The sequence below is a fragment of the Panthera tigris genome, chromosome E1, assembly GCF_018350195.1.
Source record: "Panthera tigris isolate Pti1 chromosome E1, P.tigris_Pti1_mat1.1, whole genome shotgun sequence".
In the NCBI taxonomy this organism is placed as follows: Eukaryota; Metazoa; Chordata; class Mammalia; order Carnivora; family Felidae; genus Panthera; species Panthera tigris.
Genome location: NC_056673.1, coordinates 845,699 through 953,021, shown reverse-complemented (window position 1 = coordinate 953,021; position 107,323 = coordinate 845,699). Strand labels below are relative to the sequence as shown.

General features: G+C 65.0%; 3 protein-coding genes across 4 annotated transcripts; 1 reads left to right on the top strand and 2 right to left on the bottom strand.

Annotated features, from left to right (window-relative positions):
* Positions 1 to 7,670: 7,670 nt before the first annotated feature.
* On the bottom strand, positions 7,671 to 15,698 carry AIPL1 (aryl hydrocarbon receptor interacting protein like 1). Its single transcript, XM_042966813.1, has 7 exons — positions 15,665 to 15,698; positions 14,973 to 15,070; positions 14,255 to 14,434; positions 10,348 to 10,536; positions 9,107 to 9,283; positions 8,290 to 8,431; positions 7,671 to 7,874 (listed from the first exon to the last, which is right to left on the bottom strand). The coding sequence occupies exons 2-7, from the start codon at positions 15,066 to 15,068 to the stop codon at positions 7,672 to 7,674; spliced, it is 987 nt and encodes a 328-aa protein (XP_042822747.1). The 5' UTR covers positions 15,069 to 15,070; positions 15,665 to 15,698; the 3' UTR covers position 7,671.
* Positions 15,699 to 18,910: 3,212 nt separating this feature from the next.
* On the top strand, positions 18,911 to 24,242 carry PIMREG (PICALM interacting mitotic regulator). Of its 2 annotated transcripts, none has more exons than XM_042966677.1 (5): positions 18,911 to 19,107; positions 20,236 to 20,570; positions 22,045 to 22,340; positions 22,706 to 22,801; positions 23,343 to 24,242. In XM_042966677.1, exons 2-5 carry the CDS (start codon positions 20,271 to 20,273, stop codon positions 23,380 to 23,382), a joined length of 732 nt encoding a protein of 243 aa, XP_042822611.1. In that variant the 5' UTR covers positions 18,911 to 19,107; positions 20,236 to 20,270; the 3' UTR covers positions 23,383 to 24,242. The 2 variants fall into 2 exon arrangements, with proteins under 2 accessions (XP_042822611.1, XP_042822612.1); XM_042966678.1 differs by lacking the exon at positions 18,911 to 19,107 and adding an exon at positions 19,737 to 19,793.
* A 3,179-nt stretch (positions 24,243 to 27,421) lies between these two features.
* PITPNM3 (PITPNM family member 3) lies at positions 27,422 to 81,628 on the bottom strand. Its single transcript, XM_042967179.1, has 21 exons — positions 81,534 to 81,628; positions 81,252 to 81,358; positions 80,815 to 80,910; positions 74,499 to 74,606; positions 59,944 to 59,991; positions 50,035 to 50,111; positions 49,474 to 49,709; positions 47,857 to 48,046; positions 46,610 to 46,732; positions 46,113 to 46,303; positions 43,798 to 43,970; positions 42,443 to 42,613; positions 41,055 to 41,249; positions 40,502 to 40,650; positions 38,462 to 38,578; positions 36,141 to 36,257; positions 35,812 to 35,960; positions 35,430 to 35,579; positions 32,084 to 32,267; positions 29,765 to 29,893; positions 27,422 to 28,524 (listed from the first exon to the last, which is right to left on the bottom strand). The coding sequence occupies exons 1-21, from the start codon at positions 81,626 to 81,628 to the stop codon at positions 28,222 to 28,224; spliced, it is 3,108 nt and encodes a 1,035-aa protein (XP_042823113.1). The 3' UTR covers positions 27,422 to 28,221.
* Positions 81,629 to 107,323: the final 25,695 nt, after the last annotated feature.

Below are 107,323 nucleotides of genomic sequence, written 5' to 3'. Positions count from 1 at the left end.
GCCAACAGCTCACGTTCATCACAGCCTACGTTCGTGCGCGTGCGGCTCCCGGCACCCCACCCTCGACCGACCGCAGAGGACCAGGTCCGGCGGCCGGGGAGCTGAACGGTTGCACGTGTCACACACTGTGCAAATCGCCCCACACCCATGACCTCATCTGGTTCCCGCCACGGCCTGCCTCCAGCATAATTATCTTTCCTACTTCGAGGATGAAGACGGTGGCCTGGAGAGGTGAGGGCCACGGCCGCGGAATCACGGCTGAGGCTCAGACCCGCCGACCCCGGGGCCCACGCCTGGCAACCACACAACAGGGCTGGGGATGCCGGTTGCACAGCTGGGCCTGGTCTCCCGAGCCCCACGCCCCCCACCCCCGCAGAGAGGTACGCCGTCACCAGGGAGGATCAGACTCCGGAAAAACATCACCGACACAAAACAGTGAGTCCACAGAGAAAACGACAATTAAATACCTGCCCGGGGCACCTGGGCCCCAGGTACAGATACACAAGGTCTTTCCCAAACTCAGCCGTCAGGTCAGCGTGTGCCTACTGTGTGCCGGGCACCGGGGGAGGCCCTGGGGATCCAGAAGGGATGAGGCCTGGACCACACGGAGGGTGGTGGGCAGGGAGGGGCGGGCAGGGCCGCAAGCCGCCACAGGGCAAAGAAACAGCAGTAGGTGTTACAAGAGTGGTGAGGACTGTGGCCGCTGAGGCTGGGAGAGGGGAGCCCTGGAGGGCTTCTTGGAGGAGAGGGCCTTTTCAGTCATTCCTTTGCTCGCTCACCAAAGCCATGTCTGCTGGGTCCCCACAGGCGCTCTGCAGAGTGTGGGATGTGAGGGGAGCCTACCCCTCCCCGCGGGATGGGATCAAGAGTCGACCGGAGGAGCAGACAGAAACTCGTCCAAGTGCCGGGCGGGGGAGAAGGGCTCTGGGGACAAGGGAACCAGACGCCGGGCTCGTCTGTGGTGTCCAGGGGAGGCTTCCTAAAGCGAGAGGCGTTTGGGCCGGGAAGAGAACGCTGAGGGCCCAGAGGAGGGGTCGGGGGCTCGGCTGGGACCGGGAGTGGCCCTGGATGAGACCTGACCGCGGGGACGACGCAGGAGGGCTTCCTTGCGCCCCGGCGGCACCAAAGCACGCCGACCTCAGTCCTTCCCGGCCAAGGCCTCCCTCTGGCCCAACCCTCCGGGTCAGGAAGCACAGGTGCCCCTGGTGTGGCCCATCCCGAGAGGCACAGAGCAGACCAGACGAGAGCACAGACGCAGCTGCCGGGGCAAAGGGCCGTCAGCCGGGAGCGAGGGGGCAACGCGAGGGGCCTCGGCCAGGCCCCGCGGAGACGCCGGACGGAGAGGAGCAGGGAGAGGACAGCGGAGTCCGCGGTTACCACGATACCGGCTCCAGGCGGGTGGGTTTGCCCGGCGGTGTCCCCAGGAGGTCACAGGCAAACCGACCCCGTGTGAGGGGAGCCCCCGACCCAGGGCCACCAGGCGGGCAGAGGGTCAGGCGTGGACGGGCTTCCGGGAAACACAGGTCTCCGGGAAAGACCCGGGTGTTCCTCCCTGGATAACCCGCCGAAGCCGGGAGCCCCGGGGACCCCCAGGGGTCTGCTCGCCCGACCTGCGACCTGCGGTGAAGCCCCCGCCCCCAACAGCACGGCCCAGCCGTGGAGGTTGCAATCAAGCCTTCACTGTCTCACCTTAAAAACGCACGGGCCAGCGAGGATGTGTAGACCCGGGGGCAAGAAGGACCCAGCGGGGGAACACTGGGGAACTAGGGCTATCACGGGAGCCAAAGCGAAAATTCAAAAACCTCCTCCATATCCTCAGGGAGATTTGGTTCCCCATAAAACAAGAACAGGGGCACCTGGGTGGCACAGTTGGTTGAGCGTCCGACTTCGGCTCAGGTCACGATCTCACGGTTCGTGGGTTCGAGCCCCGCGTCGGGCTCTGTGCGGACAGCTCGGAGCCCGGAGCCTGCTTGGGATTCTGTGTCTCCCTCTCTCTCTCCGCCCCTTCCCTGCTCTCACTCTCTCTCTTTCTCTCTCAAAGATAAATAAACATTAAAAAAAATTTTTTTAAAGGAAGCATTTGGACACAGACACGCATGGGGAGACGCCGCGGGACGGTCAGGGCGCAGGAAAACTCCCAGGAGCAAGAAGGGCATGGAATTCATTTGCCCCCAGCCTCAGAAGGGAGCAGGCATGACGTCGGAGTTCCAACCCCCAGAACCAGGGGGAATCGTGATGCGTGAGCTGCCATGACAGCAGCCGGAGCAGACTAACGTTAACGGCGGCCGGGGGACGGTGGGAGAGGGACGGGCACCCCCGAGAGAGGTCTCCAGCCAGCCAAGGACCAGCCCAGGGTGAAGGTGGAGTAAATACACCGTCAGCGACGCACCATCGCAGGAACGCCCACCCCCCACGCGCCTGTCCTGAGAAAGCCACTGCAGGACAATGCCCGGCACGAACCACAGCAGCAGGCGAGAAGGGAGGAAGACGGGCTCCGGGAGGCGGGGAGGCGTCCCAGAGGGCCCGGCGGTCCTGGAGGGGGCTGGAGCAGGGCCGCTCGGGAGGAATGTCGCCGGGAGGGGAAAATCAAACGCTGGCACAGCAGGAGGCTGTCAAGGGACCGAGGAGTGTTTGCAAACAACTTCCGGCAGACCCGCTCTCGCACACGTGTGAGCGCCACCCGTGCGACAGACGACGCTCGGCACCTGGACCGCGGCAGCGAGACAATGGCACGACGAAAGCCAGGGCCCAAACGGGGCCGTGAGAGGAAGCGTCGCCACCCCTCCGGCTTGGCCAGCGTTCACACGGTCAGAAGGAAGCAAACGCGAGGTCTCGGCCGTGGTGGTGACGTCCCCGTGCGGCGGCAAGTGCCGGGCCGTGGGGTTCGGCGCGCCGAGGCCGGGTTCGAACAGGATCCTTGCGTCCAGTGTGCGAAATCCCGACCCGGGAGCACAGGATCACAATCTGCGTCCCCTCGCCCCCTCCCCCGCACGCAGGCCGGAGAACCTGGGACACAGCAGCTTTCAGCCGTGCCTGACGTGCACAGAGAGGCCCCGAGCCGTTAATCGATTCACCCCCCTCCCTGGTGGTTCCGGTAAATTCCGGCTCCGGTCCCCGCGGGCGAGTGAGAGGCCGATGGGGGGCCCCCCACCCCAGCGAGGACGGCCAGCTGACCACCGGCGGGCAGCTCTGTGACAACCCATCGGGAACTCTTGGCCCCGTTGGCCCTGAGTCCTTTCAGGGAATGACTCGCACAGGTGATCATGAAAAAAGGGACCAGGGACACCAGGACGGGCCCCGGCTCCAACCTGGGCCTGCTGTGGGGCCCTGGCCACGGGCCCTCGGGTCCCCTCCCCGAGGAGCCCCCAGGGAGCGGCCCGCCCACCCGCCTGCTTCCATGGGGGCTCGAGAATGAGGAGAGTGAGGGCCTGGCTCGCAGGGGACGACCCGGGCCTCCTCCGCCAGGTCACGGCCACCACCAGGTGACGGGAAAGCAGGTTCAGACAGAAGGATCCAGGGGAGCGTCCAAGGCCCCAGGCAGGGCGGGCCCGCAGTTGGGAACCGACCCACCAAGAAGGAAGACGCTCGGGGCCTCGGGGAAAGAGACGCAAACATTTTCGAACTGGTCCCAGCAAGCACAGACGTGGATTCTTAGAAGCTCTGGATTCGAATTCTTTCCCTCCACCTGCGAGGTTTTACCCGAGTTACCCAGAAGCACGCACGTCTGACCACAGAGGGGGCTCCCGTTCCCCAGCATCATCACGGCCGAATCTCGGGTCGGGGGGCTCCCTCCTCGAGCACAACCTGATCCTACCGGTGGCGGTCCTGGCTTTCGGGTGCCCTTGTGTTCCCGGTCCCTGGCATCAGGCCCGGCCCTCTGTTCCCCCCACCCCCCGACACCTTCCAACAAGACCACATTACAGTCCCGCCGTCACACACGGGGCCCCGGGGACGCTGGCATCATCGGTCGGCAGGTGGGAAGGCGGTCAGGCAGGGGGTTCTAGGACGCAGGCCCAGAAGCGGCCACGCCGGCTGCATCCCGCTCTACGGGCCAGCCAACCACCAGCAGGCCGCGTGCCCGGTGGCTGGGGACCGTCTGTCTGTCCAGTCTGTCACAAGGTCCCTTCCAGCCCATCCGCCGGAAACCTCGGGCCAGAGGGGCAGGGTTGGGGGTGGGGACCCACTTCAAAGGTCGTTTGTGGAAAGATTGGATCAACCTGGAGGGAACACGCGCTGAGGCTCAGCAGGGACCCCCGAGCACCGCCAATACGAGGAAGGTTTACGGGCGGTGCGGGCAGGACGCGCAAAGCCGTGGGAGACAGTAACAGCCAGGCCCCCACGAGCCCCGAGGTGGAGTGCGGGCGGCAGGGGAGCGGCCCCTCTCCGGTGCCCACGGCCTCACCCCCCAGCCTGTGCACGCGTGGCCTTCCACCCCAACGGGGGCTCTGCAAGAGTGATCCTGGGGGCACGGGGGCCCGGCTGGTCATGGGGTCCTGGTAAGGGGGACGCAGGGGACTCGGAGGAGGAAATCCCAGGAGAGAGCACAGAAGAGACTCCCCTGTCGCATCACGTAAACACGCAGCTCAACGAGTCACCCTAAATCGTGAACGGTGTGCAGGGTCGGAGTGGGACGGGGACACGGTCCGCCGCCACCCACACTCCGACACGCGCCCCTCGGGACGCGCTGGGAGCACCACCTGCCCCAGAGACGGTGTGAGGCACAGAACGCAAAGCACCTCGTTTGGGACGAGCCGGTAACGCTGCTGACGCACGGGGTCAAGGTTAACGCACCTATTTTTTGCCTTTTTAACGTAACTTCCCGGAAACCGGACGTCACAGCTGCCGCCTGGACCGCGATGCCCTCCCCGCCTGGGCCCCTGTGGGACGCGGTGCCTGGCTGTGGGCTCAGGGCCGCTCGACATCAGACCTCAGGGGCCGCGGGACACTGTCCCCCCACCTCCTCCCTGGGGGAGGGCTTGGTGGGGACGTGGGGTCAACTCGCTATGAGGACACACGGTGTCCCGGCCGAGAGACAGATCTCAAACATGCTCTTCCCCCTTTATCTTCCTTCCCCCTCCTTCCCCCCCTTCCTCCCTCCTCCCCTTCTCCCTCCCTTCCCTCCTCCCCCCTTCCTCCCCTCCCTCCCTCCTTCCTCCCTCACCCCCTCTCTCCCTTCCCTCCCCCTTCCTTCCTCCTTCCCTTGGCCCCCTCCTTTCCTCCCTTCCCTCCCTTCCTCCCTCCCTCCCTTCCTCCCTCCCTTCTTCCTCCCTCCCTCCTTCCTCCCTCGCCCCCTCCCTCCCTTCCCTCCCCCCTTCCTTCCTCCCTCCCTTGCCCCCTCCTTTCCTCCTTTCCCTCCCTTCCTCCCTCCCTCCTTCCTCCCTCCCTCATTCCTCCCTCGCCCCCTCCCTCCCTTCCCTCCCTTCCCTCCCCCCTTCCTTCCTCCCTCCCTTGCCCCCTCCCTTCCTCCCTTCCCTCCATTCCTCCCTTTCCTCTCTCCACCCCCCATTCCCTCCCTCCCTCCCATACATCACACTCATGTGTAGACTGTCCCGGGAGGAGTGTTGTACAAAAAGTCCCAGCCCGAAAACCTGGACACCTGGAACACTAATCCTGAGGCTGTCCCAGAACTGCAGTGGGGTCTGGAATGTTACTGCCCTTCTCCAAGCCTCAGTTTCCCCATCTGTACAGGGGGGTGCCTGGTGGCATTCGGACGCTGCAGCTCTAAACCCTCCCTTCCCTGCGCCCTGCCCGCGGGACCTGCTGGCGACCCGTGAGAGTCAGAGAGTCAGGGCAGGTCCGGGCTCCTGGGGAAGCAAAGCTTTCTCAGGGCTCCCAGCCAGTCCCAGCTCCGGCCCTGGGGACCCCAACCTGCTTGATCTCTGCTGCCCCCTGCTGGCCACTCGGAACCAGCTTCCAGCTCCGTCCCTTGGAAAGGTTGGAAGGGGCGACATCCCAGGACCCTCCTGCGCCCACCTGCCCAGACCTGGCCCAGAGCACCTCCCGGAGGCTGCGTCAGGGCCACAGGAAGCCAGCGCCGGGGCCAGAGGCCTGGACAGGGTGGCGGCGCACCTCGGGGCCCTGGTCAGCTCTCCACCCCTGCAGCAGCCAGATAGGGTGAGAGGCACCTGGGTCCTCAAGAACCTGTGGTCCCGTCCTTGGCCTTTGGACAGGGTGAGTCTGTTCTCTGTCTGGATCTGGCATACATGGGGGGAAGGGGGGCAGGGAGGAGGGGGAGTGTGCCCAGTGGGGCAGAAATCACCAGGAGGGGTGCGGCCAGGGGAGAGGCTCCGACCACCCGAGAAAGGCAGGTGGTAGTCAGAGGGGGGACGGCTGACCAAGAAAGGCCTGAACCAAAATGTGGCTGATCCCCACCCCCTGGGTGGCTGGCGGGAGGTGCTCCTGTGGCCTTGGTGACCAGGGAGGGAGGGTCTCCAGCCTCACGGGTTCCACACGGTCTCCAGCATTGGGGGGGGGGGGCAGCTTCCACACAAACACCCTCCCCCCACCCGGCCTCTCTTTTTACCAGGGCTTGCAAAGTCCTAGGGCATCAGGAGGGGGCATGGCGGCAGGGGACCAGGGTCGTGGGACACATTCTGGCCTCAGCACAGACGGGGTGAGACCCTCACGGACCCCAGGGAAGAGGGCGGCGGAGGGAAGGCCGCACACTGAAAACGGAAGGACCCTGGGGGCCGGGCGTCTCCGGCCATAGGTCCTGATCCTCAATTAATTCCCTCACCAGGCTCTCCACCTGCTTTGCAGCCTCCGGTGGTCCCGCCCAGGGCAGTGGGAGGCCGGTGACCGTCCCGCTCCAGCCCACGGGGTCCCCTCGCCCGACCCGCTCCCCCCTGCTTCGCACACATATACCTGGACGGCCCTCAGCCACGAGCCTGAACCACCGAACGCTAACCCCCTTTCCTCGGCGCAAGTGACCTCCTTCTGTGGCCCCTGGTGGCCGTGAATTTGGAAGCACAGAAAAAGAACCGCGATCACATCACCGCACGGGGGCCTTTGGGGAAACTTACACCGTTTATTGGTTTTCTCATGTTAAAGTCAGTCTGCGGACAAAGCACAGAAACTTGGTTTTGGCTACAGAAGGAGCACAGGTGTTAACAGTGGGGACAGAGCAGAAGCAAAGGTCCAGTGGTCACCCCGCACAGAAGGGAGTGGCGGGGACTCCAGAGAGAATTCTAGAGGAAGTGGGTGAAGCAACAAAAATAACCAGGGGAGGTCGGGTGGCATTGAAGGCTGTGGGAGGCAGGGGAGGCCAGGGAAGTGGGGGAGGCTGGGGAGTCAGTGGAGGAGGGGGGCAGGAGGAGGCCAGGGGAGGCTGGGAGTCAGTGAAGAAGGGGAAAGGAGGAGGCCGGGGGAGTCCAGAGGAGGCTACAGGAGGCCAGGGGAGCCCAGAGGGTCAGTGGAGGAGGGGGCCGGGAGGAGGCCAGGAGGAGGCCAGGGGTGTGGGGGGGGGTGGGGCAGGCAGAGGCCAGGAGGGGGGTGGGAGTCAGTGGAGGAGGGGGGCAGGAGGAGGCCAAGGGAGGCCAGAGGAGTCTGAAGAGTCAGGGGAGGACGCGGCCGGGGGAGGCGGGGGAGGCCGGGGGAGGCGGGGGAGGCCGGGGAGGCCGGGGGAGGCCGGGGGAGGCCGGGGAGGCCGGGGGAGGCCGGGGAGGCCCTGGCCTAGCCCAACATGTTCCGGCAGCGCAGCCGTTCCTCCTCCCTCTTCTCCTCCAGGCGGCTCTCCAAGAGCCTCAGCTCGCGGCGCACCGCCTTCTGCATGGACGGCTCCAGCTCCAGCACCTTCTGAAGGTCCGCCCTGGCCTCCGCCTCGTTCCACACCTCCGCGTGGGCCCGGGCCCGCACGTAGTAGGCCTTCACGATGCCTGAGGGGAGGATCATCGGGCCGCCCCGGCCGCCGGGGCCTCAGAGGCCGAGCCTCGCCCGCCCTGAGCCCGGATCACGAGCCGCGCCCTCCGTGTCCGCCCGAGCCGCCGCCTCGGTTTCCCTCCCCAGACCGCGGGCCTCGGTGGGGGGGGGGGGAGGGGGGGGCTCTCCCTGCCCCCTCCCGCCCCCCCTCCCCTGCGGCCGGCGCTCGCTCTGGGCGCCAAGTGAGGCGAGGCGAGCGCCCGGCCCGGCGCGCAGTAGGACCGCGAGGCTTCTCCCGACAAGCACCTGCTACGGGCCGGGCCCCGGAGTCGCGGGCTCGAGGTCGCCGACCGGGGACGGGACGGGACGCGGCGCGCGCGGCGCGGGACCCCTCCCGCCGCGGCCCCGCCCCCCGCGCACGCGCACGCGCACCTGGGTGGTGGCGCAGGATGTCGCTGGCGTGCTCCAGCACCTCGTAGTACTCCTCCTTCTTCAGCAGACACCGGCAGTAGTTGAGGGTCAGGGTGTTGATCAGCTTCTCCAGCTTCAGCCACTGCACCTCCCAGGGCTTCTCCTGCCCGGGGAGCGCGTGCGCCGTGAGCTCGGGCCGCCGCCCGCCCCCTCCCCCCAGCCGCCTGCCCCCTCCCCCGGCCGCCCCCCACCCTCGGCGGCCTGTCCCCTCCCCCCCTGCTCCCAGCCGCCCCCTCCTCGGCGGCCTGTCCCCTCCCCCCGGCCGCCTGCCCCCTCCCCCGGCCGCCCCCCCTCCCCCAGCCGCCTGCCCCCTCCCCCCGGCCGCCCCCCCCCTCGGTGGCCCGTCCCCTCCCCCCAGCCGCCTGTCCCCTCCCCCCAGCCGCCCGCCCCCTCCCCCCGGCCGCCCCCCTCCTCGGTGGCCTGTCCCCTCCCCCCCTGCTCCCAGCCGCCCCCCACCTCGGCGGCCTGTCCCCTCCCCCCAGCCGCCTGCCCCCTCCCCCCAGCCGCCTGCCCCCTCCCCCCGGCCTCCCCCCCCCTCGACGGCCTGTCCCCTCCCCCCCTGCTCCCGGCCGCCCCCCCCCCCCGGCCGCCCCCCCCCTCGGCGGCCTGTCCCCTCCCCCCAGCCGCCCGCCCCCTCCCCCCGGCCGCCCCCCCCCGACGGCGGCCTGCCCCCTCCCCCCGGCCGCCCACCCCCTCCTCCCGGCCACCCCCCCCTCGGCGGCCTGTCCCCTCCCCCCCCAGCTCCCAGCACCCCCCCCCTCCCCCCGCCGCCTCCCACCTTGGTCTGCAGGTTCCGCAGGCACACGATGGCCTCCTGGTACTTGGTGGAGGCCTCCTCGTACCGGCCCAGCTTGAAGAGCCGGTTCCCTTCCCCGTGGAGGACGGGCACCGCCTGCAGCTTCTCCTCGTTACTCAGGCTCCACGTCTCCCGCCGGTACTCGCTCGGGGCCTCGACCTGGCCCCAGAGCGGCAGGCGGGTGAGGCGGGCACCGGGGTGCCTGCGTCCCCGCGGCTGGGGAAGCCCCTCGGCCTATTCCGCGGGGAGGGTGGGCCGGGCGGCAGAACCGTGCTCGCCAGCCACAGCCACAGCCACAGCCACAGCCACGTACACGGGGGGCCTAAATCAGATCCTCTGTGCGATCAGGGAGAGACAGCCCTCTGTCAGTCAACACACCTGACTTCAGTCTTCAGGAGATCGTCAGGACACTCATTTGGCAGAACTACACGCTTTATTGCCATCTGCCGGGTAATCGTCATTCTAAAGGTTCCCATATACGGGGTCGGTGACGAGCACCTTGGAGGTGATGCCCTTGTGCAGCGGAGAAACCGCACAACTGTCCTAGCAGGCCCACAAAGACCCTCCGCCGACACGATTCTCTTATTTATTTGTTCATCCACGTAGCCCTCGGGCTGAACCTCATCCTGGGCCATGAGCTGAGTCCCGACCCCGGCTTGACCCTCTCCCGCCACCCCACAAACGCGAGCTATCAGTCACTCTGGGGTCTGGGTGAGAAGGTGTGGGCAGTTCTGTTCAGCCTCTCCCACTGCTGGAGAACCAGGTCTGAATCCAGGACCCCGGGGACTAATTGGAAACCACTGGAAACAAAAGCACAGCCCAGAACCAACAGAAGTAAATGCCTCCGAAGTGAACACCAGTAACTCCCGAAAGAGCTGGTCTCAGATGGGCTTTTGGTACTTTTGGGGGTCAGATTCCACTTTTGCTGGGGTTTATGAACCCTCTTGTGCTCTAAAGAGAAAGCAGGTGACGCCCAGTGACCAGTGAGGTCAGGCTCCCTGCGGGCCCACTCCCCCGGGGCACAGCTGCCCTGAGGCTGGGCCAGCCCCCTGCCCCTTCCCCGCCCCCCGCCCCTGGCATCCCTGCCCTGCTGCCCCTCCCCTGCCCCATGCACCTGCCCCCCTGCCCCTCTCCCGACCCCCGCGCACCCCCCTCCCCCCCATACCTGCCCCTCCCCCACCCCGGGGCGCACCTGCTCCCCCCTCCCCCTGCCCGGGGCACACCTGCAGCAGCTCTATCACAAAGATCAAAGGCTGTGGCTCCTTCTGCAGCTCGTCCAGGTCCTCGTAGCCCAGCGTGTGGTACGCAAACATGTTGGCCAGCCCGCACGTGTGCACGTGCCACTCGGTGGGGTCCTTGCCCTCCGCCACCTGCCGCAGGCTCCGGGACAGGATGGGGTAGACCCCTGTGTGCTGTGGGGAGAGACCACGGTGGCTTCCGGCCCCAGAGAGCCCACCTCTGGGTCCGGCCACCGCCGCCATCAGCCTGCCCGTGGCTGGTAGTACGCGTTGTCCCCAGCACGCCCCACCAATGACTGGGGTTCACTGTGTCCCAGGCAAAGTGTTCACCGGCTCCTTCTGTTAGCTGCCTCGGTCCTTAGATGACCCGGTGAGGGAGGCACGGCTATTATCCCCACTCTGTAGATGAGGAGACTGCAGCCCAGAGAGGTTAAGTAACTTGCTTAAGTCACACAGCTAGGAAGTGACAGAGCCGGGATTCAAACCCGGCCCCAGAGGACACACTCCCGCCACAGTGCCATGCTGCCTCTTGCTGGCCCTTGTGCTCAGCGCTGACGCATTTCTCTCCCAAGGAGACCTGAGCCCCTGAGTCTGTGACCCGCAGGGAGGGAGGTGTGGAGAGTAGGGGAAGGAGCAGGCTCCAGTGGCCGAGAGGGCCACGCTGATTCGCAGAGAGCCTGGGCACCACACCTGCCATAGGGGAGCTGTCGTGGGTTGCAGGGGGTGGGTACAGATCCCAGCTCATCCCAGCCCCTCCCTGCGCTGGGCACCGGGCTTGCCCTTCTGGGGGTGGAGGAGGCCTGGGGACATCAGCCCCTGGGGCCTCAGCTTCCCAGCTGTGAGCCCCTCTGCTTGGACCCGGTTCTGACACGGCCGACCTCCGGCTCTCTCAGGGCAGCTCCGGGAAAGACCCGGTGTCGGGGACTCCAGGGGCAGAAACAGCTCAGCTTGCCCTCCAAGTCACCAGCGTGGGGGTGAGTGAGGGTGACGGTCAGCGCTCCCCGCCCCCAGCAGCCAGGATTAACCCAGAATGCCCGAGGCTCCTTTGTGAGGGAGGTGACCAGATGGCAGTTAATCCCATGGGGATCAAGGCTGAACTAAAGCCAGGAGAGGCCCCAGGAGCAGCCGGCTGGGGGAGGGCCCATCCTGGCCCGGCAGGCGGCCCCCAGCTCACACGCCCTTCGTCCCACGAGTCCACGGAGCCACCGGCACCCTGGAGCCAGCAGACCCTCTGGGCAGCACGGTGGGGCTGGGGGTGCCGCCAGGAGCCAGGAGAAATCGGGAAGGATGGAGTCCCCGTCTGTGCCAGTCTTGTGAGGCCAGCTTGCCTGGCTGGGGACCGGGAGGACAGCTAGAGACACACGAGGGGCCCTCTGTGGGGCTCCAGCCCCGGGGACTGGGACCCAGGCTGCGACGGAGGCAGGGGGCCCCACGACTCCTGCCCGTCTCTAAGGCTTCAAGGCCCGGGGCGGGTTCTTTCTGAGGGGCTGTGTCTACACTGGAGGCTGCAGACCGGTGGGCCCGAGGCCATATTCAGCTGCCAGATGGGTTTTGTCTTAACCCGCGCCTTGTGGAGTTTTTACCAATTAGTTCCTGACATTCAAGTATTGAGGGAGTCTGCATGCTAATGAAGATTTCTGGCTCATCTTAAAAACTCAGAATATGCAGCCACGCGGCAACCAAGGCGGGCGGTGGCTGAGGACAGGCTGCCCCCGTCGATCGGCCAGAGCGCCCGGCCCCTGGTGGAATCGGAGTTTGCAGCCCTTGGCCTCACACCCCACACTACTGGGCACCAGCACGAAATCCCACCTCGAGACCAGCGTCCTGCCCACGGTGGGGGTGAGGCGGGAGGAGAGCTCTCAGGGCAGAGGCCCCCAGCTCCTCACTGACCCTGCCTCCCCTGAGTAGGGGGAGGTGAGGGAGGCAGGAGGCCCCCCGCTCTTCAAAGCGAGAGCTGATGAGGGCTGTCCAGGAGGAGGGCTCTGCAGGGAGTGAGGGGCAGAGCCAGGCCCTCCTAAGTCCTCTGACAAACACACATGATGATCCCACCGATCGCTGAGTTGTTCCAAAACTCAGATTCTTTTTTTTAATGCTTCTTTATTTTTGAGGGGGTGGGGGCAGAGGGAGAGGGAGACACAGAGTCCGAAGCAGGCTCCAGGCTCCGAGCCGTCCGCACAGAGCCCGATGCGGGGCTGGAAGCCACAGACCGTGAGATCGTGACCTCATCCGAAGTCGGGTGCTTAACCGACTGAGCCACCAGGTGCCCCCCAAAACTCAGAGAGATGGCCCCCAGGGAAGGGGCTAGGTAAATTAACCACGCCAAAGCTTTGCACACTTCCTGGCCCAGATGCCACCTCTCTCCCCACATGTAGACCTGGTGAACTCCTATTCGTCCTTCAATACCCAATTCAATGTCGTCTTGAAAAAGTTTCCCCCAAGATCCTAAAGCAGCTAGTTGCCGTCATCTGTGGCCCCAAAGCACTGTGCCCTCACTGACTCCCATCAGGGCACTGGCCGCCCTCCGTCGACCGAGGGACAGAGCTTTGTTTCGCCCCTAACACACGGCACAGTCCAAACCTGGTGCCCAGCGAATGTTCCCAGGTAGATAAGCAGACAGACAGACCCATGAAGGGTGGATGCTTGATGCCCGGGTGCGGCGACGGAGAAAAGGGGGAAACGTCATTAGAGAAGCCACCGTGGCACGTGCGTACGTGCGTGCGCAATCATGGCGGCCGTGGGCCGGGAGGAGGCATGGCAGGCTGTCCCCGGGGCTTCGAAGTCGCCAGCCTGCGAGACGCGCACACAGACCGCCCAGGACACGCAGAGCCGTGCCCGCGTTCGGGGGGGGGGGGGGTGGGTAGCAGCAGCTCGGGGTTCTGCGCACAGCAAACCAATCGGCCAATCGAGGGTTCGTTGGCGACGTGAGCGAGCGTGCACCCTGCGGAGCACGACCCCGCTGGCGGCCGAGGCTCGTCCCACGCGCCCCCCCCCCCCCCCCCGGGGACAGGTGCGCGTGCCGGAGAACCTCACCGTAAGCAAAGCCGACAGATGGCATTTTAAACTAACGGAAGCCACAAAGCCGATTTTCTGAAGACCTGGCTCGTTGAAGACACATCTTTACACTCTTTCTACACATTAGGATGAGGCACAACACAGACGAGGGTAGGCAGAGGAGACACGCCCACCTGGCACCTGGCGGGGGGACCGTCGGGCGGGCGCCCCTAGCGGTCGACCCCGGCATTGCAGCCCCTGGCGGTCACTGGGGGGGGCGGGGTCCGGCCCTCCATCCGGATAAGCGGTGGGGGAACCAGGGGTCCCACCTCCACCCTGTCCCTTTACTTGTCTGACCTAGCGCAAGTCGCTCTTCTCGGCCTCTTCTGCTTCGTCTAAAACAGGGGAGTTCGGGGGCGCCTGGGGGGCTCAGTCGGCTAAGCGTCCGACTTCAGCTCGGGTCATGATCTCACGGTCTGTGAGTTCAAGCCCCGCGTCGGGCTCTGTGCGGACAGCTCGGAGCCTGGAGCCCGCTTCCGATTCTCTCTCCCTCTCTCTCTGCCCCTCCCCACTCGTGCTCTGTCTCTCTCTCTCTCTCTCTCTCTCTCAAGAATAAACATTTAAAAAGATTTTTTAAGTGGAAATAATTTTACAAGGGTCACAGGAGTGGGGAGGGGGCAGAAAAGTGACCCGTGGCCAAAAGTCCCCAGGATCCAACAATGGTGTGTGGGGCATGGGTGGCCCTGGTCCCACATCCCGCCAGCCAGCCAGCCACCACGCTGTCGCCCTGGGGCTTGCTCCTTGGGGTGACTCCCCACCTGCGCGGAGGAAGGCGACCCAGGGTTTTGTCTCAGCCCCGCTCCGCGGCCCCGCAGGAGCCCTGGCGGGCGCGCCTACTTACGATGGAGTCGCACCAGAACTCGGCCACCTCGCCGATGCGCATGGACGTCAGGAGCACCTCCCAGACCTCCAGCTTGAACATGTTCCCGATGATAATGTGCATGGGGTGGCCCACGCGCTTGCTGTCGTCTATCACGGTCCGCTCGTCGTCACATTTCGTGGTGCGGAAGTGGAAGATCACCTGGCGGCCGAGACAGGGACCCCGGGTCTAGACGCACCTCCACGGCGCCTGCGGAAGCCCCCCCACCGGCACTCTCGGGGGGGGGGGTCCCCGGGGCTCAGCTCACGCAGCCCCAGCCAGAGCTCCCCCCGGGGGGCCGGGAGCCCACTCCCTCGCAAAGGACCCCGTCCCACCCTCTGGCAGCCCGCGGGTCAGGAGCCCCTCGCTTAGGTCAGCCCTGGATCTGCGGCCACAGACCCAGGGAAGCCCCCCAGAGATTTGTGGCCAAAACGACGACCGCCGAGGGCCCCTCCTTTTAACTCGACGTTTGGGGCTCCAGAAAATTCCCAAAGCCCTTCCCCTGCCCCACGCCAGAGTTTAATTTTCCAGCGTCGAAAGTGTCCCGTGAATGGGCACCAATCCAGAGGTCCCCAGGTGCTCAGGGGTCGACAATCCAGGGACGACGTGTCCGGCCGGGTTCTGACAAAGCCGGCCGTGGTTTCAGTGCGAAGGCTGCCGTGGGGGCCCCTATCTGGTGTGGGGGGCGGGGCCCACTCACCCGGGACCCCGTGATGAAGTTGGGGAGATCCCCCGTGCCTCCGTGCAGGATGGTTTTCCTGACCCCTTCCACGTTCAGGAGCAGAGCGGCGTCCATGGCTGCGGGTGAGGGAGGTGTGGGCTCAGGCACAGATTATCTCCCCGGACGAAGGCTTGGGTGGCAGAGACCTGGGGATTGGCCCGCAGGGGTGTGGGTGAGGAGTAGGTCGGTGGTGCCTCATCCCTGCTCCTCACAGCGATGTGGGGGCCCCCGAACCCCCACCGTTGGTTTCCTCCCACCCCAATGAGGGTTTTTGGGGGAGTGATGGTGGGGGGTTCAGAGCTGACGGCCAAGAAAGGAATCTCGAAGACGTCTTTGGTGCAAAAGAGGTGATTTTGTTAAAGCACGGGGACAGGACTTGTGGGCAGAAAAAGCCGTATGGGGTCGTGCCGGGTAACTCATCATATATCCTCAGGTTGGGAGGGGGTCAGGGACCGTGTAAGTCTCTAAGGAATTTTGGAAGCAAGGTTTCCAGGCCCTTGAGGGGCTGCTGTTAGCAAAACATCATTTATTACCGTCTAGTAAGACCCCAGTCACGAGACCCCTCAGATGTATATCGGGGGCCATAAGCTTGGAGGAGGATGGCCAGCATACACTTGGGGGTTAAAGATAAAGGAGGTTTGCAAAGGGATTTTCATGTTAAGTAGACTCACAGGATCCTGGGGGGTCAGGACAATGTTGAGCCAAGATTCCCTTTTGCCCCCAGCAAAGTGTCATCATCCAGGCAGCTGAGCTCCTAGAGGGAGGTCACTCTGCGGGTTACAAGGACTTGTCAGCGGCTGTAGGCAGTAAGGCAGTTTAATGTCTCATCTGCCTTAGTTTCCCGCATCCCCATGGCGGCGCTTAAACCCCTTTCCCCTGTTCTTGGGGAGCCAGGAGTGTGCAAGGATTATCACACATACTCCACTGGGGGGGGGGGGTTACTCCGCCAGGGGCAGGGGGGCTAGCTTGTACTTCGCCCCCAGCTCACCCCACTCTCCCGCTCCCTTGTCACCAAGAAGGAAGAAAGCCGGCTGGAGCTTTCCCACCAAAGGGGAAGAGGAGGGGAGACCTGAGCCTAGGGCTCCTCGGTCCCTGCCTGCCTTCCCTTTCCTATTTCCTCCTCCCCTCCCCCCATACTCTGCACCCCGGAGGATGTGACACTGGGAGGGCAGGGGAGGGGAGAGGAGCAGCCGTCTGGCCTGGGTGGCTCTAGAACGGGGTGAGAGAAGGGTGCAGGTTTGGGCAAAGAGCCTCTCTCAGCCCCACTTCAGCCTCCCCTACAAAGTCTGGCTGTGGGGAGCGGGGCTCTCCTCTCCCCTTTGGAGGGCCTCATCCCTGCGCCCGGGACCCAGGTGGAGCTCAGTCCCTGCATCTGGGATCGCCTTCTGGTCTAAAGGGACAGGGGGCCCGAAAGCTTGGCACTTGGCGCCACCTGGTGGCCAGGCAGAGCTCCTGCGCCCCGGCGCAGGGTCTGCCACCCTTCCTAACTCCATTCATTTTCCAGACTGAAATGGGGAGAGCCACCTCTCCCACCTTCCTCCCCAGGAAGTTGAGACGTCTCCCTGGAGCAGTAGGTGGGACCCCACACCCAGCACCCCGGAAGTCTCCCGTGAGGAGCCATTGGCACAGAGCGGGGCCGAGCCTGAGCCCCCAAACCCAGACGGGGGCGGCTGGATCAGACCTCTCCAGGACCCCTCCCTGGGTGCTCAGTCCTCCAAGGGCCCAGACCCGCCCTTCTCTGGGGGGTGGGGGTGGGGTGAGGGTGCAGGCGTCCTTCCCCTCTGTCCCATCCCGCTCTAGCCACACAACAGCCTGGAGGGGTCTGCGTGCACGGGGAGTAAAATGTATACTGGGTGCTACGACTGCTACGAAGAAAAAGTAACATCGATTCCCAGACAAGTCCGGAGAGGGGGAGGGGGGCCGCGCCGGGTGGGGTGGGGGCCGCGCTTCCGGGGTCCTGGCATGCTGTTCCTTCCCCCCGACGGTTACGTGGGTGTTTGCATTCTAAGTACTTGTGATACTAGACTTAACGTCCGGCACTTTCCTGCCAGTGATAAGAAACGGGTCCCCTCACGTCCCACTGACGACGGCTCCGGGTGTGGAGGGTAGAAATCACTGGTGGCTGGGGCGGAGCTGAGAGATTTGGCCCCTTGTGGGCAGGGGCGGGGGTGAGGGAGGTTGATGAGGCTGATGCCAGAAGATCAATCAAGCCGGGAGGGGCTCAGGCCGCGGCTTCCAGACGGGGCCCCCCAGCCACCCCTTGTCCCCCCAACTAACCTCCTAATGGACTTCATTTAGAGGCAACTCTAACCCCACCCCCTCTGAAAATCCAGCAGCGGCTTTCCACTGCCCTCAGGAGGCGCCCCAACCTCCTAGGCTGCATGGTGGGGCGGCCCCTGCCTCCGGCCACTGTAGGGAGGGGTGGCGGGGGGGAGGGCACCCTCTGGAGTCACCCTGGCCTCCTGTTCTCTGGCCTCCCAACACCAGCCTTTGCGGACCCCTCTGTGGGAACGCCTCATCCCCGCACTCTGTCGTCCCCTGGTTCCTCAGCGAAAGCACCACCTGCCCCCAGCTCATGTGGGGCGCCCTGTCCCCCACCGCCGCAGGTCACATTCCTGGGAGTTTGCAGTGGCCATTCCATAGGCCAAGGAAGCGGGTAGAACTTCTGCTGTCGGATGGGGAAGCCGGCAGGACAGGGGAGCCCCCAGGACGGGGGAGCCCCCAGGACGGGGCAGGCGGAGCTCCCCCTCAGCATCCACCCTCCTCCCCAACAGAGGCCAGGGTGGGGCTGGACCCCAGCAAGCCTCCGCCTGGGACAACTGACAGCGTTCTCTCCTTACAGGGAGGAGCAGGGGCCCCTGTCCCCGCCACCCCTGCACCAGGAGCCTGCTCCCCTCAGCACATCCTCCCCCTCCCACCCCCTCTCCCCACCAACCCCCTGCAAGGCAAGAGGGAGCCTCCTCGTTCAGAAGGAAACGTTTCTTCCTCCTTCCCTCGTCGCCATGGCGACTGCACTCCAGCACCCAGGCTGCGGGAGCTGTTCCGAGCCCCCGAGGGCAGGGAAGGGGAGGGTCTGGTCGGGGTCACCCAGGCTCTCCGGAGCCTCCGGGAGGTCACGTGTCCCAGGGTTAAGCATTCAGGGTTTAAAGCCGGACATCCAAGGGCTTCGGTTCCAGCGCCGACTGTCCCTCTGTCCCCAGCAGACACTTCACCCTTGTGGGTCTGTGTCGTCTGTAACGGGGACGGAAGTAGCCCCGACTTCAGACTGGAGGGCTGAGGAAGGAAGGGTGAAGACAGGAAATGTGCCCGGCGTGCGAGCTAAGTGCTGGACCAGTGTGAGCCGTCCTCTGACGCCCGGGACACGCGGGGCACTGTCACCGGCTCGGACAGGTGTGACGAGAGCGGGTCTAGCCGGAGAGACTGTTTCTAGGTGTTCCTCCTGCACTGAGTCTCTTCCACACGTGTGGCGTAGTTTTCCTCAGAATCACCACTTTTGCTCCCCCCCCCCCCCGTCTTTCACCGGAAAAGGGCGTGAATTAAACCTCCTAAATATGACCAACACGCACAACTGTCCTGAGCGGGCAATGATCCAGCTCGGGGAACCTGCGAAGGGGAGCAGAGCCCGGGAGCCCCGTCGCCAGCTGCCAGTGGTGTTCTTAAACGACAAAGTAGCAAATTAACAAATCAAAGCAGGTCACACAGAGCCCAGCATTGTTTCAGGAAACCAGTTTCGGTTACAGGTCTGTGTGTGGGAGCCGGACGACCGACCGCGGGCGCTGGTCCCCGCCCCCCCCCCCGCCCCCCACACGCTCAAACATTCTTGGCTCCCTTAGCTCATCCTTCAGGCACGAGCTCTAAATGACACGATGTTGGTGTCATAATTTTCCTGGATTATTGACGATGCGGCTCATTGACGCCCGTCTCTCCCCACGCACTGGATCCGAGGGGGTGCTGGGTGCCTGGACCCGGGTCCCGGACCGTGGAATCCCGCCACCTACTAACTGAGGGAACTGGGGCCCGACCCAACCCCTCCGGACAGCGGTTTCCCCATCTGCTAGGCTGCCATCGGGGCCCAGCGAGTTCATCATAAAAGGACTTAGCACAGCAGCACCTGGTGCGTGCAACCCCCCTAGCAGAGAGGAGTGGGTGGGGTCACCCAGCCGTGTCGCAGTGAAGGGCAGAGCCACAAGGAACCCACCGGCCGAGACCCCGCCAGAGAGGGGGGCCCGGTGAGGTCGGCAGCAAGGGACCCGAGAGGGGCGCGGGCCGGGCTGCCCTGGGGTCTCCAGAAAGTGGGAGAGGGCTTTCCAAAGGGCGCGGTTTGGATGCCCCACTGGAGACGGGAGGCGGCCTCGTCGCGGGAGGACCGGGAGGTGTACCCTGGCCTGTCCCCGCCCCCAGGATCTTCCAGGGTCCAGAGTGTGGGTGCCGAGCGTGGGGACACAGAGGGAGTGTCTGAGACCCACGGCCGCGGGGCGCGGCCGAGCTCCCGGCCCCGCGCCTCCCGACCGAACCCGCTGGGCCGCGCGGCGGGGCGCAGACCGCGGAGACAAAGGGGCGGCGCCCGGCTGCGCCCGCCCGACCGCGGCCCCAGCACGAATGGGGCGGCCAGCCAATCGGAGGGCAGCATTCCCGCCGCTAGAGCGCGGGCCAATCGGATCCCGGGCGCGGCAGCGCTGCGGGGACGCGGCCAATCAGCTGCGAGGGCCGGCCAGGGGGCGGACCCGCGCGGAGTTTCAAACCCGCCGGGTGGGCGCGGAGCGGCTGCTCGGGGCTGCGGCCTGCGCCGGGGGCTGCCGGGTGAGCGCAGTCCGGGGCCCCGGGGCCCGGGGACCCTTCTGTTCCGACGGGACCTGCGCGGAGCGTGGGGGTGGGGCGGGTGTGCCAGTCAGGATGGGCACGCAAGTGGGGGCGTCTGGGGACTGCGAGCTGCAAATCGGGGGGCTCTGGGCGACGGGAGAGGGCCCCGGATGGGGGGGCCCTGGCCAGCCCAGGCTCGGCGAGGCCCCGTCCTGACCCTTGCTTCCCTCCCGCCTGAGGCAGAGAGCTGGGAGGGCTGGGTGGGAAGATGGACACGCAGCTGTCGTGGACAGTGGCCGCCAGGGACCGCGGGAAGCAGCTCCCTTCCCACACCCGCCGCTGCCACGTGCCCCCACGCCCAGCCCGGGCGACCTGTGTCTCCGTGGAGCCTGGGAGGGGGAGAGGGGATGGCTTGCTGACCTGCTTTTGACCTCCTCCCCAGGATCTGGTGGGCTGAGCAGACTCCCGACCGGGCAGATGGCTTCTAAGTGGCCGGGCGTGGGGGTCTCCGCGCGTCGGGGGCCGCTCCAGGAGCGGGAACAGCTGGCGGAGAAGGAGGCGGAGCAGGCTGCGGGCGGCCATCCGGAGCCCTCCAGCGGGGCCCTGGGCTCCCTGTGCAGACACTTCCAAAGGAGGCTGCCCCTGAGGGCAGTCAGCCGCAACCTCAACCTCGGGGCGGGGCCCTCCTGGAAACGCCTGGAGAATCCAGAGCCGGCGCAGCAGGGCCTCCAGGCTGCGGCTCGCTCAGCGAAGAACGCCTTGGGCTCCGTGTCCCAGGTAATGCCCACGGCCCTTAACCCAGGGCTTCCTCGGTGCCCGCAGCCGGTGCCTTCAAGGGGCCCCCGAGGAGGCCGACCCCACGAAGACGGGGACTTTGGTGTGTCCTCGCTGTGTCTCCTGCCCTCAACCAGCCGTGGGACGAACGGATGGGAAGGGCGTCCTGGAGGCCAAGCGGAGCCTCGCGGTATAAGATCCTAGAGCTGTGGTGTCACAGCGTAGCGAGCATGGGCGTCAGGGGACGCAGCAAACACAGCGAGGCTTGCAGGGGAGGCCACCCCGCGGAATCGCCCAGGAAGGGGGAAGGAAGTGGGGGGAGAGCGTAAGGCAAGCGAGATGGCGTGGGTCCAGATCCAGAGCGGAGGGAGCGTGGTCTGGGTGGCCAGAGGACAGGGAGCCAGGGGGGGAAGGGCAGGCGTGCCGCGTGCCGCGGGTGTTTGGTTAGACTCTCCCAAGAGCCACCGGGGGCCAGTGGGGAAGGTTTTCAACCTGGTGGGAATCCAGTCCGAGGAGCATTTTAGAGCTCGTTCCCCGGCCGCCCGGTGGAAAGGGGGTGAGAAGCATTCGCCACCGGGGGCCTGGGGGCCTGGCCTGGCAGAGGCGTGGACCTCGAGAGGTGCTCAGAAGGTAGGTGTGCGAGGATTTGTGTCAGACGACACGTGTGGGCACAAAGACGCCACATGGGCAGGTGTGAGGTGCCTGGGGCCTTGCAGGTGAACGGGTCCTCCAACCCGAAAATGGGGGCAGGGGTCCCCCGGGAAGGACCGACGTCATGGCGAGCGAAAGCCTCCCAGGAGAGAAGGGGAGCGGGTACCTCCTTGGTGTCGGGCTGGGAATCTGAACCTGTTTACAGACCCTCTGCTCTGGGGTCTCTGAGCCAAAGGTCAGTCCCCGACTAGGAGTCCTGGGACCGCCTTTGTCCCGAAGGGATCACGGAAACACAGGTGCGCCCGCGGCCACATACCTCACCAAACGTAACTCGTCCCGGCCTCTGGCCTCTGGTTTGCCTGGGCCGACATCCTGGCCTCGAGGAGCCAGCACAGCCGCCCCAGCCGGTGGGAGGCGCCCAGGACCCCCACCCCAGGCCGTGAGGAACCCAGAGGGGCTTTGAGCCGCTCGAGTGTCGGGAGAGCTGCCCCTCGAATCCGCACCGGTGCGGAGGGCGACTTAGTGAGACCCGAGGCAGGTCCTGGGGGCCTTCCAGGGGGCGCCAGGGTCTTTCCGTGTCCCGAAACGAGCGTGGACTCCACGAGCCGCTGGTTGGGCTGCTGACCGCCGCACCGGTGCCCTGGGTGGCCCTGAGCTGGCTCCCCGCAGCGGACTCGCTTCACAGGGACCCACGCACCCCCCTCACCCCTGGGGCTCCGAGCTGTCTGTATTTGCGCGGCTGGGGCGCTGAGGGGCGGGAGGGGCCCGGAGACTCTGCAGGAGCTCGTCCTTGGCTTTGCGCTCACCTTCCGTGGTCCCGTCCCAGAGAATCCAGGAGTCCTGCCAGAGCGGCACCAAGTGGCTGGTGGGGACCCAGGTGAAGGCCAGGAAGAGGAGAAGAGGGGCACAGACGGGCAGTCGTCCCCCCCCCCACACCCCGGGCCAGAAGAGCCCCCGGCTGTGTGGAGCCGCCCCAGCCTCCTCAGCCCTGGGCCCGCGGGAGAGACCCTGTCACCGACTCTCTGGGCACGTGGGTCCCCGCGCCCACCCACAGTGGCGGTCCCGGAGGGAGCCCACCTTCCGGAGCCCCTACTCCTCAACGGAGCCCCTGTGCTCCCCCAGGTAAGAGGAGGGGTGCCTCGCCCCCAGATCACTAGCTGGGCCCCAGCGGCTTCTGACCCCTTCCTGGGGCTCCCCGGGGGCATCTGTGTCCTGGCCCAACTCCGCCCCTGACGAGGGGGAACCGCAGGGCTCACCTGTGCAGGGTCCCCGGCCCTGGACCCGATGGGCCCTGAGCCACGTGTTCTCTGCCAGGTGCTCCAAGTCGCGTGGGCTGTCACCTCCTGGAGGGCAGGGAGGGCCCAGACAAGGTGCTCCCGGCCCCCTCGGGGCGTCTCCGGGCCTGCGCGCACCCGGCCCAGCACCGGGCGGGAGGGCCTCGTGCTGCACATTTCCGCCAGTCGCTGCTGCGGCTTTCCTCCTTTCAGTGAGTCTGACAGTGACCCGGAGCCTGTGGGAGCGGGACTTCAGCACCTCCAGAAGCTGTCCCGGCAGCTGGACGAGGCCGTTGTGGCTGAAGAGAGGTGAGCCGGCGGGTCATGCTTCAAAACGGAAGAGCTGAGGGGGGATCCCGTGCTCCTTGAGTCCTGCCACGTTTTTACACCTCTCCGACTCGGGCTCGGACCTGCTGTGTGACCCCGGCCCCGTCCCCGGCCCTCTCTGAGCCTCAGGCTGCTCACGTGCAACACGGGGGGGCAGAAAACATAGATCAGGATGGTGTCTGGAACGCATCCTGGATGTGAACGGCCCCCCGGGAACCCCACCAGGCCGGGCACCTGGGTTCCGGAAGACCTGCCCTTCCCCCAGCACTCCCCATGGCTCCCCTGCGCCTGCCTGCCCATGGGATTGGGAAAAGGCCCGTGGCCTCTCTGGAGCGGCTGGCGTGACTGCCCAGGACCCTCTGGAGGCGGGGCCTCGGTCTGCAGCCCCCCTAACTTGGGGCCTGTTCCCCATTCATACAAGGGCCCGGATGGGCTCTGGGGCGGGGCCCAGCCAGCTCTGACTGCGGGGTGGTAGGGCCCCTCCTACAGGTGACACCGGTCCCTCCCGCCCTCCCGTCTCCAGCGGCGACATGACCATGACCGTTTCTCTCATCCGTGACTGAGGACAGCGCCTCCAGGTTCCTCCTCCTCCTCCTCCTCACCACGAACGTGTGGAAGAACGTAGTCTTTTCTGGAAAATCCTGAAGAGCGGATGGGCCCAGCAGCGTAGGAAGCCTGTAGGTCTAGCCCACCTGCCTAGAGCCAGCCGACCTCACTGACCGCGTCCCCAGCCGGGCATGCCGGGCCCTCGGCGAGCCCCCTTCCGTCCCCTCGTTCTGGCGAAACCGCCCCCGCTCTGAGCTCAGCCAGGGGCACGAAGGGGGCTCCGCACTGCAGGAGGCAAGCCACGGCGGACACCACGAGCTCACAGCGGGATCCACGCGGCCCCACGGGCTCCCAAGGAGGCCCCGGGTGGGGACTCCCCCAGGGCCACGCCTGGTTCTGCCAGTGGCCACCTGGCCCAGCCTGAGAGTGACCAGGGGGACGGAGGTGGGGGGGGGGGGTTCACTCTACTCCCCTTTTGGGCTCGGAGACTCACCTGCACTTAGGCCACGTGGCTGTGTCCTCTCCAACGTGAAGGCGGAGGCACCAGAAGGGACTGGGGACCCAAGGGTGGGACCCCCGAGGGATCGTGCCCGGGCTCTGGGGAGCCCAGCCGCCGCCCTTCTGCCCCCACCACAGCCCTGCAGGGAGGGATGGGGGAAGAGATTCCTGGCCCCGAGAGCCTGGGCCCACGGACAGCTATTTATGCTCAGCACGGGGGCCGGGGGTGTGCAGGGACGGGCGGCACTGTTGACTCGCGACTTCTGCGCTTGGCCAGTTATCTCAGAAATCTGCTGTGTCATTTTATTAGAAAGAAACCCGCGTGTGATTTCCCCGGAGAACACTGCTTTTTCATAATAAAGACCGCTTCTGCGTCTGACATCTGTTCTGTTACCCACGCGCATGCACAGACACGTGTGCACGCACAACCACACAGGCGCACACACCCCCTATGTGCCCGTGCGCACACACCTACATGCACGTGCGCACGCGTACATGCGTGAACACAGCCGTGCACGCACACACATACACCCCCACGTGTGTGTGTGCGTGCGCCCCCACTCGGGGCGACGGGTCTGCTTCGGGGCCGGGCTCCGCTCCCCTCGCCTCCCGCTCCTAGCGGCCGGCCCCCAGCTCAGGGAGAAGACACCCCGCACAGGGAAGGCTTCCCCGCTCCGTTCAGAACAAAGCACACTTTAAAGGCAAATCAGGTTTTTATTTCAGTGACAACGTTCAAGAGTTAAAAACCAGCTCACGTCAAAATCAAGACCAGTAGTAAAAATCTTTTAACCCCGTAGTGCTGTGTTTGTTGCTTTAGAAATCTGATATTTTACATTTCCTTTTCTAACGGATTTTGTACAAGGCAGCCGTGAGGAAGGGAATAAACCTTTTTCACCACAGAACCGGCTGCCACTGGCAATACTGAGAGTCACACATTTAGGAACAGTCGGACCACGGACAAGACGGGACGGGCTGCCACCTCGGAGTAAACAGAGGACAGGGGTTCGAGGGTGGAGGTCCCCAGGGGCGAGCCGTCTTGCCCCTCCTCGGTGACTCTGCTTCCCCGCCCTGGCCACCCTGGTGGGTTTCTCCACGGGAAGAGCAGGCCCCGGGCCGGGCCTCCCTGCGTGGACTTAACCCCAGCTGTGATTTTTAAGGTTCCCCCAAGCCCAGAGGGAGGGGAAGGAGCGAGGGGTTGTGTGTTTTGGCTGAGCCAGAGAACAGGTTTCCAGAGCACTTGGTGCCCAGACCCGGGGGGATTCGGCGGGGAAGCTGGTTATTTAAGGCGGGGTCCGGCCTCGAGGCTCCTTCCCAACCAGGGCCCCCCCTCCCTGGCGGGGCTGCGCCCATGCTTAGGGAGGGTGTCCACGGGGAACCAGAGCCGCCTGCTTGGGCCTCTGGCTTTCATTTAAAGATGCGCGCCCTGTTTTGCCTGTAGGACACTCCCAGGGTGCAGACCAGGGGCTCCAAAGTGGTAAAAACAGTTCAAAAAGCCTCCCCTCTTTCCGGGGACCCACGCCCCCGTAACCTCTTTGGAATACGGGGTTCGGACGCGATTTTCTGTGGCCCAGCACCCAGACAGGAGGGCCGTCCGTCCAAGTGCATAAAAACGGTCCACTCTTTTAAACGCATGTTTTGTGGAGCCCAAGGGCACGTCGAGATCTTCAGGAAAACCCCACGAAGCCAGAAAGGTAGGCCCCCCGAGACCCCCTCGGGGCGGGCGCGGGGGAGGGCGGCAGGCAGGCCCTCCGACAGGGACGGCCACCAGACAGGGAAGAACGAACATGCCACGCGAGAAACGAGGAGCTCTGATCAGGCGGGGAGAAGGATGCTCCAGGTCCCGGGAGAGGGCGCACCGGGGACCGGAAGGGGTCTCTGGGAAACAGCCAGGCCGGCTCACGGACCCACTCGGGGCGGGGCGGCGGCACCCCCTCCAGGGAACAACGCAGCCTGCTCGTCTCCCTCCAACTTCAGCGCACGGACAAAACCGCACAAACCACTCGTCCGGGAGCGCGCGTTAACCAACGCCAAGGCGGAGGGGCGCTCGCGCGCATGCGCACACGCCCACTAACCCGAGAGGCGGGCTCAGGACGCCGCCTTTCATCTCCCCAATCGCAGGTGTGAGTCCTCCGGTTCCACAAAGGAGAGGGGGTGGCCTCCTGCCGGGTCCCACATCCCAGCTCCGGACCCCCATAATCACAGCACCCCCAGAACCCCAGCACCCTCAGAACTCTGCACCCCCGGAACCCCAGACCTCCAGAACCACTGCACCCCCAGAACCACGGGACCCCCAGAATCCCAGACCCCCAGCACCCCCCCAGAACCATGGCACCTCCCAGAACCCTGGACCCCCAAACCACAGCACCCCCAGAACCCCAGATCTCCAGCCACAGTACCCTGCTCACTGGGACTCCAAACTCCCCAGGGTCCTGGTGTCTTCTGTCTCTCTGTGTCTCTCACTCCCAGCCTGGGGCTCACAGGGCAGAGGGAACCTAACTCGGGAAGACATAACTCCACTAATTTATCAGTGGAGACTGACGGCAGGGGCTTCTGGAAGGAAAGGGGATGGCGGAGCCTCAGAGAATCGGAGTAAGTCTGCCCGACTTCAGCGCAGGCTAGATTTCGGGAAGGACAGGAAGGCCTGGGGTGGGAGTAGCTGTGCCTACGACCTCGTACCTTCTGGGGAGCCCCGACGACCAAGTGTGGAAGGAGGGATGGGCACCTGCGAACCCAGGAGGCAGGGCTGGAGAGGACACCCCCAGGGTACCTGCCCCTGCCTACAGGGCAGCCGCAGGGCTGGGGGAGGGGGGTGCCGCACACTGGAGAGAGCGGGGTGGGGGCTGGGAGCCCGGACCCCTCCAGCCCCAGCAGGTCTGCTGGGCAGGTCACAGCAGCCGCTGCGGGGAGGACGCTGGCCACATGGGAGCCGCGAGAGGTAGACACAGAGCAGAAGCGACAGGGGCCCACGCGGGTGCCTGGACTCGGGCACAGCCCCGCCTGGAGGAGCCGGGCCAGCCTCAGGGGCTCCGAAGCAGGCCGGGCGGGTGTGGGCCTGGGCTGGGCTGCAGGAGAGCCCTGCCGACCTCACGGGGACGGCCCAGGAGGAGGGCCTGGGCCCCAAACCAAGCTGAGTGGCAGGCGGAAGGGAAAAGAGTACAACAGTTTGAGCCAAAATGACACGCGCCCCCGGAACGCTGGGATCTCAGCTCTATGCCCTCCAGGAGCCAAAACAGAGTCAGCGTGAGAAGCGCTGGGGAGGGCGAGCCCGGCCCCCGGGGTGGGGGGTGTCCCTGCTGCCGGGCATCAGTGCAAAGCACACTGCCTCACGGAGCCGGGACCCCTTCCCATCCCCCTCCCTCCCCAAGCGGTGGGGCGACAGTGAGGGCCCCCCCGGAGCCCCTCTCTCAGACAGTGTGGAAGGTGGAGCCGGGGTGGTCTGAGGGGCTCTGAGGCCCAGAAAGCCCCAGGGCACAGAAGTGCAAGACAGAAGACAGCCCAGGGGTCAGAAACCGCGCACCAGTCTCAGCCGGGGGGGGGGGGGGGGGGGGGGGGCTTCCAATTCCGTAAGGAAGCCAGGGCCCAGAGAGGGCGACGAGGGGCTCAAGGGCTCTCAGCCAGCCCAGCCGGGCCAGCGCCCAGGGCCGCAGCCTCCCCGGGGAGGGCGCCAGGCAGGACCCCGGGAAGAGGAATGGCCGTCCTCTCGGGCCGCGGGCGAACGGTAGGAATACCGAGGACAAGACGGGGACAATGGACAGCCGCAGAAGGACAGACCGTCAGCACCAGACCCCGCCACCCCCCCCACCCCCGCAAGGGCCGTGGACAGACACGCGGACACAGGAGGAGCCCCGGGGGATGTCCCCTCCCTCCCAGAAAGCGGCCACTTTGCCACAGGAAAGCCAGGCCCGTGAGGCTGACCCAGGATGTCACGGGGGGGCCGGCACGATGCCACTTGTCCGTCCCCCAGGCCGCCGGGAAGCTGCACCTGCCGGCGGCTGCTGATCCCCGGTCTGGCGGCTTCTCCCTTTAGGGCCTGCGTGGACCCCAGAAAGGTGGTCGACTCTGTCAGACCGGCCAGCTCGGGGCAGGCCTGCCCCCCCAGGACTCCACGGACGCCGCCCCTGACGGGCTCGCGGTCCCAGGTCCCGCACGGGGAGGCAGCCGCGGCTGCGGAGACCCTGGGGTCTCACCCCCTCGTGGCCCAGGGAGCCGCCTCCCCGGGGCTCGGCGGGGTCCCTCCCCGCTCCGCTCGGACACCGCTGGACACACACGGGGGCGGGGAAAAGCAGGAAACGGCCCGTCTCGGGGAGCAGCACCCCCCACCCCCGCCCGGCCCCGGCCCTCTGCGCACAGCCCGGCTCTCAGGGCACCGACTCGAACTTGGGGGGCCCGCGCGCCCAGCTGAGCGCGGGCAGGGGCCGCTCCTGGTCCTTGTCGGACTCGGGCTGGCTCTGGGCCCGCTCGGGCTTGGGGTTGGCGGGCGGGTGGGGCTGCTGCACGGACATGGTCCTGCGCAGGTGGTTGCGCTTCCGCAGGAACTCGGGCTGCGCGTGCAGGCCGAAGCTGCCCTTGCGCAGCACCATCCGCGAGCTGTTCTTCTTCGGGCGCGAGCGGTGGCCGGCCTCCAGCGTCGCCAGGTGGGCCGCGTAGCCCTCGCTCAGGAACTGCGGAGGGGGAGGGGACGGGCGTCAGCCAGCGGGGCGGTGACCCGGTCCCCCCCCCCACCCCCACCCCCCGCCAAAACCGTCGCCGGGGAGACGGGGAGCTCCCCGCCCGGCTCTGAACGGCTGAGCTCGTCCCTCTGTGCCCGCGGGGCACACCGTCCTCGTCACCTGCCGCTGAGATCCCCAAACGCAACTCTGCGCTGCTGTCCTCCCTGCCCGTCGCCCCCCCACCGGGTCCTCAGGCCCTTGCCCCCCCCCCCCCAGAAGGGGGCCGCGGACCAGCAGCCTCAGCGGGACCGGGGCCCTGACAGGCAGAATCTCAGCCACCGCCCCCCGCCCCCCGCCCCCCGCCAGGCCTACGGAACCAGAGTCTGCACCCACGCAAGCCCCGGGGGCCACGTGTGTGCGTCAGCGTCTCCCGTCTGCACCCGCCGGTGGCTCCCACGCCCCGCACTCAGCACGCCCCCAAAGGGGTCGTCACCTTCCCCCCCCACCCCTCCTTCTCCAACCTGCTCTCAGTCCCCGGAACAGCAGCCCCGAGCTGATCGCGCTGCCAGAAACCAGGCGCCACCCCTGGCCTTCGCTCCCGCTCAGCCCACACCTCTGACCCGTTCATTTCCAAGTCCAGTCCCTCCGTCCTGCCTCCAAAGTGACTCTGGGGCCCTTCACCTTCCCGCCGGCCACCGCCTCCCCCTGCTTCCCTCCCCCCTTCCTCTGACGGGCCTTCCCCCTGCAGCCTGGGGACCGCAGGAATCACGACTCACCCCCGAAGTCCCAGCCCGCCGAGGCGCGGGCCGTCAGCCAGGCACTGCGGGCCCCCCTCTCCTGCTCCCGCCCGGGGGGGGGGGGGACACCTGCTCTGTCACCTCCTGACCTTCACTTTTGTGGCGACCTCTGTCACAAATGCTCCTCCCACCTCAAGCCTCCTGGACAATTCCCTCGAACCCCCCAAAGCAGCCTTGCCCCCATCGTCTCTGTTCCTCCCCGGGGTGGGGGTGGGGGTCATGACCCCGTGCCCCCCATCATCCATTAGGCCTCTTGCCACGGGCACTGCCGCCTGGATGACGGGACATCCGACGGCACGAGGGCCCGGCCCAGGACAGGTGCCCGTGGTGTACGTGGAAACGGCGAATGAACGGATGAACAAATGAGCGAGTGGGCAAATGAACGGATGAACAAAAACGACTGAATGGACGGCAGACGCCGCCCACGCCGCCCCCACCCGGCCCGGCGCCCCCACCTGGCACTGGGCCTGGTACTTCTTGGTGGGCCGGCCCACGATGAAGATCTGGGAGGGCAGCAGACCCAGCACGCTGTACACGGAGATGTCCTTTGTGGAGCCGTAGGCCGCGCTGATTCTGATGAAACACTGAAACACAGGGCAGCCCGTGGCGGGGCGGGCGCTCACGGGGTCAGAGGACCCGACTCCGCAGGGGGGGGCGGGGCTCCAGGTCCCGGGGCCACCCGCAGCAGGACGCGGCCCTGCAGGAGCTCCCCTCCCGCCCTGCCCTGCGCCCCAGTTCAAGGGCTCCGCCTGGGGAGGGAGGTCGGGACCACGCCACCCGCTGACCCCGTCGGCATTCCTAGGTCACTGGGTGACGGGCAAAGACATGGACGAGGGAACGAGGGGCGGCTCTACGTGTCACAGGACTGGAGGGGTTCTGTCTGGGCCCGACCCCCCGTCCTGTGCCGTCCGCACCACCCAGACGGGTGCGGAGTGCCTCCGTCCGGTGGCCGCGTCCCAATGCTCACTCGCCCCCCAGCCCCTCGCCCTCCGGCTGCTCACCTTGAGCCCCACCCTCTGGTCCCAGGTCACGGTTTCCCTCCCTCCTGAGCCCCATCAGCCCCGGGCGACCTCCTGCTCGCGGGGTGGCCCACGAGCACCTCGGCCTCCCTCCTGCCATCTTCACGGCCAGCGGCCTCCAGGACCAAACCCAGAACCGCCCATCGGGACTGCACGTCCCATCCCCACGCCGACCCTGCCCCTTCCCTCCCGTGCCCGCCTGGCCACGCCCTGGCCCGAGAGACTGCTCTCTCGCCACCTTCCCGGTTCCACGGGCTGGCCACTGACAGCCGCTGGAGGGCCACGAAGCTCTGGTCCTGAACTTTCTTTCTGCTGCCCCTAGAACATTCTTCCCCAGTTCTACCTCCTGCCGGGGGGCCGCCACCCAGTCCCGAGCATGACCTGACAACCCCCCCTCCCGATGCCGTTTTCTCCATCCCCGTGGCCGCCACCTGGATTCCGGTCGGCCTCTGCCTTGCCTGGCCTCCCTGCCTCTCTTGTCTCACCGATCTGGTCTCCGCACAGCCACCAGGGCTCTTTCTGCAGCCCTAATCAGTCCCTGCCGCTCCCCGGCTCCCCACTGCCCTCAGTGGAGTTCACGGTCTTGGCCAAGGTTTTCCAAGGTCTGCCAACCCTCAGGCCCCCGATGACCTCCAGGCCTCTGCTCCCACGCGACCTGGGTCTGATCCTGTGCACACCAGCATCCTGCATGCCTGCAGCTCTAAGAACATCCGAGGCTCCCTTCTACCTCAGTGCCTTTGCACGTTCTGTTTGTGTCCGCCAGGCAAACTCCTATTCATGATTCAAGACTCAGCTCAAGAGTTACCAACCCCTGGAAGCCTTCTCTGCCCTCCCCAAGCCAAGCTCCTCTGCATGACAACAGGCCTTTACTAATCACCCACTGGTAAAGATTGACACATCTTTCTTCCTCTGGACCAGGGATCGGCTGACGTTGTTGCGAAAGACCAGATAATCGGTATCTCAGGCTTTGCGCTGTGCTGCAACCACACTCTTCCTTTGTGGCTCCGAGCAGCCACGCACACCGCGCCAGCAGGGAGCGTGGCCAGCAGGGAGCATGGCCAGCAGGGAGCGTGGCCGTGTCCCAATGCATCTGCCTTCGCAGGCAGTGAGATCGGACTTTTCGTACTGTTGTCGCATCATGAAATAGCATTCTCCTTTTGATCCCCGCCCCCAACCCCCAACCACTTAAAACTATAAACACCCTTCTCAGGCCAAGGTTACGTAGAAGAAGGGCTACCGGCTGGGCTCAGCCCCTGGGCCACAGATCACTGGTTCTCAAGATGTTACCGTCATTGAAATCCCCCCGGAGGGTTTGTCAAGATGCAGACCGCTGGGCCCTTTCCCCAGTTTCTGATGCAGCGGGTCTGGGGTGAGTGGGGGCGGGGGGGGGGGCAGGGAATCGACATTTCTGAGCAGCTCCCAGGGGACGCCGTGCTGGGGCCACAGGTCAAAGCTCCGGAAGGAGAGCAGGTGCCAGCCCGTGCCGCCGACGCCACGACCCCGAAGGAGCGTGGCGGGCACCCGTCGGCTGAACGAATAACCGGGCGCAGAGACGGAGTTCGGGCTTTGGGGTCAGGAGGTAAAGGAGGAGATGCGGACTCTGGGATCGTGGGGGAGTCACCGAGCCTCAGGGAGCCTCCCCGCCCTCCTCCGTCCCCACGGGTAACAGTGCCCACCTCGGGGTGGGGGCGGGGGCCGTGGAGGCTCCCAGCACCTGCAGGTGGAGGGCGGGTCTGGCCTCCGGCCCGCACTCACCTCCTGCACGAGGTTGCGGAGGAAGATGGCCTTCTGCCGCAGGGGGTCGTGCACCAGCCCGTCGGAGAAGAAGATCATGCCCTGTGGAAAGTTGTGCTGGCATAGCCAGGACACCACCCGCTGCTTCTGCATGTCCGGCCGCCCCGTGATGTACAGGATCAGGTAGCCCAGATCCTGCCAGTGCCTGCGGACGGACGGCATCGCAGGTCCAGCCCCCCCGCCCCGCAGCCGCCCCCGCCCCCCCCCCCCCGCAGCCGTCCTGAGCAGCGCCGGGACCCCGGGGAAGGACGGTGGAGCCACACGCGGGGGGACTGAGCCCCATGAGTCGGGACGTGTCCCTGGACGGCCCGCAGGCACCGCTCACCCACCACCAAACTGACCCCCGTCCCCGAGGCCTCCACGTCACTCGGGCTTCCCCGCCGAGGACAGGCCACCTCTGCCTCCTCGGCTGTCCCTGTCGCCCTTCCTGCTCCCGCGAGCGGCCTCCCGTTCAACCAGCGACCAGCAGGACCTGACCCCTGACCCCCTCCTGCTTCGGCGCCCTCCTCGGCCTTCGCTCACACCCCCACCCGAGTCCAGTCCAACCTGGGCCGTGCAACCCCCTCCAGGCCCCACCCGTGACGGGGGGAACAAGAACTGAAACGAGGGCCGTCCCAAGGCGGGAAAGGAGGAGTCCAGACATGACCAGCATAGTGCGTACTGGACAGAGGCCGTGGCGCTCCCCCTGGTCCTGTTTCCATGGTGACCATCGCTCCTGTGCCCAAAGCTGTCCTTGGCTCCCCAGCGTCCCGAGGTGTCCAGCCCTGCGTGCACCTGTGGCCCGTCACGCTCTACCCCCGACCATCGTATCACCCCGGCCACACGGGGCTGCTTTGCTGCACCCACGGGCCTTGAGCTCCAGCTCAAGCTGGGACCCCAGCTGCGGACCCCTCCCCTGGACGGCCTTCGGGGCTTCATCTCCTCACGTTCCCATCCCCTCTCAAGGCCCCCTCGTGCAGGAAGCCCTCCCAGCTTCCCAGGCCTCCCCTGTCTGCTCCCGCAGCACGGTGGGAGTGTGCTGTCTGTTGACCTCACACGGGACTCTGCCTACAAGATGCCAGATGAGCTCGGGCCTGTCAAGGGCTGCTGTGGCACCGGCCACCCCCGGCTCACCATAGACTGGGGGGCTCCAGACCTGGAGAGCGCCCTGAGGGTTCGGGGGGGATGTTCCATAATCCCACACAGGCTCAGACGCCACCCTGGGGACTCTGGCTAGTTCTGAGCTGGACCCGGTAGTCCGTTTATCAGCAGCAGGGTCTGTGGAACACGGCAGGGACTCAGGAGCCCACGTGAAGACCACGGTGTGGGTCCCCGGGGGAGAGGACCACAGCCCCCCCCACTCCCAGCCGTGGAAGGGGGGCGCTGACGGGCGGGGGGGGGGGAAGACGTAAGAGGAATAAGCCACCCACCCTCACAGGGCGAGCTGGACACTTGCCAGGAGCTCGAGCCTGTCCGTCCAGGGCCTGTTCCCGCAGGGCCAGGGGCATCTGGAGGGCAGCTAACCCTGGGGTCCCCAGTCCAGGCTGGTCTGCTCTCCCCAGAGGGATCACTGCTACTACGCTGAGGCCCGGCATCGGTCCTGCTCAGCTGGAGTCCGGGTTAGTTTCTCATGCCTGAGACTTGTTTTCCCCGTGGGGCTGCCTTGCTCTCGGGCCTGGCCCTGAGTCAGCCTCACAAAAGGGTGGAGGCAGGGAGGGAGGGAGACAGGAAAGGAGGCAGGGATGGAAGGAGGGGTGGAGGCAGGGAGGGAGGGAGACAGGGAAGGAGGCAGGGATGGAAGGAGGGGTGGAGGCAGGGAGGGAGGGAGGGATGGGGGAGGCAGGGAGGGGGGCAGGGAGGGAGGCAGGGGTGGAAACAGGGAGGCTGGTAGGGAGGCAGAGAGGCAGGAACGGGGGAGGCAGGGAGGGAGGTAAGGAGGGGGGTAGGCAGGGAGGGAGGGAGGGAGGCAGGGAGGGGGGTAGGCAGGGAGGGAGGTAGGGTGGGGGGTAGTCAGGGAGATAGGGAGGGTAGGAGGGAGGGTAGGAGGGAGGCAGGGATTGGGGGAGGAGACAGGGAGGGGAGGAGACAGGGAGGGGGTAGGCAGGGAGGTAGGGATGGGGTGGGGGGAGGCAGGGAGGGAGGCAGAGGTGGAAACAGGGAGGCAGGGAGGGTAGGAGGGAGGGAAGTGGGGAGGGAGGTGGGGAGGGGGGGAGGCAGGGGGGAGGCAGGGAGGGTGAGAGGGAGGGATGAGAGGGAGGCAGGGAGGGGGGAGGCAGGGAGGGGAGAAAGTGGCTCCTCCCTCACTCTCCTGCGGTGACACCCTTCTACACGGCTGCTTCCTGCCCCACCTCCGGCCCCGTCCTGGTCTGGCCTCCAAAATCCAACCACCCTGACCCCGTCTCACCGTGTGCTCTGCTCTTCCCGTCCTTGTCGCCCCGCGTCCTCCTTTCTGGCCTATCAAAATCCGTTTTCTATTTTCTTCTCGCTTCCCCACACTTGCTAACCTTTGTGCAGCGGCTTGGACTGAACCCGTCCACCCCTCGGGGACCATCTCTGACGCCACCTCTCTCAGGAAGCCTGCCCTGCTCTCCCCAATCAGCTGTACGAGCTCCAATCTTCCACTTATCACTGGGCCTGAGTCAGGCTCAGAGGGTGGCCCCTGGGAGCCACGTGTCCCGTATCCACACGTTTAGGTGGTCCCTTCCCCGAGAATCCGGGCGGACCCTGCCACTACTCACGACCAGCGGAACACAGCGGGAAGGTCACCGTGACGCCCCAGGCTGGGTCCTGAGAAGGCTTAGCGGCCTCCACCCGGGTCTCCACGAGACGGCCCAGGCTGGCCCCGCGGACAGAGAGCGGGCCCGGCCACCGCGAGTACAGAGGCCATCTCGAACCCGGGCCCGAGGGGAGCCTGCGGATGAGCCCCGCCCCCAGCCCAGATGGCCACCCGGCCGTGAGTCACGGGAACACCCCACGTGACGACTTCCCAGCAGAGCCCAGCCCACCCACGGAACCGCGAGAGATGGAATGATATTCTTTTCGGCTGCTACATTCGGAGCCATTTCTCCCAGAGGCCACCAGAACACGCCGATTGGACCCCGCCTGGAGTCAGAACTCGGGAGCCCAGGCCTGGCTGGCTGCAGAGATCAAACGGAGGCGGGAGGGAGGGGGAGCTAGCGTCCAGACGGTGGCAGGGCGTTTCTCGGGGACCCTCGGTACACGTGACCGGGACTCCCCAGTTCCTGCCCCGGAGATTTGTGGAATTCCGGAAAAATACACGGCCCGGCTCTCCCGGGGCCTCTGGGAAGGGACGGGAGGGAACACTCACCGGACGACGTCCACGGCCCCCGGCCGGACCTTGGGGTCACTTCCCATGATAGACACGCTGGCCGCGAAGGACCCGTCGATGCTGAACACCACGCACTCCATGCCCCGGGGCAGCACCGTGAGGTAGCTCATCGCAAAGGTCTGGTCGCCCCTAAAAGGCACCTGCCTGTGGTCGGCCCCGCATCGCACTCAGCTCGTGGCCTGAGGCCAGGGGTCGGCCCGGGCCCGGCTCAGGGAGCAGTGGGCCGGTATCTCCTGAAGCCACAGCTGGCCAGCCGGTCCGTCTTCCTCTCCCCCCCACCCCGGAAAGCACCCCCAGGGCTCCATCACCGGGCCGGCCCGGCTGGAAGGGCACCGAACGGCACGATCCGCCTGGGTCTTACCTGACGACCATCTTCACGGGGTAGACGCCCACCCCCAGGCGCCGGGGCCGCGGGACGCTGTAGGTGATGCGGCCGCTGCTGTTGGTGATCTCCGTGTCCAGGTGCACCCAGCGGCCCGAGGACGGCTCCGCCATCACCAGGATGTCCACCTGCACGCGGTGAGGGGCCAGGGGACGCCCTGAAGGCCGGGGGCTGCAGGCGGGGGCCGGGGGGCATTCGGCGGCTCCTCGGCCCCCACGCCCAGCCCTCGGGCGCACGGACTTCGGGCCCTCCCCACCGCTCACCCTCCCGGCCCTGCTCCGCCCCACCACCCGGCCCGGCCCTCGCACCTTCTCTCCGGTCAGAGCCACCATGTCCAGGGGCCCGTACATGAAGCGCCCCACCAGGACCTGCGGGCCGTCTTCCGCGGCGATCACGTCGTTGGCCCGGTGGTTCGCGGTGACGTTCTGAAAGCAGAGATCAGCTCGGCCTTTGCCACTGGGGCCGGACCGTGAGCTTCCTCCCGACGCTGTCCTCAGGACCGCGGGGCACACGTGTCCCTGCCGCGTCACCCCTTCGGAGCCGTGTGCTGTGGACCCCGGGTTCCCGCAGACGGACAAGCACCCTGATCCTGACCGTCCCACGCACCCTGAGGTGGCGGCCGGGCCCCTGGCTGTCCTCCTCCCCGGCTCCTGGGCCGGACCCTGCCAGGACGCCTCCCGTTCCGCCTTCCACATCACAGGTCCCATCCCACAGCCACTTACCGTGTGTCTTCTTACTGGGAAATGTAAACGCGTCAGAGCGTGGAGAGGTGCGTGGGGACCCCGCCTGCGCCCCGCACCAGCTACGGCCTCCCTGGGGTCCCCCACCCCCCACACTGCGGATCCTTCCGGACACGGAGTCACTTTGTCTGTAAGCATCCAGGGTCCCCAGGCTTCTCCACTTCTGGTTTCAATTCGCCCCGCAGCTCAAAGGCCCCCCTCGGCCCCCAGCCTCGCTCCAAGACCGAACCCCTCAAGCCGGTGACCGTTCCCACAGGCGTCTGTCCCCACCCACCGAGCTCCCCCTGGCCGGGGCTCTGCTTACAGCCCTCAGCGGGGACCCTCAGTCAACACTAGCCGTGCCAAAGCACAGAACTGCCGACGCCCAGGCGCCCGCGGTGAATTCCGGATCCTGAGCTCGGCGTCACGGCCGTGCCCGGTGACCTGTCTGTGGCCCCCAGTTGTCATGGGCCAGGCACTGCAGGGCCCCCCCCCCCGACTCTGTCTGCCCCCACCTCCCAGCCCACCCGCTACGGCCTGGCCCGGCCACGTCCGAGAAGCGCCCCGTGGACCCCCGCCCTCCATTCTCACGGCGTCTGCGTGCAATTCAGCGGACCCCCCCCACCTGCACCGGCCCCTGGACTGGGCTCGGGGGACCCGGACCCACAGACGGTCGGGAGGGGGCACGGGCCACACCGCCAAAACTCCAGGGAGGAGAGACTTAACTCGCGGAAACAGACACACGGGAAGACGCCTGTGTCACCTATCCGCGGGGAGACGCGAAGCAAAACCACACGGAGACCCCGCCTCGCACCCGCCGGGGCGGCTGGATCCCACGAGAGACGAGGACACACGAGAGCCCGGAGCGTCGTCCACGGTAGAGAAAAGGTGCGAACCGCCCGAAGGCCCCACAGGTGACGACTGGGTAAACGGAACGTGTCCGTCCGCGGGAAGATCCTCGGCCGTCAAGCGGAACGAGGTACCCACGCCGGCCGCAACGTGGGCGCGCCCCCCAGAGCACAGGGCTCCGAGAAGGAAGCCGGACGCAGAGACAACACGCCGGGTGGTTCCGCCACACGGACGGCCCAGAGCAGACAGACAGCTGAGGCCAGGGGCAGGGACCACGGTCGGGGACGGTTACGGGGAAAGGGGCCTCTTTCCGAAGTGACGAAAAGGTCCTAAACTTGGCCGTAGTGGTGTTTGTGCGCATCCGTGAACACGCTCGCGTCCACCGAACTGTCCCCCTTCAGCAGGCGAGTTGTAGAAAACGTGACCGTAGCTCAATAAATACGTTTGCGAGAACAGAGTTGATTCGCGGAGCACCGGTCCGCGCTCAGGGTCCTCAGCGTCCACGTCTGGTGCTCCCACCAGACGGCCCACCGGAGCAGTGGCTGCGTCTGTGGACCCGGCACAGGGGGCCACATCCACAACACAGATGAAGTGACACATCCCACGCTCCTATTCATCCTTCAATACCCTACGGAGGCGACTCTCCTTCAGGGAAGCCCTGCCTGGTCTGCCCCAAGTCCTTTTCTCCGTTTTCTTCCTAATCTGCGCTTCCCTCTCTCACCGCAGACACCACGCGGGGCCGTACGCACTCAGAGGCGAATCAGACCGTGAGCCCCACGGTCACGGGCAAGACCCTGACTCACATCCGCGTCTCCAGAGGCCTGACATACGGCAGCCGCTCCACCCCCAGCGCCCTGGACCCCGCCCTGGTGCTCCCCTGGAGCCGGGCCTTCGGGAACCAGCCCCCCCCCCCCCCGCGTAGCCCCGACCCCACCCCCACCTTCCCTGCCACCCGCAGCCCTCCCCTGCCACGCGGGTGCCCCAGCCCCCAGGGCACCCTGCTCCCTGAGACCGGCTGAGACCCCCGCCCCCACCAGGACACGGTGCCAACGACCACATACCCGCAGCTTGACCTGGGTCCTCTTGCGAAGCCACTTCTCACGGGGGTTGGCGGGGCTCAGGGCCGCAGGATCCAGGCCCGCGTTCTCCTTGACGGTCACGTTCTCGTAGCGCATCACCTGACGGGCAGCCGAGCAGGGCTCCGGGTCGGCCGGGCCCACCCAGCTCCCTCCTTCCCAGAAGGCTGTCAGGGCCGGCAGCGCCCCCCCCCCCCCCCAGCCACCTGCCAGCCTGGGACCCTCGGGAGGCCGGGAGCCCCGGGACCCGTCTGCCGCCATCCTGACAGCCGGGGCCAGGCCGCGGGCTCTCAGATGCTCTGCCAGGGAGCAGCCTCTGTGCACGGCGTCCAAACCCGCGGCCCCCCCGCTCAGACCCGTTCCCTGCCCCGCTGCTCCAGCAGCTGGCCGGTCCTCCCTCCCACCCAGCCCCGTGGCTCCGTCCCTCCCCCACTGGGTCACGCCCTTCCGCGTCCCGAGGACGGACCCTGTGCCTGTCGGAGCCACGCCCCACGGAAGCCTCACCCTGCGTGGCTCCCACCCGCCTGCTCCCCTTGCCCCCGCCCCCCCCGGCAGCCCCCAGACTGTGTCCGGCCCAGCGCAGAGGCTCGCGCCCTCTCCCGGCTCTCCTGCACCTTCCAGGGTTCCTCCTCCACCCCCTGGGTCCCCGTCCCTACACTTCTCAGCCTACAGCGACACCCCCGACTCCCACGTGGGAAACCCAGATCTGGTCTCAGAGCTCCCAAGACCTCTGGAATCTCCTCGATGCCAGAGAGCCCTCAAGATGCCTTTTGTTTGCTAGTGAGGTGGCATCTGGACCCCACCCAAGGGGGGGGGGGGGCCGTGGCCAGGAGCAGGCCGCACGTGACCAGAGGCTGGCCCCTCCAGTCCCACCCCCTGACCTCTGGGGACCCACGAGGGGCGGGAGGTCCGGTCGGTCGCCGGTGGCCAATGACTCGATGAGCCGTGCGGTTCGGCGAAGCCTCCGGGAAAACCCCAGAGGACGGGGCTCAGGGAACTTTTACAAGAAGCTGGTGAGGCAGGGAGTGCGGCGTTTCCCCGGGTTCTGGAGGCCGCCCCAGCGCACGGCAGGACCCGAGGCGGGGTTGCCGGACCGTCCGTCTCAGGGGCCGGAAGCCCGGGCAACGACCTGCACCCGGAACTGGCGGGGCCGACGCTGCCGTGGGGTCGGCGGGGTCACAACTGGGCTACGCTGCAGGATGCCCCACTGGCGGGGAGAGCCGCTCGGTGGGGGCAAAACCCACCTCAGAATCGGGGCACCGCGCCCGTCACCGGGACACCCACCACTGGCGTCTGCCGAGCCCCAGCCTCCACTCGCCTCCCTTCGTGCTTCTCCGGCCCAGACCCAAGACTCGGTTTCCCGCGCCCCGGCCTGGCCCTGCTCTCCCCAACCCCAGGGAGCCCCCCCGGTGCTCAGGTGGGCATCAGGCCCCGCAGCACGGCCCTCGGTCCCTCACGCCCAGATGCCAGCAAGCCTTGCTGTCGCCCCATCCCCGGCCCCCCGGGCCTCCGCACCAGCTCCCGGCCCAAAGCCGGGCCCCCAGGCTGGCCTTGTAACGGGCCTGGGGTTTTCTCTCTGGCCCCTCAAGCAGCAGACACAGGACTCCCTTCCCAGAACACGGTCAGGCACGAGCTCTCTCTTTGTTCAGCCCTGCGGTGGCTTCTCGCGGGACACAGAACAGAATCAAACTCCCGCCCTTGGCCACCCACCCCGCCTCCCGGCCCCCTTCCCCCCCCAGGCTCCCCCTCAGTCACCGGCCTCTCCGAGGACAACGAGACCCTCAGAGGAACAGGCATTTATGACTCGTCTCCAGGCGGAACACGGGTCCATTCTCCTGTGCGGTTTCTATTTAATTTTCCAGAAAGTGCCACGCCGTTGACCAGAAGCCAGCGCTCTCCACGAAACCCCCCGTGTGACCTCGTAACCCCCACGCCCTCCCAGGGCGCAGTGTGGCCCGCAAGACACCCTGTTCCCCAGAGAGCAGGACGGGCCCTCCCGAGGGGCCCGGAGAGGGACAGCAGTACCTGTCTCAGGATGAAGGCTACCACGTCCGTGGACTCCCAGTAGCTGGCGTGGAAGAGGTGGGGCAGGGCCACGGTGGGGAAGGCCGTGAGGACGTCGGGGCAGTACAGGGCGTAGTCGATACGCTTGGCGCCCCACCACTTGGCCGTGACTGCGGGCCGAGATCCGGGTAAGGACCGTGTGGCCTGGCTGGGCCTTGACCCGAGAGGCAGCGTGGGGCCCCGGCACACGGACCCCGCGGTGAACGGGCCACTCGGGGCGCAGGTCCGGGGCCGGAGCCCCGGACGTGACCACTCAGCTTCCCGTGAGCCACCAGCCCCTTCTCCTGCCTGTCCCCAGGACGAGCCCTGCAACCCGGTCCCCAGCAGCGGGGGCCGGCCCCGTGGAGACAAACGCCGGGGTCGCGGCTCGGCCCCGGGGCTCAGTCTGGATGGATTTCCTTTATCGCTCCCAGCCCGCCCTCAGCAGCCCGGCAGTGGACCAGCGCCCGCCCCGGGGTGGGGGGGGGGGTCCCTCTCCCTCAAAGCAGGCAGCACCTCGAAAACCCTCACTCACTGTGGGAGACGCCCGCGGGGGCCAGGCTGTCTGAGGAGTCTGAGCTGTCGCTGTGTGAGCTGTCCCGGCTCATCCTCCGTGCAGGGCACTGGGCCCCCGGGGCCTGAAGGGACGGGGCGGGGGCGTCCGGGGGCGGTGGGCTGTCCCGTGAGCCGCCCTCCAGGAAGAGGCCGCTGTGGGCATGCAGAGCGTCAGCTGGCGGGGGAAGGTCGCGGTCAGGGCCAGGCCGTGTGTCCGGAGCTGCCTGCACCGGGCGGGAGTCTGGGCCCCCCCGGTCCGCTCACCATCACCCCCGCCCCACGGGCAGCCCGCGCCCCTAACCCCCCGGGGCTCGACGGGGCGCCTGCACCCCAGGGCCCGGCTGGGTCTCACCTCCTCTAAGTCGTGGGTCCCAACCATCCCCTCTGTCTGTGGCAGAACTGCCGAGGGCACCTCCGGAGGCAGACGGTCACCACGTGCCCCTCCACGGACCCCCCCCGCCCCCGAGGCACAGAGGCCTGCGGCCGAGCCCGGGTGGGAACAGGCGTGTCAGCCAAGGCGCTAGGGCGCTCTCCGGGGCAGGGCCTTGCCCCGCCCAGAGCAACACATTTTCGGGTGCACGGGGGAGACCGTCCGTGGAAGCTCCTGACGAGGCAGGACTTTGGAAATTAAGTTTCCATTAAAAATGGGGGGGGGGGCTGTTTTTGGATCCTGAATGAGCCTCATGCACGGCACCCCCCCTCCCCCAGTCTGGCCCAAACTCCTGAACAGGCTCTGACCAAACCTCCTCATCCAGGATGTGGAACCAAGGCCCTGATTTCCCAGCCCCGACGGCCAACGCCGGCCTCCCCTGCCCGTGCCTGGTTCACTCCGCGTCAGCCCTGGAGACCACTGGCCTCCCCCAGACCCACCTGCCCTGTTCCCGCTGCTCCTTCCACCTACAAGTGCCCCCCGACCCTCATCCTCCAGCTCTGCTCCGCCTGTCCAAATGCCGTGGTCAAAGGCCCCCTCTTCCACGATGCCCACCGGGATGACACGTTCCCGGCCCTGCACCTCCAGGGGCGAGGCTGGGGAACAGCACCCAGCACAGACCCCTGGGCTTGCACTCAGATCGGATGGCTCGAGCAGCGTGCTGGCCCCAGGAGCCCGCCAGGGGCAGAGCCTGGCCTCTGGGCCCCAGGACGCCCCCGACAGAGCAGGGGTGCACACAGGTGAGCAGCTGTTTCCGCCCCCTCCTCCTGCTCTGGAGCACGTGGCCCCTGGTCGGCGGGGAGTCAAGTCCCCCTTCGGCCAGCGCGTGGAAAGCCTGGACCAGAGAGGGTGGCCCCGGAGTGCCACCATGGGGGCCCAGCCCCCGGCTCGGCACGCTCACACAACCGCCCCCCCTCCCGCAACCGCCGAGAGCCTACCCAGCAGGAGGGACTGCCCGTCGCCCAGCGGGAACCTCTGGTAGCGGGGCACGCTGACGGGCGGCACCAGGTGGAACTTGGGCTCCAGCAGGGGCTCCAGCCGCGAAGCAGAGGGGTCCGCGCAGTGGAAGAAACTATAGACCTGGCTGCAGGCGGGACGCATCTGGAAGCCTGAGGGGGACAGAGAGGACGTGGGGGAAGCCCCTTGCCAGTTCCTGCTCCCTTGGGCCCAGCAGGCTTCCTTGAGTGCGGCTTCGGGTGGCCCACCCCTCTGCTCAAGAACATGCCGTGGCTCCCTGCTACCAACAGGACCAAAGCCATCGTGCTGCCGCGTTTGGCATTCAGGGCCTTGCCAACCTGCCCCACCAGGAGCGGCGCTCTAGGCCCCAGGGCCGCGGCCCGCGCTCCTCTGCAGTTCCCCACCCCGGCCTGCCGGCTGCCCCTCTCTGTGCCTTTGCTCAGGCAGTCCCTCTTCCACGCAGGCCTTCCCTCCACTGTTTCCCCTGCTCGGTCTCCTGCAAGTCCTTCCGGCGTCCGCGAACTCTCCATGTGACCTACCAGGCAGACCCAGGATCTCCCAGCCGGAATCAGCGGCCCCCTCCCCAGCCGCTCAGCCCCCAGGCAGGCGGGAGACAGGGCTCGAGGCTGGCCAGAGCCGCAGAACACTTCTCCCCCCAGCCCGGCAGGTGTCTTCCCCCGAGGCCTCCCCGTGTCCCCCTCCCCCGGGGTCGGGGGACTGAATGGTCCGGAGTCCGGAGTCCTGGGAGACCCAGGTCCCCTCGCCAACTTGGAGGCGGCGTGGGAGTCCTCCTCACCCCTCCCCACTTCAAGGAGAGCCCCTCCCTTCTCCGTCCCACGGTGGCGGCTGCTGGTGAGCGCTGTGGAAAAGGACTCTGAGAAGCCCTGACGTGTGGGCCTCGAGGTGCCCCCGCCGCTTGTCCCCTCAGACTCACTGCTAAACCACAGGCCGGTGCACATCACCTCACCGTGTATCTCAGAGCACTGGGGGCAGGCGCTCAGGCCGCGGGCACTAAGGCGGGCCTGGGACTGTGCGGGGGTCGGGGAGGTCGCCCCGGCCGCAGGTCTGCCTGGGGGTGCCGGGGAAGGAGGGCGGCAGGAGGGTAAATGTGGCTTCTCCTCCTGTGGAGCACGACAACTGCCCACGTGGGGCATGTGACAGGGAGGTGAAACCCACCGGGGCTGGCTCACCTTTGCCCCACCCGGGGAGGCTGCCCCTCCCTCCCCCCTCCCCATGCCCCACCCCTCCCTGCACCCCCCCACCGTCCCCTAGCCGGAGGCCCCGACACCGTGCTCCAGAGACACAAGGCCTCTCAGGCCCCGGCAGCGCCACCCACCGTCCAGTCCCGGCAGCACCGTCCTCCGCATGGCCAGGACCAGGCCCAGGGGCGAGCCAAAGAGGAAGAAGTCGGACACGTCGAAGTCCAAGCGACCCAGGCTGACCTCGGGCGGCGGGAGCCCCCCGGCCGCGGGGGGCTCGGCCTCGTCCTTCAGCACGTTCGAGTGGATGCTGCCCAGGGGAGAGAGCCCCGGGAGGGCGGTCAGCGAAGGAGCGGGGGTGCGGAGGCTGAGCGGGGAGAGCCCAGCCCGCCGCCTCCGCGGCGGGGCCCGGAGTCAGAGCCCGCCGGCCAGCCCGGAGAGCTGACGGCCACCCTGGCGCGGGCCACCGGGGCCCGGCCGACAGCCGGCTGAGGCAGGTGTCGGTCGGCTCACTTTTTCTCCGAAGGGCCAGACGGTGAATGGTTTAGACCGCGGGGCCGTTCGGCCTCCGTCTCATCTACCCAACTCTGCCGTTGTCACCTGCCGGCAGCCAGAGACCGTACTTGGACAGACGCTCGCGGCCACGATCCCGTAAAACATTTTCTCGGCTGGGCTGAGGGCCTAAGAGCACCTAAGCATCCTGCAGGCTGGCAGGCCTGCCCCATCGGGCCGGCTTCGCAAGGGCCCCCGGTGAGCTCCCGCGCCGTCTGCCGGCGGAGCCCGGCCTGGCCGGTACGCGGACCAGCCGGACGGAGCCGGTCCTGCAGAATCGGGCAAGTTCATTGTCACCCGGGTCCCAGGCCACCTGCAGAACCAGGTGCAGACAGCGTGCGCTTCCCTCCCGCACCACCTGCGCAGGGAGCAGGGCTTGAAGAGAAAGGTGGGACACACAGAACTGCCCCCCGTCCCAGCCCGGGCGCCGCTGCTCCCGAGAGCCGGGCCGACGCTGTTTTGGACCCAGAGCGGCCGCCGAGGCCTGGCGGGCAGGAGAGCCGGGCGCCCCTGGACCGTCCAGGTGGCACTTAAGTGCAGCTCAGAGTGTGAGACGATCCAGTGGGATCCCGGGATCTACGAATCAAGTAACTGAATGCAAATTCAACTAGAATATTCCAGATGGAGGAGAGAGGGAATTTGAGAAATAACAACGGAAAGAGCGCGGGCCAGTCCCCCGCCGGCCGTGCGTGAGGGGTCGGGGTAGCCGGATCTGAGTCCTCGGGCTCCTGTCTCTCCCCGCGAGGACAGCGCCGGTGTCTGACGAAACTGCCATCTGTCCCTACGCTAGAGGGAAAAGCTGGCTGTGCTGAACCGGCTACCAGAAGCCTCCAACTTCTTGTCGCCCTCCGGATTTGGGGCCTTCTTAAAGGACTTTTCAAGGGCGAACCAGAAAAGTCACGACTTCACCCCGCAAGCCTGATGCGCACTGAGGCTGACAGAGGGGCTTCGAACAGTCAGAGATTTGAATGTGCGGGGCCTTTGATGGAAGGATTTCTCTTCGGGGAACGAATGCACCCGAATGAAACAGCCCTACACACGCGCCAACGTTTAGGCACGCTGTAATTTCCCAGAACTGGAAGGAGCCAAGTATCCAATTACTGGGGTGAAGGGAGCTGTCTGTCCGCTCACCCAGTGAAACGCTCCCCGTTAAGAATATTTACCGAATACGTATCACGTGGGCAAAGGATCGGAAAAGATCCCGGTAGAAGGGTTCTTTTTCCAAGGAAAACTAAACGCAAAGGATGTACAAAATACGTACAAAGAGGAAGACCCCGAAGCGGTCACAGGGGACCTATTTTGCAAACCTCCTAATGGCCCCGTGACACTTGCCACTTGGGTAAGAAAGGAGCGAGGACAGACAGGGCAGAGAACGGAGGGACAGCGCGGAACAAGGCCTGCTTTCCTAGGTGGGTCCCTTGTGCCCTGATGAGTGTGCCCGTAACTCACTCAACTCTGCAGAAGGGACCGCACCAGGGACCAGGAGTCGGAGTCCGGCCCCAGCTGCTCGGCGCTGGCCGTGTGATCCCAGGACGCTTCCCGGCCTCCAGGAGCCTCCACCGCCCCGTCTGACAAACAGAACGACCCCCCGGAGCGGCTCGCAAAACACACCCGCATCCGCTTTTCCACCGCCTTTTCTTAAGCAGCAGTGAAGCGGGCCGGGCGTAATTTTCCCTTTGCCAGAGGTCGACGCTGAGCATCCGCGACGCTGGAGGGCCGTCTCCTCTCTCCGCAAGTCGGGGCGGCGCAGGGACGGGGCGCAGGGCCCACGGGGAGTGCCCGGGGTCCCGGCCTCTCCGCGCCCGTCTACGGGCCTCCTGAAAGGGCCTGGGCCCCGGGGCCGGTCCTCGCCGCCCCGGACGCCGCGCAGGAAGGAGGACGGGGCCCGGGAGGCGGTTACCTGGACAGGAAGGCGTGATGCTGGCCGATGGCCTCACAGTCGTAGGCGGAGGAGTCGCTCTGCTTCCGAGGCAACGGCCTCTGGGGCTCCGGGGCGTCCTCGTCCGGCTCGCCGGACACGTCAGTGCTGCTCTTGCCGAGACGCTTGCCGCCGGCCAGACCGCACGCCTCGTCCGCCACGACGGGGGCGCCCTTTGGGGTCGCGCAGGGGACAGGAGAGCACTGCAGCCACCACAGACCCCGGGGCCCCGTGTCCTCCCCCGGGCGCGGATGAACCCCTTCCTCCCCAGACGTCGGGTCAGCACTCTTGCGAAGGAGCGCGGGAGCCGCCGAGTCACCGCGGGCTTTCGGCCCGGGGCCGCCCACCGGGGGTCCGGACGTAGGCGCCCGACCCCGGCCTAAACCCGCCCTCCTCCCGTAGGGCAACACTTCCGGGGTAGCGGCCGCCTCACCTCCCCAGGACAGGCCCCTCCCCGACCCCCACCGGCCGGCCCGCACCTGGGTGCTGCTGATGCTGCCCCTCCGGCTGCTGCTGCCCGGACTGTCACCCGAGGGCCCCGCGCTGTAGCAGATGGCATCGAAGGCCAGGAGGCCCCCCACACAGTCCCCGATGAGACACACCTGGGGCACACACAGCTGGGGCTAAAGGCCCGCCCGCCGCCGACCCACCGCCCCCGTACCCGGCCAGAGCACCAGTCCCCTGTCCCCGGCAGAGTAAGGGACCTGTCCCGGAGAGCCACTGACAGAACCCCTGTGGGGGATGGGTGTTCATGCCGGGTCAGGGTCGGCCCGAGGGCAGCAGTCAAACTAGGGTCAGGGTCAGCGTAAGGACAGCAGTCAGGCCAGGGTCAGGGGTCAGACTCGGGTCAGGGTCAGCCTGAAGGCAGCTGTCAGGCCAGGGTCAGGGCTCAGACTCGGGTCAGGGTCAGCCCGAGGACAGCAGTCAGACCAGGGTCAGGAGTCACGCTCGGGTCAGGGTCAGCATGAGGACAGCAGTCAGACCAGGGTCAGGAGTCACGCTCGGGTCAGGGTCAGCCTGAAGGCAGCTGTCAGGCCAGGGTCAGGGGTCAGACTCGGGTCAGGGTCAGCCCGAGGACAGCAGTCAGACCAGGGTCAGGAGTCACGCTCGGGTCAGGGTCAGCCTGAAGGCAGCTGTCAGGCCAGGGTCAGGGGTCAGACTCGGGTCAGGGTCAGCCTGAAGGCAGCTGTCAGGCCAGGGTCAGGGGTCAGACTCGGGTCAGGGTCAGCCCGAGGACAGCAGTCTGACCAGGGTCAGGAGTCACGCTCGGGTCAGGGTCAGCGTAAGGACAGCAGTCAGGCCAGGGTCAGGGGTCAGACTCTGGTCAGGGTCAGCCCGAAGACAGCAGTCAGGCCAGGGTCAGGAGTCAGACTAGGGTCAGGGTCAGCGTAAGGACAGCAGTCAGGCCAGGGTCAGGGGTCAGACTCAGGTCAGGGTCAGCCCAAGGACAGCAGTCAGGCCAGGGTCAGGAGTCAGACTAGGGTCAGGGTCAGCGTAAGGACAGCAGGCAGGCCAGGGTCAGGGGTCAGACTCAGGTCAGGGTCAGCCCGAGGACAGCAGTCAGACCAGGATCAGGAGTCAGACTAGGGTCAGGGTCAGTGTAAGGACAGCAGTCAGGCCAGGGTCAGGGGTCAGACTCAGGTCAGGGGTCAGACCCGGGTCAGGGTCGGCCTGAGGACAGCGGTCAGGCTAGGTCAGGGGTGGTTAGGGAGGCAGGCTGTCATACCTGTCCACTGAAGCCGATTCCGTCAGGGGACTTGAGGAACTCTGTGTAGACCTGGTTGGCCCGCTCGATGACGGTGGCCACCGCGTCCTGGTACCCCGGAGAGGAGATGGCCAGCAGGGGCAGGGCGGCCAGGGGGACGTGGTCCTGGCTGTTGCCGAGGCAGCCCTCATCGTGGCTGTAGGGGTTCAGGCTGCAGACAGGGTCAAGGTAAGCCCGGCCGGGCTCAGGCAGGGGCAGGTCTGGGGCTGCGCGCCGGGCAGAGGAGAGCACGGGCCGGCCGTGGCTAGGCCCCTGCTCGGGGCCCTCGAAGCAGAACCAGGCAGGAGCCACAAGAAACAAAGCACAGACGGGGGCATCGTCCCCGCGCCAGCCCAGGATGTGGGCCTGGCGTCTCCTGGCCGGCCACCTTCCCCTGCCCTCTTCTGCACGGCCCCAAGGGACACCCCGATTTGGAGGAAGCCGCCTGGTGTGGATCAGGGTGGGGACGTATCATAGCAGACTTCCCGGAGGAGGTGCAATCTGGACTAGGCCTCAAGGAAGGCTTTACGGACGCTACAGAGGAGGAGAGAGAGGGTTCCAGGCAAGGGGACCCGCGTCAGCCACAGCTTGGAGACGGACACGTAGCTGTGCGCATGACATGGTGTGCACCGTCCTGGGGCGAGGGTCCAGGGCCGCGGGCTTTGCGGAAAGGCGTGAGCCCAGAAAGGACCGAGAGCTTGCTCTACGGCATCCTCGCTGCCCTGCTTCCCCACGTGCAAGCCTTTCCCTCTGCCGTAGCTCAGACCCCTCGGGGACCAGCTCCTGCCCGGCCCCCCCCCCCACCCTGCCTGCCGTGGTCCCCTGGGGCATCAGAGCCAGCTGGCTGGAGCCCCCGCCCCACCCCACCCCCACCCAGGGCCCAAACTCAGGTTGACCAGGGCCCGACATGACCCTATTGGGGGCAGGAGCGGGGGGAGGAACCAGGCCCGGGGAGCTTGATGCCTTATCCCCTCTGGCCGGCTTCTCTGTGGGGACCCGGACACCCTCTCCCCGGCCCACTGTCCTCGAGAGTGCGCCATCCACGCCGGAGGACGAAGCCGTGAGTCACACGAGCGCTCAGCGTCCTCGCAAACACTCCACGCGGTGCTCCCGACGCGATCGTCCCCACGTTACAGATGAAACAGGCCGGGGAAGGTTCCCTGGCTCTTCCCGGGCGTCCAGAGCGCCTGGCCCGCCCGCATCAGAACACACACCCGCACCGGGCTCTGAGCGTGCGGTGGGAAAGCCAGGCTGCCCGGGTTCGATTCCCGGCTCCATTCTCTGGGTAACCCTGGGGGCAACTGCTGGGCCTCCCGAGGCCTCAGTGTCCTCGGGGCCAGGGGACCGGGCCTACTGAGCACAGGGAGCCAGCACCACCGGGCTCGGCAGGGCAGGGCAGGGCAGGCCGGGCGCACACCTGCTAACTGCTCGGGACCCTCGCTGACCACTCCCCACCAGCGTGTTCATGGCCAGTCAACGTCTGACATCCCGTGGACGCCCCGGCAGGCACCTCCCGCCCCCCTCCCCCCGCCGCCGGGACAGCACTCCCTCGTCAACCCCACCAACCTTGGCCAGTCCACGTGGGCAGAAGGGACTCACTTAGAGACGAGCGAGAAGGCCTCGGAGCAGACGGCAGGACAGGGCACGAACTTGATGAGGATGTGGCCCAGGGCCGCCGGGAAATGGGCGCGCGTGACCTTCTCCAGCACGGAGCCGAAGGTGTGGATGTCGGCCGCCTTGCAGGCCGGGTCCCCCGCACCCGTGTCCAGGACGTTGCCCCCGTGGAGCACCAGCAGGAGCACGTGCGTCTTGCAGGAGCGCCGCGGGCAGCCTTCCTGAGGAGGACATTGGGCGGGGTGGACACGGGAGGCAGGGAGAGGAGGCGCAGGCGCGGGGACCCTCGGCCCCCGGTGTGGCCCCCTGTGCACGCAGAGGGGGCCGCCCAGGCTGCTGGCGGAGCAGGCCCCTCGCTGTCAAGGCCCCAAGGGCCCCAAGAGACCTTCTTGAGGGGGTCTGAGCCGGAGGCCCAGAGACAGACAAGGACCTGCCCAGGGTCGCACGGCAAGTCCGGTGAAGAGCAAGTCAAATGTCCACCGGCCTGGGGGTCCCCCTGACGTCCTGACCACAGGGAGCCCAGACACCGCCAGGAGCCCCGCCCACCTCATTGTCTTCGTGGATCTCGATGCTGCCCTGGGCGGGGAACCTCTGTCTTCTCAAGGAAACCCGATACAGTTCTCCTGCGGGGGGACAGAGGACTCAGCACCTGCAGGCCTCCCTCCCTGGGGCCCCAGCGTCCCCGGGGACCCAGCTGGAACGACAGCGTCCAGCCCCTGACTCCAGACCAACACAACCAGAAGCCGTTGTCCCCCCAGGGCCGGCCCAGCGCACACGCCGTCCCCGAGGCCAGGGAGGGCGTCCCGGAAAAGGCTGTCCTGCTTCCCTCGCCAGTAACAACAGCAACCATGTGCGTGCCATCGGGGGACCTCTAGTGAGGGACGGAAATGGGGGCCGAGCACCCTCCTGAAAAGTGGAGAGCTGCATATTTTAAAACTGTCTGCTTGGAGCCATCAGAGCCGTAGCAAGGCCTTGAATGTGGGGACCCGGGGCCCATGGCAGGTGGACGCCCAGAGAGGCAAGGCGGCGTTTGGGTGACCTCTGGGGTGAGGCCCCTGTCACCCCCCTGCAAGAAAGGCTGTCCTCATTTCCTTCAGCTGCCACCCCTCCTCTGGGGCCTCCAGGCCCGAGCCCCTGGTCCCTCTAATGCAGGGACCCGCAGGCGACAGCCGAGAAGCAAATCTGGCCCGCGCCCACTGCTGTTAATAAAGTTTTACCGGAACACCACTGGGCCCCCTGGTTCACATCCCGTCTGTGGCTGCTCGCACACGGGCCTCAGCGACAGAGTTACACAGTTGCACGAGTCCTCACAGCCTGCCAAGCTGGGAGTATTTACCGGCTGGCCCTTACAGAGAAGGCTGTGTGATCTAACACCTACATTCCCAATGTCACCGTGCTGGGCTCTCGGGTGGAGAGAGACCTCGAAGACACCCCGCGGCCCCCTCGCTGCCCACCTGGGGCCGCCTGCCATCCTGAGGAGCCCACCCACCCACCACGCTGACCTTGCTTCCTCTCTGTTCTCCCCACAAGGAGGATGTTATTTTGTACGTGTCTGGACCACGTGGCGAGACTGTGGACCACTCGTGTGCTTTCAGTGACGGGGAACTCACTCCCTCACTCCTGAAGCAGCCAGCTGCATGCTGGGACGGCCCTTTCCTTCTTTGCTCCCCCTCCCTCACCCACCCCACCCGAACCTGCTGCACCTCTTAGGGGTCATGTGGGGGAGGGTCCTTCCGGGGCTCTGCGGGCAGGGGTGCAGCAGGTGTGGGTGGGAGCCTGACCGAGGGTCTGGGTTAGGACACCCGCCCCCCACCTTCCCGGCCCCAGGGTACTCAGCAAAGAACACGAAACCAGAAGCTGTTCTCCACACAGAAGTGTAATTCTGAACGATTCGGTCCTTCTGGTTACCGCCCTGGTCTAAGGGTAACTGCTTTATGGGCTCAGGGCTCCCGCCCACACAGACAGGAATTCGTTCCCTAAAGGATGGAGGGGTGGCCCGGAGGAGGAGGAGGAGGAGGAGGAGGAGGGAACGAGGCCAGGCTTGCCCGGTACTTCCCCCGGCTCCTTCCAGCGGCTCACTTCCTGGGGACCTTGCCCTGGGCCCCGTGCTCAGGACAGGCTCCTGACAAAACACAGAACTGGCCTGGGTTTTGCTGAGCACGTATTATGTCCCAGGCACTGTCACCTAGTCCCCACACCGCCCCTGAGTTCTGGTCCTCTGGGTATCAGCCCCGTTTTCAGACGAGGAACCGAGGCTCATACATCCTGCCTCACGTGCCCCAGGCCGCAGGGTTAGGCTGAGCGGCCGGCACCCAAGTCCCACGCCCAACCCAGGACGGTGCTGGCGAGTGGTACCTCTAGGCCTGCCACGCACACACCGCCCCAGAGCAAAGCAGCCACGTTCCGTGGTGCGTGTGGCCTCGTTCGCGGCTCCAGGGACGGTAAGACCAAGAGCTGTGTGCAGCTGAGGTCCCCTCTGGCCCCGGGGGACCCCTCACTCCTGAGGCCGGGAGACACCCGGTTCAGACAGCGCCCGCGTCCACATCTTGCCCCCCCCCCCCCCCCCCCCCCCCGCCGCGGTGTGAGCCGGCCCTCGGCTTCTCGGTTTCCTCTTCTGGACGCGAGGATGACAGAGGCCACCCCCGGGGCGGGCCGGAGGATAAACGAGCTCATACACGCACAGGCCTCAGAGCGGGGCTCCTGGCTCCGGGTGGGGGAGGGGGGCTGGGACTGACAGGGTGGTCCTCAGCACCCCTCGCCCCTTCCCTGGCCACGGCAGCCAAAGACATCTTGCTCGGGGGACAGAGGAGGGGAGGCCTCGCCCGCAGACCTAGATCCTGCCGCCGGGAGTGGGCTAACGTGACTGGAGGGCCCTCCAGGAAGGCGCGTCTCCGGCGTCAGCAGAGGCCCCTGTGGAACCCAGGAAGGCGGCCCGCGCCCCCCGCCCCTGCCCTGCCCACAGCGCTGTGCTCTCGAAGAGCCAGGCGTCCCCACCACAGTAACGGAGGCCGCTGGTTCGCCCACCAGACACGGCAGGCTCGCTCCTCCTTGCCTCCTGCTGAGCCCTGTGCCTGGGACGGCCTTCCTCCCCGGGCAGACCAGCAAACTCCTACCTGTACTTCAAAACCCTGCTCAATCGTCCTGACATCTGGAAAGCCTTCTCAAAGCCACTGAGGCAGAGATGGAGACCTCACAACATGCTCAGCAGGGCCCGGCTCACTGTCATTGCTGTGATCACCTCGGGGCCCCTTGACAGCCGCGATCCCCTGCTGTCACGGCCTGGCGTGGTGTTTTTGGGAAAACTCGCTCCAAGCAAAGATCCCAGGGTGCACACGGCCCGTGAGGTACCCCTCTGCTCGTCAGCGCCGGGGAGAAATTGGGTTCAGGGAAGTGTCACCCGCCGGGATGTGCGTCTCCTGAAAGTCCCAGGGCAGCTGGCGTCAGGGAACCGAACGAGTTCTGGGCCTGGGCCTCGTCGGTCCCCCGCCACAGGTTCCCCCAGAGCCCCCGGTGACACAAGCCGCCGACAGGGTCTGGCGTGGCGGGGAGCCCCAGACCCGTTTCTGCCAGCATGGCCCTATCCAGGCGGGTCCCTGCCGAGCCCAGATTTGGGGCGGGGTGGGCCCCCGGCCGTCTGCTGACCCCGGCGCCCGCCCCCAGCACTCCCGCCAGCTGAAGAGCAGAGGCTACTTTTCCTTAATTGCAACCTTGGAAAGGCACACGCTGTGATCATCCTTCTAATGACCCAAGTGCCACGTTCCTCTTGAGACAGGGGCCGAGGTCGGCACCCACGCGCTTGGCACGCAGAGCAAAGCGGCACCGGCTTGGTCGTGGGGCCCACTGTCTCTGCCCCTCCCGCTGCCGGGCCGCGGGGACCCACAAGGGCTGGGGGCTGGGGGCGCCCCTGGCTGGAGCTGGGCGCCCCGTCCCGTCACCCCTGCCCTCCAGGGAGCACAGCTGGGCCCAGCCTGCGACCGCGTGGCCCACAAGAGCACCCGGTCCTCTGTGAGCTCACGGACGCACACACACCACACGCTCGGCCGTCAGCGCGAATCCTGGGGAAGAACCCAGCGGCTCTGTGACCTTGCCCTGAGTGCGACGCGGGACGTGTCCCTCCCTGGGAGCTCACAGGAGGAGGTACAGCCTCACTGCACGGCCAGCGGGGGCTCAGGCCACGGCCCCAGGCCCCCAGGCGAGCGTCTGGGACAAGCACACACAGCACGCGTGTGTGGGCGTGGAAGGTCCAGGGGCGGGAGCGGCCGGCCCAGCCCGAGGGTGGTTCTGTTTGGATGGCGGGATGACGGCTGGTGGTTTTCCTAACCGTCCTGTATTTTCCAATTTTTCTCCAGCGAGTGAGCCCATATCTAAGTCTAAAACCATTTACGAGTGTGTCCGCTGAGCACACAGCACAAATGTCTGTCACACTTACAACAGGAACGCCTTAGACAAGCCGCGGTCCCCTACTTTGCCCCACGCGAACCCCTCAGACAGAACAGGGAAACGCCCTGCCCTCTGGGAGCTGACGGCCGGCAGCGAGAGGACCCGAGAAGGACCGTCTGCGGACGGAATACACCTGAAACACAATCAGTGAACCAAGATCCTGCGTTTGGGTTCGGGTTCCAAAACCGGGTCGACACCATGGAGGCCTCCTGGTCCACCGGCTGGGCCCAGAGACACCTCGATGAGCCTGAGGACCTCGGGGCCCTGGGGTCGTGCGACACAGGCCTAGGCTGGGCAGGGGGCCTCCGAGGCTGCGGGCACATCCCTGCCCCCACAGCTCAGGCCGCTCTGGGGGCTCACGCGGGGCCCCGCCGGGGGGAAGAGCAGGCTCGAGGACGCGTGGCACCTGCCCGCCAATCCCCAGGAGCTGGGTCTGGGTCACCAGACAGAGGGCAGAGCCCCGCGAACGGGGTGGGGCGGTTTCTGGGGGGTTCCGAGTCTCAGCACTCAGGAAAGGTTCACAGTCGTCCAGGAGGGGCCAGGAGGAAGGAGCGAGTGGACGCGGGGCAGTGCAGGGTGGGGGTGGACGCTGAGGCCCCGCTGAGACAACTTAACCCTTCCAGGGTCAGAACCCAACCCGGTCAGCCTGGATCCACCAGCCCACGGGGCCCAAACCCCGGAGGGCCGCTCAGCACCCCACGGAGGCGCTGTCCCAGACTAAGACCCCAGAGGGTCTGGGCCCCAGATCCGGCCCCTAAAAGCACACCGTCGGGGGCAGTAGAGGGGCCACACCCCGGGGGGGAGGGGGTGCCAGGCTCAGACTGGGGGAGGCACCATCTTGAGTCAGGCCCCAGGGAGACGTCAGACACACTAGAGACCCTCCTGGCCCGGGCAGGGCTCAGCACCCCGTTCCAGTGCCTCCTCGGCATGTGCCCGGGGTCCCGGTCCTCCTCCAGGGTCTCAGGCCTCCCTACACTCACAAGGGAGCAGGGTGCCCTCCCTGGCTTACAGATGAGAAAGCAGGGGCTCAGGAGGGGCCGTGATCCCCGTGTGGGTGAAGCACTGGGGACGTGGACCCAGGCACGGCGTCGGCACAGGACAAGGCACCAGAGCAGGGAGTCGCTCGGCGAAATGACCCTAAAAGGCCTTTTCCTCACCGCCCAGATCAGCAATCACCGTGCCGCCCAGCGTGGGGGGCACAGCCCTTCCCCATTCGTGGCCGGTGACAGGAGAAACCGTTCGACCCCGAGCGGGGCGGTTTGGAACGTCATTCGAAGCACCGAGCACCCGCGACGCCCCGGGACGGAGCCTTGGCGCGGAAAGGCACACGTGCACGCTGAGCATCGCCACGCCGCTCGTGACACCAACGGAGAACCACCTGCGCGCCCAGCCCTGGGGGACCGGCCGGCGCACCCACGGCAGTGAGCCAGGACGCGGGTAGGGAGACCGGTGCGCCCCCCGCGGCCCGAGGTGCGGACGTCACCCCGTGCGTCGTCCCCCAAGGGGGGCCGGGAGGGAAGGCGCCGTCTGCTCCCGTCTGCGTGCGGCACGAACAGAGACACGCACAAGCAGGTGTTCTGGAGGTGTTCGGTTCCCGGGGAATCCCGCTGCCTCTGGGAGGGGCCGGGTGAGCCCACGCGTGCGTCGCGTCTGTTCCGCCGGGAATCCGACCGTCTCTCTGCGCTGCCCGCTCAGAAGAGCTTCCGGTGCCCGTGCAGCGGGCGGCGACTTTTCTGAGACATTAATTCCGATTTCTTCCCTCTTGGGCTTCTGTGCCGCTGGGGAGGTTTGCCGCACGGCTTCCTGGGCTGTTTCCAGAAGCTCTTTTGTTCCCAGGAGGAAAGGATTTGGGGAAACAGATTCTCTCAGGCTGCAGACAGACCCCCGCCCCCACCCACGTTGGTCTCGGCCTCCCTACGAGGGCTCCGGACGGGGCCGGACCGCCGGCCGGGGCCGCAGAGCAGGACGCCGGGGACCGCCGGCTGGGGCTCCCCGCTGTGGACCGACGGTGGGGCAGGGTGCTGGGCCGCTACCTACGCGCCCGTGGGTTTCCCTAAGCCTGTGAACAAGGTCCTTTCAGGGGACCCTCCCCCAGTCCTGTGTTGGCACAGCCTTCCTTTCCCCGCCGGGACCCTGACAGAGTCATGCGCCAAATTCTAACAGCTCCACGGAAATCGTGTGCTGTGGTCCCACCTCCCCTCGGAGCTCAACCCCTGGGCCGCAGGATGGTTTTCAAACCTCTCCTCCCTGTCACCAAGGGGCCTTTGCACATTCTGCCCCCCAAGCCTGGACTCTCCTTCATGCTGCTGTGCCCAAATATTTCCTGTGAAACTTCCGTCCTTCCTGTCCTCCTCCTGAAGCAGCTGGCTTTCCTTCCCAGGGGGAGTCCTCATACTTAGCTCTGTGGTCACTCCATCTGCCGTCTCCCCCACCCCCAGGCCGTGAGGTCCTTAAAGGCTGCAGCCGGGCTTACTTACGTTCCATTTTATCCCCAAAGACTATCAAGATGCTGGCACATAAAAGATGCTCGTGAAATATTTTCAAACAGACGAGGGAACCAACAATCTGTTCCCGTCTTAGACCCTTACGAGTGTCAAAAGCCGCATGTGTCCCCAGCAAAGCGCAGACACGACACGGATAGACCCACGTGAACACACACGTATCCTCGTGAAAATGAACGCGCCGACACGTTAACGTGCACACTGATGCACACGCGCGCACGGGCACACGCTTACGTACACACGCGAGAGCGGACGCTGTCGAACAGACATTCATGTGCACACGCGAGAGAGAAAAGCTCCCAAGGCGGCCGTCTGCCACCCTGAGCTCATTAAATCCGGCTAAATATAGCCCGTCTGCAGCTGCGCTCAGCAAGCTGCCCACACAGGCCAGGAAAAGACACCGGTTAGTGGGGGGGAGCCGGGAGGCCAGCTGTGGGCGAGGGGCCGCGGGCACGCGGGAGGGGAGCCCTGAGGTGGCGGTCCGGGCATCCGAGCGGCTCCTCTGGTCGCCGGCCCCAGGCGGTGGGACGTGGGGTCAGACCCACACACACAGTGGGGGTGGGTGGTTCTGAGCGTCCACGTCTTCTCCGTCCCCTTGGGGACGTTTGTCTGGCAGGTGATGGGGCCTAGGAGCGGGGGAGAGTCAGGACGCAGCCCTGGACAAAGCCGGGCTCGCTGGCGGCCAGGGCAGGACGGAGACCCGCGGGTCAGACGGGAGCCTGTAACGGCACTCAGTCCGGACTGCGGTCTCCGGGTCCCGGTCTGGGGACGGGAGAAAGTTCAGAGTCCCCACCGAGTGGGTGTGGAGGGGAAGGAGAGCGGCAGGGAGGGGGGCCGGGGGGCCGGAGGGCCGCGTGGAGAGTGCGGCTGGTGCGGACCGTGTGTCCGGGGCCCCTGTGCCGAACCCCACGTCAGACGGCTGGACGTGCGCTGGGGGTGCTTGCTGAGCTCAGGGCAGCCGGGACCCGCAGACAGAGGAAACCAGGAGGCACGGAGAGTGCTAGAATGTCAGAGCCCACGGGGCTGCGCGGGCTCCACGTGCATGCAGGACGGCGCCTGTGGGCCGGGGGACCAGACCCTCTGTCCTCTGCCCCCAGGCAGGCCCCCCACACACAGAAATCTGGTCCCAAATAACAGGGAAGCAGCAGGCTGCGGGCCGTGCAGCTGCGGGATGGAGTCTGAGCGGCCCAGGCCGGCCCCCTCCCCGCTCACGCCCTGGAGCCTGCACGGGACACACCTCTGTGCGGGGACAACCGAGCGGCCACGGCACCGGCGGAGCAAGAAGACGGATCTCTGGAAGCCCCTCCACCTGTCTGCCACTCTGGGAAGAAGACGTTACGGTCCTCTGTCCATGAGGGAGTAAACTGAGGCTCAGAGACGTTTGGTGACCTGCCCAGAGCGTCACAGCACTGGATGAAGGAACAGGGCTTCACCCCCAGGCCTGGCTCCCTCCCAGCTCAGAGGCTGCAGCAACAGCCCCGGGGCCTCCTGAGTCCTGGTCGGGGGGCCACTCGCACCCCCCCTGCATCTGGCCCCCAGTGAGGCCGCGTAAGGCCGGCGGAAATACCGGAACGACCGTGCGCGTGGAAGACCACGGCGAACGCTGAAGCGCGTCACGGGGTCACGGGCGCCAGGCGGACCTCCGCGTCGCCACTTCTGGATGAAGAGTAAACCGCGGCCGTCAACAACCCTCACCCCACAAGCACAGAGGCAGCGAAATGCCGAAATCTGCGGGCGGCATGCATGGAACAGAACCAGCAGACCCGTCGGCCGGCCGTGTGGACATCGCAGGGAGGGGTGTCACAGGGTCGTCCTTCCCACTGTCCACACTGCTGGCCGTGTACTTAGGGCCACTGGCCCCGTTGTTATTACCCTTAACTCCCCACTGGCGAGACGACCCTCGACGGGCGGAACCAGAGAGGAGCCTTCAGCAGTGGATTCTGACGTCCATAACCCTAGTTTATTCTATTTTTTGAAAAAAAATGTTAATGTTTATTTATGAGGGGGGGAGGAGAACAAGTAGGGGAGGGGCAGAGGCAGAGGGAGACACGGAATCTGAAGCAGGCTCCAGGAGCTGAGCTGTCAGCACAGAGCCCCACGCGGGGCTTGAACTCATGAACCGTGGGATCGTGACCTGAGCCAAAGTCGGACGCTTAACGGACTGAGCCCCCCGGCGCCCGCACAGCCCCAGTTTAAAGACAACAACAACCAGATTTTGTGTCTCTACTAAAGACCCACGTTGCTCAGCCAGGTCCAGACTGGAGCAGCGGTCTGGCCCCGGGCAGGCGGTCACTCTCCCTTTGAGGCTGGGGTCCTCCCTCCCTCCCTCCTGAGGACGGTGGCCACACCTGAGGGATGTGACGCGGGGCCTCTTGGGGGGACCGGGCTAACCAATCCCTAGAGAGGACACACAAGGTGCACGGGAACGGGCCCTCCACCCGAAGACCACTAATCTCCAGCTCCGCCCTCCTCCCTCACCCCCTGAGCCAACCCTCCTCTGCCCTCCTCACCCAGGACGGGCTGAGGACACCCCGAAGGCCCACGCTTGTCAAACCGGCTGCCATTCCCGAGGGAGACAGCACCCAGGCTCCGGCCACGCACACCCTGGCTTCCTCCCCCTCGGGGCCAAACCTGGCGCCTCCCAGTGGCCCTTCCTCTCGGGAAATGCAAACGCATTGCTTTCTGGGTCCTCGCTCAGCCACTGGGTGAGATTAGAATCCGGGGGCACACTGGACGCGCCCCGCTCCTGCTGAGTTCAGTTCCTTGCACGGTGTGAGGATGCCCTCCCCCTCCCCCTGCCCCGTGCCCCCGCGGCCTGAGCTGTGGGGTGCCCCTGACAGAGGCGCCCAGGCCTCCCGGCCCCCGGCACACATCCCCAGTGCAGGCCCCGGGCCGGGCAGACCCCCTCCTGCGGCCGAGGGATACGCGAGCCTGGGGACGGGTGGGCAGGGCGGGCTCAGCCCCCAGGCTGCAACCACACATCCAGGCGGCAGGAGAGAGAAGGGGGTCCTGAGGGCTCACGCCCATCACGCGCCAGACCCTCCCCGACCCCGGCCTGCTGAGAAACTCAACGCTGCCGACCGCAGATGCTTGGCTGAGGCCGCCCACCAAGTCTGCCGGAGCCTCCGGGGAGGACGCCCCGATCGCGGTCGGCCCGCGGGCATCTCTACAGGGTGCCCCGGGTCCGGGCCTGTGGGAGGAGTCTTGACCCTGGCACAGCCTTGAATGAGGGGCCTCTGACCTCAGCACCACGTCACCCGGGACACACGGCGTCAAAGGCTGGGAAGGGCCCCCCGTTCCCGTGCTCTCTCTGCCCGCACACAGATAACACTCTGCAGGGTCCCGCCCCCACTCTGGCTCTGCCGCCCCTGAGCTGCCCGGCGGGTGGGAGCCGGGGACCCCCAGGAGCTCAGCTCACGGGCAGGGCGGGGCCCCGGGCCCGAGGAGGCTGGACCCACGGTTGGGGGGGGGGGGCGGGGAGGGACAAGCCTCCTGGCAGGTCAGGGGAACTCACGCTGCTTCTCCTGGAGGGCGCTGGACGTACACGGGGCGCTCCCATCTCCTGCGGAGAGAGAGAAGGCACATGAGCAGAGTCCCCGGCACTGTGGCCGGACGCGGGGAGGCCGCTGGTGCCCTGTCCTGTCCCTCCTGGCACTGGTGCCCTGCCCCAGCCGTGCCACTCCGGGCACTTCAGGCAGCACAAAGCACGAGCCAGGGAAAGCCAGGCCTGACCCCCCGACGGTCAGCGTGCATACCGCCAGCCCCTTTCCCGACTCCTGACCCTCATCGGCCGCTGCTCCCCCCCACGTCAGCTCAGATGTCCCCTGACCTGCGCGGGTCCGTCCCCAGCCCCGCCTCAGCAAAGGCACCACCTTCTCCCTTCTCCCCCTGGGGCCCTTTCCCTCCCTCGGGCCCCCGTGGTCCCCAGGTCCTGGGGTGTCTGACTCTGAGAAATGGACCCCTCGCTGGAAGGGACGACTGTGCTGCCAGCTGGTGTCCCCACACCTAGAATGTGCTTCTCAGCCAACATTTGTGCAGTGCACGAACCGCACATCCTCCCTTCGTGCAGAATCCGCCCCTGGACTATGGAACTAGTTCTTTCCCGTTTGGGAACAGTTTTTTTCTGCAATTGTGAAAGTCATACAAACTCCTCACTGAAAATCTGGAAAACACCGACAGACATAAGGAAGGAAGAAAACGTCTCATAATCCCGTCACGGAGAGAGAACCCGCGATCCCCTCACGCCTGTTCTTCCGGGCTTTTCCGTGTTCCGTCTGGGCTTACGCCACCCGTCTCTGAAGTCCCACCAGCCAGACTCATCGCAAACCATCGGGAAGCACGAAACACACTCTCTGAACCGCGAGGTTGGGCGTAAGTTATTCCCCGAGTCACGAGGCCCCGTGTGAGCGAGGACAGACCCGGCCCACCGTGACCTCACCTGCTCCCGTTACTGCCGCCAGCCCCGCTCTCCTGGCATCCCGAAGCCCGGTCAAGGCGCAGGGACCCCGCACAAGGCCCCGTGGGTGCCGGCAATGCTTTGCAGGGAGGGTGGCCCCGACCCACTCCCCCCTCTGCAGGGGACGCTGGCTCTGCCCCGACCTCCCTCCTGCTGATGGGCCTGCAGTGGCTCCCCTCCTCGGCGTCCCACATGATAAGCAGGCCTCTCGGGAAAGCGGCCCCCTCCCGTCCCCACGCCCTCCGCCCGCCAAGTCCCCTTCCCCGGACGCACCCCTTTCCTGCACAGGTGAGGCCGTGCCTGGAGCCCCACCCGCCCTCCCACCACACCTCGGTCACATCCGCCGCGTCCCCTGAGAACCGCCCCGGCCGCATCCGTGAAGGCCTCCCATTCCCACCCGAAGCCTCAGTTCTCGGACCCCTGCCCTCCGGGGTCAGCTCTGGGCCCCAAGGGGCAGTGTCGGCAGAGGCCAGCACCCCTTCCTCGAGCCCACTCCCCAACCACGGAGGCTCAGAAAGGAAACTAAGCCTGGAGCCCCAGGAGCCAGAAGGTCCCCTGAAGAACCGCCCCCCCCCCCCCAGCCAGCACCCCCCAGCCTCCAGGGCGTCGCCTGTCAGAGCTCTACACTCGCATTTCCACCCCGCATGCTGAACGGCCCTCCTTCCGGAGTGTCTGCCTTCCCTGCTTCCGGGGCCAGGGGAGGGCACAGACGTGGCCGCACCAGGGTCTGGGGAGACAGAGGCCGCGCCCAGCCTGAGAACCGAGGTTTCTCCTGAACGTGACCCTGCCTGCACATTACAGCTTCCCCGGCAGGCCTGAGTTCCCTGAACAGAAGGTGTCCGCAGCGTCCCCAAGGACCCCCGCTCTCCAAGGTGCCAAATCACTGGCACTTCCTGGGGCCCAGACGCCCGCCCCGCAGGGCTGCCTCCAGTCCGCCTCCCTCTCCGTCACCTCCCTCTCCGGGCAGGTGGTCCCAAGGTGTGTGAGGTCCCCGTGTGCAGTGGCGCCTTGGGCAGCACAGCACTGAAGCGCACCTGCGCTCAGATCCCGGTCTCTCGCCTACGCTCTGCGCACCTCAGTCTCCTGACCTGCAGACTGGGGAGAGCGCTACCCAGGGCAGGGCCATGGTGAGCACCGGATGCTCACAGGTGTGAAACCCTCAGCACACGGCCAGGCGCACGGCGAGCACTCAGCAGGTGAGGACGAGCCAAGGTCACTGCTGCCCTGGCTCCCGGTGCCCCCAGCCTGCATCCCGGTTCCTGGTGCCCCCAGCCTGGGTCCTCCCGGCTCTTGGTGCCCCCAGCCTGGGTCGTACTGGCTCCCAGTGCCCCCAGCCTGGGTTGTTCCGGCTCCCGGTGCCCCCAGCCTGGGTTGTTCCGGCTCCTGGTGCCCCCAGCCTGGGTCTTCCCGGCTCTTGGTGCCCCCAGCCCGGGTCGTCCCAGCTCCTGGTGCCCCCAGCCTGGGTCGTACTGGCTCCCGGTGCCCCCAGCCTGCGTCCCAGCTCCCGGTGCCCCCAGCCTGGGTTGTTCTGGCTCCCGGTGCCCCCAGCCTGGGTCCTCATGGCTCCTGGTGCCCCCAGCCTGGGTCGTCCCAGCTCCTGGTGCCCCCAGCCCAGGTCGTCCTGGCTCCCGGTGCCCCCAGCCTTCATCCCGGCTCCCGGTGCCCCCAGCCCAGGTCGTCCCAGCTCCTGGTGCCCCCAGCCCGGGTCGTATTGGCTCCCGGTGCCCCCAGCCTGTGTCCCGGCTCCTGGTGCCCCCAGCCTGGGTCCTCACAGCTCTCGGTGCCCCCAGCCCGGGTCGTCCCAGAGCCTGGGTGCAAGAGGGGGCAGACGGAGAGCAGAGGCCCGGCCCTCACGGGGCACCCCGGTAGTGTGGGGAGGCGGCCAGGACCGCTTCCCAGTAGAGCCCTCAGACCCGGTGCCACAGGAGAAAACTGAGGCCTGGAGAGACAGGGGGGCTGGCCCCTGGGACCCGGCTGCAGCTGTATGACTGGGGCCCCAGCACAATGAAAACTCAGGGGTCCTCGTCCAAAAAGCAAGAGAAAGTGTCGTTAGCGGTCCTAAAATAAAAAGGTTCTTCCTTTTCCCTGTGCGCTCTCTACCTGTCCTGGCAGTCTGTACGTGAGGGGGTCTCCCCAACCCGGCACACCCGACCCACACCGGCCTCCCACCGCCCACCGGACCCACACACCCGACCACGGTGAGAGCAGGAATGGTGGGACATACATCTGCCCTCCACAGGCCTGCCACCCCAGCCCGGGCAGACAGGTGGCCTCTGGGCACGCTGCAACCTTCCCGTCAAAATGCACCAGGTCCCCACATGGGGTGGGTGACGGGCTGGCTGTCCTATAGGACAGCGTCCTGTCCGTGCTCAGGGCAGGGATGGCCGCTCGGCCCTGAGACACAGGCATACAGCCCCAACCCCTGCCCCACCCTGTGGCCGGGCCCCTACCGTCAGGAAAAGGAGGTAGGGCTGGGAGCCAGAGGGCAGGAGACATCCTGGGAGGCAGGGAGGGGGCCCGAGGCAGTGTCACAAGCCCGCCAGCCAAGGCAAGCCAAGCCAGGACCCCATCCCATCTGGCCACACTTACAAACACAGACCCGAGGGTAAATTATTCAGAACTCACAAGTTAACCCCTAACCCAGGCCCTGCCCACAGCATAACGCCCCTGGGCGTTTCTTGGGCACCTACTGCGTGCCAGACCCCGGGAGCGGGGAGGCATCTAGTTGGGGGAGCGGCCGGGTCTGATTCATCGCCCTGTCCTTGTGCCAAGGCCTGAGAGTGACTTAACCTAGACGGTATAGGAGACGCTGCTTTCGTTACCAGGAAGGAGGCATGACTGCTTCTGGGCAGGATTTCAGGGGCAGGAATGCCCGGGGCGGGGGCGGGGGGGGGGGGCAGGGCCACTGAGGCTGGGGCCCGGAAGCAGGGGTGCGGAGCTGGAGAAGCCAGGAGGGAGGGTCACTGCAAGGGCAGTGTGCAGGGGACACGGGTCACCTAGGAGGAGGAGGGATGCCGGGCAAGAGGCAGGGCCAGCCCCAGGGGCAGGGGGCGGGGTGGGGGTGGGGGGCTCAGCTGGGCCAACTGAAAGCAGCAGCTTTACGGCTTCCCCACCCCCCACCCCGCTAGATCATCGAGATTCCACACCTTCGGGAGGAAGGAAACTGAGACTCAGAAGAATAAAGTCGTTACCTCATCCTTAAGGTTTGGATCTGGTCCCTTGTGACGCCCCAGTCTGCTAAGGGCTCTTACCGCGACCTCTGCCCCACGGGATGGCTCCGGCCAGGGTCAGGCAAGCAGACAGGGCAGGGCTGGGGTCAAGGCAGTGGAAAAGGGCCCGTCCGCCAGGGAGGCTGGGCCGCCCCACGTCTCTGCACACCGGGGGCTTCTGCCGTGAAGCCTCAGCCAGGCGCCTGGTGGGCTGGCTCAGCTCCCCCTTCCCTCGGAGCCACCACGAGGGTCGGCCGTGAGCCGGGCTTCCTGACGAGCAGGCTCCCCAGACGACAGCCACCAAGCAGATGTGCCCCGGTTCCGGGCTGCCTAACGGCACCCCACTTGGCCCCACAGCCGCAACTCAGTGGAAGCTGCCAGAAACTCCTGCAGACAGGACAAGCTGTGCAGGGGGCCGGGACGGAGGCTCGCACATCTGGGCCACATCTTCCGCGTGGGAACGCGTCCAACGCCTGCCAGTGGTTCCCCCGTGATTTCCTACTTCCTGTCCCAACCCCCGTCCAACAAACCGTGAGACCCCCCCCCCATCCTCCACAGAGTAAGAGCAGCTCTCCCACCAAACACCTGAAAGGGGAAGGCTGGGGGTGGGGGGGAGCATTCTGGATGGTGGGGGCCTTGGGGAGGCTGGGGGGGAGCATCTGGGACAGCGGGGGCCTCAGGGAGGCGGGGGGGGGGCATCCGGGACAGTGGGGGCCTCGGGGAGGCTGGGGGGGGGCATCTGGGACAGTGGGGGCCTCGGGGAGGCTGGGGGGGGGCATCTGGGACAGCGGGGGCCTCAGGGAGGCGGGGGGGGGGCATCCGGGACAGTGGGGGCCTCGGGGAGGCTGGGGGGGGGCATCTGGGACAGTGGGGGCCTCGGGGAGGCTGGGGGGGGGCATCTGGGACAGCGGGGGCCTCAGGGAGGCGGGGGGGGGCATCCGGGACAGTGGGGGCCTCGGGGAGGCTGGGGGGGAGCATCTGGGACAGCGGGGGCCTCAGGGAGGCGGGGGGGGGGGCATCCGGGACAGTGGGGGCCTCGGGGAGGCTGGGGGGGGGCATCTGGGACAGTGGGGGCCTCGGGGAGGCTGGGGGGGGCATCTGGGACAGCGGGGGCCTCAGGGAGGCGGGGGGGGGGCATCCGGGACAGTGGGGGCCTCGGGGAGGCTGGGGGGGAGCATCTGGGACAGCGGGGGCCTCAGGGAGGCGGGGGGGGGCATCCGGGACAGTGGGGGCCTCGGGGAGGCTGGGGGGGGGCATCTGGGACAGTGGGGGCCTCAGGGAGGCTGTGGGGGAACATCTGGGACAGCGGGGGCCTCGGGCAGGCTGGGGGGGGGGATCATTCAGGATGGCGGGGCCTCTGGGAGGAGGAAGATGTTAGGAAATCCCCTCCCGAAGAGCCAGAGGGGGCCTGGCAGACCCCACGGTTGGGGGTGGGGGGCGGCAGCTGGGGTGCGGGGCTTGCCTGGTAACGGGGCTCCGAAGCCAACAGCCCTCCTGCCCATCTCCTGTTCTGGTGCTCCCACCAAGCTGCAGGCTCAAGGTGCCCTCTCACCCAGCCCGCTGCACCCCTGCACACATTCCCAGGCCCTCCTATCATCTTCTCGTTGACTTCCAGAATAATTTTTCTAGAAGGTGGCTCTGGATTAAATAACTCCATGGATCCCCAGCCGCCACCCCCGACACCGGTTAGCTTGCCATTCCAGGCCTTCGGCACCAGGGTCCCCTCCGGCCTCTTTCAGACCTTCCCACCCCCTCTCTCCACCCCCTCTCCAGCCCCAGCCCAGCACCTCGTAGCCTGACTTCAGGCAACAAGACCCCATGTGCTTCTCCAGACTTCCCTGCTTCTCACACGCCCTCTGTATCTTTGCACATGCTGATCCCGCCCACGGCGCCCTAACGGGTCTGTCCAGAGCCCAGCAAGGCCTCCTGGGCCTGCGTTTCCCTGCTCACGCTCCGTGTCCCTCCGAGCCCAACGTCTTGTGCTCCCCCTCTTGTAGGCTGTCACCTCACTGGACTGTGCCTGCCCCGCCCCAGCCTGGAGCCGTTTCTGAGCCATCGGTGTGTCCCCGGGGCTGACCAGCAGAATTCGTGAGCCCAGTGCACAGTGGGGTGGGGGGGAGGCACGAATGTGGGGAGCCCCTCATCGCTGCAGGTGCAGACAGGTGGTTAAAGCACGCACCCTGGAAGGCAGGGCTGCAGGCAGCCGGCAGGCCGGCACCACCAGCGACGGCCCAACCCCACGGTGCGCCCAATTAGAGCCACACTAGGGCAAGGAGGTGGCCTGGGGGAGGCTGGGCTTCCGGAAGGCCTGCTGAGAAAGTGCCGGGCGGTCAGCCTGCAGCCCCCCAGAGGCTCTGTCTAGAGCACAGGCGAGCAGGAGAGGCGGGAGTGGGGCCTGGAAGTGAGACATACCAGAGTGGAAATCAGCCGTGGGACGGATCTGACAGTCCCTCGTGGAAGCCGGCCCGGGGCTGCTTGACTCCTACGGCGATGGTGAACTTACTATCCCCAGATAATGACAGCTGTTGGGGGTGGGGGGTGAAAGCCACATCGATGGGCCTTCATGCCAGGCGGGGGTCCGCCCTTCATTCCGCAGACGAGGGAAACCCGCTGCCAACCTCACCGCAGGGCCACGTTACCGGGTCCACATCTCAGAAGCATCAGGGTCCGGCTGAATACAGTGAGCTCACTGCGTGATCCGGGCCCTTCCTCCCGCCCCAAATCCCTAGAGAACGGCGCTAAATATTTCTCTGCCAGTTGGTCTTTAGCAGTATCGTAAGGTAAGAAGGGGCGTCCTTCGCAGACCTGAAACCATCAGGCATCTGCGAAAGGTGGACGGCAGAGAGAACCCACGGAGGGGGGCAGGGCCGGCTACCGAGCGCAAGGCCCTCCTAGGGAGGTCTGTGCGACTGCGAAGGTCTAACCAACGTCCGTCCGTAACGCTGCCAGAGCAGAGAGGGGGCCACAACCTCAGTCTTGCAAAGGAACGTCTGTGGCCAGAGGACAGGCCAGTGCGGGGGCGGAGAGCGGGCTCCTGGATGGGAAACAGGGGAGCAAAGGAAGCTGTGTAATGGCCTGGGCGTGCGTGGGCCACCCCCCCCTCCGAACACCCGCTGTGCCAAGCAGAGGCATCTGCCCCGGGTGTGGGAAGGGCTGAATGTTGGAGGCACAGGACAGCCCAGGAAGCTGAAAACACCAAGAAGAATAAGCCAGAAGCTCTGTCACCCTCCCCAATAATTAGATGGCAGCCGTTTGCGAAAACTAGACACATCACATCACCCAGAGACAGGCTGAGGGGGAAGGGCAGATACAAAGCGGGGTTCACGGTCAACTTCACTCAATATTAGAGGAAAACTAAGTGTGGAAAAAAGAGGCCAAACTCAGTGACTGAGGGAGGGGAAATCCAGAAAAATGGATCTGTGGGCCTCTCGCCAGTCACTGGCCTGACAGCCAATGGCTGTCAGATGTCGGCAAGCACCAGCAGGATCTAAGAAGGTAGTTAAGTCACGGATTCACCGAGTCTGGGCCGGGCTCCAAAATTCACACTTCTGACCACTTTCCGAGCGGTCCAGGGACCACTCTTTGAGAACCACGTCATCTAGACACAGGCATCAGCTGGAGTCCAGGAGGAACTATGGGAAAACAGCCCTCTGCAAAGCTGAAGTAGGAGAAGCTGGTCAAGACACCTGTGCAGAGACCGCTTCCCTCCTGTCAGTAAGAATGTGGCCTTGGTTAGGGGCGCCTGGGTGGCTTGGTCGGTTGAGCGTCCGACTTCGGCTCAGGTCACGATCTCGCGGTCCGTGAGTTCGAGCCCCGCGTCCGGCTCTGTGCTGACAGCTCAGAGCCTGGAGCCTGTTTCAGATTCTGTGTCTCCCTCTCTCTCTGCCCCTCCCCTGTTCATGCTCTGACTCTCTCTCTGTCTCAAAAATAAATAAACGTTAAAAAAAAAATTTAAGAATGTGGCCTTGGTGACACTCCCTTTGTTTCTAAAACAAGTTTGTCCCTTAAGTGACAGCTCATAGCCTGTTAGCATAAATTATTCTGAAAGAAATGTGTAAACCTCAAGCATAAAAGATTAACAACTGTGGCAAGGACTGAGTGGAATCTCTCCAAGGAGCGCCAAGTTGTTCAACAAATGCAAACCCACCGCAGTAATAGAAAAAGGACAAAACCCACACAATCATCTCAACAGATGCGGAAAAGGCATTTGGCAAAATCCGACACCTTTTCGTGATAAAAGCATTGATCAAACCCAGAATAGGAGGGAACTTCCCTGACCAGATAAATGACAACTCCAAAAAGACCCCAAAGACAAAAACAAAACAAAACACAACCAGCTAACATCATATTTAATGGCGAAAGATTGAAAACTCCCCTGAAGATGGGGAACACAATGTCAGCTCTCAGCATTTCTGTTCAGTATTATACTAGAGATTCTAGCCAGGGATGCCAGGCAAGAAAAGGAAATAAAAAGGCATCCAGGTTGGAAAGGAAGAAGGAAAACTACCTGTTGGGAGTTGATATGATCTTGTACGTAGAAAATCCTAATGGGGCACCTGGGGGGCTCAGTCAGTTAAGCGTCCGACTTCAGCTCAGGTCATGATCTCACAATGTGAGTTCAAGCCCCGCGTCGGGCTCTGTGCTGATGGCTTGGAGCCTGGAGCCTGCTTTGGATTGTGGGTCTCCCTCTCTCTCTGCCCCTCCCCTGCTCACACTCTGTCTCCCTCTCTCTCTCCCTCTCTCTCTCTCTCTCTCAAAAATAAATAAGACATTAAAAACTTTTTTCAAATAGATAAAATAAAAATGAATTCAAAGTGGATCAAAGACCTAAATGTAGAGCTAAAATTATAAAACTCTTCAGGGAAAACAAAGGGTAAACCTTCATGACTTCACATTAACAGGTGGTTTCTTAGATATGGGCTCAAATGCAGAATAATAAAAGCAAAAATAGACAAATTGGGCTTCATCAGAATTTTAGAACTTGGCACTCCAAAGGGTATTATCAAAAAAAGTGAAAAGACGCCCCAAAGAATGGGAGAAAGTAATTGAAAATCATGTAACTGACAAGAGCCTAGCGTCCACAATATGTAAAGAACACTCACAACCCAACAAGAGACAACCTGATTTTAAAATGGGCAAAGTATCTGAATAGACATTTCTCCGAATGATGATGAACAATGACCACCAAGCACACGAACACATGCTCACCATCATCAGTCATTAGGGAAATGCAAACCCAAACCATAGTCATACACCCGCTCGCAAGGCTATTCGCAAACAACAGACAACAACAAGCTCTGGCAAGAGCGTGGGGAAGTCTGAACTCTGGGAAGGTGATGTGGTGAGTCCCCAGCAATCCCACTCCTGGGTTGTGCCCAAGAGAACAGGAAGTATGTCCTCAAAACCCTGTACATGCTGACAGAATGGGAAAGATATTTGCAAATGACATAGAGGTTAAGGGTTAGCATCCAAAATCTATAAGGAACTTATCAAGCTCAACATCCCAAAAACACACTTCTTCGGGTGAAGAAATGGGCAGAAGACATGAATAGACACTTCTCCAAAGAAGACATCCGGATGGCCAACAGGCACATGAAAGGATGCTCAACGTCGCTCCTCATCAGGGAAATACAAATCAAAACCACACTCAGATATCACCTCACGCCAGTCAGAGTGGCCAAAATGAACAAATCAGGAGACTATAGATGCTGGAGAGGATGTGGAGAAACGGGAACCCTCTTGCACTGTTGGTGGGAATGCAAACTGGTGCAGCCGCTCTGGAAAACAGTGTGGAGGGTCCTCAGAAAATTAAAAATAGAGCTACCCTATGACCCAGCAATGGCACTGCTAGGAATTTACCCAAGGGATACAGGAGTGCTGATGCATAGGGGCAACTGTACCCCAATGTTTATAGCAGCACTTTCACCAATAGCCAAATTATGGAAAGAGCCCAAGTGTCCATCAACTGATGAATGGATAAAGAAGATGTGGTTTATATACACAATGGACTACTACTTGGCAATAAGAAAGAAGGAAATCATGCCATTTGCAGCAACGTGGATGGAACTGGAGGGCATTATGCTAAGTGAAATAAGTCAGGCAGAGAAAGGTACCGAATGTTTTCACTCGTATGTGGAAGTTGAGAAACTGAACAGAAGACCATGGGGGAAGGGAAGGGGGAAAAATCGTTTCAGACAGACAGGGAGGGAGGCAAACCCTAAGAGACTCTTCAATACAGAGAACAAACTGAGGGTTGATGGGGGGAGGGGAGGTGGGGGATGGGCACGGAGGAGGGCACTCGTTGGGACGAGCGCTGGGTGTTGTACGTAAGCGATGAATCACAGGAATCTGCTCCTGAAACCAAGACTACCCTGTACACACTGTATGTTAGCTCATTTGACAATTACATTAAAAAAAGTAAACACTTAGAGCACCGTGACTCATAACAGCAAGAAAGTGGAAACAGCCCAAAGGTCCAGCCGATGGATGGATGGACAGTATGCGCAACAGCCATACGGGGGCCTATTACTCAAGCGTGGAATGCAATGAAATTCTGGTTCATGCCACAGCACGTCTGAGCCTCGAAAACGTGATGCCAAGGCAGACCTCAATACCGACGGCCACATACTGTCGGATTCCATTTCTACGCAATTCCGTATTTGAGGAGAGGAAAATGGTGGGTGACTGCTGACAGGTTAGGAGGTGTCTTTCCGGGGAGAAGGAAATGTTCTGGAACCAGGTAGCTGCTCAACTTTGTGAATGTACAAGATATACAGAAACTGCTGAAGTATACACTTGAAGAGGGTGGATTGTCTGGTATGTGAATTATGTCTCGATTGAAAAAAACCAAAACAAAACTTGGCAAGACCCGCTTTACTTGGACAACGTCAACGGCAGCTCTGTGCTTCCTGAGGTCACTGGAAACACACCAGTTCCTGTTCTGTGCCATAACCTCACTTAGGGATCTTTGGCTAATTAGCCCAAACTCAAGTGTGTGGGGGCCGTTTGCATCCACTTCTAACCCACCAGGAGACTCCGAACTTAAAAAGCACAGGGAGGAGGGAGGCTGTGAAAAGCACAGAATGAGTCCACGGCACCCATGGACAGTACAGGTTGTATCAGTATCTGGAAAAACAAACAAACAAAAAAAAACCAACAGAGCGCGTGAAAACGAAGACAGGATTGCTTTAACAAAAAAAACCAAACTCCACAGAAGAGCTGACCAGAGGGATGGCAACAGCAGAAGAAGAGAAACTGGTCTGGCGAGCTATTGACCGTGTTAGAGCCAAGGAAAGTTTCTAGAGCCCAGGAGGGACCAAGAAATAAGAACGGGCCCAGACAAGGTGAGACACGGGTCCAGCATCTGTCTAATGCAAGCTCTAGAAGGGGAATCAGACAGAGAGAGAGAAACACTTGAGGGGCACCTGGGTGGCTCAGTCGGTTGAGCATCTGACTCTTGATTCCGGCTCCAGTCATGACCTCAGGGTTCGTGGGACCGAGCCCCACGCTGGGCTCTGCGCTCACAACACAGGGCCTGCTTGGGATTCTCATTCTCTCTCTCTCTCTCTCTGCCCCTCCCCTGTTCATGCTCTGTCTCTCTCAAAATAAACAAACATTGAAAAACTAAATAAATATTTGAAAAAATAAGTTGTGTGTATATGCGTATATATACACACAAATATATGTATGTTTGAATATGTTTACGTGAATATGTTATATGTCATATACAGACATTGATACATATTATGTATCACACGTACACACGCTAAACGTTTTACATTATATGCACACGCATGCACATTCACCGTATGTTCACACACATGTACAACAGGCACTTACATAATTACACAAAATGTAAATCTGTACACGTGTATATGCTGGGCCAAATTCACCAACAAAATGCAAACCTGTAACCGAGCTCAAGGTGAAGAAGGGTTAATACACAAGTACCAAAATCAACAAGGGGAATACAACCCAGGGGAGAAAGCAGAGGGGCCCACGGAACGTGGAAGATTCCGTGGCGGATGGAGGCTGCAGGACCAGTGGCTGGAAACCACACCGTCACCCCGACAGCGTGGCCCCAGCCCGTGGAAGGCGAGGCGCTAAAGTGAAGTCCCCGTAGGGCAGGGGTCCCTGAGGTCCGCTCCGTCCATGATGGGACTTCAAAGCAAACCCACTCCTTTGGAGGAACAACAAAGGCACCGCCCCCGGACGGTGGGAGGCAGCCTTCTCCTGAAGTGCCCCCGGAGCCTCCCTCCTGAGGCCCCGAGCTCAGCCTCCTCCTGCGCAGTCACGGTCACGGAGGCCGGGACCCCGCTCTTCCTCGGCCGTGAGCCCCTCCAAGCACTGTGCCCACACCCCGCCCCGGGGAAGCCCCCGTCGTGGCTGATAACGGTCGGTGAGTGGAAGGATTCCTCTGTCCTGCGGAGGAATCACACCATGAATCCCCAGGGGATGGGGACATGGCTGGTTTCCTCTTCCTCGCCTGCCCTGCCCCCTCCTGCTCGCCCCGGGGGGTGGGGGGGGGCAGGCACTGCCTTAATGCACCTCTCCCCAGTGAGCAGGTGAGCGCCTACGGCTGTTTGCCAGAATGGGACCTGTCCCCGCACCACAACCACCTGTCGCTGAGAGCGCTTAGCCAACCACCGGCTCACTCGGTCCTCCCGACTTGTGTAGAAGCCTCACTCTGCCCACCGTGAACCTGCCCGGCCGTGAAGCCACATTCAAGCCCAGAACGCACAGAGTGTAGCTTCGGCCCCTGTGTCCCTCTCTCTCCGCTTGCCTCCCTGTGCCTAACCCTCCCCCTGCCTTTCCTCACCCCTCCCCGGCTCACACTGGGCTGAGTCACGCTCTCTGACTGCCAGCGGGCCGGCCTGGGAGAGGATGGCCAGATGGGTCATGACTAAGATCTGGGTTTGTCTTCACGGCTACAGAGAACCCGTGACCCCTTCTGGGCCCCTCCAGGGCTTGGGGCGAAGGAAAGAGCAGACCAAGGCACGGCTGTGTCAATGGGGAAGTCGCTTCTGAACTGGCCCGGGGGACCAGACTCGAGCAGTGGCCTGAGGGCCTTTCCTTGAAGCCTCTGGGTTTCCTGAACCTGACCACCTTGCAGAGGCCCCGGACACCGCCCAGCTGGGAACCAGGACACGAGGGATGTGAGCGCGAGGCTGCCACCAACTTGGAGGGCCCTGGGCGAGACACCGCCTCCCCAGGCCTTGGGTTCTGCATCTGTGAAATGAACGGCCACCCCCGGCGTGTCCGGCACTGTGGCACGGGGACAGCACCGAGCCAAGGGGGCGGGGAAGGGGCTCAAGGAAAGCGGCTACAGACAAAGCACCAGCACCAACACGGCCGCTGGAGCAGCACACGTCCGGAGAGGGCGGCCTGGCCCAGACCATGACTGAGGAATGACGGGGCCAGGCCACCAGGAGGAGGGGAGGTGGGTGGAGGGCTGTGTGGGACGAGGGACAGAAAACAGTAGCCCCAGGATGACAGGTGCGGACGCGAGCACCGTGGACCCAGGTGGGTTCTCGATCTGTCTCGTCCCTGAGTGACCTCCATCAAATGCAGCCCCTCTCGTTTTGACCTTCAGCTGAGCTGCGTCCTCCACTTGTGTCTCCTAGCCTGGCCCCGTAGCTTCACTGCCAGGAACCCTTCCCTGCTCCCCTCTCCCGCCTCCCTCCCACCCCAGGCCCAGCAACCCGCAGCCCAAACCTCACCCCCTTACGTCCTGATTGTACCCTGTCACCGTGTCACGGTCGGAGATCTCAGCCACGTCACCTTCACTCCTCCTACCAAGCACACATACACAGTAGGTGCTCAACAAAAAATCTGTTAGTGAGGCAAAATGGCCAAACGGGTGGGATGCCTGAAGGGCCAGGCCTGCTCTGCCTGTTAATCGATTAAGCTCCTGGTCAAGCCCCCCTCCACGAAAAGTCTCCTGGATGAATCCCCTTCCCCGGGCACTCAGCCCAAGGAAGTTACGATCCCCACGACCGCCCTGCCCGGTGCCTTCTCAAAGGCTCCCAGACTAACCAGCGGACCCCCAGCCCACTCCAAGGAGCCTGGCCCCCGCCACCTGCCCCTCATAACCCATGCCCCCCGTGGCCATCCTAGGGACACAGGAAGTTCTGCCCGAGCACCTTGGAGCTGCTCTGCACAGACAGCCATGTGCAAGCACCCACGAGGGTCCCTGCAGGTCACAGAGCTCAGGGGGCACAGGTAGGGGGAAGGGAGGCGTCTGGAGAGACAGAAGACTTTTTACAGAAGACCCGACTTCTGGCCCCGAGCTGTCCGCACCAGCACTCCCGCAGCACACGCGTGCACACACCCCGGGGCCTCACCCTGGGGCCCCTCCGGTCTCCCCAAGGACCCCATCCGCTCACACACACCCCGGGGGCTCACCCTGGTGCCCCTCCAGTCTCCCCAAGGTCCCCATCTGCTCCGCCAGGTCGTTAGAACTCCACTGGCTCATCCCGATGAGGATGGAATTCTTCCCTTCGGCCATGTCCTCTGTGGGGGAAGCAGAGATGGGCGTGAGCGGACAGGCTGTGTTCAGGTGACCCTAGCCGTTGACGCAGACCTCGACTGCTGGACGTGTCTGTCCTCTGGACAGTACAACACATTCAGGAAGCTTCCGCCGCAAGCAGGCATCGCTGCTGTGCCCCACGGGGCCCCCCAGCTGCGGCTGAAATAAGTAACCAGGGGACAGTCCTGGGAAAGGGTGCAAACCCACACAAGTTTCTGTTCCTGGCAACAAGGGTGGTGTTTCCTGAAAAGAAGGAAAAGAAAAGCCTTGCCACTTGCCACGAGTTTTTCTTTGGGTAAATGACTTGACTTCACTGAGCCTCAGTTTTCCCATCAGAAAAACGGGACTGGCAAGGTCCACCTCGAAGAGCTGCCATGAGAATTAAGTGAGCTAAGGGGGATAAAGGTCTCGGAGCACACGAGGTGCCCACAGATAAAGACATTATGGTTACTCCTCTGCATGAGAAGGGGTTGCCACAGGTATCTGGGGTTTGAATGGGGCAGAAGCAGGTCTGCAGTAACCGGGGCACGGAATTCTGGCTCCAAACAAGCCTTGAGCTGTACAGAACCACTGACTCTCATCTCAACCTTATGAACGTAGTGATACCCCCATCCTCCTCACGCCCCCCCAACCCTGTCTCTATCCGTGCCCTTACCCAACCTGAGCTCAGCGATTACTCTGAAGAAGTCAGTGGGGCCATATTCCCCAACCACACCGAACACAAGCCCCTGGGTCCCACACGACAGCTGCACACACCTGGTGCGGTCCCTCGTCCCAAAGCGGGGCGTTGCCTCAAGAACAAACCCACAGGTGTGCCCTGCCCCCGCTTGCAAAGTGACGGGCCTTCCTGGCAAAGGATGCTGTGCCCTCTCTCATGGGGCAGGTACTAAAGGGTGGTGGCGAAAATCCTCAAGCTCACGACAACTGAGAATAAAGGGACAGGACCCATTTCACTGCCAAAGATAGAACCAGCATGGCAGAGCACGGGGAGCTGTCCAGAGTTCTGACCGCTCTGGAGCTCAGCACTTTTCTCCCCCACTTCTGGCTGGGACACCTCGGCCAGCCTCATGGACTCGCCTATTTGATTTATTTAACAACGCTGATGAAATGTTTCCTCTGCACTGAGATGGTCATAATGCCTTACAAATACCAACTCACCCCACTCTCATCATGATACTGAAAAGGTACAACCCTCATCATCTGCATTTTATAGACGAGAGATCTGAAACGCGGAGTAGCTCAGTACCTTGCCCAAGGTCACCGGCGAGAGCCAGGACTGAAGCCCGGGTACACTGTTTCAAGAGTCCTGCAATCCTGGTGGCCTGCCCTGGACGTCCTGGATCGGCCCCCCAGCCCCCCGCCCAGGATCCACACCTGCCCAGATGACTTCCCGAGCCCCATGTGCTCCATTCTGGCACACGTCTACACGTCTAGGCAGTGCCGTGTTCCGGGCAGGCTCCTGGCTGGATTCCAGTCCAAACTCTGCCCCATGTCAGCCTGGGCCTTTGCACGTGCCCTCAACTCTTCCTGTCTTCTCATCTCTTCCTTGGGAGTAACAGCTCTGGTTCTGGAGCCCTTTCCAGCAGGCCATCATGAGGGTGAAGGAGAACACTGTGAATCTGTAAAATCTACGGGGGCCAAGGTGCCCACCCCCAGACACTGGCTTCTCTGCTCCCACCCCTAACGGAGAGACAGGGACAGGCTCAGGAACACGCCTGTGCTCTGCTCCCGGGATGGCTCCGTTACCCAGCGCCCACAGCGTCAGCAGCCCACTCGTCCCGGGGACAACCAGCCCCACCCCGGCTGTGTGCAACACAAGGGGCCCGGGCCCCAGAGACTCACCTGGGGCCACACGTTGGCCAGTCACTGGCCCAACCTCTGCCCCTGGCGGCCTGCACCTGTGTCTGCTACCTCCCTTCCAGGCGGAGGCTGTGTGCCCACAGGAAAAGCCCAGAGATGTGCCCCCTGTTCTCCAGGAGACCGGCCGCGGTCTGTAAAATCAGTGCTTTATCCTGTTCCCTTCGCTGGGAGGAACCGGGCATTGGAGCACGCAGCCGGGTCTCCGCAAGACCGAGGGCAGCTCTCCGCCCGGCCTCGCACCAGGAGGGGAGCAGGGTGTCCACCGGGCATGGGGACAGCAGAGCAGGGGACACGGGAGATGAGGCGGCAGGCGGAAACCTCCAACGTCCCGCCCGGGGAGGGCTCCGCTGGGCCCCTGGTTGGGCTCGGCTGCGACCTCGGGGACCAGGCCGCTTGTGCGGGTCCACGGCAACGAGCCGGCTCTTGTCTAGATGTTGGGAGAGGGGACCGAGAGAACGAGCGGAGGGAAGGGGCCTGGGCCTCAGCAGGGGGCGCCTCCTGCTCACTCACTCACCCCTCCGTGTTCCCTTATGCTAGAGGGGGGCGAGTCCTTCACTTTGAACAGCGACGCTGAGCAGAACGGTGATCAACAAACCACTCGTATTCACAAGTACAACTTGAGGCAGGCGTCTGGGTGGTTTAGTGGGTTAAGCGTCCGACTTCAGCTCAGGTCATGATCTCACAGTTTGTGGGTTCGGGCCCCGCGTTGGGCTCTGTGCTGACAGCTCGGAGCCTGGAGCCTGCTTTGGGTTCTATGTCTCCCTCTCTCTCTGCTCCTCCCCAGCGCTCACTCTCTCTCTCTCACTCTCTCTCTCTCAAATAAACATCAAAACTAATAATAAAAAAAAAAACAAATACAACTTGGTAGGTGCTGACAAACGGACACACCCCTGACACCATCTCCCGAGTTTCACCCCCTCCCTCCCCCTGCCCCCTCTCCCCTTCTCCCCTCCAGTTTCTGCTTTTCACTGTCTACCGGAGTCTGCTCCCTTGCCTTACTTACAGCTCGCCTGTCTCCCACCCCCACCGCTGACCGGTGGCTCCGGAAGCACGGGGACAGCGCCCATCTGCCACACCCCCGCTGTGAGAGGCAGCGTCCCCGAGGAGCAGATACTCACAGGTGAGTGGATTCTAGCCCCTGCTTGGCCTGACCTCGAGTAACCTTGGGTGACCCTGAGCAAGCCTCCCAACGCTCTGGCCTCAGTTTCCCAGCCCGGAGACGGTGGTGGTGGTGCTGAACTCCAAGACCTTGCGGGCCCCTCTGGGCCCCCCTGAGTCTTCCCTTGCTCTGCACCCCAGCCCTGGCAGACTGGGCCGTGGCCCCCAGATATCCTCTGACAGGAGGGAGGCACCTCTCCTGGGTCTGGGAACCTGGACCCCAACGCCTGCCCCGCAGTGCTCACCAGCCACGCGAGGCCCCGGGCCTCCCGCCGTGGCCCACGGAGCCGGCATCCTGCCCAGGGTGTCAGGGACCCAGACGGTCTCCTGCCCGAGTCCGGGACACTCACCGCCCAGACCTGGGGGCTGCGGACTGCCTGTTGGGCCTCGCCCAGCCCAGGGGACAGAGAAGGACAGCTTCACCTCTGACTGCCTGAGCCACGGAGACTCCAACGGCCTTGTCTCGGGGACAGCACAGAGCACACAGGGGGTGGGGAGGGCAACCGGGAGGAAGGGGGCCTCCGCAGCCTGTGGGGTGCGGGGCGGGGGCAGGACGTGCCCACAGCTGCTCAGGGGGCAAGCCGGTGAGCAGGCCCGCCCCCAGTGCCTCCTGCTGCCAGCCGTCCCGTCATCGGGGAAGCCGGCCCTGAGGAACTGCAAAATGTTTTGAATAAAAGCGTTCTAAGCATCAAAATATTGACGTCACTGCTGTCACATTGTGCGCTAGTTGCTATGGAGAAGCAGTCCCGGCAGCGCTCTGGCCAGACACCCCTGGGAGACAGCACACGGGTCCCACATGGGCCGGGTGTCGGTTGGCTTGGGGTCTGCCCAGCTGTGCCCTGTGCCCCCCTGAAAGGCACCTGAACTGGGCACTCCCCACTTCTGGAGGCACAGAGCTGACCCGGACACTAAGGCCCAGAGAAGGGCAATGGCGTGGCTGAGACCATGAGGCCACGTCCCCGGTGTCCTGCTGCAGGCCCAGATGTCTTCCCTGCACGCGGTCTGTTTCTGCTTCGAGACCCCATCTCGCTAGGCATTTTACAGCTGGCTGTCACGGGAGTGCGTCAGCCCCCCAGATACGGTGACTTCCCCGGTGGGGCCAAGCCGGCCAGGTGAGGACCGGGGCCCCTGGGTGGGGGAGGCAGCCAGGCGAGCGTGACCGTGGGGACCTTCTGTCCGCTGCCCACTGGCGCCCACGCCTGCCCTGCGTGCGCGCTCTCGCCCAGAGCCAGAAACGCACACCCGCTTTGGCGCGCCCGTCCCCACTCCCTGCTTCCTGTTCTTCGTCCCCTTGACCACGCCCCTGCTGTCCGCCGGCCCCCTTGTACCCACTGGACGGGCCGCCCACCAAACCCCCCCCGTGCCCCCTGGACGTGCCCCCCTCGCGCCCACTGGACGTGACTCCCTCGCACCCACTGGACGGGCCGCCCGCCAACCCCCCCCCCCCCCCGTGCCCCCTGGATGTGCTGCCCGCCGGCCTCCCTCGTACCGGTTGGACACGCCCCCTCTTACTCGCAGGACGTGCCCCCCTCTTACCCACCGGACGTGCCCCTCTCGCGCCCCCTGGACATGCCCCCCTCGCGCCCGCTGGACGTGACTCCCTCGCACCCACTGGATGTGTCGCCCGCCGGCCTCCCTCGTACCCATTGGACACGCCCCCCCCTTACTCGCAGGACGTGCCCCCCTCTTACCCACCGGACGTGCCCCTCTCGCGCCCCCTGGACATGCCCCCCTCGCGCCCGCTGGACGTGACTCCCTCGCACCCACTGGATGTGTCGCCCGCCGGCCTCCCTCGTACCCGTTGGACACGCCCCCCCCTTACTCGCAGGACGTGCCCACCTCTTACCCGCTGGACACGCCCCTCTCGTGCCCCCTGGACATGCCCCCCTCGCGCCCGCTGGACGCGCCCCCCTCACACGCCCTGGATGTGCCCCCTCGCGCCCGCTGGAGGTGCCCCCCTTGCGCCCTCTGGATATGCTGCCCGCTGACCCCCCCGTGCCCCCTGGACGTGCCCCCCTCGCGCCCGCTGGACGTGACTCCCTCGCACCCACTGGACGTGACTCCCTCGCACCCACTGGATGTGTCGCCCGCTGGCCTCCCTCGTACCCGTTGGACACGCCCCCCCCTTACTCGCAGGACGTGCCCCCCTCTTACCCGCTGGACACGCCCCTCTCGTGCCCCCTGGACATGCCCCCCTCGTGCCCGCTGGACGTGCCATCTTCGCGCCTGCTGGAGGTGCCCCCCTCGCACCCGCTGGACGCGCCCCCCTCACGCGCCCTGGATGTGCCCCCTCATGCCCGCTGGAGGTGCCCCCCTTGCGCCCTCTGGATATGCTGCCCGCTGACCCCCTCGTCCCCTCTGGATGTGCCCCCCTCATACCTGCTGGACATGTCCCTTTGTACCTGCTGGACGTGCCCCCCTCACGCTCCCCTGGACGTGCCCCTCTCGTGCCCGCTGGACATGCCTCCATCCCGCCCTCTGACACGCCGCCCGCCAGCCCCCTCGTGCCCCCAGGACGTGTCCCCCTTGCACCTGCTGGACGTGCCCCCCTGGTACCCACGGGAGGTCTGCAACAGTCCTGCTCACCGCCCCGCAACCCCTCTGCGACTGATCCTATGTGCCTGGCACAGGGTCTCAGACAGGCAGCCAGCCTCTCCTCTGCCCCTCGTGCCAGACCCCTGACCCCTGGTGCACGGGCCCCTGGGTCCCCGGAAGGGCCACCGTCCTGCTTGAGTGCCATCACACCGGCTGCCTCCTCCGTCAGAAGGCTCCTTCCCCTCGTGACTAGGGAGAGGGCACGACCAACCCCACTAAGTTAGGGACCCGCATCCACTCCCTGTTAACACCTGCTGACTTACGTAGGGGCATCACCCCCTTGGGAGGGTGACTTCCTCCGTGTCACTGCTGGGTTTTGCCTCTCCCGCTAAACCACCAGCATCAGGAGGGCAGCGCCCACGCCCAGAGGCCTCTACAGCTCAGCGAGCGCCTGGCACAGCCCCTGAGGTGGACCAAGGACACAGCCAGTGCCCCTGCCTCGGGGACTCAGAATCGGGCACACGTGAAGTGCGGGGCACAGCGTCCAAGAGGGAGAGACGCTAACCCCCACCAAGATCCCCTTCGTGAGGCTTCTAGAAAGCTCACCCAGCCAGTGGCGGGAAGATGGAGTTCACTCACCTCTGGCATCAAAGAATTCATCGTCTGAGCTCTCCACTGAGTCGCTGAGGACGTTTCGAAGGTGCCAGGGGGCACCGCCGCCCGGGGGAGGGCCACCTGTGGAAGAGAACATACCTGTTAGCCAGTCCTGAGACCCAGTCCCAGCTGAGTGGTAAAGCTGCACGAACGCCACCCCCCCACTGCCCCGTGCTCAGCACCCCGTCCCTGCCCCCTGCGGGGGCTCAGCACCTCTCCCCACCCCCCACCCACCCCCTGCGGGGGCTCAGCACCTCCCCCCACCCCCCACCCACCCCCTGCTGGGGGCTCAGCACCTCCCCCCACCCCCCCACCCCCCCACCCCCCCCCCACCCCTCCCCCACCCCCCCACCCCCCCACCCCCACCCCCCCCCACCCCCCCGCAGCGGTCCGGACAGTGCTCCACGTGTGCCAGAACGCACGGCGTGACGTGCAGGGTGAGCGCTGGACCTTGCGCTCACACACGGGCGGGAAGGGGCCCTGGTCACGGTGGCCGCTCAGAGGCACCACCGCCTTACAACGCCACCCTCTGCCAACGGGGCGTCAATTTCGGCGGAACAGGGGAGAAGGGCCCAGAAAATCACGCCGGTCGCATGCACTTCCTCGCGCAGGGCGACGTGCTCCCGCGTGCGTCTCTGTCCGGGGCCGGTCAGGTGGCCCAGCCCGGGGAGGGCAGGAGGGTGCAGGAGCGGGGCAGCCGATACCCGGGCAGCATGTTCCGGCCAGGACCTCGGCCTCCATCGCAGACGCACGGCCTGAGCCCCAGCCCTGCGCCGACCCCGCGGCTTGCAACCTGCATGGCGGTCCTTCCACACCACAGCCTCAGTTTCCCCACCTCTAAAGAACCGACCACCATCAGTCCGGAGTCCAGTCTCGAAGGATCAGAAGAGATGTACACTCAGAGTCTGCGTCTCAGGCCCAGTATTTATGATGACTAACGTCCACAGAAGCCAGGGGCGGGGGGGGGGGCCGAGGGGTCCCCGGGACGGTCAGGGGAAGGGCCCACCCGGACCCGGAAAACCCCCCGCCCCACCTCCACAGGCACCTGGGTCCTCACCGTGGACCAGCGGGTGCCCAGCACATCCTCCCCATGCCGCCCCCCTCCCCCCCCCCCAGGCACACGAAACCCTGGGCATTGCCCAGGGGATTGAGATCTAGCTGCCAAAACTGAAACCAGAAAAGCGTCAGGACAAAACTGACCCGGTAATTTTCCTGAGGAAGCAGTCAGGAGTGCACGGTTAACCCTCGCGTTCTGGCAGCTCCGGGGCCTGGGAAGAAATCCCAGAGCCCGGGCGCAGGGACGGGGCGTGCGCGCACACACGGCCATAAAGGGACTTCTTGGCGGCCGCGAGGACGCAGTCGCTCCTGGTGTGTGCGCGGGGAAGGCTGCCCGCGGGGTGTGGCTGGGAGAGGAGGGGGAGGCAGGTGGGTCCCGGAACAGCGCGTGCCGTGGGCCCCACGTCCTGAAAAACGGTCCCGCGTCTGAGGGGGATGCGGGCGGCGTGTTGGTCAAGAGCTCAGGTCGGGGGAGGAAGGGGCCAGGGGTCAAGCCGTGAGATGACAGGGGGCCCCCCACCCTCCGTGCCTCAGACGGCAGGGGAGGGTGGGAGCCTGTCGGAAAACGCAGGCAAATTCAACACAGCGCCCGTTAGCGCAGGGCCTGGGGCACGGCCAGCGTCCACGTCAGCCGTCATCGCACGTACACGCGGAGGCAGGGCCGTGGCGGGAAGGGCGTGCCCCAAATGCCAGCCGGACACTATCCCCCCAGAGCAGAACCCGACGGGGGGAGGCCGGGAGGACGCAGTGTTCACACGAAACACGTAATTTCACGGGACTGTTAATTTTATAAACCATCCTACCTTATCGGTTCTAAGGTGAGCATTGTTTCACACACTCCAACATCTCCAAAACCGGAGTGCATCTCGCTTTTAAAAAAATTTCTTTTAATGTTTATTTATTTTTGGGAAAGAGAGACAGCACGAGCAGGGGAGGGGCAGAAAGAGAGGGAGACACAGAATCGGAAGCAGGCTCCGGGCTCCGAGCTGTCAGCACAGAGCCCGACGCGGGGCTCGAACCCACGAACTGTGAGATCACGACCTGAGCTGAAGTCAGGGGCTTAACTGAGCCACCCAGGGGCCCCAGTCATATGCAGAGTTTTTACTGTGGGGGGGTCAGCGCCCCAGCCCCTGACTGCGGGGGGATCAGCGCCCCCAGCCCCTGAGTACGGGGGGGGTCAGCGCCCCCAGCCCCCACATAGTTCCAGGGTTTATAAAATAATAGTGCATCGTAGCTACTGATCACATCTTGGATTCTGTGGCAAACGGTAAAACCACCAGGCACACAGGGTACGTCTTTCCCGGGGCTTCAGCCCTGGCCACCAGGCACACAAGCCTTGTGTCGGAGAGACCCGCATTCCTGTAGCAGCAATGCCCCTGCCTCGGTTCCCCCATCTGTGTGAGGGGAGAAACCTGACGGAGACTATCCGTTTTCAGTTCTGACTCACGTTGGAGGCGCCCTTCGGGGACACACGGCTGGGGCCAATGAGCAAGTGAGAGGTGGGCGCTCTCCCCGGCCATGGCTCCCATGCCCCCTGTGCCCAGTCCCTGCTCTCCTCGCCCCGCCCCACCCCTGCAGGATGCTGGCACTGTTCCCTGCCCGGGGCCCAGATCCCAGCACATAAACTGTTCCTGAAGGGCGAGGCCGGCCCAGGGACACCGCTTCCTGCCTGTCCCTCCTGCCCCACCCCCCCACAAACTCCCAAACACACACCCAGCCTGGGCGCCAGGCGAGAAGCCCTTTCTGAAGCCCGGAAGCCACCTCCGGGTGTCAAGCTGGGTCTGGCCCTCACTCCCCACGGGGACCCTCGAAGCTTTCGATTCTTACCCACCAGGCGGGCGTTGTGGCACGGTGGTTGGCAATCTCCCGCTCACGCGCCCTGGATTTCCCGCAGGGGATGCACCAAAACTGAGTACTTCCGATGAGGGGAGGGACTGTGTCCCTGCCGTAGGTGGAGGATGTCCAGCCGGTGCCGTGAGACGGGACAAGAAACAAAACTGCCTCTGTTCTCAGATGGCCTCATTGTCTACACAGAAAACAAAGGCTCAGGGCGCCTGGGGGCTCCGACCGTTAAGTGTTTGACTCTTGGCTTCAGCTCAGATCTCACCGTTCTGGGGTTCGAGCTCCGTGCTAACAGTGTGGAGCCCACCTGGGATCCTCTCTCTCCCTTACTCTCTGCCCCTCCCCTGCTCGCTTTCTCAAAATAAACGTCTTTTTTAGAAAAAAGCTCTATGGGGTCCCCCGGGGGGCTCAGTCAGTTAAGCGTCCGACTTCGGCTCAGGTCATGATCTCGCGGTTCGTGGGTTCGAGCCCCGCGTCGGGCTCTGTGCTGACAGCTCGGAGCCCGGAGCCCGTTTCGGATTCTGTGTCTCCCTCTCTCTCTGCCCCTCCCCTGTCCGTGCTCTGTCTCTCTCTCAAAAATAAATATGCATCCAAAAAAAATTTTTTAAACCTTATAAAAATAAAAAAGTTCTACAAAATCCATAAACCAAAACACGCTATGAGAACAAATAGTTCAATATAGCAAGATCGCCGCATATAAGGTCAATATACAAGAGTCAACTGCACTCTCTATATTATCAACGAAGGATGAGAATTTGAAGTTAAATAAACAATACCGCTTACAATATCACCAAAAAAATAGTAAAACCACAAAAAGAAGTGCCTGTAGGTATAAATCAAACGGATATGGAAATTTCGGTGATACCAAGAGTACGATGATATAAACTTCTGCTGAATTTACATTAATTTTATATGGTTTCTCCATGAACAGACACTAAAGGTCTAAAACCCACCACACACGCCATATTAACATGCCAACATCCCTTGTGGTCCAAATCCATCCTGTTCCCAAGAAGCGAGCACCTGGGGGTCAGGACAGTCATACTGGCCCCAAGATTCGGTCCCTGAGTTGGGGGGGGGGGGCGTGCATGGGCTGCAAGTGTGTAAGCAGGGATGGGCTCATCTGAAGCTTTACCCGAGTCTCCCTGGTTCTTGAGCTTGAATAGCGAGGGTTCAGGTTTGGGAGAAGTTCCCAACATGGTGCCCCTCGCACCTGTTCGGGGACACTCCATCCAAGAAAAAAGGCAAGGACGTTTCTGCTAGCCCTCCACACACACACACACACACACACACACACACACACGCGCGCGCTCCACAGCCTGAGGAAAGAGAAAGCCTCCAGAATTTGTCACTCACACGCCACCCCCACTACGTCCCTTTGGGCCACCATCACCCTAGGTTATTGCCACGCCGACGACGTGTGTGACGGGCTGGGCTTCGTGGGGGCCCCGGCAGGAGGGCCCGGCTGCGGGGAAGCTGGGCTGGCTCCGCTGGGAGAGCCATTCTCCCTGCTGCAGGTGGGCCAAGACGGAGGGGGCTCGGTGTCAGAGAGGGCTGCCCGGACCACAGGCACCGCGCTGGGGGCTGGGGACACCGCGGCGAGTAGGCGGCAGAGAGGGTGGGGACCGCACGGAGCTCACCTTCTGCGGGGGCGCGGGGGACGCAGAGCTGGGTCGGGTGACTGACAAAGATGATTTTCGCAGCAGAGAGTCACGTGGAGAAAATGGGATCCTGCCTCCCACCTCTGCCCCCTTCCCCGAGCAGCTGACGGTGGCAACATGGCCTGAAGAACAGGCCAGCACGGAGGGAGCTGTGGACACTGAACTCTCGTGTGCCTCTCCTTTCGAATAGACCCTCACCTGCCGGTTGACTCTCCTCTGTGGCCAAAGTCTTTACCCGAATTTCTGTTCAAAGGCACATTTTCCTTGTTTACGGTTTATTCTTGCCTTCAAAACGCATCCCTGCAGTGTTGGTTGTTTTTTTAATGTTTACTTATTTTTCAGAGAGAGAGAGAGTATGATCAGGGAAGGGGCAGAGGTGGGGGTGGGGGCAGAATCCGAAGCAGGCTCCAGGCTTCTGAGCTGTCAGCACAGAGCCCGACGCGGGGCTCGAACTCACGGACCGCGAGATCACGAACCTGAGTTGAAGTTGGACACTTAACCGACTGAGCCACCCAGGCGCCCCTTTTTAAAAAAAATTTTTTTTTACCGTTTATTAATGCATTGGTTCTTAAATACAGTAATTTTGTGGCAAGGTCTGTGCGGACAGCTCAGAACCTGGAGCCTGCTTCGGATTCTACGTCTCCATCTCTCTGCCCCCCCTCCACTCACACTCTCTCTCTCTCTCTCTCTCTCTCTCTCTCTCAAAAATTTTTTGAAACATACGGTAAGTTTGCTTGGACACCTGCAAATCCCTCCTCTCAGGCAAGGGCCACCGCAAACAATGTCTGGAAAGGGTGGGGTGGGGTCTCAGCTGTCCACGCACCCAGACACGAGAACCCACGAAGGCGGGCAGCGCCAAGCAGCAGCCGTGACTGGCTTCCACGTGGGGCTGTGCCCTTCCCCTGTTCCTCCAGCAGATCTTTCAACGAGGTCCTATGTGACAAAGGGGGGCAATGATGGGCGGGTGACTTGGGGGGGTGTGAGAGGAAGGCCTTTCTGACAGCGTGTCCATCGTGAGAAAGGGCCAGACACACCAAGTGCGTGTGCACGGGTGTATGCACACATGCTCCTGCACACACACGTGTGGGGTACACGGACAGAGCGCATGCGTGCGAACATTCTTCCAGCTGGGCACGTCTGAGGGGCGGGAAGAAGCCGCGTGGCTGGAGCTGGATGGAGGGGAGACAGGTGCAAGGGGGGAGGGGGCCGGGCCGGGTGGGACATTGCCCGCTGTGGACGGGCTCCCGACCCAGACTCTTATCACCCACACACTCGGGAAGAGGGGGACCCCGATGCCAAGAGGACCAGGGAGTCTCCCAAGCATGGGGTGGGGCCCACAGATCAGGTGCACTGAGGGCCACACCATTAGCGTCTGGGCTCAGTGACCCCAGAGCTTGGAGGGTAAAGTGTCCTTGAGCTGGTCCCCACGCTGCCTCTCTCTGCGTGCAGTGTCCAGCACAGGGTCCCGGGGAGGGGAGCACCAAGAAATGTTGGGCAAATGGATAAAGTGACGTGCTGAGTCATAGAATGTGCCAGATACCCAGCTCACCTAGAGGAACCCTAACCAGCCCCCGGAGGGCACCGTGCGTCCCCCGCTTACCTACAGGAACCCTAACCAGCCCCCGGAGGGCACCGTGCGTCCCCCGCGTACCTAGAGGAACCCTAACCAGCCCCCGGAGGGCACCGTGCGTCCCCCGCTTACCTAGAGGAACCCTAACCAGCCCCCCGGAGGGCACCGTGCGTCCCCCGCTTACCTAGAGGAACCCTAACCAGCCCCCGGAGGGCACCGTGCGTCCCCCGCTTACCTAGAGGAACCCTAACCAGCCCCCCGAGAACACTGTGCGTCCCCCGCTTACCTAGAGGAACCCTAACCAGCCCCCGGAGGGCACCGTGCGTCCCCCGCTTACCTAGAGGAACCCTAACCAGCCCCCGGAGGGCACCGTGCGTCCCCCGCTTACCTAGAGGAACCCTAACCAGCCCCCGGAGGGCACCGTGCGTCCCCCGCGTACCTAGAGGAACCCTAACCAGCCCCCGGAGGGCACCGTGCGTCCCCCGCGTACCTAGAGGAACCCTAACCAGCCCCCGGAGGGCACCGTGCGTCCCCCGCTTACCTAGAGGAACCCTAACCAGCCCCCGGAGGGCACCGTGCGTCCCCCGCTTACCTAGAGGAACCCTAACCAGCCCCCGGAGGGCACCGTGCGTCCCCCGCTTACCTAGAGGAACCCTAACCAGCCCCCGGAGGGCACCGTGCGTCCCCCGCTTACCTAGAGGAACCCTAACCAGCCCCCGGAGGGCACCGTGCGTCCCCCGCTTACCTACAGGAACCCTAACCAGCCCCCGGAGGGCACCGTGCGTCCCCCGCTTACCTAGAGGAACCCTAACCAGCCCCCCGAGAACACTGTGCGTCCCCCGTGTACCTAGAGGAACCCTAACCAGCCCCCGGAGGGCACCGTGCGTCCCCCGCTTACCTAGAGGAACCCTAACCAGCCCCCGGAGGGTACCGTGCGTCCCCCGCTTACCTAGAGGAACCCTAACCAGCCCCCGGAGGGCACCGTGCGTCCCCCGCTTACCTAGAGGAACCCTAACCAGCCCCCGGAGGGCACCGTGCGTCCCCCGCTTACCTAGAGGAACCCTAACCAGCCCCCGGAGGGCACCGTGCGTCCCCCGCTTACCTAGAGGAACCCTAACCAGCCCCCGGAGGGCACCGTGCGTCCCCCGCTTACCTAGAGGAACCCTAACCAGCCCCCGGAGGGCACCGTGCGTCCCCCGCGTACCTAGAGGAACCCTAACCAGCCCCCGGAGGGCACCGTGCGTCCCCCGCTTACCTAGAGGAACCCTAACCAGCCCCCGGAGGGCACCGTGCGTCCCCCGTGTACCTAGAGGAACCCTAACCAGCCCCCGGAGGGCACCGTGCGTCCCCCGCTTACCTAGAGGAACCCTAACCAGCCCCCGGAGGGCACCGTGCGTCCCCCGCTTACCTAGAGGAACCCTAACCAGCCCCCGGAGGGCACCGTGCGTCCCCCGCTTACCTAGAGGAACCCTAACCAGCCCCCGGAGGGCACCGTGCGTCCCCCGCTTACCTAGAGGAACCCTAACCAGCCCCCCGGAGGGCACTGTGCATCCCTGTCCTGCACCTGTTCTCTCCAGGTCACAAAGCTGGTAAGTGACGGAGGCGAGGCCCGACCAGACGCCAGACCCGTCCGGCCTGCCCACCGGGTCTGCGGGTCAGCGTCCGGGTATCCCCAGGCCCACGTGGACATCGGAAGGTGCACCCGCGTTCCTTGGAGAGCGCCATCCTCCCAAAGCCCCTCCCCCTCCCCGAGCCGGTCCTGAAGACACACAGACTCACACGCGCTCCCACATCACCCCCTCCCCGTCCCTGTCCCTCAGGCACACCTGCCAGCTCGCAGCCGCGGGTGAAAACATCGCAGAAAGGCCAGCGTGTGGCCGCGCAGCAGCACAAACCTGGGCTCCTCACTACCACTTACGTGTCCGCGGCAGAAGCGCGGGAAGCTGGCCGGCCTCACCTTTGTCATCTGTGAGAGGGGTAGGCGCTACCTCACTGTCGGGAGACTCCGCGCACACGGCCCGCGGCTGCACCCGGCATCCGGGCACTCGGGGGACGCTGAGCCCCTCAGGAGCCGGACCGAGGTTTAGACGGGCGCGGGGGCTTCCGGGGCGCCCCCCCCCAGGGCCACAGACCCCTCTGCTCCTCCAAGGCCCAACGGACGCCCCCCAGCACACCCCGCACGCTCTCCTCTGGCCCCTCTCCCCCCACCACACTGACTTAAAGGTCTAAATCAGGCCAGGAGGGAAAAGGGAAAACCCTTCCCCAGCCCGAGGGCAAGAGCCCACCAGAAGGAGACCCCGCCCTGCGCCCAGGAGCCCAGCCGGAGGGCAAAGCCCTGTAAAGCCAGGGACGCGGGCTTGGCCCCCGTCTTCTAGGGCCAGATGGGGGCCAGACCGTGCCCGGAGGAAGCAGTTAGGGAGAGAGCAGTCCCTCCCCCTGGGATGCAGCCTGGGGACCCAGCACCCAGTGGAGCCCCCTAGGCCAGCCTGGCCCCAGCACTAAACGTCAACACTGCGCCCCACAGGTGTGGACACAGGTCCCCAGGCAGAGGGCCTGCAGGCTGGAGAGCCTGGAGGCCTTCCCGGGGAGGGGGCCTCAGCTGAGCCTTAAAGAGAGGGTGGGCAGGCTGGGAGGAAGGAAAGACATGGGTCAAAGCCATCAGGCCATTTCTACAAGAAGCTGGATCTAGAACCTTCTCCAAAATGGGAAGTCTGGCTGGAAGGAGCAAGGAGGGGACCCAGGGGTCTGCCGTGACAGCCACACTCCGCAGGTGTTCAGGTAACACCTGCCAAGTCCCAGACCTCCAGGGACCCTCAAGTGCCCCCGAGAGGCTGGGGTGGGGCGGCCGGCACTGCACCTGCCCTCCCCCGCCCTGCCTGAGGCCAAGGAGACACAGGCTGCGTCCCAACAACACGTGCCTCAGGGGACACGGGTTGAGAGAGAAAAGTGCTCTGCTGTGGCTCACGTAGGCCCCTGTCCCCATTCTCTCTGTGTCCATCACACACACGGACACACACATACACATACACAAACACACACGGACACACATGCACACGTGCACACCCACACGTGTGCACTTACAAACACACGTGCACACGCACGTACGAGAACGGCCCCAGAGCGTGGGTCTCACTACCGTCGATGCTGCGGAAACAATCAGGCCACCAGACTCCCTGTGGGCGGTGGGGACCCTGGGGACACACAGAGCGTGGAGGCTGCACGTGGCTTGCACAGACACGCTCACACAGCTTCACACCCAGCCTCGCAACACGGAGCCACATCTCACTGCTGCTCTGATCCCGCCCGGGCTCCCAGGGGTCCACGAGCAGGACAGACTGAGACGCAGGGTCTGGCGGGCCCCCCCCCCACCCCCCCCCAGAGCCGGGCCTTCTGCCTCACGTGGGATGTGAGCCACCGTCCCGCTCACCCTCCCCCTTGGTGCTGGTTCAAGCCCCAGCCCTGCCGCCTATCCCCTGGGCATCTCAGTAAGTGTTACCACACCACGCCGTGCCTCAGTTTCCTCCTCTGTGAAATGGGGGTAAGGACAGGACTTACAGAGGGTGGCCATGAGGAGTTACTGAATGAATTTTTTTTAGAGCGAGTGTGAGCAGGGGAGGGGCAGAGAGAGCGAGAGAGAGAGAGAGAGAGAGAGCGAGAGAGAGAGAGAATCCCAGGCAGGCTCCACGCTCAGTGCAGAGCCCAACACGAGGCTCGAACTCACGACCCTGGGATCAAGACCTGAGCGGAAATCAAGAGTCGGACACTGAACCCACTGAGCCACCCAGGCGCCCCTAAATGAACGGATATTTGAGAGAGGCCGAGCACGGGGCCTGGCCCTCCACCGGTACAGTCACACACAGAAACTCCGAGGGCGGCCCTTGTCCTCAGGCCCTAAAACTGGCACAGGGGGCACGACGGGAACTGCTCCGAGCAGGCGGGTCCCCATCCCCTCCCCTGGTGCGGCTCCCCCCCACCCCCAGCCTCTGAGCTCCCGGGGCCAGATCGTGCTCCCTCCACCTGCCGGCCTGGGGTCCGGCAGCTCACGGCCTCTGGGAACTGCGCTCCTTCCCTCCACGTCTTCGCTCCTGCCCGTCCCTGCCCGTCGGTGCCCGAAGGGTCCCCCAGCCCACCCTCTGCTAATGCCCACCCATGCTGCCGGTCTGGCCCCGCCTCCTCGGTGCTCCCCCAGGCCCGGGCTGGCCCCGCCTCCTCCGTGCTCCCCTGAGGTCCCGCACCTGCGCCCATTCGAGCACCCGGGGCCAGGCCTGCCTGCCCCTGGGCTGTGGGTTCCCTGGGGCAGATACCTGGTGCGGTCCCCACAGGCCCATAGCTTCTCCCGGCCCACTTCAGGGGAGACAACGGGGGTGGGCCTCTCGGGGGAGCATCCCCCCCTCCCCGGCCTGTCCTCAGGCCCCTCTGGGGTCAGGATGAGTCCGGGAAGCAGACCAATCCAGGGCAGACCTCACGGGGCTGTGGGGACACTAGGGAGGGACCGAGAGGCTCGGAGAAGCTGCTTCCAGAAAAAAAGCATCATCGAAGGAAACCAATGCTGGCTGGGGGTTGGTTGCTATGGAAACATGTCCCAAACTGCTGTATGCGCCACTGATGAGCTTATGGGGCTGAGCTGTTTCGGGGACACGCGGGGAGCCCTGGGAGGGCCTGTCTGCTGGGGCTCCGGGTACCCGGAGCCCAGACCCTGGAGGGCCCGGAAGGAGTCCAGCTTCTGGGGGACCAGGCAGCTCCATGCCAGGAGTCCAGAATGAGCCTGAGACCAGCCACAACGCAACCTGGCCCCAACCACAGCCCGCACCTGCAGCAGCCCACGTACGGAGCCACGGCCATGAGCACAGATGCGGCCATGACCCGGCCACACGGCAGGCCACGGCCCCCTCTCCTTGCCCGGTCACAGAGCCAGCTGCCAATCGGGCACCACCGAGCAAACACACTCGCACCGCCTTCCCCTGACCCCGGCCACGCTGGCCCCCGGGGAACAAGGGGGCATCTCCTCTGTGCAGCCAGGGACCCGCACGGCCCGTGAGCCCAACAAGGAGGGGCAGGGACCCCCGCCTGCAGCTGAGAGCCGCACGGAGGAAGCTGGCCTGGCCGCCATCACACCCCCGTCCCCAGGCGCGGGCCAGAGCCCAGGGTTAGGATCCCCATCTCCCAACAGGACACGGCTGGCCAAACCAGTTACTCTGAAAAAATACGCTTCTTGAAGACCTGCGGGTAATCTCATAAATATACCATTTAAATGCCTGTTAATCACGTTACTCCGGAGGCAATTAGTGATTAATAGCTTTGGCTATGTGTTGTACTTTTCACAAGTACAAATTGACCTCCCGGTGGAAGCAGTGGTCCCCAGGCGCCCCCCTCTGCCCCACCGGCTTCCTGCCCCTCCCGCTGAGGGGCGCTCCCACAGCACCCGCTACGAGGGCTCCTCAGGAGGGTGGGTGGGGGACAGGAGATGGGACGGGAGGCCCTCCTGCCAGTCCCCCCCCGCCAGTCCCCCCCCAGGAGCCCCTGCAGGGAGCGGGAAACAGAGGCCCGGGCCGCGGAGGATGCTGCGGAGACCCCCACCTCGCTGAGCCGGCCCGGGTTTTCGAAGGGCACCACAGGCTACCTACCGTGGGCCCGAAGCAAGGAGCAGGGAGGGGAAAGGGTCACGGTGACCCCAGGTGGGCACTTACCACCTGCAGCTCCCAGGCTGCTACCCAGCAGGGTGGGGCCCCGGGCCGCCTCTGCCGGGCAGGCCCCCCATCTGGTGCCGATCCGCAGCCCCAGGAGCCGCGGGTGGGGACCCTGGGGGCTGCACGAGGCTCTCGCCGCGCCAGAAGACACCGCACGCAAAGGGAACGAAGAGCCAACAAGGGACAGACACCCCTGCACACTGGGCAGTAACGGGAAGGCTGAAAATAGCTCTTTTACCACCAGGGATGACTCCAGAGTTGCTCAGCGGGGACCAGCCTCCCCAGGGAGGGAGGAGGGTGAGGGCCGGAGAGGGGAGCCTCAGGCCACGGCCCCGGGCAGAGAGGCATCCCGAGGAGGAGGAGGAGGAAGAGGAGGAGGAGGGGGAGCTGGAGGACGCGGATCCGGACCGGCTGGAGCAGGTGCACAGGAGGTCAGAGGTCAGAGGTGTGCGCGTGATGACGGGCGGCCGGCCGCGGATGCCGCAAGCCTCCAGGGACAGGCTCCCGGACAGCTGCTGCCCCTGCGGGCTCACCCCACATCCCACACACCTAGGTCTCTCCCTGAGCAGGGCACACACGGGGCGCCCGGCGCACGGGCCCCGGCGGCAGGCGCCTCCGAAGAGGCCTCTCTGCTCCGCCACGTTTTTGCTTCCAACCCTTGTTCGGCAACCCGGCTGACAGGCTGCTACCTTCCCTCCCTTCCAGAATAACGGGTCATCTGAGAAGGGAACACCTCCTCGCCGGCCCGCCCCACACAGTTCTGCAAACAAACGGGGGAGGGGGGACCCTCTCCAAGGAAGGCAGGCTCCAGACACCCCGCGGGCACCTTCCCCTGGAGGGTCAGCCCCGCGCTCTGCTCTGCGGCACTCCGGCCTGGGGAAGAGTCTCCCCAAGAAGCCCAGGGAACACCTGTCCCCGCCGGCCCTGACCTCGCACACTGAGCCCCCGCGCCCCCCGCCCCGGGGCCTGAATTCGCCCCCCAGACAGGCCACCCCCGGCCTCACGCGGAGCCAACAGGCGCAAGGGGGCTCTCAGGCCGCAGGAGAGTGAACCTCGTAAATGCAGCCCCGGGAGAGCCTGGAGGCGGGGGGCGGGGGCCGCGGCAGGGCCCCTGCTCCCACCCCGGAGCCGCTTACAGGCAGGAGGCTCCCCCCACCCACACGTGTACCCCGGGGACTGTGGCCACACAGCTGTGCAGGGGGGCGGGCAGGCGTGGGGCCCTGGAGGTGGCTTTACCTCCGGAGTGACTCACTACGGCTCCTTCCTTTGCAAAAGGGGTTGCAGTGTAGCATTTTCTTTCTCTTTAGAAAACAAGAATTTTAAAACAGGGAGTAGAGAGAGCTCGAGGGCGCGTGGCGGGGGGGGTGGGGTGGTGCTGGGATCTCACGTGGCTTCCAAACTCACTTGCTATGCTCTCGGCCCCCTCCCACTCCAGCCCTTAGGTGGGGGACCGGCTGCCCCCTCCCCAGCCCAGCTGCAGATCTGGTGATGGGCAGGCCAGGCCCCCCAGAGGCAAGTGCTCTCTCTGTCCTCTGCCCTGCCCCCCAAGCCTCTGGGGGTCCCTGGGAGACAGGAGAGGGGGGAGGGGGCCCCCAAGGCACAAACCAGCGAGGAGGGGGCTGGTCCTGGCCCCCCGAGCTCTCCTCCTCGCCTCCTCCTGCCCCCTCACGGATGAGGAAACCGAGAGACAGTTCAAGATCAATCAGCGTCTTCTCCGTGGCACAGCTTCCCCGCTAGGAATGCCGAATCCGAGAACAGACGAGACCCGAGTCCTACCTCCGGCTCTGCCTCTCACTTCACGGGAGTCTACAACCAGACCCTCGATCTTTCTGGGCCTCCGTTTTCTCATCCACGGAATGGGAGCCACAGCAACCCTCATCGAAAGAGACGCCGTCGAGCCGCCCGGTGGAAGCATGCTGGGGACGGCAGCCGACGTCACGAGCCAGGCTGCGCCCACCGACCCCGTGCCTCCCACCCCCACGCCTGGACTCCACGGGACATCCCCACACGCGGAGCCCCATGGGTCTCCGGGCGACCCCGTGCCTTTCTGGCCTCTGTCTCCCGCCCCGCACACGATTAACAGGTGGGGTCGGCCACCTCCAGACTTCTCCCGGGGGGGGACCTTCACAACAGGCTAAGACGCCCACGAGACACGTCACGCCTCCTGGCCGATCCGACGTGGCCCCAGCCAGGGGTGTCTAGCCATGGGCTCACACTCTGTGTCCCACCTACAAACCCCGAACACCTGCCTCGCAAACAGGGGCCTCCTGCCGGGACAGGGGCTTGGGCCCAGACCTCGGGGCAGCAAAGGGTCTCTAGCTGGGGCCTGCCGGGCCGCCGGTGAGCCGCCGGGACAGGTGGCTCCGCAGAGGGCGGGCGACCCGCCAGAGCTCCAGCACTCCCACCGCTGCAGGGAAGGCCACGAAGGCGTCTCAGAGACAGAGTTTTAGACAAGTGAGTTTTAGTCCCGTGAGTTGGGACGCTGGCTTCTGATTTGGACCCAGCGTTTCCTCCGAATGAATCTGCAACCTCCTTGCGGAACGCCATGCCCTTCCCGGACACCTACGAGCCATCCTAGTGCCCGAGGCCTGGGGGTTCCTCAGACTGGCACCCTGAATCCCCCGGCAGCTTCCCAGAGTGCTGACAATCCCACCCTCCTCTGAGAGATCTGGCCACGGCTGGAGCGGGGAGGTGGGGGGGAGGGCTAGGACGCTGCCTGGCTTGGAGATGGTGACAAGCTGGGTGACGGCAGAACAAGGTCCGAACCGAGACTCTGGAGATGCAGGTTCGAGGCCCGGCTTGCCACCACCTTTCTGTGGCCTGGCCGGGCCTGCCGAGGGCTCTGAACAGGAGGATCTGGGAGTGTCCCCCTGTCCCTGCCACTGGACGATCAGTGCTGGCCCCCCCCCCCCGCCCCCCCGGAGTATGGGGTTTGATGCAATCCAGCCCACAGGCCCTCGGAACACGGCCAGCTCCTGGGAGCAAATAAACTGGTCCCTCCAGCCTGGAAGACCCAGCGCCCCCCCCCCCCCCCACCTTGGCCCTGCCCGGCTGAGAGGTCCCAAACTGCTGGGGCACTGGGAGTGGGGGGGGGGGGCAGGGGCAGGAAGCCGAACCAGCCCTTCCCAACAGAGTGGGTTCTGCCACGCGGGTCTGAGACGCCCTCGAAGCAGGCAGAGCGACTACCTCGCCACCCCGCTCTGCCTCCCGTGCTGTTCTCTGTCCGGAGTTCTCTCCAGCCTCGCCCCTCCCCATGCACCCCTCCAGCACCCCAGCCCTGCCCCGCACGCCCTCCAGGGCCTCCGTGCAGGGCCAGACCGTTCTCCCCACCCTCAGGACCCCTCTGCCACCCTCCCTACCTCCACCCTACCTTGGCCCCTCCACGGGAAAATCTTCCTCGTCCAGCCCCTAGCTGACCCAAGGCCTGCCCCTTGCCACCTTCCTGCCCAAATCGGCCAGCTTCTGAGGCGCGGCTCCTAGAGAGCGCCAGCCCTCCCTGTTTCGAACCACCCCTAATTTCTTCTGGTCTGGACCGCACTGGAGGATGGCCACAGGCAGGCCTGGGTGTGAACAGCTGTCCCCCCAGGGAGGCCTCGCCCACCCCTGCCCTAGTCCACCGGACCTGGAGCTCCCACAGGGCCCTCCCTCCCCTCAAGACCGGACACCGGGCACAACACTTCTGGGCTGGGTGACTGAAATCTCCCAGACGCTGGGAACTAGTAGTAACCTGTTTGAGATCCACACCCTGTAATTTATCCAATCCCTTCTGGAACCTCACAGCATGTTTTCTTGCACCTGGGTCCTCCCGACCAAGTGAAAATCCTTTTACTGCCTCCCTTCGGCACCTGTCTGATATAGCTGACGGTGCCATGGCTGGCTGCTCAGGCGGTACACTGCACAAGCCCAGGGACACCATTCACTGGACTACAATATGACGATCCCGGAGTCACGCACTGTGGTGGCTCTGGGGCCCAAACCTCACTAGGTGGTCCCTTGGCCAGTTTTCAGAGGAAATGTCTCCTAGGTCACAGAACATACCCTTATAGGCCTTGCACCCCCACCTTCAGCCACCCTTGGTTCTAATGGCACCCCAGAGTGAAGGCCTGATCATTTCTGATCACCAGTCTGCCCATCTGCGGTAGACAGTCCCGAACAGCCAACCCTTTCTGTTATGTCCCCTCCTTGGGCCCTAGTGTCTCCAGCTGTGCAGAGAGGGACACCCCCCCCCCCCCGCGAGGACGCCTCTGTTCTAAAGCTCACCGATCATTCCACACGGGCTTTGCCACCGTGGGTCCCATACACATGTTACCGGAAGCTGTTTTCAGGTCAGTAGGCTTAGAGCCTAAAGAGAAGGGACATTGACAAAATGCAAAGTAACCCAGAAAGATTGAGAAAAGGAGGCGTAACCCCATCTCGCTGGCTCAATCCCGAAAAGGCTCCTTGGAGTGGTGGCCGAGTACGGGCACGGGATCCACAGAGGAGGGGTCAGGGCTGCCCTGAAGGGAAGGGCCGAACACAGAATGCCCCAGAAAACACGAGATGTTAGAGCCGCACGAGGCACAGACGCTTGGGGCAGTTTTCACCCGGCACTGAACAAATGCCCACAGACTGGCAGCCGGGGAACCAAATGACCCACAGGCCGCAGCAGAGGGACCAGACTGCACCCCAGACCGTTGGTGCGGGGCTGGCCTGACGGGGCAGTGATGGAGAAAGCCTGTCACTCAGCGCCCTTAGAGTCTGGCAGACCCGGCTGGGTGCCCAGGCTCTGCCCAGACCCTCTGGGCCACCTGGAGGGAGAGCTTCTCTGAGTATCTGCTTCCAGATGCCTTAAAGGGGGGCCAGGACCATCTCCACCCTCCCGGGATCACTGTACACGTTGCCCGGAACCCAGTTCTGGCGGCACAGTTAGCCTCTACCGTGGTGACTGTACCCCGGCAGGTGGTTTGTGCAGGGCTGTGCACGCACACGCGGAGCGGGGCGGCGGGTGGGACACACACCCTGCCATGTGCCCTTTGGGAGGCGAGGGGGTGGGTAAGGCCCCAGGCTCCTGGAGGAGGAAGAGGGAGACAGCCTTTTCCAGGAGGGGAAAGGGAGGGAAGTGAGAAAGGGGTGTTTAGATGCGTCTCACTCAGCCAGCCCCACCCCGGCAGGACTCCTCCGGGACCTAAATCACACGCCCAGCATGCATACGGGGGGGGGGTCCGGACCGGCCCAAGGTTCCGAGCAGCACCCGTGGGGCGGCAGTGGACGTGCGTACGGGCGAATTCACACTCATTCCATCACGGCCACTGCTTGTGGGTAGAGGGGTGGGGTTCGTGCCAGACCAAGGCCGGGTCCCCAGGGAGAGCACCGCACCTGCCAGGGTCACAGGCCGGGGGTGAGTTCACGGTGCATTTACACACGCCAGTGTCGCCACTGTGCTCCAGCCTGGTGGTCTGTCCTCCCCCCCGGGGCCTCTGGGGGCGCCGCCAGGCCCAGACCGTGCAGACGGGGGCAGAGCGGGTGGCCGTCCTGACCCCCCGGCCCAGCTCGGGTCTGGCACACAGGACGCTGGGGAATTAACGCCTGGCTGAATGAATGAATGCAGCAACGAACGAATGACTGACGCCCACTCCCTCACCCCGCTGGCCTCAATGCCCGCGCCCTCGGGGGCGCAGAGCCCGCGGGACCCCACGGGAGGCAGGCCTGCAGACCCGCAGACCTTCGCACCTGCGGCTCTGCGTCCGGGGTCGGTGGGGGAGGGGGCGGGACGGCTCCCTAGCGGTGCGGCGCGCAGTACCCCTCCTTCCCCAGAAGAAATCTGGGTCTCCTGACTGAGCTGGGTGGCGCGGGAGGGGGGGGGGGGGAGGTTGCCGCGTCCCGGATGGAGCGAGCGGCGGCACTGGGGGTGGGGGTGGGGGGGCGCGTCCGGGCTGACGCTGGGGGCGCGGGAGGGAGCGGTGGCCTCAAGACGGCCCCTCCGGTGCCCGCGCTCCGGGGCTGTCCGGAGAGCCGAGGGGGGGTGGCGGCCGGACGGGACCCGGCAGCCGCAGCCCCGGCCCCCCCCACCGCCGCCCGCGGCGCCCCTCCGGGGACCGGGGGGCGCAGGAAGGACGCGCGGGGCGCGCGGGGCCCGGCCCTCCCGGAACCTCCGCCCACCTGCGCGGGGGCTCACCTGGGCCGCGCGCGGGTCCCTCCCCCGGGCCGCCGGCCCTGCCCTCCCCGCGCCCGCCCTCACCTGCGCGGCCCGCCTTGGCCATGTCCCGGGCGGCGGGCTCCGGCTGCGCCGCGCGCGCTCCTCGCCGCTCCCGGCCCGGCCCCGGCCGCCGAGCCTCCTCCGGCCCCGAGCGGACTCCGCGCGCCGCGCCCCGCGCCCCCGCCCCGCGCGCCTCGGCCGCCGCAGCCGCCGCCTCGCCGCTCCCTCCCGCTGCCTTAAAGGCGCCGAGCGGCGGCCGCCGGGGAGGGACTGGAGGAGGAAGGCGCCCGACGCCGCCCCCGCGGGCCCGCACCCCCGCCCGGCTCCGGCTCCGGACACCGCAGCGCGCGGGGGGCGCAGACGCGGGCAGGCCCTGCGGTGCGCGCGGGGGCGCGGCGCCGCCGGGGAGGCACCCCCGGGGGCAGGGGGGGACCGGAGGAGCCTGGAGACCCAGGGCCCCGCGCGGGAGGGGTACCGAGAGAGGAGAGGACAGGGAGGTGGGGCCGGGGGGGGGGGTTGTCACCGGAGGATTGGGGCCCTCCGTCAGCCCCCACGTTGGCGTCCGGGGTCATCTCCAGGGTCTGACCCGCCTGGGACGGGGAGGGACTTCAGTGCCTTTAACTCCGCAGGAACGGGAGCGGCACACGCCAGTCCGCTTGCAGCAGTCTGGAGTGGGGGGCGGGCAGCGGCCCTTCCGCGTGCCCACGCCGGGCTGCAGACGTTCCGGCGAGCAGGCCGGTTGGAGGCTTCGCAGCCAGGGCTCTGCAGGCCAGCCCAGCCCCAGGCAGCAGAGCCCGGCTGGCAGCCCGGGAAGGGCTGGGCTGGGTCCCCGGCCCGCCAGCTCTCATCACCGGGCAATGCCACGCTGCCCCTGCAGCGGGAAAGGTTGGGGTCGCTGGTCCTCAGGGCTTCTCCACCCGCCAGGCCCTGCCCTGAAAACAAGCCCTCGGCAACTTGTGAGGAATCCACAGCCAGGCACCCACCCTCCCTGCCCCACCCTCGCCTCCTGGGGGAAAAGGTGCGTTACGTGACCCCCCACCGGCTAGCCTCGGTCCTTACTCCACCAGCCCCTCTGTGGGAAACTGGACCCAGGTGGAGCCACCAGAGGTCTCCGTGAGTATCCAGTCCCCGCACCCGCTTGGGTCTTTGACTCCATCCACAGGATCCTCATCAAGTGGCCTGCACCTCCTGGTTGATTCCATCCAAGGACAGGGTGCCCAGTAGCTCGGGCCAGAGTTCTGTCTTTGGATGGTGCTGTCCTGAAAACGTTTTTCCTCGTTTGAGCTGAAACCTGCATCTTGTACGACCCACACGTGGGTCCTTCTGACTGGTGTCCCAGCTAACAAAAGCAGGGCGTCCTAAGGCCCTCCATCCAAACTCCCCAGGGCAGCTTCGCCAGAAGCTCTGAAGGTCCCCCAGTCCCGGGAGCTCTGGATCCCGGAACCAGACGGCAGCGCTGACTCCAGAAGACGGAATTTCAGAAGCCCCAGGGACACAGAGCCACAGCTGTTCACCGGTGTGCCACTGGTCCCCCCCCCACCCCCCCCCGGAAGAGCGTGAATGGATTCCTGCAGACCCTCCCCGTTCCTGGGGTCTGGTGGGGATGGGAACAGCAGTGAGTGCTGGCCGGACGGGCAGCGAGCTCGAGGCTTCATCCACAGCCGGTCGGTGGACCCGCAGGTGCCCTCGGAGGTGTGGTGTGCAACCCAGCTTGTCCGTGAAGGAAGAGAAGTGAAGGTTCTCTGTGGGCGGTCCGCAGGTTTGGGTTGCTGGCCTGTGCTCTGCCCGCTGTGCCAGGCTGCCCTCACCCTTCCCTGCAGGCGGGGCACGGCCAGAGGCCTGGGCCCCCCGCAGAGAGTCCAGGTTTGGCCCCTTGGGCTGTGGGTGTGAATGGCCACCGAAAGGCAATAAACCTGCCTCGGGGGGGACACACCGGGCCTGAGGGCCTCCCCGGGGCCCTTGGCTTACAGCAGCAACAGTGACTGCAGTTTGTAGGGACCTGTGATTTCCTGGCACTGCCGTGTGTGTCTGTGTGTGTGTGTGTGCGCGCGCACAAGTGTGCAGGTGGAGGTATGTGCACGTGGGTTTGGGTGTGGATGTGCACAGATGTGGACGTATACGTGTGGATGTCGAGGCGTGTGGATGTGTGTGTGGATGTGTGTGGGTGTGCAAGTGTGGGTGAACAGGTGCGTACACATGTGGATGTGTGTGTATGCGTGTATATGAGAATATGTACGCGTGCGTGTGTGTGTGGTTGTGTGTCCGTGTGTGTACCTGTGTGCAGGTGTTTTTAAGCATGTGTGTGCACGTATGTGTGCAAGTGTGCAGGTGGAGGTATGTGCACGTGGGTTTGGGTGGGGATGTGCACAGATGTGGACGTATACGTGTGGATGTGTGTGTGGATGTGTGTGGGTGTGTGCGCGTGCACACACACACACAGGCAAACGCACGCCACTCAGGGGAGGTGCACCCTGCGGTGGGCACGGAGACCCCTCCCCACCCCTCTGTGCAGGCGCCGCAAACCCCTGGGAGAGGACGAGAGGGCAGCCAAGGGCCGGTGTCGCGTTGGTGGGAAGTGCACACGTCCTGCAGCCGGACCGCCCGCGCCCCACGCTCGGACGGGCCCCCGCCTCGGGACAGGCGCGCCTGGGCTCTGTGCTTCCCCGACCCCGGCCTGCCTGGCGTTCACCCCGAGGGCTGCATGCGGTCCAGCCGCGAGTGCCCCCGGCCGCGTGGGCCTTACCAGCCCGCGAGGAGGTTCCGGCCCAGCCTCCGGGCAGAGCAAACACTTCGGGACGGTCGGGGCCGCTGGACTACCTGCTGGGGACTAACTTCCTGCCTCAGAAGAACCACCGTCTTTGGAGAAAGAATAAGCAGCCGTTCGGAGGCGCTGCCCTCGGCTGCCCGCAGGAGGGGAGCAGGAGCCAGAAGGTGTCTGTGGGCCCCCAGCTCTGTGGCCGGTGTCCCGGGCAGGGTTCCAGGCCGACCGTGGGTCCACGGCGTGTCCCACTTCTGCCTCCAGAGCCCCCGCGGCTCCCAGGCCCCACGAGCACAACGGCCCCGAGAACTGGTGGACGGGTGCCCAGGTCAGTGCCGCCCACCGCCCGAGAACGCGTGCGCCGACCGGACAGACCGAGAGCTCCAGGCAGGTAGGCAGTCCGGGCCTGGACCCGGATCCGGGACAGCTGGTGTCCACGCGCTTGGAAAGGTAAGTGGCCGTCATCAGGAGCCAACACGGGCCCATAGAAAGGCAGGCACGCCCGGCTACACTCATTTCCTTTCCGGACGTGCTGGCTGGTGGGGTGGGTACCGCGGGGCCTATGGGGCCTGGCCGGCTGCTCCCGGCTCCCCGATGGGACACCGGGCTGGCCCGGTGCCGCATCGCTGCCCTCTGCTGGTGGACGGCAGGTGGACTGGGCCGCCCCGGCCCCGGGGGGAAAAAAAAGCCCACCCTGGTCTCCCCTGAACCTCTGGCAGCACCTTCCCTCCCTGGAGACTCCCGGCCCCTCCTCCCGGGTCCCTAGGTTGTTGTCACCACCGCGGGGGCCGCCTCCACTCACAGAAGCAGCCTCGGAAACAGATGCTCCTTTCTGGAGCCTTCCAGAGAAGCTCTGAGAGTGGCTGCTCCCAGCCCTGCCCGCCACGCGGGACGCCTGGTGGACGGTGCTTTTCCATCGGCAGCCCCCCCCCCCCCCGGCCCTCCTCCTGCCGATGTAGTCTGTTCACACTTTCCACCCCAGGAGGGTCAGGACCCCGCCCGCCCCCACCCTTCAGCAGGAGCCCGTTCTCAGCCACGTGGATGACCACGGCCTCACCCTCACAGCACAGTCTGTAAAGGAGGCGCTGGGTGGCCGAGGGTCTCATTTGCCATCTGCAGAGGCCAAATGAGCCCTCGGGGGCGCCCTGGACCCCACGTGCAAGGACCCCCGGCCAGGGCAGCCCCCGGCCTGGCGGACCAAGCCCAAGGCTCCGCGGTTACACACAGTGTGTCCCCGTTTCGGCCTCCGACGGGGGGCTCCGGGGTCAACATTCCAGTGCCATATCCTCAGCGTTTTCTACAAACACCGGGGACGCCCACAGAACCCGCTGAACGGGGCCATGTCCACCTGGGCTTGAGCGCAAGGCCGCTGAGGGTCAGGTCGCTGCTCGGCCTGCTTCTCTGTCTCACCAAGCAGGGTGCCCATCACAGGGCCTGGGAGGGGCTGGAGGGGCTGAGGGGCAGGTTCTTCAGGGGGCGACAGCTGGACGAGGGGGAGACGTGCCGGCTGGTCCGAGGAGGTGCTTAAGGAGGCTAAGCTGTGGCGCACGGCCCCCACCCCACCCCACCCCACCCCACCCCCCTCCACGGTCGGGGACGCCAGCGACACTGCACCTCCTTCTTCGGCCCTGCAGGGGGCTGAGGTTCGTGTTTGTCCCACGTCAGGACTGCTGACACTGGCCCCGAGCAGGCCCAGCCGGCTTCAAGTTATACGCGGACCAGACAGGAATTAGGACCCGGCTGGAAATCGACCGCTGGTGGTGGGTGTGACCGTCCCCATCCTGCAGCACTGTCCACACGGCCCCACCTGTCCAGCCCCAGCCCCACGCACAACGTGGCTCGTGCACCAGACTCCAGAACACGGAAAGCCAGACACCGCCGGAGACAGCAAGGCACCTAAGAAGCAACAGGTCGACCGGGGAACCACCCGGGGCTCCGCCACTGAGGCCGCCGGTCCAGCGAGGACGGGAAATCGCAATCAGACCCTGCGTCAGTAGGCGTGGCTTCCCCTGCACCGAGCACTCGTCTACACCTGTTGCGGCTCCCTCGCGTGCACACCGTGCCTCGGGCTCCCCTACTCCGACCGGCCCTCGCTCCGGCGCCGGCCACGCCGTGTGGCCCTGTTTGTGTGCGTCTCTCCTGCTCTTAGCTGCCCTCCCCTCCCCTCCTCCAGGGTCTGCCTCCCCGGTCTATCTGCGGAGGCTCCTTCTGTGTGTGTGCACGACGTCAGTCGCCTGCAAGTCGGCATCCGGACCGTCGTCGTCCCGGCACCTGGGCGGACAGCTCGTTCCCCGCCCTCCCCTTCCCTTTGTGGTGTCTGAGCTCCGTCCGCATCGATATTTGCAGATTTGCCTGTAGCCCCGCATAATACTTCACAGCACGGAGCCACCTCCCCTTGTTGTTCTGACCCCCCCCCTTCTGACGTTTTATTACCGTATTTTTGAGAGACAGAGCGCGAGTGGGGGAGGGGCGGAGGGAGGGGAACAGAGGATCTCCAGCAGCCTCAGCGCTGTCAGCACAGAGCCCGACGTGGGGCTCAGACGCACGAACTGGGAGATCATGACCTGAGCCGAAGTTGGGCCTTCGGCCGACTGGGCCCCCCGGGGAGCCCCGTTTTCCAGCCCTCTCAATGGCCACTTAGGACAGCTTCTCGCTGTGCGGACATCGCCCTGCACTGTGTGCTCTCGTCTGGGAGACTCTGGGGCACACGCGGAGCCCTGGGATGGTGGGGCGTCGGGAACACGCAGATTTCCCTAACTACTGCATCACAAATCGCTCTCAGGTGGTCCTGTCTTCATTTCGGACGGAAAGACCGAGGCCGCAAGCAGTGGGGTGACTCACCCCAGTTTGAGAACCTGACTTGCAGCCCGGGCCCCACCGCTTGGAACCCTCCCCACCGCCCCCCACCTCCGCTGGGACACGAACTTCATCTCCCTCCCCCACATCTGAGCACAGTGGTGCCCACCGGGAGACTCCGAGGGCGGTGCTGGGGAAGGAGGCCGGAGGTCTGAGCTCCGAGGGGGCTCCTTCGCGGCGGGAACAAACCCTGGCGGCCCGGTCGCCGCGTGCGGCTCAGGTGCGGCGCGCACTGGTCTCGGCTCCGGGGAGCGCCCGCTGCTGGGGCTCACGGGGCTCGGATGAGCCAGAACAGAGTCCCTGGGGGAGGGAGCCCCGGGGAGGGGGGTCATCCTGTCCACCCCTCTGCCCCCAGAGCCTAGGCCGGGAGCTCTTCCTGGGGCCGCTCTCGTCACCCTGTGAGCACAGCAGCAGCAGATACTTTCTGTGTGGTTCCTGTGCCCCCAAAGGCCTTGTTCCGTCCAAGCAGCATGAACCCTCCCACTTCGCAGACAAGGAAACTGAGGCTCAGAAGCTACCCGTCTTTCTTTAGGCCCTGAGTGGTGGACCGGCCCGCCCCCCGGCGTCCACGCCCCCCATCAGCACGTGGGGGAGGTTGGGCAGGTGGGGCCGCCCGGCCCGGGAGGGGCCCTGTCCCCGCAGACCCGCCGCTGTGTACCGATGGCGAAAAGGCCGAATTTTACGAGGCTCTGAGAGTGAATTGACTGCCCTCAATACGGACATACTAGATTACCCGCGGAGTGAAAAGGCACCCCGGGGACCCCGGGCCGTGCAGCCTTCGGCGAGGACGGAACGGCCCCTCCGAGCTGCGGCAGCGAAGCACGTGCCCATTCGGTTACCAGCCGAGAGGCTGCGGTCCACCCGGAGCTGGTCCGCCCGGAGCTGTCCGGGGGCTCACGGGGGCTGAGGGTGAAGGAAGAGGCGGTTCTAGAAATAAAATCCCTTTTTTCATGTAAATCAGCTGCGGAAGGCAGAAAGCAAAGCCCAGCAGTGTCGGGAAGGCCAGGGGCCAGGGGCTGCGGAGGCCCCCCGCTGTGCTCCTGCTCAGACTCGGGTCTCGGGGAGGCCAGAATCCTACGTCCTCTGTGCCAGCGAGGAAGCGGGTGTGGGGTCGGAAGGACCCCAGGCCCCACTCAGGGATGTACGCTCAGTGGACACGTCTTGCTGCACAGGCTGGGGCGCTGGGCCCAGGTTCCGGGGAGTCAGACGGGGCTCCTAGCACTGGGTTCTCTCTCCTCACACCCCCCGGGAGCCCCTTCTGCTCTGTCCTCGTCCTGCCCCCCGCTGGCAGGAGCAGCGGTGAGCGCCTGCTTACACAAACAGCACGCGGTGCAGGCGGTGTGCACAGGGCACGGGCACGCACACGGCAGGGTGCTTCCTGTCCCTGTAGGCACACGCTCAGGCTCTCAGGCAGAAGGGGAGTTTCCTAGGGTCTGAGAGACCAAAGGAGGCTTCGCCGACTAGTCTGGGGGGCAGAGAGGAACCCAGGCTGCTCAGAGCCAACACCGTAAAGCACAGCAGCCGACTCCCCCGATGGCCCCCGTCTACACCACAGGTGCCCTCACTGCTCACGGGACGCCCACCTCTGCTTCGCTCATTCAGGCCCGGCTGGTTGGCCGAGCAGGGACACGTGAGTTCTCCCGGCTTCGGGGACGGTAGCGGGAGGCGCCTGGGCCTCACGGGTACATTGTCAGGACAGTGGGGGTCCCGCACGCTTCGGAGGGGAGGCCGCATGCTGAATTCCAAGCTCCGAAGACGCTGGGCCCCTGTGATCTCCAGAGCTCGCTCCCGAGGCCCCGCCAGAGCGAAGGGCTCCCGAAACCTTCTGGAGGGCGTGCGATCGGCTGTCGGGGCGCGTGAGCGGGGCTGCCGGACGCATGGGGTCTGGGGGGCAAGTGGCTGCGGACGGTTTTACGTGTTTCGGCGTCCCCTTCTTTCATACTCGGGGCGTAAGGACACTTGCGACCGAGTCCAGCTCTGTTTCGAGCTGCACAGAGTAAAACTTACGCGAAGCCTCCCTGGCGGACGATGCAGGGAACCGGGCGCGGGGCGGGAAATCCTGGAGCCGGAAGGGAGAGGTTTGTCACACGTCAAGAGGGAGAAAGGGATGTGCACCAGACCCGAGACCTTGGATCCGGGGCCGGTGTCACCGCTGACGCCTGCGAGCCCTGCACGCACTCTTGCAGGAAAGGGCAACAAACCCTCCTGCGTCTCCCCCAGAGATGAGAAGCTGCCTCCAGAGGCGCCTGGGAGGCTCAGTCGGCTGGGCGTCCGACTTCAACTCAGGTTCGTGATCTCGCAGCTCAGTTCGAGCCCCGCGTCGGGCTCTGTGCTGACGGCTCGGAGCCTGGGGCCTGCTTCGGATTCCGTGTCTCCCCCTCGCTCTCTGTGCCTCCCCCACTCATGCTCTCTCTCTCCCTCAAAAATAAATAAATGTTAAAAACAATTTTTTTTGTAATGCCCTAGACAGCCCCTGCAAGGCACACGACGCGTCAGGGAGCGCGACACGGAGGGGGGGCCTTCCAGCAGGCCTCCTTGACCACGTGTCCCACCTGCCTGGGTCTAGGGGTTGGGAGCCCCCAAAACCACAGCTGTGTGCGTACGTGTGCAGATGTAAATGCGTACGTGTGTATACGTGTGGTGTGTGCCTGTGCGTGTGACGTGTGTATCTGTACACGTGTATACACGTGCTGTGTCATGTGTATGTGCGCATGCATGTGCACATGTGCACTGTGTGTGCGTGTGTCTGTGCACGTGTGTGCACGTGTTACATGTGTATGTGTGTGTGTGCATTTTCTGAGGAAAGGTCCATAGCCTTTACCTGATTTTTGCAGGGGTCTTGACCCTTCAACAGCAAGAACTTGGGTTAGTCGATCCCTTTGACTAACT

Excerpts from the sequence above, each read along its gene's own strand:
- AIPL1 (XM_042966813.1), bottom strand. The coding sequence starts at position 15,068 with ATGGACGCCGCTCTGCTCCTGAACGTGGAAGGGGTCAGGAAAACCATC. Across the intron at positions 10,537-14,254 it reads AGTTCTGGTGCGACTCCATC|CACACAGGGGTCTACCCCAT; the intron begins GTAAGTAGGCGC and ends CTCTCCCCACAG. Across the intron at positions 7,875-8,289 it reads CATCCTGCGCCACCACCCAG|GCATCGTGAAGGCCTACTAC; the intron begins GTGCGCGTGCGC and ends TCCTCCCCTCAG.
- PIMREG (XM_042966677.1), top strand. The coding sequence starts at position 20,271 with ATGGCTTCTAAGTGGCCGGGCGTGGGGGTCTCCGCGCGTCGGGGGCCG. Across the intron at positions 20,571-22,044 it reads CCTTGGGCTCCGTGTCCCAG|AGAATCCAGGAGTCCTGCCA; the intron begins GTAATGCCCACG and ends GTCCCGTCCCAG. Across the intron at positions 22,341-22,705 it reads GAGCCCCTGTGCTCCCCCAG|TGAGTCTGACAGTGACCCGG; the intron begins GTAAGAGGAGGG and ends TCCTCCTTTCAG.
- PITPNM3 (XM_042967179.1), bottom strand. The coding sequence starts at position 81,628 with ATGCAGGTTGCAAGCCGCGGGGTCGGCGCAGGGCTGGGGCTCAGGCCG. Across the intron at positions 50,112-59,943 it reads CGCCCTCCAGGAGAAGCAGC|GAGAACTGTATCGGGTTTCC; the intron begins GTGAGTTCCCCT and ends GTCCCCCCGCAG. Across the intron at positions 36,258-38,461 it reads GGACCCAGGTCAAGCTGCGG|AACGTCACCGCGAACCACCG; the intron begins GTATGTGGTCGT and ends CTCTGCTTTCAG.